Below are 109,575 nucleotides of genomic sequence, written 5' to 3' on the forward strand. Positions count from 1 at the left end.
TGCGTGTGCCGTGCGCCGTGCTGCGCGCGCGCCTGCTGCAGCCGCGCATTCTAGACCTGCTGGCCGAGTCGCGCTATGCCGGACGCGTGCTGCCTTCGGACTTGGACCTGCTGCTGCACATGAACAACGCGCGCTACCTGCGCGAGGCTGATGTGGCGCGCGCCGCGCACCTGGCCCGCTGCGGCGTGCTCGGGGCGCTCCGCGCACTCGGGGCGCGCGCTGTGCTGGCCGCCTCGTGCACGCGCTACCGCCGCTCGCTGCGCCTGCTCGAGGCCTTCGAAGTGCGCACCCGCCTACTGGGCTGGGACGACCGCGCCTTCTACTTGGAGGCGCGCTTTATCAGCCTGCGCGACGGCTTCGTGTGCGCTCTGCTGCGCTCCAGCCAGCACGTGTTGGGCACCTCACCGGAGCGAGTCGTGCAGCATCTGTGCAAGCGCAGGGTGAGCGCCCCCCCACCCCCGCCCTGGATGCACCCCCGCCGCGGGGCCCTGAGGACTCCTGGTCCTTGCCCCCTCCCCTGGAAAAGGCCCACTGCCTTGCAGTGCTACCAAGTATCGCGTACCATTCCAGACCTTTCCTTTGGGCCCGGGGCCTTCTAAACTGATGCCTTCTTCTTGGGAGCTCCCAGGGTCCCCGAATCAACTCTCCATAACTGGATTTTGCATGCTCCCCTCCTGCCGCTTCTTAACCTGGCCCGTCAAGGGTCCATGCTCCACAGGCCACCTTTTCCAGAACAGGGAACCCCAGACCGGGTCTCTCCCAGTAGTCTTAAGTCCTGGCACTGCTTTGTGGCCTGGAGTGTGGAGCCACCCTCTCTGGTCCTTGGTTGGGAACATAGTGTGTGTGTGTGTGGGAGGGGGCCAGTAAAAGGAGATTGCTGGGAGTTCTTAAGAACCTGAGAGCTCTGTTAACACAGCTTACAGCCGAGGGGCTGGGTCACCATCACCTGGGTTTGCTTTTCTTTCTCCAGTTGAAGAGAGACCACAGCGCCACCTGGGGCTCAAAGCCCCTCCCAGCACAGCACAGCACAGCTGGCTACTGCAGCATGGCAACCAGGCCCTGGGGATGGCCACGGCATTGCTGCTGCAGGCGGGTTCCTGAAAACATGCCTGGAGCTTCCATGCCCAAGCCAGGGCCTGTCCCAACCCCTCAGTGCCCTCAGGCAGGCACTGTCCTCTAGCCATGGACAGGCACCTCCTGAGCAGAGGAGGAACACAGCCTCACTTTAACTGGGAGGAGCCAGCCTTTCCCGGTATCAGAGGTGGGGAAACAGGTTCAGAGCGGTGATGGGAACTGCTGGATGCTGCACGGCAAGCCACAGGCACAGCTCCCTGGTTTTCTGTCTCTGTTGAGCCAGGAACACCCTCAAAGGGCCTGGACCCTGGACCTTCCCCCACCCCTTTAGGGACAGAGATGCTCTGAGTGTCCTTTCATATGTCAGGAGGCCAGGACTGGGGCAGTGACTGCCATCGAGGTTTAAATCGATGGGTTGAGAGCTGGGACCACAGGCAGAACAGAGGGGAACCAAGGCAGCTTTGCTGTGAGGGAGGGTCTCTTGGGCTGATGGGTCAGGTCCACGAGAGGGATAAGGGGGTTGACCACAGAACAGGGGAGGGACACCCCTAGAACACCCAGCCAGACACTGGAGGGCCAGGGGATAGCCGGGAGTTGCCCAGGTTTCTAGCCTGAGCCCCTGGGAGGGAGTCCCAGATGGAGTCTCGGGTTTTGTTTGGGGCGGGCTGAGTCCCGCGTGCTGAAAGGCTGGTGTGGGGCAGGGTGGCATTGGGGGAACAGCTGGGCTGGGAGGAGAGCGCTCCCGGCCTGGACATGCCCTGTGACGGGGGCAGCTCCCTTGTCTTCAGGGAATGCTGGGGCTCCAGCTCCAATCACCTCTGCCTGGTCTTCTCAATGCCTGGGTGGGTGGGCGTTCACCCGGGGCTTTCCCCTCAACCCTGGGAACTCCCAAAGCCCGTCTGCAAGTCCTCTGACCCCTCAGGCCGAGCCCAGTGTCTCACCTGCCACTCCATCACAAATGGTGGCCCAGCATGCAGGCAGGCGGCTGGTGTGGCTGAGCGGGCAGGGGCGGGAATAACATGGTCAGGCCCAGAGCTGACCTGGGAGCAAGTTCAGAAAGAGAGGGGCTCACCAAGCCTCTGTCCAGCGCTCTCCCAGCAAAGCAGCTCTGATGGCCGCCTTGCCACCCCTACACCCCCTACTCAGTCCGACTCCACAGGCCCCTAGCGCCTCTGGGTCCCCCATCACCTGTCACCCCTCTCCAACCAGCTGGCCTCAGAGGTTTTTACCTGGGTTCTGGGGCTACACAGAAGGCTCAGGGTGGCTCTGTAGGGGAGACAGTCCTGATAAAGGACGGTGACGTCTTGAGAGCTAGGCTGGGGAAGTGTAAACACTGGGCCCAGGAGGGTGGGGGCGCCTGGGGCTGGGGATCGGCCTTCGGACATGGGAGCAGCATGGACAGCGGCGCAGAGGTGTGAGGGCAGTGGCCTTGCTGGGTCCCCACGGCAGTGGGCGGGCCATGGGAGCCTCACCCTCCTCTCCCCACTGCAGGTGGAGCCCCCTGAGCTGCCTGAAGACCTGCTGCTCTGGATTGCCTACAACAAGGCCAGCAGCCAGCTGCTCCGGGCTGAGAGTGGGGTCGACGCCGTCAAGAACCAGTGACCACCAGTCCCTGCCTGCCAGCCTTGACCTGGGGGCAGTTGCCCACCCAGCCCCTCCTGCCGGGGGCAGAGAGTGCAGAACGGGCTGACCAGGAGGGTCGCTCTTTGCCAGCTGGAGTAGCCCAGTGACAACTCAGCCCCCTTTACCCGCTCGGCCTCCCTCCCCCTTCCCCATTAGTGATGCCCCTCTGGCCCTCCCTGCCCTGAGCATGGGATGGGCACCCTGACCTATCTTATCTGTCCTCAGGGTGGAGATGATGGGCGAAGTGGGGGGCCCACGTGTAGAGTGCTTGGAGAACAGGGACCATCTAGAGCCACACTGAGCCCCAGAGCCCGCAGCTGGAGCTGTGTTGGGGGTGCCAGGGGTGACACCAGAGCCATCCTGGGGGCAGGGCGGGGACCTGATTTGGGCACAGCAAGGACCTGCCAGCATCTCAAGGCAGATTCCTCTGTGCTGGTGAGGGAGGGGCAGACGCTGGGTGGAGTCTGGAAGGTCAGAGGCCAGGCCAACAGAAGGGTGCTTAGGAGGGAGGCCTGGCTGCCTTCAGCTTCCCTGGGGTGGGGATGGCCTGCAGCCAAAACTCATGGCTGGAGCATGTGTGTAGATCAGATGGCATGGGGTTTCTATGGAGGTGGTGAGCTTCCCGTGGCTAGGGGTGTCCTAGTCAGGCCTTGCTGCCAACGAAGGAATGGGATTCTGCCGGGGTGCTCTCTGCACCCCACCCTCGCCTCTGTATCCCTCAGTGCCCATAGGGCTATGCTGTGTGACCATGGGTGGGATCCTGCCCCCTCTGACCCTCCCACTAGGCTGTCTGCCTGACATGCTGTCTTGCTGCAGATTTTTTCCTTCCTGCTCTGAGGGGCTGCCTCTCTAGATGGGCTGGGGCTGGGCAGGGGTCTTCTCGGCTTTGCTCCAGTGGCCTGTCCTGGCAGCTGCCCTCAGGGCCCCTGATGGAGTCACCGGCCGCATTCACCTGCTCCAGCCTAATCCCTCTCCTTCGAGCTGGGGAAAGGGAGGCCTGCAGAGCCAGGCTCTGGCCCAGAGCCACTGAGCACTGAGCAAGGACGCCCCAGGCTGGGCTCTGCACGATGGCTTCAGCTCCCTGGCTGGCAGGGGACACTGGGGTCAGAGCCTTGATTGTGTGACTGCTGCCACGCATGTGTGTGGCCACTTGCTTGTGCCCCTGTACCTGCCCCACCGGCCCACAGGGCAGGCCAGAGCAGCTGGAGCCCGGAACTGCCTCCTGCTGCCCCTCCAGGAAGCCAGCCACCAGCTGGCCAGGAGCACAGCAACGCCCGACTCCACGCTGCCGTCTGCCTTAAGCCACAATGGGAAAGCTGTAGTGTTGCTGTTTTATTTAAAGAAAGCCCAAGATTAAAGGGTCTTAAATGCGAGTGTGCGTGGGGAAGACCTCATTTCGAAGCCCTGGCTCCCAGGGAAGCAGCAGACGCTCACGGGGCTGTGTTCTGGTGGGGGGCAGTCCAGACTTGAGCGCCCGTGAACTTAGGGACCAGGCTGGCAGGGCAGGACTTGTCCCCATTCCACAGAACGTGGGTTACCCAACCCCCTTCCAGCTCCTGGCCCGCTCCTCATCCCCAGCCCTTGAGCCTTGCCGTCCCGTCCATGGATGCCTGGCCCAGGTTTCCAGTTCATTCCCAGGGTCGAGTCCGTGATCCTCAGGAGTGCTTGGGAGGTCACACCCAGTCTGGGCTTCCAGACTCCTGGTGGGGGTTGGGGGAGTTGGGATCAAGGATAAGGGCTGTTTTGCAGGCCCCTTGAAGAAGGCAGGGAGGTGGGACCCCCCAGGACGTAAAGCAGGTGCATGATGGGGTGTGCGCCATGCTGTGACCACCTGCCCAGGAGGGCCCAGCTCTGCGGGCTTGGGAAGGAATGGGCGGTTGGAAACAGTTGGGTTTGCAACAGATACTCAGCGATGGAGAAGTGGGGCTGGAGGCGCGGCGTGGCCTGGCCAAGGTTGAGTGGCAGGGCAGTGGTTTGCATCCAGTGCGCAATAGGTTCTTTCCACCTCCCAGGGCAGCCTGAGGGCAGCAGTGACCTGGCCTTGTGGGCTGAGGCAACTTGTACGGGACTACAGGAAGGTTGCCAGGAAACGAGGAGGTTTTTGTGTGCAAAGGGAGAGTGGTTACTGCAGATCAGTTGGGCCCCATGTGGCAGTGTGGCCATGGCAGCAGGGGAGGCCCTTCGGAGGCTTGGTCCACGAAGGTGCCCAGGACCCGCGCGAGCCAGGGAGCATCGGGCGGGAGCTTGATCAAAGGAGCGGGTCCTGGCTTCCCCGACCTCCTGCATCCTGTGTGGCCGGCAGTGCTCACAAGCCACTCTGACTCGCCTTTCATCTCTAAACCAGGCAGAGGACCGCGTACCCAAGGGCAGCTGTGGAACCTAGCAAGTGGGGGTCACAGTGGAGGTAGACATAGAGCGGTGGTGAGCTGGGTGGGCATGCCAAGACACGGGCTGGTCTGCATGCAAGGATGGGAAACACGGTACTGGGAGGGAGGGCTGCCCGGGCAGGGCCCCTGCCCATGTCAGGAGCGGAAGACCTCAGAGGCGATGGTTGGCAGGGAGGGGGCACACAGCCTTCCCTGTCGGGTGTGTGTCTGTGGAGGCTCGAAGGCCTAGTGGCCCCACATTGCCAGGTGAAGAGTGTGATGGGTGACTGGGGACAGCGTTCACCCCCTTGCCCAAAGCTCAGTCACAGCCTCAGACAGGATAATCCAAGGCGGCACTTGAACTCTCAGTCACCTGCCCTTAATCTGTCCTCTCCAGACGGATGGTGGCCATGATGTGCTGTCAGTCTGCTGGACACATGGGTGTACTCGGGCTGGCGGTGGAGGTCACTGGGCTGTGAAGGTCCGGCCCTCCTTGGGAGTTGGCTCAGGGCCACAGAACCCTTCAGACTGCAGGTCTTGCCCGCAGGTTGCGGGGTTCCCAGTGATAAGGGGCCTGCTAGGCCACCAGTCTCCTCCCACTGGCAGGGGGCATCAGTGGTGCCCGGCCATGAATCCCTCGCCCCAGGAGAGACCTGCTTCAGGTCCTGGCGGCTGCCCCTCCTTGTCAAGGAGCAGGAAATCCATAAAGGGGGTGATAACTGACAGGAAGTGGGCTCTCTGGACTCAGAGCTGTGGGCTGGGGGGACCCTGCTATGTAAAAGGCTACCCAGCCCTGGCTCACCATGGCTGGAAATGGGGGGTGCCCCTCCCAGGACCCAGAAAGCCAACTCTCCTAGGGGCCCAGAGAAGTTGCCAGAACAGGGTGTAGCAGAGGGCCGGTCTCAGAGTGGACAAAGGCCCCTGCCAAGTAATGTGTGGTCAAGCTGGGGCCTGTCTCCTGCCCTCCCCTCCTGGCTTTCCCTCAGGCAGCCCTGGGAGGGGTCAGCGCTGGGTAGGAGGGCTGGGTCCCTTGCTGTGTTTCTAGTCCCTTATAGGACCATGTATATATGTGCACATGTATGCCGAGTCAGCCCAGACACAGGCCCAGACAGCCCCCTGGGGACAAGGGACAGGTTGGACAGGTGACTGGGAAAATGGTCTGGAGGGTTTGGTGCTGGCCCAAGTCCAAGGTGAAGGTCCCCTCTGCACTGGAGCTTGGGTTTCCCTGGGCACTTGGAGCAGGGCCCACGTGGACTTCAGCCTGGAGAAGGCAGGTAGTGGATGCTCACGGACGTCCCGTCAGCCTCTCAGCACCCTCTGCCACATGACACAAGGGGCCTATATCACCACAAGCATGACCACAGGGTAAGGCCTAGGCGCCAGGTGACAGCAGGGGTACTTCATGGTGCCAGCCCAGATCCTGGGTCCCCCTTGGCCTGCCCGGACTGCCCTTCTGCCTGTCCTGGCACATCCCCCTCTGCCTAATGAATCTCTGCCATCAAGGCCCTGCCCTAATGTCCCCTCCCCTGAGAAGCCACCCATGACCTGGCCCTGGTAGGGGGGTGCTCCCTCTGCACATGGGGTCCCATTTCTTGCCCCACCCATCAGGTCTCCAGCCTCTGAGGGATGGAATGCAGAGTGCTGCCTGGTCTGTGTGGGTGTCCCAGGCCCAGTGACTGTCCTCACCACAGGGAAACGGGGGGAGACAGACAGGGACAGTGATAGGCGTGAGGAGAGACAGCTGCACAGGGCCCAGGAGACTGGGCAGAAGGGGACATGGAGGGGCTGACAGGACACAGGCCTACGGTGACAGCACCAGAGACGCAAGTAGAGGCCCCTTCCACCCCAGTGGACAGGCGCAAGCCCAGAAAGGAGACCAGGAGGCCTGGTGCAAGTGGGCCAGTTTCTTCAAGGGCATTCAGGGCTGGAGGGGGCTACATGGGGTGGGGTGGGGGGTTCTAGAGTTGGAGGCTCAGGAGGGAGATGAGGGCAAGGGTGAGGGCCAGGCCGTGGGGACTGCCCAGGCTGGGTGCCCCATCCACATTGCATAGATCAGTGTCACAGCACAACACGGGCCGCACCCGGCCGAAGCTGTCCGCATCCCAGGGCACGCACTTGCTGGCACAGGACATGGTCACTGTGGTGTCCCCTAGGAACGAATACACTGTGGGCATGGGGCACCAGCGTCAGGCTGGCCAGGTGGTCCTGGCCGCACGCACGGTGCAGGACCCACTGTGCAGGGTCCCATGCCAGTCTCATCCCCCCACATTTCAGCCGCTCCTTTCCTTCCACCAACACCGGCTGAGTGCCTACTGTGCGTCAGGGCCAGTGGTGACCAGTACAGGGATTCCTCTCCGGGGCCCGAGCTGACCAGTGGTGACTGGGCCGGAGGCAGCGCTGGCCCTGGGACTCAGCCCACCCAGCGCCCACTGACCTGTCTCCAGGGAGTAGACTGTGATCTGGCACATGGTTTCATTGGCATTGCAGGTGGTGATGGTGACACAGCTGGACAGGCTGCTGGGCTCACGACAGGTGAAGCACTGCAGGGCCACCACTGGGTGAGAAGAGTGATAAGGGGCGAGTCAGGCAGGCCTTGCCACTTCCAAGCCCTCTGTCCTGGAGGCCCAGGTTTCAGTGGGACACTGCCACCCAGGGCACAGCTGCCCACTGGCCGAAAGTGTGAAAGTCCTGAAGCAGAGTGTGCCCTGCGGGAGACGGGCTCCTGAGCCGGGGACGAAGCAGCTTTGGAAGTGCTGGGGAGGCACTGGCATCTCTGCAGGGACAGGGAGGGACTCGCTGTGGCAGGTTACCCCCTCGGTGTTCTCATTAACACAGTGCAGGACAGAAGGGCTGGCTGTGCTGGGCTTCCAGTTTAGGCAAGTGGGGTGCGGTGGGGGCAGGGCAGGCTGGGCCTGGTGTGCCTGCAGGGGCCTGCCTAACAAAGGCGGGGAGAAGAGTGTCCGGTGGAACCCCGGCAGGTCAGGGTGCAGGCCGGCAGGGGTAGGCCCCACCCTACGTGGAGCCCAGGTAGGTCTTGCTAGTCCAACTGGCCCAGGCAGCCCGCTCACACCGTGAGGCCTCAGGCTCCTCTGTCTCAACTGGGTGTCTGTGTCTCTCGGGCTATCCTCAGTTTCCCTCTCTGGGAAATGGGCAGAACCATCTGGCTAGGACCACGCCACCCAGCTCCTTCTCTGGTTGGGTGTGGGGGCCCTGAGGGGCTGGGAGGTCTCCCCCGGTTTCCTCAGACCTTTGTTCCCCTCCATATGTCTTGGTTTGCTTCCCTCTTGTCCACCCACGGCCACCCCAGCGCCTGGCACTTCCCTGGTCCACCCAAAGCACCTCCTGAGACCTGTACCTCACCCTGGCCTGCACCACGGCCCCAACCAGGAAGCAGGATTCTTGCCCTGAGCTGAAAACACTCCCCACGACCCCCAGGAAAGGGCAGCTCCCCAGCTCGCACCCAGGGTCTTTGCTGGTGACCCCATTCCACCCAGACAGTCTCAGGCCTGGGGGTCAGCCCCCTCACTCCACACCGCTACCCTCAGCCCTCACCCCCGCCTCCTCCACTCCCTGTCCCACCCATCCCTTGCCCCTCACCGAGCTCACTGCAGGAAGCTAGCACCAGTGCCAGCAGGGCCAGCCTTGTCCTCCGCATGGTCCAGTCCCCGCTCCCGCACTGCCACTCCACTCTGCACTTGCCCTGGGCCTGGCAAGCAGGGGCAGCAAACATCCAGCTTAGCCACCCAACTGACGGGTCAGCCAGCAGATTAGCAGGGTTCGGTTTTCACGGGAAGGTGCACCCACCCCACCCACCCCGCCCCCCCTCCTCCACCTGGACACCACGTTCCTTTGTGGGTACTTCTTCACTGGGCCCTGCTCCCTTCCTCATTCTTCCATAACAGCAGGCTGGGGCCCCTCCCCGCCCCTTGTGACTCCTCTCTTAGGATTTGGGATTCCTCAGTCCCTCTGTAAGTTCCCCTGGGACCTTTCACCTTCTCCCTTCTCCCGCCCACCTGGGACCGCTCGTGCCTGGCAGGCCCCCCAGGCTTCCTGGGAGAGAGTGCCAGCGGGTGGGGTCTCTCCCTCCCCCGCCTCCTTCAGGCACTCTCCTGCCTGGGTCTCCACTTCTGTTTCCAGGACAGACTCTTGGTCTAGTAGCTCTGGTTTCAAGTTCTCCCAGGGTGCCGGGCCCTACCTCCCAGCTCCTTTGCGGTGGTCACAGGGGTGGGGGCATGGTTTGCAGTCATGGGGACAGATTGTTGCCTGGACATCTAGCCACAGGACGCGCAGAGGCTTAAGGAAACAAAGACGGGAAAAGTGCTGGGTCAACAGAAAAGTGGGGAGGGGGCGGGGTCGCCTTGGGGATGTTAATCCCGGTGCTCACCTCCACCTCTAATGGGGCCAATGGGGCTGCCCCTCAGGCAGGGCTCACCTGGTCCCACTGCAGGTCTGGACATGGACACGGACGGGGAGGCCCTCGGCCAAAGCTCAGACAGGAGAGGTGAATGTGAGTCTGACGATTGAAGCCTGGCCCCAGCCACTGCCTCCGTACACCCCCAACTCCCTCCCCCCACACACTGTGCAGGAGCTTCAGCCTCCCCAGGATGTACCTGCCAATGACCCTGTCGCCCATCCTCCAAGCCCCACAGCAGCTGCCAGAGCAAACCCCAGGTGGGGCTGTAGATGGAGCCCTGGGGCCTCTCACAGCGATCAAAGCCTTGGTCTTGCTGGGCTGTGCCCAGACTCACTTGGGACCCCTCTGCACCCACCCGACTCCAAATCCTCCTAGACTCTGCTCCTGTTCTTCCTGCTGCCACAGACGCCCCTCCCTCCGTGGCTGAAGTTCTGTCTGCGAACCCCCTTCCCCAGGCTTTCCTGGGGGATCAGGGATCACCTCATTTGAGACCTGGTCTTCGCTCAAGACTGAGGGCCTGTGTCTGCTGAGCACTGGGTGGGGCTCAGGGTGGCTGTGGGCACCTCGTTTTCCCTCCGGCCCCAGCCTGTCAGACTATCGAGTGGCTCTTCCTTTCCTCCCTGCAGCTCTGGAGGTGCCAGCTGGGACAGCACAGCGGATGTGGGACCAGAAGCTCCCAGCTGCTGGCTCACTGAGACAGGTACCTAGAGGGCTGGGGGACCCAAGGCAATGGCGGCCTGTCGTCTGGTTTCACACTTCACCACACCGCCAGGCTGCAATCAGGCATTGAAGCAAGTGAGCTAACTGGATCAGACACCCACCACACACACCTTACATTCCTCTGCAGGTCTAGCCAATAACTTTGCCTTGGGCCAGCACAACCCAATACATCCTGTCCTCAGACCCAGAGGCCCTGCCCATACTTTCTGTCTGGAGCACACACCTGGAGCCCAGGCATTCGCTCCTCTTAGAATTTCTGCCTGAGCCCCAGAGAGACCCCGGCTGAACTGTTCTGCTAGTTGCAGCTGTCTGCTGAGGGTGGGAGGAATGAGGCCCAGCCTGGCTCTGGGTTGGCTCTGTCTAGGGTGCCTGAGTGCTGACAGGCTTCCACCCTCCCTTCAGTTCCTCCAGGAACCTCCAGGGTCAGGGCTCAGCCTGTGACCGGGATCAGGGCTCAGCCAATGTTCCGTCTGCTCGGCATGGCCTCCACTGCCTGCCTATGGGGTGGTCTCCAGGCAGTCTCTACAGAGCCCCAAGAAGCTTGGGCTCCTGTTCGCTCCCTCTGGGGGTATCTGGCAGAGCAGACCAATGGATCTTAAGCCAATGTTTCTAGCTGTGAAGAAGATGCACAAACAGTGTGAAGCCTCCCAAGGCAGCCGCTGAACCCATTTCTTCCATATCCTTCCAGAAGGATCCCAGTTCGGCTGTGCCCTAATGGCTCAGCACCTGTGTACTAGGTGCTGATGCCAGCAGGTACTTGGGCTGCTCACAGGCAGTGCAGAAATCATGCTGCAGTGAGCGTCTTCTGTACACAGTCTGCACACCCTTCACCACAACCACCGGGAAGCGTGCTGGGAGGGATGGCACTCGGTCGACGTGGACCCGCGCCGTCTCCCCCATGTGCCACAGGGCACCTCGTCCACGTCATCAGGGCTTCTCATCCCGTCCCCATCACAGCCGCTCCAGTCTTCCAGATTTCCAGTTGTTTGGAATAAAGTTCCTTGGAGGAACATGACAGTTTGAAGTGGTGGCAGCTTCTCATTGGCTGCAGGTGGGGGCAGGCTGAGAGGAAATCTTCCTTCTTCCTGCTGCCCACGCAAGCTGCAGTGAGTGGGACATGCATGAGAGCTCTCCCTTCATGGCTCCCCGACTCCATTTTGAACAAGCTTTCCTTTATTCATTTTCACATTTTCCCCTTTTGAGCAAGATGTTTCCTCAAAAGCACAAGGCTTTCCTGTATTTAGTGGCTTTGTCCCGTGATGCCCTGAAGGACCTTTCTTGGCGGTCATGTCCCATATCGGAGGGAGCGTGCATAGTGACGAAACCACTGAAGGCCCTATGTGAGTAACAAGGAAGGTAGAAAAGGGAACTCGCAGGCATTTCCCAAAGTTCCTGTCGTGTTGAGCTTATTAGCATGGAGAACATCTCGAAGTCTTGGGTCAGCATCATCCTATTGGGTGCCTCGTTTCTAGAGAGGTTTGATAGACAACAGGTACAGACTTGAAAAACAATTACACAAAACAAAATGAACAGCAGAACAAATCCAGTTTGCATAATGGTCCTAACCCAGGAGCCCAAGCCCGAAGGTAACCAGCTAAATAGAGTAAACGACCAGGGGTCAGGTGCATTGTCTGAGCATTCTAGGAGGGTCTGCTGTGAAAAGGTCCTGCAGATGGGATGTGGACTTGTGCTGTTCTGCGAGACAGATCCCATACAGGTAACGGTGAGAATGATCCTATACAGGTAACGGTGAGAATGAGGTGGCTGCAGCATAGGCTTGTATTGAAAAGCATCTGGGAGATAACTGTCACTGCCGGATGTGGGGAAATTTAAGAAAAGCCTGGGTATGGGGGCCTTGGTGTGCAGGAGCCTTAGTCTGTAAGTAACAGCCAGGGAAGACCAGGTAAAATGAGCAGGAGCATTAGGAATGAGTGCAAATGGGTTACAGTGAGGATTAGGGCGTCACTGCTGTCATGGACAGGTCGAGGTGTCTGATGACGAATCCACAGTCAGCGAGGGGCTGGGAAATGTGGACAAGGGCATTGTACTTCCAGGAAGAGAGGGAGAAGAGAAAGAACAAGCAAGGGAAAGAGGGTGTCCAGGCCCGGTCCTGCCCTCTTGGGAAAGCTGTGTGCCTCAGGCGTCAGCCGCTTCAAGCCGTGAGATCTTGAATTCTAGGTCATCGCTTGCTGTGCAAGCCCTTTGGGTTTTGGAGCTTTGTTAGGTGTGAACGTGAATCCAAGAATGGATTTCTTGGAGCCTGGGAGCACAGGGGCTGTGAATAGCACTTGATAAGGACCTTTCCAACGAGGCTGAAGAGTCTTTTGGGAGGTGTCTTTTTCCAATAAACGAAATCTCCTGGTGGCAACGTGTGATGTTTGTGGTTTTAGTCTCCCGGTGTACACTGTGAAAAGGTTGCTCTACTAAAGTGTGGTTATTTTTAAGGGATGCAGTTAGACCTTTAAAATACTGTCAAAAAAGGTGAAAAGCTAGATTCCTGGGGCTCCCAGTAATTATCTCAAAGTGCGAGAGTTTATGAATTAAAAAGGGGTGTAACTGAGATTGAAAAGGACCTACAGCAATACTCTGGCCACGGTATTTGAAGGGTTTCCGCAAACTTTGCCAACTGGGTTTTGATGATGCCATTTGGCACTGCAAAGCCCGCACCTAGGGGTGTTTCTGAAGTTGGGGACGGTGAGCAGATAGGCCTTTGGTATTGAAAGGGGCCCTATGACGAGTGAGAGCCCTGAAGGGCACACCTAAGAGCTGATGTCAATACTGTGGAAGCGACCCACCAGCCATGCCATCCTGCCCCCAGGGGGCAGAGCACGTGGCTATTCACAAAGAGTCCGCCCCACCAGCCCAGGGACCCATCTCTCTGCTCTGGCTGCTCCAGTGGCCTTTGTCCACCCCTCTGTCTGGTGGGCTCCTTAAGGCTGGGGGCACAGCTCCTGCTCCCAGGTGGAGAGGTGGAGCGGGCTCAGGAGCCAGAAATCTGGAGTGGAGGGGTGGGTTTTTGGTGTCCCATCTCTCTCATCCAGCCCCACCAGCCTTCCCCAAGGACTCCCTTCAAAGGGAGCCACTGAGTGAGGCGGTGGGTCTGCCTGTGTCCCATGGAAACAACCGTTCCCAGTGCACCTCAGGAATCCCCGTTCACTCCCCTCCCACGGGTTGTCCCCTTGCCCTGTACAGGGGTTGCCTCTGAGGTCAAGACTGGATGAGCCAGGGTGGAAAGGAGTCTGGGACCAACAGAGCCACCAGGACCAGCCAAACCAGACCGGAAAGGTGGGGCTGAGATCAGGCCAGGCTGGTGGTGGGCAGACACAGAGAGAAGGGCAGACGCACTAGCTCAATGAGATACTGAGGGGACCTCTCTGAGGTGACAGTCTGAGCAATGGTGGGAGCTGTGGCTGTAGGCGGAGTCCCCTGCTGGTGAGGGTCAAGGTTAGGGCTCCAGTCAGCCTTAACTCCTGGCAGGGCTATGGCCCTAGGAAGTGGCCAGACCTTGGGAAGTGAGATAAAAGGGAAGGGGCACCATCCACCTATCTGTCTGTCCATCCACCCGTCCATCTGGGGCCCCCCGTGTGCCAGGCCCCAGACTGCACCCACAGCCTTGTTAATTCTCACGAGTCCCCGGCTCGGTGCGAACTGTCATTCCCTTCTATCGTCAAGACAACTGAGGCTCATAGATGTGAGTGGTGAGCTGCAGGCCACCCCGAGTTGTAGGAGCCAACAAAACCCGCTCAAGGGGGGAGCGTGAAAAAGGAAGGGGCCTCTCAATTTCTTTTCACCTTTCTCAGAGTTTTAGAATTATGAATAAAATACGTGTTCGTCACAACAAATCAGAGGAGATGAAACAGCAGTTGCTTGGACGTGCTTTGCTTCTGGCTGCGCACGCCAGCCTGACGGGCTCCAGGTCAATGCCGGCAGCGCCAGCTTCTTCCCCGTTGCACCCAAGGTGAATATCTAATACAACTGTCCACGGGAGGTGCCATGGCATGGTCAGCCAGCCACCCCGGGACATTCAGGCTGCTTCCTGACTTGAGATGCCACAAAGAGCTGCAGGGAAGAGCCCAAGCACCTGTCTCTACGGGGGATCTCATTTCTGTTGGAGAGATCCCGAAAGTGGGAATGCCCACTGCCTGGCCAGCAGCCCTGGACCCGTGGTCCTGACACAGGTGGGGTATGCCCAGGCTGCCTGGCGCCCTCTGCCCTCCTCTCTCTGCCACTCCACCCCACGGCCCGGCCCCCAGACACAGGTGGGACACCCTGACCCCGGTCCTTGTGGCTTCTCAAACCTCTGGTTCCAATTATTTCCTTCTAATCTTTCCTGACCCTAAGCTCTTATAATGATTTAACACACCAAGATTCTCTTAAGTTTATAAAGCCACCTTCCTGGCTTCCCCCTCCCAGGCTTGGGCTGCAGAGCCTCCTGGCTGGTGGGAGAAGAGCCTGTACAGTAGGGCAGGAGTGTGGGGGGCGGGCAAGGAGGCCAGCCAGCCTGAGAGCAACCACGTCACCTCCCTGTGCCTCAGTTTCCTCACCGGCATGATAAGGGCACCTACTTTGCCTTTATCGTGGAGTTTAGAGCCACAACCACAGGGAAACAGCACAGACATGAGTCACCATCTTCATCAAGGCAGTGGGTACAAGTTGGCTTGTTTGATTTCCACGGATTCCCCTTATTGTGCAGTACCACACACTTCCACTAGAGGGCCTGGCCCAGCATCCGTTGACCGCCTTTTGTGCTTCCTGCTGGGTTCCAAGGGCAGGACGGTCAGGCAGAATCCTGTCTGTGGGGATGGGGTGAGCAGCATGGTCCCCAGGGCTGGGGGCAGTGTTGTCAGTATTAGGATGGGGCTAGGTCAGGGTGGAAGACAGATGCAGGAGACAGATGTAAGAAACTCCCACACACTGTAGCACGCTCAGCTCCCACTGGACCCCTGCTCTCAGTGACCCCAGAACCCAACGGCAGCCGGGCAGGGTTCTACTCCATCACCCACTGGGATGGGAGGGAGGGAGGACCTGGTCCCGGGGCTCCTCCCAGCCCTGGCCAAGGATGCCAGCTGACCCAGGACAAAAGACTCACACAAGCAGGGTAACATTGGCTTCCCAGGCCTCTCCCACTGGGTCAGGAGGTCAGGGACTGCTGGGGAAGGAGGCCCGTATCTGCCCCCCTCTGCTCTCCCTCCTAGCCGGCATCCTGAGGCCTGTGCTTGCCTGGCAGCCAGCTTGGGGGTGGGGGTCATTGGCCACTTACCTGAGGCTGACTGCTCCTGGCGGGGGGTCTGGCTTCCTCTCAGCCTCCCTAGGGTGAAGCTCACACCTGACTGGGTCCCAGGGGGAGGAGACAGCCAGGTTCTGGTCAGCAGTCTGGGCTGGGCACTCCACCAGCCACTCTTTGGGGTTCCCAGGTTCCTGCCTCCTGGCCCAGGGTGAGGCCAGTCCCCGCAGACCCTCTGGGGGAATCCAACCCAGGCCTGCCTGAGGACCCCTAGCCCGAGCTCCCCCAGGACGTCCTGCTTCTTGAGCTCCTCTGGTCCCTGAAGTGAAGCTCTTAAGATGGAATTTCCAGCACAGGCTCCCAATAAGAGCCACAATTTGGGGCCAAGGGATAACCGCCCCCAAGGGCATTGCCACTGAAGCTGAGGGCACTGGTCAGGTGAGGAGGCCTGAGGTCTTGTGTGACCAGGGCACAATGTTGCACGACCTGTCTGGCCTCCCTGGAAGGATGTCCTGCGCTCCCTGGGCCACCTGTATCCAGGATGACCAGTGCTGAGCAGACCTATGCTTTCCAAACCTAGTCAAGGATGGGGCTCACCTGGGGTGGGGGCCCTTTCAATAACGCAGATTTTTGGGTCCCTGGGGATCCCAACGCCAAGCTAGGTCGGGGTACCTGGTGGCCACTCCCCAAGACGTGGTGGAGCACTTCAGCCTGGAACAGAGCTCTTGACTTCCCCTCCTGCAGAGGGGCCTGTGGGCCCCTCGGGCTGGCCAATGACCTTCTGGGCGAAGGCTGGCTCGCCATGAGACTGTTCCACCGGAATCCTGCAGCCAGCGGCCTGGACAGTGGTCATCCCTCTTGAGGTGCAGAGGGAATCCAGGCAGCAGCTGGCAGAAGCGCGATCCTCCCGTCCTCCTCCCCTCCTTTCCAGCCCCGCCCACTTCAGCCCAGTTCCGCCCCCAAGAGCGCAGCTCAACCTCGAGACTAGCATCCCCTCCCCCAGGCTGTCTGACTGGGGTGGGTGCATCCTCTCCAGCGCCGGGTCACATTTCAGACCCCTTGGTAAAGGGGCTAGCTCCGCGGCTCTGCAAGGCCTGAACACCAGGCCTCAGGTGGCCCACCGCCCTGCCCAAAATAGCCCTGGGGTTAGCTCTCAAGCCTGACCAAATATAGCCCAGCCGGCCTGCCTGCCTGCCTGGCCCCCTGGCAGCACCAGCCAAGTGCCTGCCAGGGGAGTGGGGAAAGTCAAGAGTTTGGCTGAACAAGAAGGGACAGACACCTCCCTGGATGTGTACACTGCTTCTGAGGCTGGAGAGGCCTCAGGGGCCTCCTCAGGCAGAGCCACCCTCCCCTGCCAGTGTTAGGGAACTCAAGGGGGTTCACATTTGGGGTGTTCTATTCAAGAACTAGCTGAGCCGTGGTAGTCCTTAGTTTTATTTCCTTGACAAACAATGGGGACGGGATTCCCAAAACTCCCATCTCCCTGAAGGGAGGCTTAGCCATTGTTTATATACACTATTTGGTTAATTACATGTTAATTTTTTCTTTTGCAGTTGGCTAAACTTATCTGGTTATGGCTTAGATCAAGTTCATCCAGTTACAACTGTGTCTGCAAAGTACTGCATTTTGGCATTTAGCAACAGCATTTAGTAGAAACCACTCAGACCTGAGACCCCTGTCCTGTCTAACACCGAGGCCGCCTGGCAAAGGCCTTCTTCACATGGCCCTCATCCCACACCCTCTCCAGGGCTGGCAGGAAGGCGGGGCATGTCTCCCTGCAAATCAGTGTTCCGTGGCTGACTTAGGACCCCCCTAAGTGTCACACTTTGCTGGATGTCCCATCCTGGGACAGGAGGACCAAACTCTTCCACCAAGGCCAGACCTCTAGGGGAGGCCCAGTCCCACAGGGGCCTTTTGAAATGCAAAAGTCCTGTCCTGGGGGAAAAGGTGGTTGGGGGAGGTCAAGCATCCTCTCACAGATAGTTCTGGGTGTGGCTGAGAGAGTCTCAGGGAGGGCACGGGAGTGGGGAGTGCAGGGTGAGAGGGTAGGGCTGTGCCTCTCAGAGCTCTGTCCTCCAGTGGGTCTGGGGGCTGGGGAGGAAGTCCAGGGTTTCAGAGCAGACCCCAGAAGGTGGCCAGGAGTATGGGGGCCAGGGTAAGGGTGCCTGGGGCGTTGAGGCCAGCACCATTACAGAGGTCGTACTGGCAGCAGACAGTGGTGGACGCATGCTTGGAGTAGCCATCGTACACGGTCTCGAAGCAGCTGGGCACACAGGATTTGCTCACCTTCATCTTGATTGGGGTGTAGTCTGCAGAGGGTGGGAGGCTGGCTGGGGCCCTGAGAAGGGCCGGGACCCCAGGGTGGCCCAACCCCAGCATGCAAGGCCATTAGGGCAAGTTCCCCCTCAGCTGGGAGCCCCCACCCCTCAGTCTCCCCAGGAAGGGCTGTGGGGACATCCCACTGACTCACAGGTGCGTGTGGTCATGCAGTAGGTGACCATCGCTGGGCAGCGCATGGGGTTGAAGCAGTTCTCGCCGTTGTAGGAGCACACGTGGCAGTCCAGAGCCTGGGCTGGGGTTCAGGGGTGCGGTGGGAGGGGCCTGGGGCCGCAGGGCAGGGACAGGCCCCTCCACCAGCCTGTCGGGCCCGGCCCCTCACCTTCCCCCTCACCTTCCCCGGGGGCAGAACAGCTAGGAGAGGTGGTCAGCAGGACTCTGGCCTCCCTGCCCACTTTCATCCCGCCATCCCCCACCCATCTTACCCAGAGGTAGGCCCACCAGAGCCACCAGGAGCAGGGTGAGCAGGGGCGCCATGGCTGGAGGGGAGGGCAGAGTGGAAGTGGGGAGGTGGACAGCAGCTGCTCCTTGAGTCAACTCAGGCTGGGGCTGGAGCAGGGCATAGAGGGGGTCAGACAACCCCCGGCTCTCCCGGAGCTCCTGGTCTGCTGGTGGTACTGCGGCCCTGCACAGTGGGGTACAAGAAGGGGGAGTCCTGAAGGGCCCACGGGGGGCCTGGGCTGGAGCACCAGGGAGCAGAGGAGCCGAGGAGCCACCCCACTCAGCCTGGGCATCAGGGAAGATTTCCTGGAGGAGGGGGTCGTGAGAGGAGATGAGAAAGGGGCAGGGGTGGGACACTGCGACTAGAGAGACCAGTGCCTGCAGAAACAGACTGAAGCAGGCAGTGCCGACGGGTGGACGCGGTCAAGAGGTGGCTGGGGAGGGTGGAGGGTGGAGGGGCCGTGAATGCTAGGCCCAAACCCACACTACCCAGGGGACGGTTCGTGCAGGGGCCCTACGGGAGCTGGGCACACAGCCCCCTCCTCACCCAGCTCCCTGGCTATAGGGTGACTGGCCGGGGCAGAAAGCGCCCCATGAGTGAGTTTCTCCTCACTGCTCCCCATTCTCCTTTACTCCTGGAGTGTCCTTGCGTAGGTCCCCCACTTCCTGCTACTTTCAAGGCCCAGCCCGGGACCCTTCTTCCAGGAAGACCTCCAGAGCCCTCCCTGGGCTCTCAGGTCTGAGTCAGGGCCACTGCTGGAGCTCCCAGCAGTGGCGAGATACCTCCAGCCTGTGGGGAAATGCGCTTAGAATGCATTCCAGGGGGCACTTGGCAAGATGAACTGAATGGAAATACCCACCTCCGGGAAGGGGCTGGGGGGATCTGGACTACGACTCCCCTCTCCCCACGGGGATATTCGGGCTCCAGGCCCCGGGCCCAGAGGACTAAATCAGACTCCCCTTCCTGAAAACAACTCCATTTTCAAGACCCATTTCCCGGGCGTCAGCCTTGGGATGCCGAAGGCCTGAATAAGGCCAGACTTCCCACCCACTCCCGGAGACCCCGCCTCAAAGACTGAGGGTCCTAGCTGAGTGGGTGTCCAGTGACCTTTACCACACTGAGCCCCCGCTGGGCCCGTAACTCACCCGCCGCCGCTCTCTGCTCCCTGTCTGAGGCTGGACAACGCGCCGCTCCCTGCGTCCCGCAAAGATCCCGCCGCAGTGCTGCGGCGGAGAAGCGCCCGCGGCCGGTGAGCTCACCGCAGGCCCCGCCCGATCCCGCCCCCGCTTCTGCATTCGCCCCAGTCCCGTCTTCGGCCACGCCCCACCACCCCCAGCCCCAGCCCCGCCTCCAGCTCCACCGGCTCCACCGCCCTGGCCTGCGGGCTCCTCTGTCCCGTGGGGGCGAGGACCCCAGCCCTGGCGTCAGGACGCTGCGACACTGCGGACAGCCAGCTACGCCCAGACACATAAGCGGTCCCGCAGTGACACTCACTCGATCGTCAGACGCACGTGCGCCGCCCCAACATCACTGGCCATCTCCATGAGGTCTGGCAGTGGTCGGTGTGGCTAACTCTCCGGGACTCCCACTCCTTTCCCGTGTTCTATCAGCGGTACTTCGCCCAGTCTCCCACGCCGCGTTAGTCGGCCCACATTCAGCCTGGTCCCTACCTGGCGCTGCCGTACCTGCTCTCTGACCTCGGCAAATTATTTTGCATCTCTAGGCCTTAGTGGCCACACGTGGTGCCAGTTGACAGCGCAAAAGCAAGCTTTGAAAGGATCCCGTTGTTTCATGGACCTCTCGCACCATAATAATATCAACATTAAATAATTGTTTTTTATATAACTTTCCTAACATTTAGCTTTTGTTATGTTTAAGATTTTTCATGGGCCCTATAATTTTCATTTTTTTTAATGCCAGAAATAACATTTCTTTTACTGTAAAGGTTTTTTCTTTTTTCTTTAAAAGAGATGAGCCATTTGGGGGTCCCCTAAGCACTGAGCCCCCAGAGCACAGCGAGCAACGTCCCCGCACAGACTAGGATGGTTGGTCACCCTCTTTGTCAAATAGTCACCGATCTAGACGCCCCATGTGCCAGGAGTTGATAAGGTAGGGAACGAAACTGACACGTTCCCAGTTATTGTTGTCCTCATTGAAGCTCGCACTGTGGGGCATAAAAGAAACACATAAGCCAGAAACAGAGCGTGTCGTGGGCTTCAGCATCAAGCCGTGTTGAATCAGCGGAAGCTGGATTTACCGCTCTGCCTTAAACTACAAAATGGGGCCCAAACCCCCCAAAACAATGTTTTTCAGACATTGTGCACCAGGCAGCACGGGGCAGTGATCCTGGAGGAAAGGGAAGCAAATAAAGGAGCTGCAGGCCACAGAGTAGCAGGACGGGGGAACCCAAACGCAGTCTCTCTGATTGCAGAGCCGGTGTCAAGCTATCATTCACAGGGCAGAACAGAGAGAGAAGCGAGCTGCCTGGAATGAGAGCTGGGGAGGTCAGCAGGGGGTTCCCAAGTCTTCAGCTGAGTGCCTGTGGGGACAGAGCCCCAAAAAGCAGTTTCCAGGCTCTCGGCCTCACATAGAAAGGTGCTGGCTCAGGTAGTAAATGGCCATCGACTGTGATCAAATGGCCATCAGCTGTGGCTAGTTGGCCGTCAGCTGTAACCAGTGAGCCATTGGCCGCTAATATAACTGCCGTGGCTACGCTAGCAGGAAATGGGGGCTAGCAAGAAGATGGTGGCTGAGCCTGCAAGCGGCGCAGTGAGGGTTGCGAACAGTGTGACTCCTGCTTCCTGTGTCTCCAACCCAGCAGCCAGCGAGAATATAGTAGTATGACTCCCCTACCTATGGCTCTGTGGGTGTCCTGCGTTCTTATGTGGGGAGCGGGAGCAAAGACTCCGCAGGCTGCCCCGCATGACACATGGCGCAGCGAGCAGGGTCTCCCGCACGACAGTGCCCATCAGGCACGCATTGGAGATACCTACCCAGGAGAAGGCAGAACAGTTCCCAGAACTCACACAGGGCTGGCAGGAGTTCACCTGTGTGAAGGGGGAGGAGAAACCTTGAAATGCTGGGCCTTTGGGCAGAGTGCTCAGAAGGAAATTGCCTCAGTCGTGTGGCCAACTCAGCCCTGGATTAAAGGCCACACCTGGGCCCACTAACACAGCTTAAAAGCAAGCCTTGAAAGGGTCCAGTCATCTCCAAGTAACTTAATTGCATCCTAGGACCACCTAGGGTCACCTATAAAGAACACTGCACCCAACAGAAGAACACATTCTTTTCACGAATACACAGAACGTATGCCGAGATAGACTATATTCTGCGCCATAATACAAATCTCAGTACATTTACAAGGATTGAAAGCATACAAATTATTTTTTTGAACTACACTGAGATTAAATTAGAAACCAAGAACAGAAAAATATCCATAAGATCCCCAAATATTTAGAAAGCTGAACAACACACTTCTAAATAACTTCCGGGTCAAAGGAGAAATTTAAAAGGAAATTAGGAAGTACTTCCAATTGAATGAAAAGGAAAATACAATGTATCAGTTAGTGGATGCAGCTAAAGCCTATTTTAGAAGGTAAGTTTTAGCACTAATGCTTGTATTGGGGAAAAAAAACATGTTCTTGTTGACCTTAAAAACAAAACAGTCAATTATATTACCAGCAGACATGGGTTTATTCGGGAAAAGCAAAGAATTGCAGCTGGGGACAAGCAAGCTATAACAAAAGCCATCAGTAAGCTCAACCAATGAAGGAGAGGAACGGTGTTGTATGGAGAAACAGGAGGAAGTGGAGAAGGGTTGTTTTCAACAAGTCCATTGGGGAAACGCAAGAGTTCATGGTTTGTCATTGGCTGAGCTGCTGGGGTGTTCACTTTCTTGTAGGGGATGCAATGTCTGCGCTTTCCTGTTGGGCCTGTAACTGATGATTCTCCCCAGCTGCCATTTCCTCTATTTGTGTAAGGGCCAATTCTTCCTGTACCTGACAGGCGTGCACTGTGTGAGAGCGCCCTCTTCTGGCGCCTGGACTACATTTTAGCGAGGTTTCCTTTTATTAATTTTCAGTCTCAAAACAATCACTGTGGGGACAGAGCCCCAAAAAGCAGTTTCCAGGCTCTCGGCCTCACATAGAAAGGTGCTGGCTCAGGTAGTAAATGGCCATCGACTGTGATCAAATGGCCATCAGCTGTGGCTAGTTGGCTGTCAGCTGTAACCAGTGAGCCATTGGCCATGAATATAACTGCCGTAGCTAGGCTAGTAGCAAAAAGAAAAAGGGGGAGATAGCAAGAAGATGGTGGCTGAGCCTGCAAGCGGCACAGTGAGGGTTGAGAATTGTGTGGCTCCTGTTTCCTGTGTCTCCAACCCAGCCGCCAGCGAGAGTATAGTGGTGTGACTCCCCTACCTATGGCTCCGTGGGTGTTCCTTTTTGGCCTCACCATGTCCTGCGTTCTTGTGTGGGGAGCGGGACCAGAGACCCCGCCTGACACCCTGCACGACAATCACCTAAGCTTCCACCTTCGGAAACTGGAACCAATAACAACAACAACAAAAAAGCAAATCAAACCCAAAGTGAAAATACTAAAAATAAGAGGAAAAGATCAATGAAATGAAAAAGAAAAACAATTGAGAAGATCAATCAAGCCGAAAGCTGATTCTTTGAGAATATAAGAGTTTTAAACCCCTCGCCAGACGGACCAGAAAGTAAGAGAAGAGACAAATCACCAACATCAGGAAGGAGAAAGATGACACTACGACAGGTCATAATGACGGTAAAAGGATAATAAGGAAACATTATGAACATTATGCCAATAAATACTATAACAGATGAAATGGGCAAATTCCTTCAAAGACACAAGCTAGCAATGCTCACGCAAGAAAAAAATATATAACCTGATTATCCCTCTGTCTTTTGAAGAATTTGAGTTGTAGTTTAAAATCTCCCCACAAAGAAAGCTCCAGTGAATTCTACAAAGCACTTAAAGAAAGAATATCACCAGTTTTATACAACAACCCCATCCAGAAAATAAGGAATGGGCCCGCTGATCTAGGAGGCCAGCATCACCCTGGTGCCTAAACCAGACACAGACACTACAAGCAAAACACACTACATGGTGTCCCTCAAGAACACGTGTAAACGTTATAAACAAAAGGACCTTTTTGGCCAGCCTCTCCATCCAGTCACAGGGCCAGGGTGTGGGGACATCCCTGTCCCTGGCCTGTTGCCTGAGGTGGCACCTGGTTAGTGTCAGGGTTGGTGTCAGGTTGGGTCTAGGATAGTTGAAGGGGTGGACTCTGGGTAAGGAAAGCGATTCCACCTCGGCAGGCTCCTCCCAACGCCCCACTTTCTAGTGGCCACCAGGGGGCGGGCTGGCCCCAAGACTTGCCCCTTGGAATGTTCCGGTTGCAGAGGGAGCACCAGGTAGGATCTTGAAGCCCCTGGGCGCATCAAGGGGAGAGACCGGCAGCCCTGCAAAGTGCCAGGGCCACCAACCTCAGCGACAGGTGACACTGAGGGGTGCTGCCTTCCAGGTGGGTGCCAAAAGCACACGAGGTTCTGGGAGAGTAGTAGCGTGCTCAAGGTCACTGGGAAAGAAAGACAAGGTGGGACCCAGGCGACTCTGGGCAGGTGGGCTTGGATGTAGAGGGGTGGGGGACGCCCTGGCAGGGAGCAGGGTTCCGTGGTGGCCCCATCCGGGAGAGGCAGATGGCTTGGTGATGGCCTCGCCATCAGGGCTCCACCCAGAGCCCCAGGTTCCCCCACCAGGAACTGGGGTGAGTGACTCATTTAATCAAATATGGGAATTAAGAGGTGTGTGCCTAGCCCCGGGTCAGGAAATGATACTGATTCGTCCTCACCACCTGATACCCCTCCGCTGTCTGCTGGGGTGGGAGGCAGCACAGGGGTTTCTGAGGCCAGGCCTGCAAGAGTGCCAGCCCCGCTGGGAGTCAGGGCTCTGTGCTGCCCATGTGAGGCCTGAGAGTGTGGTGGCTGCCCAGGAAGTGGGGCCAGCCCCTCTGAACCCTCTGGCCCTCTAAGGGGGAAAGTCCTCTTGCCTGCCCATCTGCTGGATGCTCGAAACAATGATTCAAATTGCTCAGATCCAGGTAGCGGGCCCAGAACCAGGCCCTCGGAGGCTCAGTCCAAATGGACACACACACACACACACACACACACACACAAACACACACACTCACTCCCCTCTCTCCACCTGGGTGAGGGTGGCCTAGGGGGCTGCTGGGCTCACCTGCAGTGGTCCACTCAAGGTAGCTGGACTTACGTTGGCCAGGACTGCGCAGTCAGTTCTGCACAGCTCCGAGGCTCAGCTGAGCCTGGAGGGTCCCAAGCCGGCCTCTCTGGAGGCTCCTGGACCCAGGCGTGGAGGGCGCGCTAGGGAAGGAGGGCAGCCTTTCCTCCCTGACTGCTCCTTGGGGGAGGGGCCTGGTCTTCCCAGGTCAGGAGGCCTCTGCCCTATGCTCCTTCAGGAGCGTCAGAGGACGTACCTGTGGAGGGCCATGTCCCCTCCGAAGGTAAGGCGTGATGGTGGCATTTCAGGCATCACACATCCTGCCATGCCTGGCCCCAGGTGACAAGCCCTATGTGACCGGATGACCTCTGCCCTGCCCCCTCCTCTCCTGGAAAAACACAGACACAACCACACTGGTTTTCAATCATTTATTCCTATGTGGAGTTTCGAGTAGAAAAATAAACAGAAACCAAACAGAATGAATACAAAGTCAGGAGTCAGAATGCCTTCTGTCCCCTGCCCTTGGGTTGCTCAGGGAGCTGCGTCCTCTCGTCTTCAGGAAGAGATGGCTCTGTATGCCCACAAGACCTGGCCCCAGTCCCTCTGAGGAAGCTGCCAGCCCAGGGCCTCTGAACCCCCACTGTGGCTAGGGAGGGGCTGTGGAATTCCCCAGGGCAGGGAGAGGAAGGGATGGGGGCATGGGAGTCCCTGGGAAAGGAATGGGGGCCTTGCCCTGGGGCGGGGTCACAGGCTGGGGGCCAAGAAGAGGGTGAGGAGTCCCAGAGCCAGCGCCAGGCTCAGGGCGGTGCTAGTGAGGAGGGGCCGGGCAGGCGCACTGCTGCCCAGACTGTGATTGCACAGGTCGCCCTGGCAGCACAGGGTGACCTCGGTGCCACTGCTGACCTGGCCGGGCTGGCTGTACGTGGGCTTGCACGATTCCACACACTCCTTCTTCACCAGGTTCCCCGACAGGGTCTCCACTGGGGAGATGGGCATGGTCAGGCTGGGCGGCCCACTCTGAACCCCACACCCCATCCAGCTAGCATCCACAACACCTCAAGTCCCAGCTCCCACTGCTATTGCCACCATGTCCCAACTGTCTCCAACGTGACTCCCCCCAACCTCCCTGGGCATGGTCTCTCAACCCTTGGGGCGCCTGGACAGAACACTCACCCGTCAGCATGGTCCTGCAGAAGCGTGAGCTGGCAGAACATCTCTGAGGGTTCTTACAATTGCTGGTGCTGGTGCATACGTGACAGTTGAGAGCCTGGGCTGGGGGTGAGGGTGTCAGAGGCCTCAGCCAGCCCCAGGGAGGCCCCTCAGGGACACAGGGAGACAACTCAAAAAGACCCCTCCTGGCAGACTGGACCGGCCATCTGCCACCCCTGCCTTAGGCCGTTCCCCTCTGAAGTCCCCCAGGTCTGCCAGGGCGCCTGTCCTACACATAGCTTCAGCAAGTGGGAGGTGACAGTCCCTGTCTCCTGGGGCTTTGGACCCCGCCTGGAGTAGGTGTCCTGTGCTGAGCGCGTCTAGAGGAACAGTGACAGGCATCCGAGAGCTCTGAGCCTCTCTAGGTCCCCCATCCCAGGGACTGTCCCCAGATGGGCAGATGTGGGTTCTGAGGACTTGAGGGTAAGTCAGGGCCCTGGAGACTATCGCTTGGCCAAGCTGAGCCTGTGGCAGGAAGGGCTGTCCTGGCGGGGCCTGGGGACCCGGAAGGGCAGGGGTCGGACGACCCAGGCATTTGTTTCCCAGGGCAGGCATCTCAGGACAGCTGCCAACATCATTCCCTCTCAGAATGCCCATTCCATGGGCCAATCTAGGAGTCTCTGATTCTCAAACATTGTAAGTCTGATTCCACTATGTTTAGATGTGGGGTTCACTTTGTTTGAAATTCTGAGTCTAGCACCCCACAATTTCAGGATTCTCTGAGTCTCAGGGTCCACAACTCCAGGCTTCCAGTGTCTGGCCCACAGCCAAAGTTGCCCACCCCCGCCCCAGGCCTCACCTGGCCCAGCAGCCACTGCCAGGACGAGGAGCAGCAGGACAGTCTTCATCTCGGGCGTCTCTGGGAGCAGTGGGGGCCCCTCCTCTCCACAGGCCTTATAGCTGGAACACATGCTGATGGGAGGGGCGGAGTGGGCAGGCAGCCAGGCAGAAGCATTCCAGCAGGACCAGCCCCACCCTGGCTGGCCCACACCCACCCGCCCCTGCCAGCTGGAGGGGCCTCTGCCCCTAGCTGCCTCCCCCAGGGCAGGGGTCTGCTCTCCCTTTCTCAGAGCTGGCCCTGCAGCTCACTGCTGGGGCTCCCTCTCTACTGCCCTCTCTCCACCCCTGGATCACCCACTCCCTTCCTTGTATCCACACCTTCAGGTATAGGGTCTGTGTGGGTGCCTGTAGGTACCCAGGGCTGTGCCCAGGGGCTGGAGGCAGGAGCAGGTGCTGGCCCTGCCTTCTTGGGCTCTGGGCTTGGGGTCACTGTGTCAGCAGAGGCCAGGAAAAGGACCCCCCCGGGAAGACAGCTGTCCTGCTGAGATGTCAGGACGTAGGTTCTGAGGGGTGGGGTGGGCAGCAGGAGCAAGATACGGCTGCTGGCCATGCCTGCAGAGAGGTGAGCCTGGAGCAGGCGTAGGATGTGGAGGCCAGTGGGACCTGGCACATGGGGGAGAGGCAGGGGCGGGCAGGGCGGGGGGTGAGGCGTGGAGGCAAAGACTCAACCCCTCCTTGCAGGGGACAGTGTGGGCTCTCCTTTCCATAACCCTGCCTCCCACCCTTCAGGACCCCTCCCATCCGGTGCTCCCCCCACTGTGCTCCTGCCCAGCCTGGCCTGGAGGGGCAGCTGCCTCCCTCTGCTTTGGCACCATGCAGACCTGTGCAGGGCCCGGCCTCCCACTGCGCTGGCTCCAGCGCTCACAGGAGAAACTCGGGCTCCCCCTCCCTCACCCCTCTCCCTGCCTCTCCTTGGGTTTCTCCTGTGTCCTGTGGCAGGCCGACCCTGCTCACTGGGGTGGTGGGCCTCCCAGGGGCCTCGTTTTGTCTCTGCCCTGGTGGCCATGCTGATGGAGAGTGGGGCTGGGGCACAGACAGAGGGCAGCCCTGGGCCTGCCCCAGCGCCATCCCCATTGATGGACACCCGCCAACAAGGACACGGGGCAGGCCTGCTGCAGGGAGGGGGTGTCGGTTAGGCTCTTGCGAGCACTATGGGCTCGGGCCTGCGGGGCGGGGCTCCAGGTGCCTGGCCCTTCCTGGCTCATGGCCCTGGGTGAGCCAGCTACTAGGCCACATTGTGTGAAGTCACGGCCACCTGACATGTGGGGGTCCGTGGCTGGTGCTCTGACGCTCTGTGCTGTCATCCCTGAAGCGGCTACTGGAGGTGGGACCTGCGGAGGGTGCAGGGGCGGTGCCTTCCGGGACCTCAGGGGGGTGGGCTGTGCAGGCAGGAGCCCTGGGAAGGCCGCCTGTATGCTGCTGGCCCAGGCTCCCGCGGGCTTGTTAGGGGCAGCTGGGGTCTCATTGACAAGGCAGGTGATGTGGAGGTCCCCATGTCCTCACCCAGACAGAGAAAGTCACCCCAGGTTCTGAGGCCTCTCTGCATTCATCACATAGTCCTTCTCAGGCAGGAGGGAGGAGGGTGCCCAGAGATTCTGGGAAGCAGGGCCAGAGCTCAGTGACTAGGTGGTGACTGGCCTGGGTGGGCGACACACCTGGGGAGGAGTGACTCACTCGGGCCAGGGGCATGGAAGCTGCTGGAAAAACAGGTTTGGGGATTGGAGCTCCTGCTGGTCCTGGTGGAGCTGCAAGGTCCAGGGACGTCAGGCGGGAGCAGGGGTCTGGGCGTGCAGCCACAGGGCAGCAGCCGAACGCCAGAGCAGAGGTGGCAGCTGGGTTCTGGTTCCATGGGAGAAGGCATTTGTCCCTGGCAGGGCTGCCCACGAGGACGCCATCCTAGGAAGCCATCCTGGGGGCCTCCTAGCAGAAATGTCAAGAACAGCCCCCGACACAGTTTACCTGTGGGAGGGAGTGGATGATTGTAATGGCAGGAGCTCTCAGGCAGGAGCCAAGGTAGCACAACCTTGGCCTCTGAAAGTGCAGTCCTGAGCTGAGGGTGGGCACCCCAGCCTGCCGGGAGCACCCCCAAGCCTCACCCCTGGGACAAGGCTTCCTCAGTCAGCTTCAGGTGGCTGCCTGGTCCAGCCTGCCCGGCTGCACCCAGGGGCCTCCACTGCCTCCCTCTGCCTTGAGGCACTGCTTTCACCCCCTCGTTCATTCATCCGACAGGATTTTAGAAGGACCCGCCATCAGCCAGGCACGGAGGGTATACCAGAGACAGAGAGAGAAGGGACAGGTCCCCAGACGAATGAGGAGACGGGGAACCGAGAAGTGAGGCTCTGTAGTGTATGCCTGGGTGGCCAAGGGACCAGGGGAGCTCTTGAAGCATGGCGCACAGAAGGACGTTCAGAGAAGGGCGTCAGAGCCTGGGCCCCAGGCCCAGTATGGCCTGGGACATGTGGCACTCCTTCACTGTCTCCCTCCCTTCTTTCCCAGAGTAGGCAAAGTGACTGCCCCGTGAGTCAGGCAGCAGAGTGATGCAGTGTCTCCCTGGGGCCTGCTCTGTCCCTTCCACTCACACACCTACACACACAGATGACGCACAGAGGGCAGGGCCTTGCCCAGGGTCACCCAGCCATCGGTGGGAGCCAGAGCTGGGCCTGCCCCACGGCTGGGGCTCTTCCCCCACACCGAGGCTGCCCTCCTGGTTGGGAAGTCACCTTTACACACAGGGCCATGCGCCTAGACAGGGTCTCTCTCACCTGCTTCCCAAGGCTTCACATGCCACCCCGCCCCCTCCTCCCCCATCCTAGATCGACCTCAGGGACCCTGGCCACCAGCAGGCCTTCTCCAGAGACACTCTCCCCCCATTGCCGGCTGCGCTTCTGGGTGCAGTTAATGGGCTGAGTCAGGGACTGGGGATCAAGGCCAGCTCTGCCCTTCTGGGCTCGCCCCTCATCCAGGCAGGGCCTCTCCCCTGCTCTGCTAGAGTACAAATCCACGCAGCCCTTCTCCGCCTGGGGCACAGCCTGTCTGAGGAATGGCTGGGCTGGAGCCCTAGGTTCCTGGGCCAACAGAGACAAACCAGTTTTCGGGCCTGGCAGGCAACAGCCTGAGAAAGACCCCATGGGATCCCTGCCCACACCAGCAATGGGACACCCTCCACGGAGCCCAGCATGGGCCCCGGTTGTCAGCTTCTCTGGCTGTGTCCCTGTCCCCGACAAGCACTGGGGGCTGGAGGATGAGGAAGAAACGCTCAGGGGTGCGCTGCATGCTTCTGTCTTTCTGTGAAGTGGGGGACAGAGCCTACAGAAGGGCTTGCACGGGGGCCCCAGCCTGCACGCTCTCAGCAGTATGGGCCACAGAACGTGGAACCTAAGATTGCAGAACCCAAAGGACCTGAGGAGCACGTAGCCTGGAGGGGTTTATGCTCCCCATGTTAGGCCAAGCTCCCAAGGGTGTTGGCAAAAGACAGGATGTTTGTGAGCGTGCCCTGATTCCCCTCTGCTGTCCCACGCCTCACAGCACCTCCTGCTGTAGCCTGGTGCTTGAGGCGGTGAACATTTGAGCTCCACGATGGTGTGGGTGTAGGTTCCAGGGTAGTGAACACAGGCCCTTCTCACTTTCCTCACTCCTCTGCCCTCATTTGCTCCAGCACATATCCACTCATCCACCCATCTATCCATCAGCCATCCATCATCCATTTATCCTCCATCCATGACTCATCCATCTACCCATCTATCCATTATCCATTCACCCACCCACTCATGTATTCATCCATCCATTTATCCATGCATTCATCCAGTTTTCCATCCATCCACCCATCCAATCTTCCCTGTACCCATCAATTTACCCTTCTGTCTGTCCATCCACCCAACCACTTATCCGCTCACACCACTTATGTGTCCTCAGGAGTTATGATGACGCGTCTGTCTTCTCTGCCCTCCTCCCTTTCTCATTTACACTTGTTTCTACCAGAGAACACAGTTATTCTCAGAAACCATGGGGTGAAACCCGGGAGGAGCTCTGAGAGCCTTACGTCTGCAGATGGTTGGCAGGCAGCTCTGGGACTTGCAACACCCAATGTACAGACCTGCTTCTTTTACTTAAAAACGATAAGATTCCTGGGGGCGGAACCTGAGAGGACACCATAGGTGCTGACCTGGAAGAGGGAAGTCAGTATCTTACGTATACCAGGTTGTGGGGACAGAGCCCCAGAAAGCAGTTTCCAGGCTCTCGGCCTCACATAGAAAGGTGCTGGCTCAGGTAGTAAATGGCCATTGACTGTGATCAAATGGCCAGCAGCTGTGGCTAGTTGGCCGTCAGCTGTAACCAGTGAGCCATTAGCCATGAATATAACTGCCGTGGCTAGGCTAGTAGCAAAAAGAAAAGGGGGGAGCTAGCAAGAAGATGGTGGCTGAGTCTGCAAGCGGCACAGTGAGGGTTGAGAATTGTGTGGCTCCTGTTTCCTGTGTCTCCAACCCAGCCGCCAGCGAAAATATAGTGGTGTGACTCCCCTACCTATGGCTCCGTGGGTGTTCCTTTTTTGGCCTCACCATGTCCTGCATTCTTATGTGGAGAGCAGGAGCAGAGACCCCCGCAGGCCACCCTGCTTGACAACAGATGAGTTTTCTGATGTTTATCCAGTTGCAGGACGTGGGAGCCAGCAGGGTTGTGTCACTCAGGTGGCAGGAGACCTAGGTGCACTGTCACGTGGCCTGGGAGCTGAGCGGGCTCCATTTTCGCGTGTCGTTGCAGGCTGCCCTGGGTGTAAGGACAGGCTCCCAGGGCAGGGAGGTGCGTCCCTAGCTGGGCCTGCCAGGGAGTTACTTCATCACTATAATCCCGGGACTTAGGGCATCAAGGGTTTGTGTCATCTCAACCCTGGAGTGTTATGCAAGAAAAACGGCAGCTCCTTGGGGAGCAGGGTGATATGGGGGTGACATAGCCCCAGGAGCCCCAGAGCTGTGTCCAGGACAGAGGAGCCAGCGCTGCCTTCCAACCTTAGTCACACAAAGCTGGGTTGTTGTGAAGAGAAGGGAGAAGACCTCCCCACGGGCTGTCACAGCATCTCAGCCCAAGATCTCTGAGCTCCAGCCTACCCAGGCCTCCCTCAGGCATGTCAGGAGTAACAGGTCGCAGCTTGAGCCCTCTGTGCAGCTCCAGACCACGCCCCCCAAATCTCCCTAAACTGGCAGCAGTAGCACGGGGCCTGTTCGGGCCGAAGCCAGCCTCCCTGTCCTGCCTCTGGGAGCCCTGCTCGGCTGGCTGGCTGGCCACCTGCTCCCACTGCAGTCCCTCCAGCCTTTGCAAGCCCTGGACCTTTGGGCCTGCTCTCCGGCTGCCTTCCCATGGCCAGAGGGCAGCCACAAACTCCCGTCTGAAGCCGGCGTCCCCTCCATCATCCCACCCGTCTCTATAGCCCTGTCGGGAGCTGCAGGCCCACATTTTTCTGTGGGTTTGCTGACTTTGTCCCCGAGTCTGTTCTGTCACTGGTGTCCCAGCGCCCATAGAATCTTGGTATACAGTAGGCGCCCTCTGAGTGTCTGCTGATCTAATGACGTTGGAGAAGCCTTGGGGGTGGGTGAGAGTAGAGAGAACTCAGACTTTGGAGCAGACCACTCTGCCGATCCAGGAGGAAATCCAGAAAGCTCTTCGTGCTTCAGTTTCCTCGTCTGTTGTGAGGGAACATTACTGTCTTCATATGGAAACAGTCTCTTGTCCACCCACCCTGACTTCTGAGCACGTTAATTTACCCTGAGGAGGAGGCTATGGGATGTCATGTGGCGTCCCAGGTGTTTTTCCACTGGGACTTATAGAGGTGGGGTCTGCCCCAGAGCGAAGGAGGCAAGAGAGGAAATTTCCACCCTCCTTGAGAAAAGAAACCCCAGACTTCCAAGGCTGGGTGGGGAGGCCCAACAGTGAGCCCCAGCTTTTCTCCTGGGATGGCTGCCCCACATTGCCCACGCCAGTCTCCTCCCAGCTCCCCAAAGCCCGCACGCCTGGCCATGCAGGGAGATCGCCAGATGCTGGGAGGGGCCCCGAGGGAGCCCTGACATCTTGTTTTATGGCAGGGTCCCCTCCTTGTCCACCAGAAGGCCCAAGTGAACACATGGTGGGCAGAACCCTCCCGCTGGCCTGAGACCTCTGCTTCCCTTGGGCTCAGGAGCGCTATGCTCCCAACAGGGTGGCCTGTCACAGGCACAGGGGACCAACAGAGGCTGTTCATGCAGGCACTGGGCAGACAGCGGCCCTGTGAGGCCAAAGAGGTGGCTGCGGGGACTACGAAGGGCCCGCGTCCCTCAAGGGCATGGGTGGGAACACCTGGGGACACTGCTGCCGGGAGACGGGGCTTTGGGAGGCGGGGAGGCTGGGGGTGTGGGGGAGGGGCTGGGCATTCTGTGCCCGGAACTGAGGCGCAGGCCTGACTGGGAAGGCTCCCAGCCACCATGACGCCTCTCTCCTGGTACCTGAGCTGTGGGAGCCGGGCTTTGCCAGCCAGGCGGGAGGCACACCTCACTCTCCCGGCCTGGAAGCTTGTCACCAGGGAGGGATGTGTGGGACAAAGAAGCAGGGGCAGGGAAAGCACTCGGGTCCTCCCAGTGAGAGGAGGCCCTGGGCAGAGGCGGGGGGCAAAACTCCAGGAGAGTTGGGGCCTCTGGCCCTGGAGGAGGCTCAGAGCCCTCAGCGCCTGGCTGTGCCCTGACTGCGGGCGTAGGACAGCAGGGGCGTGGGGTGCACTGGGGACTGAACACCTATGCTGGGGGCACCGAAGCTGAGAGGGCTCCCCAGAGAACCCCACGAGCCGCCGCCCAACTTGGGATTTCCCGAGTGTGTCCCTGCCCTCCTGGCCATGGGTTGGCGTACAGGCTGGCTTCTCACCTGATAAGGAAGTGAGCCTCTTCCCCGCTGAGCTGGTGCACCAAGGATTCTACCACCCCTCTCTAAAGGGGCCCCTGGCTGCCTCGGAGGTACAGGGGCTCCTCCCAGGACCAATGACAAGAATCCCCCCACAAATTCAGCATCTCAGAGAATGAGGACAGAGCAGGACTTGCAGCTTTATTTTCCTCTCCTGAGACCAAGAGGTGCCTCTGAGGGTCTCAGAGGGCGGCCCCCCTTGCCCAGTGAGAATGGGTCCCAATGCCCGACACCGATCCCCTGGGTGACCTGACCCAGCCCCCAGCGGGCAGCCAAGGGACCACTGGAAAGGCCTGCCTCCACATGGCAGGGCTGGTGGGGCTGGTGGCGCCCACTGGTCAGCACACTGAGCCTCTGAGGGAGACCCTGGGAGGCGGGTCCTCAGCTGGCTCTCCTCGGGGCACCTGGCCCCAAGGACTCCCCAGTGGGCTTGTGAGGAAACAATGCACCAGAGGAAATGTGAGTGAATGAGATAGTAAGTGGGTGGATGGGTGGATGGGTGGATGATGGATGGATGGATGGTCGAGCACAGGAGTGGAGAAGAAGCTCGAGAAATCCAACACCAAACCTCTGATCTGCCTCCCCCTGCACGAGCAGCTCTGGACACAGGAGCCGAGGGACCTGGTGTCATGGAAAACACAGGCTCCTTCGGGCCTGAGAGGGAGGAACCCCCAGCAGAGGCCCCTGAAATGGGTCAAGGGATGCTGCAGAGAACCGAGGTGCTCTTCCCACTCCTGGATGGCCAGGGGACCCCAGGACCCCAGCAGAGGGCTGAGGGCCCCTCAGAGGTGTGAGCCTGGGGAAGGTGTGCCCCAGGGCTCCCCATGTGAACAGGTTCTCTGGGGTGGGGGAGAGCATCCCTCCCTGGGGTAGGAGCCTGAGGGGGTTGCTGGGTGTGGCCTGGGGGAAGCAGGGAAGAGTGACAGGAGAGATGGGGGCTCTTCCTGCCAGGGTGGGGTATGCCGGGAGCTGCACAGGCTAGAGACAGACCCCGTGCAGCTGAGTCCAGGCTGAGAGGGGCCAGGGGAGCCCTGGGCTGGCCAGTGGTGAGTGGGTTCACCAGGCTGCCCAGAGCAGCACCCACAGCAGGCTGGCCAAGGTGCTGACCCACAAGGCCCCACGGCCACCCACCAGGCCCACGGCTGCACTGCGGTTGCACTGGCTGCCCTGGCAGCAGGAGACGGAGAGGGCGCGGCCATCAGAGGACACGGTGCTGTTGGGGCAGGTCGGGGCGCAGGACTTCATCACCAGGATGCCGCCAGGGTTGGCTGCGGAGAGAGGGGTGAGGGCCCATGGGGGTGTGCTCTGTGCAGCACCCACGCCGCCAGGCCTGGGGCGTGGAGACTGCAGCCTGCAGCCTGTCGGCACAGCAGGCACCACCGCTTCCAGGGCCCCTGGGAGCTGGACGTGGGTGTCCCAAAGAGGCTTGTGCTGTGCAAGTGTGTGTGTGTGTGTGTGTGCGCGCGCGCGCGCAGAACGGGGTCCTTCCTTGGTGCCTGTAGGCCTGGGGAGTCCTGTGTCCATCCTCAGACCAGCTCCTCTGTGACTTGTATGGCCAGGGAATGACTCAGGGGACGTCTTTGGCAGCTGGCCCAGAAGCCAGACGTGGGGCTGGAGGGGCCTATGTCCAGGTAAACATGGATAATGAGAGAGCCAAGCTCTGCGGCTGTTTGGGGTTAAATGAGAGCAGTGTGGCATGAATGAAAATTTTCAGTCGTGGCCAGTCAGTCGGCAGCAGTGCCAAGGGTTGCGGGACATCGTCCTTCCCGCTGTGGCAAAGCAGAAAGACAGAGACACCAGCTCCTGACAAATGGAAGCTGCATGCGGACAGCAGAGGCCAGGGGCCCCATGTGAGGGTCCTCGAGCAAAGGCTGATGGGCTGGCCGGGGTGGGCAGCAGTCCCCACCCCCTCAGGAAGCCACCCCACCGACAGACCATCCTCCCCAAGCCTGGGGCAGCGCCAGGCAAGACACCACAATGTGGTATTTCTTTTCGTCTCCCCCCAGTCCTGAATTTTCCAACGGTCCCTGTGTTTCTGCAAATAGAATGTAACAGGGGCAGCCTTGACTAAGCTTCTCGGTATTTCTGAGTTACTGTTGACGAGGCATGGCCAGGCATTGCCACACGTCACCACCAGCACCTGGTGACAGTTACCCAGCCTGGCCACCTCCCTGCTGGGTGGGCTCTGAGCTCCAGGTCCCTGGCCTGAAAAATGGGGGACTGGATGGGAAGGTAGACCAGGGGGTGGGCCTGGGGCTCCTGGGGTGTAACAGTGGCCCCTGCTGTTTATCTCACCTGCTTCACAGGTGAGAGCTGGTTGGCTCTTTGCTGGGAGGCCTGCAACAGGGGATATTCCCAGACCCCTTCTCACTGGAGCCACAGAAGCCCAGGCCCACGGTGGCTGTGAGCCTGAGAGCAGAGGCAGCACAGCCCCGTCCCCACCCATCGCCCAGGATTGGCTGTGGAAAGCCAGAAGGCACTTACACCGCCCAGCTCAGGGAGGAACAGAAGCTCAGGGAGGCCTCACCACCTGCCACAGGCACTTTGGGTGGTGCAGGGAGTGACCGCCCTGCCACCGCCCAGGCCCGACTCACTGTCCAGAGGGCTCTGGTCCCCACACTTGCTGCTCTAGGACCTCTCCTGCCTCCCCCTAGGCCCACCAGCTCCCTCTCTACTTGGGCAGGGCCTCTGCTCACTGCCCCTTCCAGGTGGCACCCCTTCCCCCCAGCTGTCAGCCTGGATGCCCCATTACCACAGGGTCAGGCTTGTCTAACTGTCAGCACGTCCACCGGACCAGGAGGGTGGGATGGCCCACACCCAGAATGCACTTAGGGAGTGCTGCCTGGCTGGACAGGTAGATGGACAGACAGATGCAGCAGATGGTCAGAGAGGGGCAGGGGAGTTGGATGAGGCCTGAGGAGTCTGAGGGATGGGTGTCTGTCCTGCTCAGGCTGTAAGAACTGAGGCGTCAGGGGCCCGTGGGGGTCCCCAGCATACTGGGGACCACCAGAGAGAAGCAGTGTCCTCCCATTTGCCCTTTCGTTGCCTTCTGGCCACCTCCCCCAGTACAGACTCAAGGCCAAGAACCCTGAAGTCCCCCCTGGTACCAGCGTCAGAGTTGGCACGCACAGTAGGTGCTTGGGCCATCAAGCAGGTGACTGAAAAGGAAGAGCGGTTCCTGGCTGTGGCTCCTGCATCCAAAGCCCGGCCAGAAGTGGGGGCTACCGCTAGCCCCTAAGAAAGTGACAAGCTTGTGTCTCTGAGCAGGTCTTTCTCCACCCAACAGGGAGGGACCTGGAGGCATTTAGGGGGTGCACACTGCTCCCTCAGAGAGTCCCGGCGCTGAGAGGAGGGTGAGGGCCAGCAGGGTCGTGGGAAGACAGACCCCAGCATAGGTCCTGGCTGTGCCATGCACCCGTGGGGGTCCTGGGCCAGACACTGTGCTACCCGTAATGGGGAGGGGGCCTCTGAGTCCCAGCTGGAACGACCTTAATCATCATTGGGGTTGGATTTATGGGACACGTTGGCCCAGAGGATGGCCTGGGTCCCTAGTGGGACTGCCTGGACGCCCTGCCCTCTGCAGAGCCCCTGCTTTGTGCTAGGAGCCTGGGGATGCCGCTGGGCTCCTCAGATGTGACCCAACAGTGGCAGCAACCTGCCAGGGGAGAGGTCTCATTTCCTCACAGAAACGGACACTGCTGCCTGCCCAGGTGCCTGTCCCTCACCCTATAGCAGCTCGTAGCCCCCCACCTTCATTTCAGGGTCCCAACCTCCCCTTCCCACTTCCAGCTCCCCGGGGTGGCATCCTGGCCGAGTTCACACCTCCACACCGTGACTCCTAGGGCCCCACCTGCACCCAGACCCTGCCTGTCCCTGTCACCCGCGGGCCATATTCCACATACTCGCTCTAATTTAAGCTGGAAAGTCCATTTTGTAGCCTTGAGTTGCTGGCAGGGCTCTGACCCTCACATCAACACATGACTATTAGAAGTGGGACAGGTTCGTTCCTGCCACCTACAGCCCTCCAGGATTCCCGCTGGAGGGTGGTGATGTCCCCAAGGGTCTGGCCTGGGGTGCTGTGGGGGCACAGGCGGGCTTCTGGCGTAGCTAGTGGGGCGTGGGGTACTCACTGGCCCGCGTGATCACACAGTACTTGTCCGTCAGGGCGCACTCCACCAGAGACTCACAGTTCTCGTGGCCGCAGCACACGTGGCAGTGCAGGGCCCAGGCTGGGGGGAAGGAAGCACAGGCCCATCAGTCTGGGCTGGGGTCCAGGGCCTGGTCTGGGGCTGGGCTGAGCGCTGCCCGCCTGCCGCATGGCCACGGCCGTCCTGGCCCCTCTGAGCCTTCTCTTCCCCCCTCCCGCCCTAACCTCCTGAGGTGTTCCTGGTCCCCTGGGATGGGCCGAGAGACTTGGTGTGGTGACTGTGCCAATCTTTCAGAGGAGTGAGAGTGTAGGTGGGGCGGGGGTGTCTGCAGACTGCCCCCAGGACAGAGGAGGACGTGGGCAGCATGGTGCCATATAAGGAGAGTCTGCTTCAGAGGTGATCTGCAACGTACTTCTCACTGTCCCTGTTCCTGTCCCTCTCCAAGGGCAGTGTCCTCACCTATAAGATGGGACCTGCTGCAGCCTGAGGCAGTTCAGTCTTGCCAGAGAAAGAGATGATGCAATGCCCAAAGCCACGGGCTCCTGCCCCACCCCCATTCACTGGGGCCCCCAGGCCTGGGACTCCTGCCTGGGACCAGAATGGCAGTGGATCTGAGGACTTTGCACATAGTAGGTGCTAGGGGCTGTTTAGTTAACAGTTTAGTTAACAGGAAGGAATGGCCCTGCCCTTCACTGCCTGGGGCTGCCGGTGACTGACCAGTTCCTGCGCCTGTGTGAGCAGCCCCAATGATAAGGTCATGAGAACAAGCCTCCTGGCCTGGAGACCCCAAAGGCTGCCCAGGGGTGGCAAGCCGAGGCACAGTGTGTAACCCCGATTAAGATGGAGTGGGGAGTGTATAACACTTTGTGGGACACCTGACTGAGAGGGCAGGGGCCATCTGGGAAGGCTTCCTGGAGTCGGTGGCCCTGGAGCTGGACCTGGACAGATGGATAGATTTCTGTTTGTCACCTGGGAAAGGAGCCTCCGGCAGAAGGGGCAGCATGGCGGTGGCCTAGCCAGCTGAGACCAGGCTATGACGACTCAGGAGCTGTGGGGTCTGGGGGATACCTGGAGGGGGTTTCTTGCAAGGGATACCCTTAGGACAAGGCACGCCTACTCTGACCTTGGAACCCGTGCCTGTGCAATGGGGTGATGGCACTTTCTCCACGTGGGCCCGCGGATGTCAGAGCCCTCTTCCCTGCATGGAGAGTGGGGGACGCTGTGGCTGAAACACGAGCAAGCAGGAGGTTAAGCTCAGCCTCACTCCCTGAGCTCAGAGGCCATGCTTCCCAGGTCAGGGTTCTGGATTCCCCAAGAAGAATAGGCCTCTTTGTCAGGGGGTGCAACTCATCCTGGGTGCTGGTGGGGGCAGGAGATGCTCCTACGTTCCTCTGAACAACAACCTGACAGTGCCTCAGTTTCCCCCATGGGGGTTGGGATAGTCCTTGGGCAGTGCTGAGAATTAATGGGTTAATCTCTTTAGGTTGCTGGAGCAGTGACCCTTCCAGCAGGTGCTGTCCAGGTATCAGCCTCCCAGGAAAGCTAAGCCTGCCTCTCCTACACCTTCGACTGGGACACAGGGGCGGGACCTCCAGCGGCCTCCCCAGCACCTTCTGCCTCTCCAGCCCCTCGTCTGCCGGGCTTTTTTCCCATACATGACCTTGCCCTCTGCCCCGCCCAAGCCTCGTGCCCTTGTCCAACGTCCCCTCCATCTGTATTTCCGGCCTCCCCAAGCTGGGACTGATCGCCAAAGTGTCTCCTTCCACCTACGGGTCCCCTCCCCACCCCCACTCCACCCCTAGAGGCTTCTCTACACAGCTGGAGGCTTACGTCATGCACCCCACTCTCAGGGGAGCCATGGGGCTAATTAACCCTGGGTGGTTATTACAGCCTGATAATCACAGGCTGTGTCACTCCCTCCCCAGGCCCCATTTCCGGTGGCCTCAAACGCCACAGGTGCTTTTCTTGTTCCAAGTCATCAGGTAGGGGCAGAGCTGGGGCTGGAAGGGGGCAAACAATTTCTTTCTCTGGTTTTACCACCTTCCAGGACAACAGGACCACTGGGACCCTCGTAGGAAGCCAGGTCCACTGCCCAGCCCAGAGCTCGGCAGCCTCATCCTCTCACTGGCTCTTTCACCCCTACAAGAGCCAGATGTACCAGAAATTGGGCCCGAAGGGACGCCGAGGTCTCCAGTTCTGGTTGGACAGGGAACAGACACAAGGGTCTCCCCTCACTCCCCTCACAGCCCCCAATCCAGGCAGATGCTGCAGACCCCTCAGACGTCGTCCAGCCCCGCCTGGCACCTGTCTGTCCCCATCTCTTCCACCTAGGTCAGCGATGCTTACCCAGGTCAGTGCAGAAAGTGGCCAGAAGCAGAAACACCAGAAGTGGCCTCATCGTGGGGCATCCGCTACAGGGACTGGGGCGCTGCTGTGCTGGTGCATTTATACGGTGGGCCGGCCCGGTCAGACCTAGTAATTTAGCTGGAGACGAGCTTGGGAGAGGGGCCTGCCTGACTCAGGGCTGAGGCTTCCCTTTGTCCTGCCCCCGGGGCCCCAGGGGACTCTCCAAAGGCCACTGCCTTTCTCTCCATCCTAGACCTTGGCCTCCTTTTCCCTTGCCCCATGAGGCCCCAGGTGGGGCTGGGAGAAAAAGAGGCATAGGTACAGTAGGCTGTGGGGGACAGCCCACTCTGGAGGCTTGGGGGATACAGCCCTGACCTAGGGTCTAGTCTGGAGGACCCAGCCTGCCCACAGCTCTTTCAAGCAGGCACAGCCGTCTCCTCTGGGCCATGGCAAGCAGGGAGGCCCCGAAGCCAATTAATGGGGAAGCCGCAGCCCTATAGACTGAAAATGTCTGCATCTCCACTGTGCACACAGGTCACCTAGGGCTCAGGTAAATGCTGGTTGTAACTCAGAGGCCCGGGTGGGACCTGAGACTCTTCGTCTAACAAGCTCCTGGGGGTGCTGGTCTGCAGGGCCAAGCGAGAATCACGGTGCCCAGCACCCAGTGGGCACTCCTTCACTGCCATCCGGCCTCTAGGCCAAGCTCTGGGGACTGTGGGTGACAAGGGTGACCTGCGGGGGGGACACAAGTAGTGGGCTGCTGCTGGTTTCTGTTTTGGGGTCTGGCTGGGGTTCCAGAGGCTGAGATGTTGGAGCTCACACCTGATGTCTCTGCTCCAACCCCTCCCAGGCCACAGGGCTCTCTCTACTGGTGGCTGTAGTCCCCTCCCCAGTGACCACACAGCTACCTTTCTAGAAGCACCTCTGATGTGTCACAATCTCCTGAGAGCCCCAAAGAAGCCCACTCTCTGCATAGCTCCGCCCCCCTGGCCTCCCGTTCCCTCCAGCCTCCCCACCACCCTCGGTCTCCATGGCGGACTCCGCACATCCAGGCCCTGCCCAGGCCTGGCCTTGTGCCCGGGACACTCTTCCCTCCTTTCCCTCCCCGGTGGCATCGTCTTTGTCTGCCCAGGCCTGCGCCCTTGCAAGGTCCCTAAGAGCCTCTCCTCCTCCCCCCTGAGGAGGTGGGCTGAGATGCTGGGTACTAATCAGCACGCCCAAGGGTGGCCTCACTGAGGCCAGACCTGCTTCTCGCTCTCCCCACACCCGGAGCACCCAGGTGACCGGCCCAGGCCTTTGAGGGAATGTGCAATGCAGCAAACAGGCTGGGAGGGGAAGACAGAGCCCTGGGCTCTGCGTGTCCCCTGCCCCAAGTGATGAGCAATCTGTCTTTGTTCAGGCGTTGCTGATCCCTACTCAGTGCCAGGCTTGGGCCCTCGGTGCTGGGGCTCAGGGGTGAAAGGCTAAGTGTGGGCGGTATGGGGACCCACATTTACAGAGAGTAGTCAGGTGACAGCTATGGGTCCTGTGCACAGCCACCAGCCTCTGCCTGCAAATTGCGTGGGTGAGCTGCATTTTGAAGTAGGGGTGGTAGAGGGGACTGGTGAAAGCAGAGGAGGAGCAGTTGGAAAGGAATAGGGCAAGCTCAGCTGGGTGATGTGTTCCTCAAATTCTCATCGGCTGGATCTTTCCTGACAGGTACGGCTTTTTCAAATTGCTGTCTATGTTCTTGAGGGTCTGTGAGAGCTTTTTGTCCTCTAACAGGACAATCTGAGAAATGACCCTCAGGAATCTCAAAGAGCCTTTTAGGAGCAAAGATTCTGCAGCCCCAGGGAGCAAGGGCCCTGGAGAGGGGCCTACCAATTTGGGAGCTCCCTCAGGAGGGGAGGAGCAGGAGGGCAGGGGCTGATCTGGGTGGGTGGTGATGGCAGAGGAATGTGACCCAAGCGCCAGCTGCCCAGGGGCTGGGGGAGGGGTAGAACTGCCCCTCGTAATAAAGCATCTGCTACTCACTGTTTTACAAGCTGAATGCTTTCCAATTAAGGCCCAGACTCACCCCAGGCCACAGTTAACTGTGGCCCCCGCAGCCTGACTCTGGACTCCACTTCCCAGAGTGGCTGAGAGGGAGACACGGGGCTCCCTGTCCCACAGGTGTGCTGGCAGGTGAGGGAACTGGGGCAGCAGTGAAGCCCGGGACTGGATACACAGCATGGACCCTGTCGGCCTAGAGGGGCTCAATCCTGCCCTCCAGTAAGAGACCTTGATCCTAGTTAGGAACCCCAAGACTGCCACATGATCCAGAGCCCAAGTTGTGCTTTTGCCTTCCCCTCCCTTGACCCCCCTTTCCCTCCCTGCTCCTTCCCCTCCTTCCCCCCTGAACTCTGCCCCTTGCTGTCATGCTGGGGCTGGAAAAGGGGTGCTCCTGTACCTACATATACCACGGAGGACTCTGTGCCCTGACCCTGATTACCCTGACCCTGGTCACAGGCTGAGCCCAAGCCTTGGCCATAGGAGACTGTTCTAGTCTTCAGTCCTATGAGAAGACTGTGGGGGAGGCGAAGAAAGCTCAGTTTGCTCAGGGGGTCTGTTAGAACTTTTTTTCCTCTAATAGGACAATCTGAGACACCTCACGGGGGCTTAGCCAGCAGCTGGAGAGATCAGGCTGGTGGGACTCTTCAGGTGTCATGAGCAGAAAGTTTGGTGTTCTGAGTGGTTCTGGCCCATTGCCCTAGGCCGGGCTTGCTCCCCTCCTTCTCGCTCAGAGCCTGGCCCCTGCCCCCGGCATGCTCCCTTCCATTTGCTGTAGCAAGGAGAACACCAGCTTCTCTATACCCATCCAAGTCTCAGGGCACAAGGAGCTGCCGCTGGCCATGTCCCACTGGCCGCTCCTGGAGCCTCCCTGATTCCTTCAAGAGGAGGAGCCGGGGCAGAGAAGGAGGAGGAGGAGGATCGGGATAGTTTTCTCAGAGTCCTGGGTGGCTGGTTGCTCTAACTCCGACCTGTCTGGGCAGTAAGGAGCCAGGAAGCTTGGACGCGCGTGTTCCTGAGCGTGGGCAGCTGGCATTTCCCGGGACCTAGGAGGTGGCAAACTGGATAAACCAGGGTGTCCCAGCTGTCAGCATCTTGTAAGGCGGACCTGGGACAGTCCAGCCTGCTCTCCCCTGCAGGTCGGGGCTGAACCGTGGACAAGGCCCAGTAGCCAGCTCCACGGAGCCGGGGTACGGGAGGTGGGCCAGGACGGGCGAATAGGAGCTCACCAGCCAGAGCAAGGGCCCAGGTGAACAGGTCAGCCATCTTAAGAAACGTCTGCATAGGAGCGGCTCCCTCTCTGACGATGGCACCCCTGAGTTCTGTTCTAGCAAAATGTCATGGAAATTGTGGCACACACTGGGCAGATCCTAGCCATGGAAATTTCACACTCCATTGTCTTGTTTAACACAATGCCAAGGAACCACCAAGTCCTCGGCACAGCTCCTGCCCTCCAGGGCCTGCTCCCTCTAGCGCCCCCTGCTGGTAAAGCAGAAATGCTGGAAGCTGAGCAGAGGGAGGGCGAGCCCTGGGCCCATAACTCCACCAGCAGCACCTTCTCTTGCAGCAGAGGGATGCACCTCTCAGGGCTCCTTCAAGCTGTGGGGAGCAGTGTGCCCTGATACCCCGGCCAGCATCTCACAAAGGCCCTGCAGCCTGGGAGTGTCTCCCTCCCCTCCCTGCACTGTGCAGAGGCTCGGGGGCCCCGCTCCCTCCTGGTACCCTTCCTGGCATCTCCCCAATACTTCTTGCACGTGGAATCCTATCTGGGCACTGGTGTGAATTCACGCACAGCCCTTCACACTTTGAGAGCCGCCCCCACCTTTAGCCCCCACCCGTTCTGCCCTTTGCTGCTTCTCCTGCCCCATTCCCACATCACACACCTGTGCACAGACACATACACACTCACACCCACTAATTCATGCTGACACACTCACACAGGCACATGTCTCACACTCACACACCCAGTGCACAATCCTGAATGCACCAGGCTTGATCCAGCCCTCTGGCTTCTATCAAGACGTCACTCAGCAGGGCCGCTGTCCCCTGGCCTCTTGTCTGAGTATTTCTCCTTCATAAGGCTCAAGAGTGAAGGATCTGGGGAGCGTTTGGTGCTTCCCACAAGACTGACAACAGCATGGGAAGGTGGGAGGGAGGGCAGCCCACTGTGGGGTGCAGGTATCCTGTGTGGGGTGCAGCTGTGCCAGGAATGCTCGGGCTTTGTGGTCCGCAGACCAGTTGATCCAGCTTGGTTGTACGGCTTTGTCCTTCCACAGCCTTAAACTCTTTGTCAGTAAGATAGGGTAACTGACAAAGATGGGGTAACCCCTCCCCAGGGCTGTCCTGAGAGTGAAAGGGGAGAATGTCTGGCAGAGCCCACGACCAAGGCACGCCTTAGAAACAGATGAAGATGTTGATGGTGAGTTTGGGGGCTCCCAAGGCGTGGGGCTTGCTTCAAGTCATCTGACAAGACAAAAGTGTGACTGGGGACACAATACAGAGGGTCTGGGGGCCCTGTGCATGGGAGAAGGGACCCCAGAATGCATCTAGGCCTCCAGGGAGCAAGGCCCTGGTGGAGTGCAGTGGCTTCAGGGCTCCTGGACGCTTCCCACCAGGACCGAGGAGAGTGGGAGGGGGATAGTGGAGGACAGGGAGGGAAGGAGCTTGGCCGGGGGAAATGGCCTAGTGGGCACAGGCTCCTGGCCGGTCTTCCCAGCTTGGAGGGTGCCACAGGGGAAGGCTTTGAAGGGGAGCATCGTGTCCCCAGTGCTTCTGAGGTTCCCCACTCCCAAGCTCTGAGTGGGAGAGCAGGTGTCCTCTCAGCCGAGGAGGGTAGCTCAGGTGTGGGCATGCACCCACAGCCTCGGGGCCCATCTCTCCACCTCATCCTCCACCCCATGTTGTCCTGTTTGCACCTCCACCGGGTCCACTCTGCAGAAAGGAAGCATTTCCTGTACCTGTGCTGTCCAGCTGGAGTCTGCCACCTGGAGGGCCAGGTGTCACTGTGGTGTAGGTGGCAGGTGGCTCTCTGTGCCTGGAGAAGCCGGCTGGCCTCCTGGAGGGTGGAACGCCCCACGGGCAGCACCATCTTGCTGATCCTGCTTCAGAGGCCTGGCCAGGGGCCAGGCTGGATGTTGGCCCCTCTGCCACCTGGATCCTGCAAACAGGAGACAGGTAAGGGAGGATTGGTCAAACTAGGGACAGGGAGGTCCCCACGTACTGAAGTCATTCATTTGTTCATTCATTCCACAGACGTTTATTGCACCTCCCGCATGCTGGGGACCTAGGGTGACAAATGTGCAGGCCTGTGGCAGTGAGGGATCGGCACATGCCTCCCACAGTCCCTGGAGTGGAGAAGGCCTTTGCAGGAAATCCTTCAGGCTCAGGGAACAAGGGTGCTTGGCTCCCACCCGGGCTGTGCCCTCCCGGCAGTGGGACCTTGGGCAAGCTTCCCGCCTCACTCTCGTCATCTCTACCTCAGGGGCCCCTCGTGGCCAACCTTGGAAGGCACTTATGCAGGTCTAATGTGGTGATGCCAACAGACGCCGTCAGCGCCCACCTGTACCTCAGCCTTGCCCCCTGGTGCCTGTGCCTAGCTCCCAGCACTTCTTGGCCTGATTCCCATCCCCCCACCCCAGCAAGGCAGCCAGGAAAGCCAAGAAATGAATGCCCCCTGTCCCTGAGGCCCCAGGCAGCTGGGATCAGGGAGTCCATAACCCCAACCCCTCACCCAGGTGGGACCAATCATGTGAGGGGTCCACACAGGCTCTGGGAGACTCCCACAGGATGGAGCCCACGGCCCACAGGGTAGCTGTCTGGACAAGGCCTCACCTTCCTGTCCACCGTGGAGATGCCCCTTTACCAGCAAAATGGGTTTATTTGGGAACAGCAGAGAATTGTAATTTGAGACAAGCATGCGATAGCAAAAACTACAGGCAAGTCCAGAAAACAAAGGAGAGGAACTTTATAGAGAAAAGGGAAGAAGTTGGGAGGAGGTGCTTTGAACAAAAGACCCTTGGAGGAAAGCAAGAGTTCAGGGTGGTGACCCTTCTCACTGGCTGAGTTGCTGAGCAAGGAAGGAAATCTTCGTTTCTCCTGTTGGACTAGTAGTATGGCCCTGCAAGGTACCTCTCTTCCTGCTGGGGTCTGGGACTGACCCCGGGTGGTTGTGTGTAAGGGCTCCCGATTCGGGCCTCTGGACTCCATTGTGAAAGCGGTTTCCTTTATTCATGTTCACATCTGACATTAGAAAACTCTACCAGAGTTTTTGTGCCTACTGTTTGCATGGTGTGCCCATTACTAAGTAATAGACTCCGCTCCACCCGCCTTCCCAAGCCAGCCAGGGGGCCCTGCACCAGACTCTGCACCCCATTTCGGAAGAGCCGGTGCCGCCTTGCGAGGTTCTGCCGCCAGAGGCGCCAGCGGGGCTGCTGGGCTGTTTCCCGAGCGCGGCCGGTTTGCTCCTCGGCTTCCGGTCCGCCAGCGCCGCTGCTTCAGCCGGTGGGGCGCTTCTCTCCGCAGCTGCCGGATGGCTGCGGTTTTTCCAGCGTCGCAGACCATCTCTGTTGTCCCCAACCCCCACCTCCGAGACCCCGGCCAGAGACACCTCCTCCTCGGGGTCTGGAACCAGGCCGGGCTCTGCTCCGGCTCAGAGCCACCAGCCCGGTGTGGACACCCAGTCCTCGGAGCTTCTCAGGGTCAGAAATTCCAACCTGTCACCTGGTGACTTCAGCTCTAGGGTGGCAGCAGCCTCATGGAGCTGTTACAGCCCCACGGCCACTCCTGTGCTTGTGGTTGTAGGACCTGGGAGCCAAGAATGGTCTTTTATATATTTAAATGTTAGAGGAGGGAAAGAACCTTTCCTGAAAGTTCTATGAAAGGCGTTTCATTGTCCATCGGTAAAGTTTTCTGGAACGCACAGTGCCTGTTCACTTTCATATTTCCCTCCTGCAGAAGAACACTTGCCGCGACACACTTGAACTCGTTTATCTTTCTGCCACCATCTGCTGCTCGTCACAAGTAATTCTTCACACTGGTACATGGTGGTCTTCAAGGTGCAATCTAATTCTTCAGTTCTAGGTAGTAAAACCCCCAGACCTCATTCTTTTCCACAGTTGATATTCACATATATGGACTCTTTTATTCTTCCCCTTGCTTTTCTTTTCTCTGCACTTCCTTGCTTATGTTTGAGATCATTTTTCTTTTACCTCCTGGATTTCTTCTAGAGTTGTCCACTAGCGATAGCTCCTCTGAGATTTCGTTTACCTGAATCTGTCTTTACCTTTGACTTTTGAAGCATAGTTTGCTTTGCATAAAGCCCTAGATCAGTGGTTATTTTCTTCCAGTGCCTTGACAGTGTCATTCCGTTGTTGTCTGTCTCTCATGCCTTATTTTCTCTTTTTGGATCTTGGTTATTAGACTTCCTGTTGCTCCTGTGACCGTTTGGCTGCTTTGAAGATGTTCTCCTTAACCTTAGTATTTGGCAGGCTGACTAAGATGTGCCTAGGTATGACTTTTTCCATCCTGCTTCAGTCTCTCAAAACTTTCTTCAATCAGTGGGTTGATATTATGAATCAGATTTGGAAAATTGTTAGCTCCTAGATCTTGAAATGTTGCCTCCATCCCATCTCTTTGTCTTACTCTTGGTGCATCCACATGCTATCAGCTACTGCTGCCTACCCAGCCACCCAAAGCCGTCCAACAGAAAGCATCATCATTATCTTCCATGTGCCCATGGCAAGGCTGCTGGGTAGCTCTGCTTCTCACGACAGGTCAGCTGGGATGGTTCCACTACATACGGGCCTCCTCCTCCTCCTACCAGTGGGTGAGCATATCCTTCTTAGGATGATGGTAGAGGCATACGAAGGCAATTGAGTCGGGACTACTCAAGCTCATGTCAAGGCTTTGTTTGTCACCTCTGCCGACATCTCATTGCCCACAGCTAGTCACATGATGGAGCCCAAAGTCAAGTTTGGGAAATAAACCCAGCCTTTGATTGGAGGGCCTGCAAAGTTATATGGCAAAAGGTGTTGATAGGGTTGGTAAAGAACCAGTGTCAATGATTACCATGTTTCCCCGAAAACAAGACCTAGCCAGATGATCAGCTCTAATGTGTCTTTCGGAGCAAAAGTTAATGTAAGACCTGGTATATTATATTATATTAACATTATATTATATTATATTATATTATATTATATTATATTATATTATATTGATAATACAGGGTCTTACATTAATTTTTGCTCCGAAAGACGCATTAGATCTGATTGTCCAGCTAGGTATTATTTTTGGGGAAACACGGCTAGGTATAGTTGGAAAATAACTAATTTCTTTAGGGCAATTCCAGCAGTGTGTGTGTGTGTGTGCGCGCGCGCGCGCGCGCACGTGTGCCGTCACACCAAACGGGTTTCTCTCTCTCTCTTTCTCTCTCTGTTGCATTTCTTTCCCTTTCCTTCCTTTGATCCTTTTACTCTTATTCCTCCTTAGTCCTCCTCTCTCTTCCTCCGTTTCTCTCTCTCTCTTTCCCTCAATTAACAAAAATGATTTGAGAATCTGGTACTCATCCAGAACAAAGACCATGAGTTAAATAGTTCTATGTATATTCTTCTGCTGGCAAACTTCCCAGGCTTCAAAATCATGGCAGAAGACTGTGCTATGCATTGAGGAAAGAAAGACCTGGCAAGTAACTCAATATTATGGTTCTTGGATGCTGAGTTCAGAAAACCCTGTTACCAGCCAGGCTGTTGGGGCCTCTGCTCCCTAAAGAGACAGAAATGGTCAATCAAGGATCTGGGCTTGGAAGTTCGAAACTTGGCCCTCATGACTTGTCAACAATATCAATTGTTTTTTTTTTTTTTGTAAAGCTTTTTAGTAAAATATAGCTAACATATAATATTAGTTTCAGGTATATCTCACAGTTATTCAACAGGACTCACCTGGCACTATACAGAGTTATTACCACATTATTGATTATATTCCCTATGCTAAAGAAGTGATCACCATAAGTCCAGCAACCATCTGACACTGTACCACAGTATCAATATTATTGACTATGTGTTGTTTTTTTTTGAACAGGATTTTATTGGGGAACAGTGTGTACTTCCAGGACTTTTTTCCAAGTCAAGTTGTTGTCCTTTCAGTCTTAGTTGTGGAGGGCGCAGCTCAGCTCCAGGTCCGGTTGCCAGTTAGTTGCAGGGGGCGCAGCCCACCATTGGAACCCGCAACCTTGTGGTTTGAGAGCACAAGCTCCAACCAAGCAAGCCATCCGGGAGCTCAGCAGCAGCTCAGCTCAAGGTGCCGTGTTCAATCTTAGTTGCAAGGGGCACAGCCCACCTCCCTTGTGGGAGTCGAAGAGTCAAACCGGCAACCTTGTGGTTGAGGGGACACGCTTCAACCAACCGAGCCATCTGGCCACCCGGGAGCTGAGCGGCAGCTCATTGACTTCATTCTAGTTGCGGAGGGCGCAGCTGGCTGGCCCATGTGGGAATCGAACCGGCAGCCCCATTGCCCAGAGCTCGCGCTCTAACCAACTGAGCCACCCGTCCGCCTGATTCCTATTATTCCTATTACTAATTCTATTGTAAGCATTTAAGTTTGGAAACGCTCATCAGTTTCCCCCCGATGCTGCTCTAGCTTTATCCCAAAGGTTTTTTTCGTTTTTTTGTTGTTGGTGGTGGTTTTCTGACTTTTGTTAACTGTTCAATTAAAAACACTTTAAAATTTCCATTATGCTGTCTTGTTTTGAGAGGAATGCCTATTTTGTGACTGTTGGGTACAGGGTACAACATACATGTATTAAATCAGTTTGTTAGTTGTGTTCAGTTTTCTTCCTATTAAACTTTCACCTTCGGGTCTGTCCATTACTGAGAGAGGTTGTGTCAATACTCGGCTATTTCTGGTTTGGTCAGTCTCTCCTTGTAGGTGTAACATTTTTTACTTTATGCATTTTGAAGCACTTCTATTAAATACATGTAAGTTTTCAACTGTTAAAGTTTTTTTCCTGGTGAATTGAGCATTTAGTCATTTATACTTTTAGGGATTTTTGCCTTAAAGTCAATTTGTCTAAAATTAATAATGTAAGTCCACTATATTTTCTCCCATCTTTTATGATTTTTAGTGGTCTGATGTTTTGAGTGTGTTTTTCTGGATCGACACAAAAAAATTCCATCTGATAATCTGTCTTTGAGCTGCCAATATTTCTTCTGTGGTTACTAAGGCGTGCAGATGAATTTCTATCATCAGTTATATGTCATTTTTACTTCTATCCATTTTCACTCAATTATTGACTTTTTCTATACATACGTAGAAGGTAAAAACTCCATTTCCATCCTGTCTAAATTCTATTGTATCTCCAGTCTCCTTGTGAACTATTAAAAAAACCTTCCACTTGAATCGCCTGCCTTCTCATGCCATTTGTATTCTATTTCTGTATCTTTTCTTTAACCTCCCAAAAGAGGAATTACTATTATTGTGCTGGCTAGTCCGTGTTTCTTTTGATTGATCATGTCTTAGTTGGCTCCGGGTGTTACAGCGAAACCTCACAGACCGAGGGGCAGAAACACCAGAACAAGGTTTCAAGCCTCTGCTCCCTAGCACCTCCATGAGCCCTTATACGGCCCGTGGTGTCCAGCTATCACAAGGACTGGAAACTCATGTGGTTCCTGACAGATGCTACAAGTCCCTTCCAGTGCCGGAGTGCTCGCCAACCCTCATGGGCCCTCCCTACCCACTGTCCCCCAGGATGGACTTACGCCTCTAGTTTGAAAGGTTCCGATGTGACAGAGATGGCCCTCCTCCATGCCTCAGGGATGGCACAGAAACCACCCTCTGCGTGCCCCACCTGCCTCCTTCTGAAGCCACTGAGACTCTTTCTGGAAGGTTCCCAAGCTGCCCTACACAGCAGTCACCCTGTGTCAGACCAGTTGGGGGCTGGCCAAGGTGTAAGGGCAGAAAGGAGCAGGTGAGCAGTGGGAGGGCTGCCCCCACACAAAATCCACACCAAAGGGGAGAAAGCATTTGTCTTGTGAACTTGGGTCGGCCTTTTTGGCTCTCTTTGCATAGCTGCTTCTCAACTCACGCAGGAAAAAAAGTTGACCCCACTGCTGTCCACCAGGCCCAAGGTTCAGATGAGGACAAATGCAAGTGAGTCCACACACCTGTGCCATTGGTGGGTGAAGTCCAAGTGCATTCAATAAATTCCTTGTCTTCTGTCTCCTGGAATCTGGTAGGAAGAGCCGAGGAAAAGCCATGGAGACTCCCCCATCAGTATAGGGGTGTCCTAGGCTGATGTCCCACTACCCCATTCAGTCTGTCTCCTCCACTGACCCTAGGTCCCCCAAAGGTCTGGAGCCTCTGAACACTACTCCCCCCCACGGGTGGTGCACAGCTCTCCCCACCCCACACACTGCAGCGCTGGCAGGTGAAGAGGACTAGAAGAAAGACCGGCTGTCAGCCATAATCAGTTACAAGGCTTGATTTCAAAGAGAGACACTTGTAAACAAAATTGCTCTCAAGAGTCAGGGACTCACTCTGAATGCAAGCTGGGAGCCACAGCCACTGGGGTGTGGTCCTCCCTCCAATCCCAAGGCCCCGAAACGTCAGACCACAAGTCAATCAATGGAAAACAACTTTAATGGTGCAACTTCCCCCCACCTGTGGCAAGTCTGCTTCACTTGTGCGACGAGCCCAGAAGGGCCAGCCTGCAGCCTGCCTGTGGCTCAGGGCGGTCTGAGGACCAGTGACGCCGAGGTGAGTGTCAGGAGCAGCATGAGCCCAGCACTGCTGCTCTGCATGTCCCCCGCTCGTCCGGATTGCCGGTACCTTCTTTCTGTGTCATTGATCTGTGGTGCTTGGTTGTTGCACAGCGAGTTTCTACAGCAGCTCGCATACAGGAAGGGCATCGGCTTTACGAGTACGAACGACTTGAAGACATATTCATTTGGATGAATTATTGGACAAAACCTCGAGCACTGCCTTGAAACATAGATGAAACGTACAAGAATTCCTAACAGGAAATAAAGACAGACAAGGAGAAAGGAATCAACGTGCACTGAATGCAGCAACACCAGCATTGTTTTTGTCTGTATCTGTCCAACCCTGACCCTTCTGGTGCCCCCTTCCCCACCCAAAGGCCCACACTGCAGAGGGGTACCTAGGGGGCAGCCATCCCTGAGGAGGAACAGCTGCTTCTGGGGGCTACGTGATGTCAGCTGCCCCCAGTCTCAACCTGTCCAGGTGCACCCGTTTGGGAATGTGCAGGATGCTTAGGCCTCAACTTCTCCAACACGGGGCTGCTCACAGACAGACACACAGGAGCCAGGGACTTCCAGCCATCGCCCAGGGCTGGGAGCTGGCTCGCTCAGTGAGCTGCTGCCAGGGCCCGGATGTCAGTGCTGTGACAGTGAGCCTGCTGCACGGGCACAGCTCAGTGCTGGGGACAGGGACAGTCTTACGACTTCACCTCATCTTGTCTTCATCGTGCAAATCGTTTTCCCCTATTAAGTTATAACATCCACGTGAGGCTATAGAAGCTTAACCCTCCACACAGCACCCCACACATTTTCTGGAACATGGAAGGCCCCCAGAAGCAGCTGAAGAACTGAATCGGAATTCAATAGCCCTGACGATGCAAGGGGATGGGCGGGGAGCAATGCCAGGCCTTCCAGAAGCTCCCAGGTGAATCACGGATGACAGACAGGGTGCACACATATTAAAGCATGCGCACTCCTTTCAGAATGCAGTTTACGCCTATACCCCGAGTTATGTGCACCACCTACAAGCTGTTCTCAGGGCCACTCCGGAAATCACAAAAACGTAATTTTTCTGTTAAAACTGAATGAAAAGAACTGTACTATTTTCTTCCTACACCCCCATGTTTCATCTTGACCGATGGGTGACGTGCGCTCCCTGTATCGGCACCGTCCTTCCATGAGCTGGCCTGCCCTCAGCACCTGCTCCCACTCCTGGTCTCTCAGGAATTGGGTCTTTAAATTAAAACTAAATGTCATTTACATGTTTGTTATTCTCTATGGAATAAAATGAGACAGATCTGAATTTCCAAAAGTTTTCTATGGACCAGCCTCTGGAACCCGGTGTCACCTGAGATACAGTAGACCTTACACAACTCGGGATCGGGGCACAGCACTCCCTTGCAGTGAAAACTCCACGTATAACTACAGCTGGCACCCCGCAAACACGGATCCCAGTAGTGTAGTCCCCGCTGTAAGCACAGTGGGAACTGCATAGGTCAGCTGGAAAAAGTCCCCACAGAAGTGGCCCTGCACAGCTCAAACCTGTGTTGTCGAGGGTCACCTGCACTTACTCACGATAACAGTAGCACAATATTCAGAGTCCTTGGGACAGATGGTTGGCTCGGTGCACCTGACAGTATTGTATTCCTCGCAAACGTGACACTTCAGTAAAGCTGAAAGGAGGAATAAAAGACAGTGGAGTGTTCTAGTTCTCCAGTCCTATGCGAAGGACGCCCTCCAGACTCTCCCTTCTCCAATGAGCACCTACCGGGGAGCCCCGCCTTTCCCAGGCCCCAGAACCACCCCACCCAGAGCCTCATGCAAGCATCCACAGGGTGCATCTCCCTCACACACCCACACCCAGACACACGTTATGGACACACACATGCAGACGGGCACCACCACACCTGATAGAAACCCCATAACCTCGGGCACGCGCAAGCACACCCTGGTATCTCACATTCTGCTTTAAGGACAGCTCCAGGGTTTCAGCGTCTGCTGCCACCCACCGCTCCTGCTCCAGCTCCCTACAGCCCCTTCGGGACCCCCCAGGCCCTGCATCCTAACTCCCACACACTAGTGTACTGTCTCCTAGGGCGGGACTCGCTCCCTGAGAAGGAGCCGGTCACCCTCTACCAGGTTTCCTGTTCTCAGAGATAGCCCCAGAAGGCCCCACCGGGACCAGGCCAGGCTTGCCTTTCAGCCTGACATTGCCAGGAAGGCAGGGTCATCGAGGGGACAGCAGGCTGCTGGGGAATACACCACGGTTCCAGCCACCACTGCCTGCCCTTGGGGTAGGGAGCCCCAAATCAAGAGGCTCCCCCACTAGGTGTTCAGGTCAGCTGCCACACTCCTGACGCTCTCATGCTCACTGATTCCTGTGCCATGTGACTGCCCAAACCCACCTGGGGCCATGGCAGTGTCCAAACACAAAAAGCCTCCCCAGGCTCTGCACAGGCATTCCGGCCTGCTGCCTTCTCCCAGCCCAGAAGCCCAAGGGGCTTGGACTCACCTTGTCTTCCAGTCAAGGTGACGTTTGTCTCCACCCATGGCAGGCCCATGACCAGGAGCAAAGCAAGGAGCACTGTCATTTCCAGGGGTGTCTGGCCCTGTACGTGAGAAGCAGCGCCACTTGGTCAGCTCTGGGGCTCCAGAGTTAGCCCTGGCGCCGGTGTGCTCACCGCCATTCAAAGTCCTCTGCCCCTAGACACTCGGACAGCACACCTGCTCCTCACCCACTGACCTGAGCCAGGTGTGCTCTGTTGTGTCAGGTGGCCTGTCACCACTACCAAGCCGGGCCCTCCATCCCCAAGGACCCCACCAACCCCTAGAACTCTGTGCATTCACTCATCCATCCCCCAGCACACCTCCTTCGAAGGGTTTCCTGCTGCCCCTCCCTGAAGGCTGCACCAGGTTTCCCCCACCCCTGCCTTGCGCTCCTGCTCTCCAAGGAGCCCCCACAGGACCCCCTGCCATCCAGCACCCCCTCTCTTCCGCCCCATCTTCCGCTCCCTTTCTGCCCATCAGCCAGGTCATCTCCACAAGTATCCTGACCTTAGTGGGCAGGAAGGCAAGGGTGTTCCCGCAGCGCCTGGGGGCTGAGGCTGCCTCGCTGTCTAGGGGCCTGCGGGCCTCACACCCCACACTCTCCAGCCCCGCCCTCTTCTGGGAGGTCCCTGGGCTCCATTTCAGATGTTCCCCATTCTGAACCCCCTTCTCCATGCTGTCGGGCAGGTGGGGGGTGGGGTGGGGCCTACAGGGAGAGGCAGAGGGCCCTGGATTTGGTGGAGGCAGGGTCCTCTCACGGAGGGCACGGACCGTCGCCAGATCCTTGCCCTAGGCTGGCGGCTGAGCCCCCCACCCAGGATCCCCCAGCACCCGTCCACGCAGCCCCGCCCACGACGCGGGGTCTTAGCGCTGAGCCTGTTCAGGTCCCAGCGGAGGACAGAACGACCACCGTCCTCCTAGGCATCCTCTCAGGAGCCCATCGCACCGTGCATTCTGGGTTCTCCCCGTCAGGGCCCAAAGGATAACCAGACCCACTTCCCATCAGGCTTCGCGCACCTTCTGGAAAGTTCAGCTTCCCTCTCAGGGCTGGGCCGGCGCCACTGGAAAGAGAGCGGTTGGAGCACAGGGCCACGCCCGCTCCTTTGTGCCCTCCCCTTCAGGGGCCGCCTGCGGTGGGACTCCCGGCTCCCATCCCGGAAGAGCCTGGAACTCACCTGCAAGGCTGCTCTCCCGTGAGTGCCCTCCAGGCCCCACCAAGGCGGAAGGTTCCAGGGCTGGGCGAATCACCGGCAGGAAGTGCGGAAGGTTCCAGGTCTGGGCGAATCACGGTATTGCGACGCTGAACGTTCTGCGATTGGGTGTCTCATGAGGTGGGTGGAGCCGAAGGTTCCAGAAGGTCTGGGAGGAGCACAGGTGGGTGGCACGGAAGGTTCCAGGTCTGGGCGCATTACTGGCGGGTGGCGTGGAAGGTTCCAGAAGGCCCGGGTGCCACATGGGGTAAGTGGAGCTGAAGATTCCAGAAGGTCTGGGCGCTTCACGGGCGTAGGCCCAGACCTCGGCCTCTGGTCACTCCTCGCAGGTCGCCCCCAATCAGGGGGTCCTGAGCCCCGCAGGCGCCACCAGCGGTCCAGACGCAGCCCTGCCTCTGACCCAGCTACCCTGGGCTACCGGGGCCTGCCGGACCCCACGTAGCTTCCCCGCCACTTACAGCATCTGCTGTTTTTGTTTGTTTTTCAGGCCCTTTGAATTTGCTGTCACTTTCTTAGTTTTTGAGTTGGAAAATTAGAGCCATGGTGGGGGAGGGGGCTTTGTGATTTGGAAGTGTGTTCTTTGTTTCCAAACGTGCAGGTTTTCTAGTTTTCCTTCCGTGGCAGATTTCTTGCTGAATGCCTCCAGAGTCCGCGAAGGGAATCGGATTGAGTTTCACAGGTCCTTCTGGACACGAAACCTGCGTCGCTGTTTGTCTCCTGCACTCTTTTTGTCTGGACGTCCACCTTGGCTGGTGCTCACGTAGTTCTTCCCACCTGTCAGTTCTGGCACCTCTGCCTTGGGCTCTTGTGGTCACACCTTGCTTGTAAATGCCTCGCATAGTATTTCTTGTGGGGGGGTCAGTGGTCTACGCTGACGAGACGGCCCGACCACGTGTGTGTCGAGCCTTGTTCCTTTCACCTTCGTTTTGGAAGTAGACTTTCACTGCAGCAGAATAGAAGTCTTGGAGACACGTTTCCTCTTCCTACGGCATCGGAAGCTATTGTCCCCGTGGCTCTTGTGTCTCCCAGGGTGATGCCAAGACCGGCCATCACTGGCACTGCTGCTGCCGGAAGGGACTGCCTTTTTCCCCTCTGGCCGCTGTTGAGATTTTCAGACATTAAACTGTTTTCCGCAGGTCACCTGTGGTGCATCTAAAGGCGCTTCCTTGTGTGCTTTCTACTTGGGACCCGCTGCACTGGACTTCTTAGTTTGTTGGCCAATGCCCCTTGTTCATTTTGGACAAGCTCTCTGTGTCCCCTTCTCTCTTCAAAGACTTGCCCTGCCCATTTCTGTATCCTGTCCTCAGAGGACTCTGGGTATGCGGGCGCTAGATGACTGACTGTCGGAGAGTCCCCTCTTTCCAGTGCTGTGCATTCCCTTCCTGTTGTCTCCCTGGCTGTCAGTCTAGATATTTCTATAGTCCTGTCCTCACCTTTTCTATCGTTTCCTTTTGCTCAGTCTGGTTGGCTGTGAATCTCATCGAACGAGCTCTTACTTTCAGATACTGTGTTTTTCAGTTCTAGGATATCTATTTGGTTCTCTTTGTGGACGTCATTTCTCTGTTGAACATTTTCATCCTTTTGAAAGTCAGTTTTGTAATCTGTTTCTTTTTGATATTCTCATTCTAAAGCACTTGTATGCTGACATCAACCTTTGGGTGAGTTGGAGATTGACTTCCGCTTTGGCTTTCTTGATTAGCAGTTCCCTAGTGCTGCCTCTTCTGTGTCCTGGGGTTTTTATGGAGAATCTGGCATTGTGTATCAACTCACTGTGTTGTTGGTGGATGGGCGCATGTTCCCACGTGAGTCACACGAGGAGACATTTCAGCGGACGTCAGTAAAGGCATTTGATGGGAATTGGACAGCATCTTCTCTGGGTATTTGCAGTACAAAGTGTTCAGGGTAGCTAGTGTGGCCTACAGGAGGAAGGGGGCCTCAGTGCATTTGATCAGGTCACTGGATCCCTGGGAGACTGGCCATGGAGCAAGTGTGAAATGAGGGAAGGAACGAGAGACAATGATTTGGGCAAGATGAAGGCATGGGAATGGCGAAGGCTTTGGGGGAAGGCCTACCACCCCAGTCCCTGCGCGGAGAGGGAGGGATGAGCAGGTGGGAAAGGTAGCTGAAGGACACTGCTGGTGGATGCTGGGAGGCCAGAAGGCCAGCGCGAGGAGCCATTGTGCTGACATGCGCCCTGCGTCCCCTCACCCACAGGGTCAAACTCCTGCACGAAATGATGCTCCTCCATGCCTTGCTCCTAGCTTTTGGGTTGACACTGGTGGAAACCACGCAATCTGGGCGACGCTGTAAGTATCATTGCTTTCACTGTCTGGACTGGATGGGAATTCCCTGAGCCATCAGGGGTGGTTGGGACGGTCGAAGTGCAATTTCCACCATCTTAGCCAGCTGAGAGCTCTCTGGGCAGTTCAGTTGTTGGGCAAAGGGTGGATGTGGAGAGTGTCCCTGAGGAAGGGGAGTGTCAGGAGGGAGGAGGATTGTCTCCAAAGCAGCAGATCTGGAGACCTGCTGGGGAGTCTAGCTGTGGTGCTTCTCTAGCTGGGACAGACAGGAGTGGCTGAGGACAGGGTAATCTGGAAGGGTGCCAGCCTCTTATGACTATCAGGCCATCTTGGACAGGGGCCCCAATCTGCAGAGCACAGGGCTCCCACCCATGGCTGCCTTGGGGGCACTCCCCAGGGCCTGTCTCTGGAACAGGCAAAGCTCCTGCTGTGCTTGATGTAGCCCCGACTCAGAGCCCACCGAGGGCTGAGCTGTGGAGGTGTAAGGAACTCCTTGGAGGCTGGGCGGAGGGGGAAGTGCATGTGTTTGAGGAGCCTCCCACTGCTGTCTTTTCTCTCAGGGACCTACAATCTGAAATGCCACGATTGTTTGTCCATAAACAACTACAATTGTCCAAATGTTCGGGTATGTAACTATGAAGTTAGGCGCTGTATGACGATCTCCATTCGTAAGTACCTGCTTGTCTGTCTCTCACAACTTGTGAATTAGTCACCCACCTGGGCGGTTTCAGGGGGTGGGGCCAATCTGTTTTGTTCTCTGCTCCCACCCATGGCCCTTGGTTTGCGCTGTCCCCATCCTGACAGCATGTTGTCAGGCTCTGGACTTAGCCCAGGAAGAGCAGTGTCACCACACTGTAGAACCACATGCTCTGAGGTGGGCTGTCGGCGGTCGCCTCTCCTGCGATGTGTCCAGGGGGTGGGAGCATTGCCACGCCTCAAGGCCTCCACCCCTTGTCAGGCCCTGGTCATGTGTGCAGACGCCCCAGTGTAGCCTGGGTGATTCCTTGCTGCCCTTTGACACTGGTTGTCTGGGGACGGCTTCCAGCTAATCAGACCCAAAATGTGGATGCAATGGCCTGTTCAGGACAGTGCCAGTCACACACAGATGCCAAGGCCAAGTGTGGGATCAGAGCAGAGCCTGACCTTCCAAGATGCTTCTGGCTCTTGCTCAGAGGCACTCACGCTCTGAGAAAGGTGTCCCTCTCGCCAGGACCCTATCCTGAAGCACATGTACTGCCAGGGGCCAGTGAGTACTAATTAACCAGGGACGGTCTGGCAGGGAGCCTGGTCTGGGGCTTGCTCAGGGCCTATCTGCGCAGTGTCTGAGTTCTTTGCCCTTCCACATGTCATTCATTCTGTGTTCAAAGCCCCTGCAGAACAACCTTTTGATGGCCTCCTCTCCCTTGTACCAACTGCCATTTTTCTGTAGGCATCTGCTGCAGTGGGACCCAGGCAGAAGCTGACCATGTGTACTTTGTTCCTGCAGTACACACCTATTTTTGTGCAGGTGTCAGACTGTCAATATCCAGTGTTGGGACTAGACCAGCACTTCTGGTTCTTAGAATGATTGCAAGACAGCCCTCAGCAGTAACCATCAGGAGGCTTGAACAATGAGGCTTATTACTTACAAGTCCTGGAACTTCCAAGGCAGGCCTGAGGCACAGTGAGGTCCCCGTGGCTAGAGAGAGAGCTTGCAAGAAGGGCCTGGGGTTCTGGTCTTATTGGGGTTGAGGGAGTGTGGGGAACCTCTGGTTTTGAAGGGCTCATTCTTTATTGGGGAATTTAAAATGTAAGAATAGAAATTCTGCCATTTGGAACAACATGGATGGATCCTGAGATTATCATGCTGAGCAAAATTGGTCAGATGCAAAAAGTCAAGACCCATATGATTTCACTCGTGTGGGATATAAAACTGAAAGCAACAAATGAACAAATAAACAAAAACTCATAGAACCAGACAACAGTATAGTGGTTACCAGAGGGAAAAGGGGCTGGGGGCAGGTAGAAAAGCATAAAGGGAGTGAAATGTATGGTGATGGAAGCAGACGTGACTGTGGGTGGTGGGAACACACAGTGCGATGCGCAGAATTGCACATGTGAAACTGACATGATTTTATTAACCAACGTCATCTCAATGAGTTTAATAAAACGAAAACAACCCGGAATTTAAAGGGAGTGGAGAGAGAAAACAAGAGACCCAAATCGTTAGCATGGAAACCAAGCAAGATCTCTAAAAGAAGGAACATGGGGCCGTGGAAAGGGGTGACTTTATCTAGTTTGTCATTGACCTTCTGTTTATTGGAGATCACTCCCTTTGAAGTGGTTGCCTCTTTGAAGTGGATCCTTGCCAAGCAAAGCTTAAGTCAGGAACTTGCATTACAAAAAGGAGCAATACTTGTCAGGGCTGCACTGCAGTGCCTTTGGGAGACCACATTGGGATTACGGCTCCTGGAGGGAGCTGGGTACTGTGTTCCCCAGAATCTCATCCCTGTAGAGCTTGACCCAGAGAGAACATGTGTGAGATTTGCAAGGTGGACGTGAAGCAGAGACCATTACTCTTGAAGGTTGCGTGCTGTGTTTTGACACAGTCCTAGTGGCTTTACACAGTGACGGACACCAGGGGACCCCAACCGGTCCTCATTCTTATCCTGCCTCAGTCCATCCCATCATCTCCGTTGCTGGGCCTTTCAACCCAAAGCAGATCTTAAAACCCCAGCAGATGCTTGGCTGCTGGTCTGCATAGGTGACATGTGCTCCAGGGCACACATCAGACCTGTCTGCAGGAGTCGCCTCTGCGTGGGCCAGAACAAAGGACAGCGATGCATGGCTTTGATATTTTCCTGCAGAGTTTGGCCCTTCCACCCTGCCTCTGCTTCAAGTGGCCCCGGATGTAGAGTACCCCCCTGATCATCAGCCCCCAGACAACTGCCATTTCTCCACTCCTCCTACAGCCATGGAAGCTGAGTACCTGGATTTAATAACTTATCCCCATAGAGCTTCAGGGCTTCGGTTTCCAGAATGACCTTGATGGATATGGAAATGGACACCAAATTAGTTTTGTGGGGTCAGGGTCAAGGGATTTGGGTGGAAAAGAGGCTAGTGAGTCCATATGAGGGATAACGGTGGTGATAAAATTTGTTTATTCTCACCATTTGGAATGGCATTCCCCTAGTTAGTTGTAGTGTTGCACAAAAGTTTTGACGCTGTTACCATTGGGAGTAACTGAGTAAAGGATACACAGGATCTTCCTATGTTTCCTGCAACTACATTTGAATATACAATTATCTCAAAGTTAAATGTTTAATGGAAAGAAAATTTAAAACTAATATTATCATTAATTATATAAATTTGCTACACTTAGGAACCCAAAACTTTTGGGGAAAACAAAAAATAATAGTATCTGTTTACCAGAGACATGCTTGAAAATAAAATACAGACAATGGTATACAATTTAAACACTGACCCAAAGAAGCTCTTCTATGTACACTGGGGCAAAGTCAATAGTAAGACAAGACCATTACTCATGAAGAGTAACGTTTTTTGGAAATGAAAGGATAAAACTACCAGGAAGATACCACTGTCTAAATCCATAGCTTGTAGATAAGAGATCAAGGAGATAAAACTTGTTACAGCTACAGATCAGGGGTCGACAAACTTTTCCTGTGAAGAACCAGATATTATAGTAAATGTTTTCAGCTTTGTAAGCCATCTGGTCTGTGTCACAACTGCCCAACGCTGCCTGTATGGGGATGGAAGCAGCCGTAGAGGGGAAGGAAACATGCTCATCCCTATGTTCCAACAAAGCTTTATTTATAGACACAGATAGTGGACTGGGTTTGTCCCATGGGCTGTTGTTTGCCCACCTCTGCTATAGAAGGTCTGAGCAACGCCACTAACAAACTAGGAATAATCACCATATATCAGAGCAGAGCCTGAAATAAATAACCAAATCCACATTTTCTACAAGGCTGCATATGACATTTACAATTGTGGACTCATGCCATGACAACATGCATCCACAAATTTCAGGTGATTGAAATTATGTAGAATTCCTTCTCTATCACAGTAAAATTGAGAAATCATACTCAGACGTGAACTAGGAAATCTCTAACCATTTAGTAATTATGCAGAGAATTTCTAAATAACCAGTTTCACAAAGCAGAAGACACAACAGACATTAGGAAACATTACATCTGAATGATGATGAAGATACAACATGTCAAAAATGAAGGGAAACCAGCTGAGGAGTACTTACAGCAAAACGTAGAACATTACAAGCACCGAGTATAAGAGAAAAGGGTGAAAAAGATCTAACCTTCCATTCAAGAAGATAGAAGAAGAATCGAAAATCGACCCAAAGACAAAGAAGCACATATAAGGAGGATCGCAGAAATCCTTGAAATAGAAAACAAATGAACAACAGATAAAACCCACAAAATGACTAGTTGGTTCTTTGGAAGGATTCGTAGCATTGGTAAGACAGCATAAGAGAAATTAAAGACAGAAATCTAAAATTCACATTTCCAATATCAGAGATGGAAAGGGAGGCATCAATCAGACCTTATCAAGAAAATAAGAGGCTATTATGAATATAGTCTTCCTGTGAGAAATTTGGGATTGCTGATGAAATGAAGAATAACTTGAAAAACAGAACTTAACCACACCTGGCTCACAAAGAGACGGAAACCGAAGTGTCCTGAATCCTTTCTGAAAATCCCACACCCAGAGGTTGCTTCCCGAGCACATTCCTCATAGTTAGGGGGAAATCACCCCCATCTCACAGATGGTCCTCCAGATAATAAACGAGGAGGAGTCACACCCTAGTGTTGCATGATGACAGCTGACCCAGCAAAGACGCTGGGGGAATGGAAGCTCACACACGGTCGTTTCTAATGAATGGAGATGCAGAAACACTAACCAAACCTTAACCAATGAAACCCCAATGTGTGTAGGCTCTACCACATCCAACGCAACGCAGTGTCCTGGATGAGATCCTGGAACAGGAATGTAAAGGGGAAAAAATGAGTGAAATCTGAATAAAGTGTGGAGTTGAGTTAAGAAGAATTTGTCAGTGTTCATTCATTCCTTGGGACAAACGCACCTCGTAATGTAAGTAGTGAGAGCCGAGAGGGACGGGCTGTGAAGGATGTACGAGCTCTTTCACTATTTTTGCAACTTTTCTCAAAACCTGAAACTTGTAAAATAAAAAGTTCATCTTCACACACATGCGTGCACACACCCACGCATCCACAGATCATAAGCACTACCTCATGGATTTCAACAAAGAATTGCAGTGTAGTTTACAATTTGAAACCCTACTAATCCAATTCACCATGTTCACGGAGAAAATGGGGAGCGACATCTAATCATGATCAAAAATGCTGAAATGTTTAAATGGTATAGTTTTTACAAATTTTATTTTCAATTTCTTTGTTGTTGGTGCATAAAAATGCAACTGACTTCTCAATATTGATCTTGTATCAAGGGCCTTTGCTAACTTCACTTATTATTTCCAAAGTGTGTTGTCTTGGTGAATAACAGCAGTTTAATTCCTGTCTTTCCAGTCACCATGTATTTCAGTTCTTCCTCCGGCCTCACTGAAGTAGCCAAGAACTCTGCTTCTATGGGGAGTAGAGGTGGTGATGGCCGGCGTCTTACCCCATTTTCTCCTCAAGGGAAAATCTTTCCAACATCCTCATTAAATTATCATAGTCTCCATGAGATCAAATTTCCTTTCTGATTCTATTTCCGTACAGTTTTCCTTTAACTTAGGAAAGGGTGTAGGATTTTATTTTCATAGTTCAAAAATAGGCAAAACTAACGTATAGGGTTAGAGTGCAGACACTTCTTATCATTGGCCTTGATGCTTGTTGTACCTGAATGGAGGGCCAGAACAGAGACTTCGGAGCTTTCATCCAGTTCTGTTACTTGAGCTGGATACTGGTACATAGCTAGGCATACCTCATGAGAATCCATTAAGCTGTCGACTTACAGTCTGCTTCTGTGTAGGGTGTGGGACTTCCTAAACTCCTTCCTTGGAAAATAAGAAAGAAGCAAGTGACTGGAATTTAGTCATGAGTTCCTTCTGGGGTTGGGAGGCAGCCGCAGAGCCATGAGTGGCTAACTGTCCTGGGAAGGGCCAGGGCGTAGTCGTCGTGTGAGCGCTGTGAGGCCATGAGGGGAACACAATTTGGGAATGGAGCCCAGGGCTTCCTAAGGAGGCTTCAGAGGGAGCCATGGTCAGGTAGCATTGGTGGACAGAGGCCACCGGGCTAGCTGGCCTGGGAAGGTCACCACAGCAGTTGTGGGATCCTGCTTGGGGTGGTGCATCAAGTCTGAACTGGGGAGTAGGTTAGCATTAAGGTGCGTCAGCATTTACATGTTAGGCCAGGAGCTGCGGACTCCAGGCTGAGTGGCAGAAAACCTGAAATTGATGATTTTCATCTCTACTTCCTTTTCAGGTTTGAACCTCCGTGAACTACTCATTTACAAGAACTGTACAAACAACTGTACGTTTCTGTATCCGTCCCAGGTGCCTCCTGAAGCCCCTAGAGTCGTGAAAACTAATAATTTCTATTGGGTTCGTTGTTGTAATTCCATGGTTTGCAATGATGGAGGGCCTAGTCTGGAGAGGGATATCATACCCGATAAAATAATTGAGGAGGAGATAGAAGGAACTGTGCCCTTGGGGGAGTCAACGTTTCTGCTGAGCTTTGCCTCCGTCCTCGTCAGCTATACACTGACATGAAGCCCTCTCATCATTGTCCCCCGACCCCCCACTTCCTCAGAGCACGTTCACGCTCCTTTGCTCTCTTGTGAGCCGGAGACACTGACCCCCAGGGCTCCCGTTGGTGAGTTCCCCATTGGCGTCTTATTTCAAGTGAGAAATAAAGAGCATTATTGTTTGGCTGCTGCACACTCAGAGATTTCTTTGTGGTGTCAGATTCTATCTGGTTTTTCCCCTTTAGCCTTCCTCTCACACGTAGACGAAAAACATCTTGCCACTTTAGCATCAGAGATTGAGTATTTTAATCAAACGTAAATCAGTTACTGGGACAGTCTACGTACGTACGTACGTCTCAGCTGAAAGAGAGGTCCCAGCTATGCTCAGACCACAGTACCTGGGGCCCCCCCAGACTCCGTCCTTCCAGCTCTCTGGTTGGGACGACGGCAGCAGCGACTGTTCTTGGCAGTGAGGAGGCACGTGCACGCTTGGGGCCAGACACTGTCCAGCGCCCCATGTGGTCACTCCGACAGGCTTGGCCAGAGCCAGAGTCGTCTCGAAATGTCGCCTGGCTTCATAGAAGCAATGGAATGTTTTCCCCAGAACTGGCCCCTGTGAGGGAGGGGCCCTAAAGCAGCTGTACCGCCTTGACATCGCAGGGAGGGTCCCCGCTGCTTCTGTGATTCCCACTGTACCTGTGTCCGGAATCAGGAAATGCGTGGAGGGGACAGAAAACCAAGACTCCCTTCGCCCTCTTCCTCCTCCATTTTCTTTAAATCAAGACCTCATTTTAAATCACTGAGATAAAACTCACATAAAATTCATCATTTAAAAGGGTGTAGTTCAGTGTTTTTAGTACATACGCAACGCTGTGCAACCATCACCGCTAATTCCAGAACACTTTACACCCCAAAAGGAAACCCCACATCACAGAAGCAGTTACTCCCCTTTCATGCTGTCCACAGGCCTGGCCGATCACTAGTCTGCTTCTGGTCTCTGTGACGTTTCCTCCGCTGGGTCTCTCGGGCAGAGTTCTTCAGAGGAACAGAACCATAGGAGCTCTGAGCATATGTAGTGAGAAGGGAGGGAAGAAGAGAGGGTTGAGCGGAGAGAAACGAAGGAGAGAGCCGAGAGACATAATCCCAAGCAGCACAAATGGAAAGGACGCCTATGGAGACTCGACAGAGTAAAACTGAAGGACACAGAAAACCAAGAAACGATCCAAAAGCAGCCTGAAATTCAATAGGCTCACATCCCGGGGATGGCAGTTCGACTCAGAGGCACGCTGGCGGGATGCACAATGCAAGCCAGGTGACAGCGGACTATGTGTGAGTTCATGCCTAGTGCTGTGACAAAGACCGCAAGGTGTGTGTGGCTCCACCGTGAATGAAGCTGATTCCTCACGTGACACGGAAAGTGAGAATTTTCTCTCCTATTTTTACTGCTATAGGAAACTACTTGCCCAGCTTTATTGAGACACAATTGTCCTGTAACCCTGCAAGTTCCAGTCTACACATGTTGACATTATACACTTCCATAATGCAAAATGAATTCCACCACAGCATTCACCAACAGCTTGAACCCTTTGCGTAGTTTCTTGTTCGTGTTGAGAACATTTACTATCTACTGTCTCAGCAATGTTCAAGTATGTAAACAGAGTCCCGATGCTGTGATCCCCAACATGTGCTCCTCTAACTCGAAGCTGTGCCCTCTGCCCAGCAGCTCCCATCTCCTGCCCCCAGCCCCTGGCGATCGCCAACTGCTCCCTGTCTCTCTGAGTTCAGCTTTCCTTGGGTTCCACATGTAAGGGACAGAATACAGTATTTGTCTTTCTTGGCTGAGTCATTTCAGTTTGCATAATGCCCTCAAGGTATTATGTGTGTGTGCGCGCGCGTGCGTGCGTGTGTGTGTGTGTGTGTGTGAGGTCGGACAATTAAGTTCATGAACTCATCCTAGAAAAAGTGCTACATACCCCATTGCTGAATATCACTCTGGTCACCTTCAAAACACTCCCCTTGGGAAGCTATGCACTGACGCCAGCGCCTAGTCCACACTTCAAAGCAATTTTGGAACTCTTTCTGGAATGGCCTTCAGAGCTGTCGTTGTGTTACCCTTGATGTCCTGAATGTCATCAAAATGTCTTCCTTTCAACATTTCCTTTATCTTTGGGTAAAGAAAGAAGTCACTGGGGGCCAGATCAGGTGAGTAGGGAGGATGTTCCAATACAGTTATTTGTTTACTGGCTAAAAACTCCCTCACAGACAGTGCCATATGAGCTGGTGCATTGTCGTGATGCAAGAGCCACGAATTGTTGGTGAAAAGTTCAGGTCGTCTAACTTTTTTATGCGGCCTTTTCAGCACTTCCAAATAGTAAACTTGATGAACTGTTTGTCCAGTTGGTAGAAATTCATAATGAATAATCCATCTGATATAAAAAAATGTTAGCAACGTCGTTGCCACAAGTTCGCAAACTTAATTGTCCAACCACGTATATACCAGGGGTGCTAAAATAGGTATACACATTTTAAGAAAAGAAAAAAAAAACTATTAAAATTACACTGATGGTAACCCTTTTAAGCACCTCTTGTAATTGCAGAAGTCAAACATGACTTGTATTCAGCTTTTATTATCAGTATATGTTGAGTATTACAATTTTAACACAGTTTTCCATTCTTAAAATCTGTATACCTTTTTTTGGCACCATCTATCTATATCTAAATGCATATATATATATATCACATCTTTATGTTCTTTATCCATTCGTCTGTACAGGGACAATTGGGTGGTTTCCATATCTTGCCTATTGCGAATAATGCTGCAATGCTGGGGTGCAGACATTGTTTCAATATTCTTTACATTTCCTTGGATAAATACCCAGATGTGGGATTTCTAGAGCATGTAGTAGCTGTATTTTAACTTTTTTGAGGAATGTCCCATACTGCTTTATGTAGTGGTTGCACCATTTTCCATTCCCAGCAGTGGTGCACGGGGTTCCCTTTTCTCCCGTCCTAGTCAGCACTTGCTATCTCTTGTCTCTTTGATGACAGTCATTCTAACAGACTTGAGGTGATATCTCAATGTGGTTTTGGTTTACATTTCCCTGATGAGTAGACATTGAACACCTTTTCATGTACCTGTTGGCCATTGTCTATCTTCTTTGAAAAAGTATCTCCTCAAGTCCTTTGCCCATTTTTTTTTTTTTGTGGCTATTGAGTTATATGAGTTATTTATATAATTTTGATATTAACCCCTTATTAGACATGTGGTTTGAAAACATTTTCTTCCATTTCATAGATTGCCTTTTCATTTTGTTGACTATTTCTTTTGCTGTGCAGAAGCTTTTTCATTTTATTTAGTCCCACCTATTTATTTTGATTTTTGTTGCTTGTGCTAAAATGAGAATTTCTAATGCGCAAGTAGCTGTCCTCCCCCTAGAAAATTCAATGTGTGGTGTCCACGCTGTCCAGGTCAAGCTGGAGGAAGGGGAAAGGACATACAGGACCACACATGGGATGTTTTCCTGGACCAGGACCAGAAAAGACACATAGGACATTTGCTCTCGTCCCATTGTCTAATAAAACTCGGACATATGATTCTACAAACTGCGAAGCAGGCTGTGAAGTGTAGTCTATTTATGTGTCCAGGAAACAGAGGTCAGGTGATTGATGGGCAGCTAACATTGTCTGCCACATCTAACATCTTCAAAGGTAAAATAAAAGTGCTGCCTAACTGGAAACAAACACTCTGTGCAGTGATCACTGAAGACTGAGGTTAAAATAAAGAAATCTCCAGACCCGTAATTCTGAGAGTGATGTTTACCAACAGAACCTTATCCACAGTTATTTACAAGAATGACCTCTAGGAAGAATAGAGTTTATCTAGTAGGAGACTTTTCAATATAGAAAAGAATAGTGAGCAAAGAAAATAGTAAACATGCGAGTAAATGGAAGCAAACCTTAATTGTATCTACTTATTGGTGTTAAAGAAACAAAATAAAATTTGAATTAAAAAGAGCTCTAAAGTTTCTGCCTTTTTTTGTGGAGAAGTTATTGAATAACTTTATATTTAAGTTACAAAGCTCCTTTTAAAATGTCTAAGACGATGACTAAATTGATAAAAATGGAGGATATATCTTCTAAAATGGGAAAGAAAGGAAAATGGTTTTTAAAAATGGAGAACTTGGGAGACAATTAAAACAGAATATAAAGTATAAATAATCATTATACATCAGTTGTACAATAAATGTAGATACTAAATTTGAGAGTTAAAAGACAAAGATGGTCAGACTGGATAAAACACAAAACAATATGGATAAAACACAACACAATACAACAACACAATATGGCCATACGATATTTAAGGGAATAACGTCTACAAACAATAGTATAAATGGAGCCACTTTAAAATGGAGCGGGAGCTGCGGTGCCAGGGGAGCTGCTTTGCCCCTCTTAGTCCTCAAACCTTTGGAATGTTGAAACAGGGCAAAATAACCTTTGCACCAGATCTTAGCAAACCTGTGTCCCCAAGAACTGTTTGCAAAGATATCAAGAAAGTAGATATGACTCCCGGACAGATGACTAACGGGCTAAAAATTAAAAACATTAGTTAGACTTAGCAACAGTTAGCTTATCTGCAGCAGCAATAGCGACACCTTCCTTCTACGATGTCATTGCCCCCTTCCCCTTCTCATAAACACCCCTGGCCTTTGTCTCCTAATCGGAACACTGTTTGGGTTTCTTTCTGAATCAGTGCTTCCCAAATAGCTCTTCTTATCGATCTCAAATGAATGCTTGTTGCCTCTCATTTTGACTTTTAGTTTTAGGTTAACATATGTAAAGTACAAGTTGTGGAAAGGTTTACAGTCACATGATTGAAAACTAGATCCCAGGCAAATATTGACCCACAGGAAACATCTACACCCATGATGTTTCGATAAGAGACACAAGTGTGTTTTAGCAGACAAGGTGAGGGCCCCCAGGGGCAGTGAGCCCACGTGGGTGCCTCCTGCCACCTGCCCAGTAGGCCACCTAGAGGAATGGAGGGGCCAGAGCAGCCACAGGAGATGAATGTGTCTCACAAGTCCTCGGGCTTGCAGAGGTTTCTCAAGTGACCACCTGGAAGAGATGCATCAAGCACAGGCGAGGGCATTAGGAGAGATCGCCTCAGAAGAATCACCCACTAGAGGAAGTGTCACTGCTAAGCACCTGCCTGCTTTAGAGAGAGTGAATTCAGCTTACGACGGCAACATTGAACGAAACCTTTCTTACCCTTCTACGCTCCACCTCGTCTCAAACTGACCAGCAAGCTGGGTGGCAGAAGGAGAGAAACAGGAAGAGGCAAAGGCTCACGTGCGTGTGCACACACGCAGACACACAACCACTGCTCGCTCCGGCCTGACAGAGACCCAAGCTCAACCAATGAGCTTTGCATTTTTAAACGTGGAGGACAACAGGGAGAATATGAACAAAACCTAGAATCACAGAGGTAGGAGATGATCGGGGGAAGGAACAGGAAGTGCAAAAGCACAGAGGTGTGGACCTGCCTTCAGTTCCCAGAAAGCTTCTCGGGTCCACGGTGTCACCGAGCCAAGTGAGAAGGGGGCACAGGGAGCCGGGCAGCAGCAGGCGTCTGTGCAGAAAGGCTGTGGTCAGGGTGAGATGCATACATTTGTTCAAGAATATTGGCTGAGCCTTAGCCCAGGTCAGCCCTGTGATCCGTGAGGCCAGGCCAAGCTCTTGGGCCAGCAGGGCAGAGAGCTGTAGACGGCCTGCCCACAGGCTGCACTTGGAATCCCTTTCTTTCCCGAGCTGCCCACAGGAGCCACACAGACCACCCTGACTCAATGCAGGAGCTGCAGGCCAGTTTCTGATCCACTCTCTTTGGTGTATGTTTTGCTGGTTGGTTTCCTGAGGTTTATTACACTGGAGTGTGAGCTCCATGTGGGCAAAAGCTGCGTGTCTACTTGGAGCCCTACTGCATTTCCCCCTGCCTCAACAGTAGTGTGAACCTTTCTTGTGACCGTGACCTTGGGGACATCCGCCATAGCAGGTCGCCTTGCCCTGTGACGCCTCTGACCTGTGTTCTCGTCCATACAACACCAGCACACCCTCACCAGAGTAGAGAGCGTCAGGGCTGGCCACACTGCATGCTTGGGGGGATGTGTTGGGGCCCTTGCCTCGCAGCCAACACATTTCCTCCCCAGGAGGCCCTGCCAGACCTATCGGGCTGCAAGGCGGCACAGTGGTGCGTGGAGAACCCCTCACCTGTCTTCCCTGGTGATGAGGCACTGCGAGAAAGCCCTTCTGGCACCTGCCTGTTGGCTTCAGGCTGGGGTTCTGGGAAGCACCGGGAGTCCAGCACAAGTACAACAGCGTTTGGTGCTGGCACCTCCATGTCACACCTGTCTCTGCAGTTCCTCTGGGCAGGAGAGGGCGGCCGACCTGTATCTCCAGCTTCCTTGGGGCACGCTGTGTGGGGACATGGAAAGCTGCCACATGTCTACAGCCCCAAGAGCCCCAGGAACAGACCAGGAGAGGCCAAGAGGGTGTGGGTGGAGGGCACACAGCCAGGGTGGCAGCGTGAGGAGTCCAGAAGGCTCGGGCGGATGCACCTGCACGTCAGGGCAGGCTGCGCTCCAGCCGCGTCCCTGCCCAAGGACAGCTGTGACAGCATTTGAGGCTGAGGTACATCATACATCTCAACTGGCTGAACAGGCCTTGGCGGAGTCTGACTCATCACCCTGGCTGAATAGTCCCCAGGGAAAGGTCAGGAGCGGGCAACGGATTAAAGTAAAATAAGAAACGACACTCAGATCTTGGGTCTCCCTGCTAAACCCACTCACGTCCTCCTTCCTGCCTCCACAGCCTGAGCCGCGGCCCCCATCATCCCATCCCCAAATCAAGGTCAAGGCACATAGGCGCAACTGTGAAGCACTGAGGAGCCAGGCACTAGGGGCTCCCAACACGCCAGGGGCCTTGGGAGGTCACAGAACCCTGGGCCTCAGTCTCCTCATCTGAAAATGGGAACAATGACAGTGATACCCACCTTGTGGAGATATCTGCCAGGCGTCTGTGAGGAGACAGGGGACCTGACACATGGGCCCTCCCTCCCAGGTCGGTCCCGGCACAATGGGGAGCCCCCAACCACAGGCCCCAGTCATACACTTCATCTTCCCGCCCTTGGCTGCAGCTCTGAGTCTGCACCCCTGAGAGCTGGCTGTAGGGTGAGCAAGGAGGGTGTGGGCCCGTGGTGGGCACTTCGCACAGGGCCTCTGTGGGGCGGGCGTGGGCCAAGGCAAGCTGCACCGCTCATCTTTCGGCCTGAGGAGTGGCTTGCAGACCACCTCATCAGCGAACCACACCTCCTGTGTTTTCACTGCTCCTTAGCGGAACCAGACAGACAGACAGGGCCCCGCAGCCTCAGTGCCATATCCAGTTGTGTCTCTGGATTCCCCTAACTGCCCCAAGGGAACCGAAAGTCCTTGCTGGGAGGAACCCTTGCTGGCCTCTGGCTCCACTCTCCACAACCAGCATGAGGCCTGGGGAAGCGTCGGTAGAACACGCGTGTTAATGGGAGGGGTACACAGCACCCCCACTCCTTCCTGTTCTGGTCCTTGTGGGAAGGAGATAAAAATATCCAAGGCTCCCTCTCATCTCTGGATAAGATAAGGGGCCCATCCATCTTGCTCCTTTCATCCAGGGGAGAGGACAGAGAGGCCTCCTGTCCACCCCAGCCCTATTCAGCCCCCATTCCAGATCCGCACCTGCTCTGGACTCCCACCCGCCAGCAGGCCTTGCGTAACTGGGCGCCCATCTATCTCTTTCCTCCTCCTTTGCCTGGAGGCCTCCGGCCCTGACCCCTGCCCCGGGCCTCCTGGCCTGGTCCAGGGACACTTTGTCCCATGACGTGATCGGTCAGCCTTCCGGGCCCCCAGGGGAGATAAAAGGATTAGACTGAGAGGGAGTGGAGGGACACTGGCATGGCGCTGTGGGCCAAAGCAGAAGTGTGGACGGCAGGGCCCCGGCTGGCCCTGCGCTGGGCGCGTACCCTGGCCACCAGAGCAGCTGCGGCCCGCAAGGCGGTGCTGCCCTTCGAGGCCATACCCAGGTGTCCAGGCAATAGGTGGCTGAGGCTGCTGCACATCTGGAAGGAGCAGGGCTTTGAGGACCTACACCTCCAGATGCAGCAGATCTTCCAGGAGCTGGGGCCCATTTTCAGGTAAGCCTCCCCAGGGGCCTCCTCGGTGAGAACACTCTGCACCCTCTGTCCCCACCACCTGCTCAGGCCTCCCAGGGGGCCTGCTCCCTTCGGCAGGAGGGTGTGGCTCTCCCTGAGGACGGAGCAGTCCAGAGCTTGCGGCTGATGGACAGGCCCCACACAAGAGTGGGAGAGACTCCAGGTGGACAGCTGGAGGGTCTGCCTCCCCAGGTCACAGTCGGGAGATGGTCCGGATTGGGGAGGACAGCCCCCGGCAGGGCTTGGACTTTGTCACACAGGTACGACGTGGGAGGGAAACACATAGTCCTCGTGATGCTGCCCGAGGACGTGGAGAGGCTGAAGCAGGCGGACAGCTATCTACCCCATCGGACGGTCCTGGACCCCTGGCTGGCCCACCGACAGCATCATGGGCATAAATGTGGCGTGTTCTTGCTGTGAGGGCGAGTCTGGATGAGGAGGGTGGGGGAGGGGCAGCCTGGGTGCAGAGACAGGCAAGACAGGGAGGAGCTAAAGCAGGCCTGCCCTATCCAGGCAGGGGGAGAGAGGGTGACCACAGCTCCCAAGGAGTGCCCACCCCAGAGGGTCACGTGTGCCCTGGGCTTAAAGGGGAGCAGGGCCACGCCAGGGACCTGAGCACAGGCCGTCCTTTAGCGTGAGAGGAAGAGGCAGCAGCCATTTGGGAGCACCCACTCTGCGCGGGCCTCGTGGGCTTCTCTTGCAGGCTGCTGGGCTTCTGCCCTCCTACAGGTCAGGAAGCCAAGGGCTGGAGAAGGGGCGTCACAGGCCAGGGACACACATTAACGTGTGCTGGAGCCTGAGGTTCCAGGCCGCAGTCTCCGCGAGGGGCCCCGTGGGTCCTAGAGTTGAGGCAAACTTCCCTTAGGTGGGGAGAGTCCTGGGGCCGGGGACATGGCGGACTGTTGCCGATGGCACCTTTGATCAGAAGCTAAGCTTTAAGTGGGTGCCCGTGTGGGCATGTGTGTGTGTCTGGTGTGCACCTGTCTGTGCCTGCCTGAGTACATTTGTTGTGTGTGAATACGTGTGTGTGGTTGTCATGTGTGTGTGATGAATGTCTGTTTGCTCATGTTGGTGTGCTAGTGTGTGCTTGTGCATGTTGTTTGTGTGTTTGTGCATGTGTCCCCACATGCTCGCATGTGTGCATTTCTTGCTTACTTTGTGTGTCTGCACGCACACGTGTCTGCATGTGCGTGCATGTTTTTGAGTGCTTCTGTGGGTGTGTGTTTTCACGTGTACTCTGTGTTAGTGCACAGGCATGTGTGTGTTTGCACTTGTGTGTGCTCTGTGCATGTGTGTGCACGTGCCTGCCGGAGGCTAGCCTTAGGAAAGCCGCTAGTCATGCTAGAATGTGGCTGAGAATGCAAATCCCCCTTGTCCCCTGGGGGACATCCGAGGAGCCCCCAGGTGCCTGGGCTCCATTTTGAGTATGTCATGAGCGATATAATTTGGTTCATGCCATCAAGGAGCTGGAGACCCCGTAGGTAGAGGGGTAGGTACCACTGGCACAGAGACAGCATTCTCAGGACCTGGGAGGGTGGGGAGATGAGGGTCACTCAGGGGCACAGTGTGAGCAGGGGGGGCATAGCTCGACAGGAGGGCCAGCCTCCTTCATCACAGAAAAGGTCTCCATACCAACGGAGGACCTGGATGGGCGATGTTTGTACCTGGCACACAGCCTGCAAGTTGGCAGGAGCACACTCAGTGAACCCATGTGGCACGTTCAGGCAGAAGCCCAGGTCTCAGCCCCATAGCAGACTTGAGCGCCCTGGGCCCGGGGCACTAAGGCCTCCCCAAAAGAAAGTGGAGCAGCTGGGGCTGAAGCGCAGGCCTCCTGCCCTTCAGAAGCAGCAGGCAGCTCCCTGCCTCGCCGTGTCCCTTTGGGGATGAGGAAGATGGGTGCAGAGCTGGGGGCCAGACACCGACTTGGGCTACCCTGCAGCTCACTTGTTTGTGCTACAGAAATGGGCCCGAATGGCGCTCGGACCGACTGCGGCTGAACCCAGACGTGCTGTCGCTGCAGGCCGTCCAGAAGTACCTCCCCATGGTGGACAGCGTGGCGAGGGACTTCTCCAAGATCCTGCTGTCCAAGGTGCTGCAGAACGCGCGAGGGAGCCTCACCCTGGATATCCAGCCCAGCATCTTCTACTACACCATAGAAGGTGTGGGGTCCCGAGGGCAGCTGTTGGGGTGGGGAGCTGGGCAGCCCAGGACCAGGACAGGTTCTGGGCTGCCGTTCACTAAGCAGCGCCCCCCTCCCCGCAGCCAGCAACCTGGCCCTTTTTGGGGAACGGCTGGGCCTCCTGGGCCACAGCCCGAGTCCAGCCAGCCTGAACTTCATCCATGCTCTGGAGGTCATGTTGAAGACGACCGTGCAGCTCATGTTCATGCCCAGGAGCCTGTCCCGCTGGACAAGCCCCAAGGCGTGGAAAGCGCATTTTGAGGCCTGGGACTACATCTTCCAGTATGGTGAGGGCAGGGACCGGCAGTGCTGTGTGGCCGGGACACGGGGGCCACTCGGGAGAGGACGGAGGCAGTACCCAGGGCCATGGCTTCTTATCAGTCCTCAAGAGAGTTGGCAGTGAGGCAGCGCTGGGCGGGGCTGATCCCAGGCCTTGGGTAGGAGATGGGTTGGGGTGCTGAGGGCTGCCAGATAGGAGGACGACGGGAGGCAGTGCCTCCCAACACCAGGCCCAGGGCTCTGTCTCTGTGCCCACAGCCAACAATTCCATTCAGAAAATCTACCAGGAACTGGCCCTCGGCCGCCCACGGAACTACAGCGGCATCGTGGCCGAGCTGCTCCTGCATGCAGACATGTCCCTGGATTCCATCAGGGCCAGCTCCATCGACCTCACTGCTGGGAGCGTGGACACGGTCAGGCCAGCCACCAGCCCTGCCCTTAGAGCATGGAGCCTCCTGAGTGCAGGAAGCCCTCCCGTGCCAAGTGTCTCCTGCATGGCCGTCCCCAGTCTGTTCCTCCAAGACTTCTAGTCTTAGACCTCAGCTTCCAAGCTGACAGAAGGCTCTGAGTGGGGTGCACCTGGGAGCAATTCTCTAAGGGGAGGGTTTGCAGTTACTTGCGTGGGAAGCCATGCTCCAGGCAGACTGCACAGTGACGAGGCCCAGGGACACGCAGCAGCACAGGCCACATTCAGACCATCAGGGTTTGGGAAAGAGGGGAACACAGCTGGACCACAGCATAGGGGACCCTGCCCGGTGACGGAGTACATTTGGCTTTCATTCAAGATCCCGTGTCGGTGATAGGCTGATGACAGGAAGGGCAGCATAGTGCTCCAGCTAGAGGGAAGAGGAGATGGCAACACAGCACTGTGGGCAGGGCGGGCCCCGTGGTGTGGAGTGCAGCCAAAGCTTCCTCCCTCTAGACCCAACCTTCACCTGCCAGCATCTCTGAGGGCTGCTCTGGGCCTGGCAACCGGAATGTGCAGAGTCACAGACCCCTAGGAGAGAAGCTCCCTGAGCAGAGGCTGTCATGTGGCAAGAGAGCCCAGGGGAGGACATGTGCCTCAGGGAACAGCTCTGGGCAGGCTTCCTGGAGGCAGAGGACTGGCAGCTGAATGTGGAAGAACCACACAGAAGCTATGCATGCCATGAAGAGGAGTCAGGGAGGGCAGCAGCCCAGGGTGCAACAGTGGACGGCAAGGGAAGGCAGTGAGGCTGAGCAGAGGGCAGATAAGGGCAGAGAGGTCAGGGCCCCTGAAGGGAAGGTACTCGGGCACCAGGCCTGCAGCCAAGGCTAGAGGACGCCAGGGAGGGGGCACGTGGGGCAGACTTTTGCTCCCTAAGCATCCCTCATGTGCCACAGGGCACAGCATGGACTGAAGCAAAGGAGCAGCAGGGAGCCACTGTCACACATCAGGAGATGCCAGGGCACGTTGCTATGGGGATGGGGTTTAGGAGCTAATGTCTCCCAGATCTCAGACCGAGCTTGGGCTGCCTCTCCCTGCACATGGAAATGCCCGAGGAGGAGGGACTGGCTGGCTCTGACCTGGCTGCAGATGCCCAGGGGAGCTAGCCCACTGGGAGTAGATGGACCTGGGGCTCCAGACGCCCACCCCAAGTAGAGAGCAAGGTTGAGCCCCTCCTGGAGCCCAGAGGAGGCTGAGAACCAGGCCTGAAGTGACAAGAGGAGGCCTGGGTGTTCCCTGAAACTAGGGATGCCTTCTCAGGGACGCAAGGAGAGTAGAAGAGGTGGGTCTTGAGGTCTCAGCATATCCTGCTCTAGGTATACACATCAACGTGGGTCTGAGACAACCTGCCCCCAGGGGAAGACCACCTTCCTGGGAGGGGTGCCCCGGGGGGCTGAGATGCACGGCCTGTGCCAAGGTCTGAGCCCTGCACTATGGCTCCTGCAGACGGCCTACCCCTTGTTGATGACCCTCTTTGAGCTGGCTCGGAACCCTAACGTGCAGCAGGCCCTACGTCAGGAGAGCCTGCTGGCTGAGGCCAAGATCTCTGAAAACCCCCAGAGGGCAAGCACAGAACTGCCACTCTTGCGGGCTGCCCTCAAGGAGACCCTGAGGTAGGTGTGTCTCCCTGAACTGGCCTGTGGTCTGGGAAGCAGCGCTCTCAGACAGATCCTGGGCTACAAGCAGCATTGCCCAAGGATGCATCCGCCCCCCCAACACCTCCTCTTCCTCTCTCTAGAGGGATGGGCGCTTTGTCCTCTGGCATCCCACTTCTACCTCCTGGGTGCCGTCCTGGGCCATGCCCTCCTTGGCCCAGGGCTGCTCAGGCTGGAGGAGCTTTGGCTGAGCTCAGGAGGGGCAAGGACGCACCCAGTGCCCAAGGGACCTGTGAGGGCGCAGGAGCTCCCCTTGGCTGGTGTGTCCTGGACTAGGAAAGCTGAGGAAGGTCCTCCAGCTGAGGACCCTGTCGGATGCCCCCTTCCACAGGCTGTACCCTGTGGGTATCTTTGTGGAGCGGCAGGTGAGCTCGGACGTGGTCATGCAGAACTACCATATCCCGGCTGGGGTGAGTGAGGCCCCACAGCCCCTCCAGCAGAACCCAAGCCTGCTTTACTTCTCCTGCGGGGCAGCTGACCCTGCCCTTGCCCCCACCCCACCCCACGCCTTCTGCAGACACTGATCCAAGTGCAACTGTACTGCCTGGGTCGAAACCCCACCGTGTTCGCTAGGCCGGAGCGCTATCATCCCCAGCGCTGGTTGGACAACAGGGGCTCGGGCACCAGGATCCCCTCCCTGGCCTTTGGCTTTGGCCCGCGACAGTGCCTGGGGCGGCGCCTGGCAGAGACCGAGATGCTGCTTCTGCTGCACCACGTGAGCGGTCTGGGCGGGGCTGTTGGCGTGACGCGGTTGCGTTGGACCGGGATTGTGGGTGGGGAGGGGACGGGGCGTGCTGGGAGGCTGGGCTGGGGACCACAGGCCTCTCCTTTTGCTGTGCCCGCGTAGTAGGACCCTGGCAGGCGGGGGAGGCTGGGCCAGGACCATGGAGCTGACCAGCTGGCCAGGCGCAACCCTCGCCTCTGTCCTAGGTGCTGAAAAACTTCCAGGTGGAGACGCTAACGCAAGAGGATATAAAGATGGTCTACCGGTTCATACTGATGCCCTCCACCCTCCCACTCCTTACTTTCCGGGCCATCAGTTAGTCACATCACCAGAGCTGCACTGCTGCGCCAGCCACACCACCATCTCCCAACCCCTTCTGCCTGACCCCAGGTCACCCGTTTTCTCCAATGGGTCCTGCTTCCTGAGCCACGTCACTGTCCAGCCAGCAACTTGCACAGATGGAACAGCCCAGGCGCTCGGAGGCCAGGCCTTGCCAGGCTATGCAGCAAAACTAGGGCAGAGCTGGGGACGATGTGGGTCCTGGTTATGTGCCCAGTCCCTTTTCAAGCAAGGAACACAATCTGAGGGCCTGTGACCCCCTTGTCACCCCAGCACTAGCTCCATGGAGGCCCATCATACCTCCATCTAAGGGGCTTCTGACCCTGTCCCTTGCCACTCTGGACAGTCTTATATGCTCTCTGTACTCAACTCTTCCCCCACGCAAGAGATGACACTTTAGGCCCCCCGTCCTGCTCGTTGCTGTTTCAAATGCTGTGCTCCTTGTCTGCAATGCTCGTGCCTAGAGTTGACCTTCAAGCTGGGGTGTTATTTATCCACCTGCCTTTTCTACTCAGTCCACGTGGGCTGCTCCTGGCAGTACAAGGCATCTGTGATTGTGGCTGAACCTCCCAGCCAAGGGCCTGAATAGGCAGGTCAACAGCGGTGTTTACGAAAAGAATGGCCACAAGGGAGCCAACTTAGACAACTGGGCCAATGATCCCCATCTGAAAGCAGAAAGGATGGTGAACACCATTGGCTAGCATCAGGGTGACTAGAGAGAAGCTTCTAGAAGAAGAGGAAGAGAACAGCTTAGCCAAGTGCAGGCTCATGCTCCCTTTAATAAAGCCCTTTGTCTGAAGTGCTGCCTGCCCCTTCACACTGACCCACAGGAGAGGGGCCACGCTGACCTCGTGGGTAGAAGAGGCTTTGAACAGCAGAGAGCTGACTGGGGTCTCCTAGCTGGCAGGAGCAAGCAGTGTCCCACACCATTTGGGGCCAGGTGACACTCACACACACACATAGAAAGGTATCGTGGAGGCAAGACGAGGTGGAGGGGTTGCTCCCTTCTCCCTCCCCACAACCTTCTCATCTAATGAGAACCAGGCGCTCAGTTCACACCAAGGCAGTAAGAGGGAAGGGGCCGTATTCTGGCTGCACCAGCCCTGCCAGCACCAAGCCGCCGATGGCATCCTCTCTGGTCCCCAGATCCCTTCATGAAGAAAAGAGTTTGCACACCCCTCACCATTCCAGTCCCTCACAGCAAAGGAGACCTGCTAAAATGTTTTCTCCCTGACACCCCCAACCCCGTCCAATCTGGTCGAGGGCATAATTCTGCTGCCCTTCTCCTCTGCCCTCCAGGTCCGCCTCCTACACACTGGGCTCCGCTCCCCCACGAAAACCCCAAACCACGCAGCTCCACCAAGCCTACTCCCTGCTGCTTTTAAAACATTTTTAACTTTTCATTTTGAAATCAGTTCATACTTACAAAGAAGTTTCAAAAATAGTATAGTTCCTGTATTTCCTTTGCCCATCTTCTCCAAATGTTAACTTCTTACATAACCACATCTCCAAGGTCAAACACGAGAAATTAGCCCTGTGGCCAGACTCACACGGAACCCCATACAGACCGTGTTCACATCTCCCCCACTGCCCACCAGTGTCCTTTCCTTGGGTCCAGAGCCCAGGCCCAGAGCTGGCACGGTTTCTCCCATCCTGTCCACTGGTCCCCTCATGGTGGGACACCCCCTACCCCCATCTCGCCACTGTATACTCACTCAGCTCACTCGCAAAGGTTTATGGCCCACCCATAACTCTGCCCACCTCTGCCCCTGGTTGCCTCGCCCCATCCTGAGCACTTCTCCCTCTCCCCCACCTCTGCCTGAGACCCTGACAGCTCGTTGTCTGAGCAGCCCTCATGGCTCACGGGGAGGCTGGCATTGACACAAGTCTGTCCATCTCTGAATGGACACCAGGGCTCTGAGTTCCTTCAGGACGGGAGCTGGTCCACTGCTGGATGTGGGAGCTCCTCGAGGGACGGCGAGGGACCAAGGAGAATGCCCAGAGGCTGCCTGGCTCCCATGCTGTACACCAACTCACACGCACGCATGCACAAGCCTCCTGAGCCCACAGGCACAGTGGACAACACAGGAGAGTCCCCAGGTGTGGGCATCTGTGGGGGCTCCCACGTCAGGCTGTGGAGACCCATGAGACCTCCCCCTCTGCTCAGGCTCGACCTGGTGGGTGGCCAGGTCCCGACCCCTATGGCCCAGATCAGTTCATTTCCATTAAACATTCACTTTCTTTCTCAAACTTAATGCTTTAATTACATTAAAAGTGCCTGTTCCCTTTAGAAAGTCCGAAGAAGTCACCCGAAAAATAAACGTCCAGGACTAGGGGCTTTTTTGGTGCTTTCCGAACTGTGGGTAGTGAAATTGGTATAGTGGCTTTTGATTTGGTGTTTAATGAAAAATAGAGTGAAATGAGTAACCGTAGGTAGAACAGAAAATATCGAGTGCCCCCCATAATCAGGATTTACATGCATTGGTCAGAATGACAAATACATTTCTTACCATGGGATTTTGGCCAAAATGTGTAAAAGTGTGCTTGCTATGGCATGAGTCTCCTGGACGGGTGGGAGGGATCCCAGCCTCCCCAGGGAGAGGATGACTGTGGCTGGACCTGGTGGGGTGGTGGCCTGTCCTTGACCATTGGATCACCGACCAAGGCTGGGCCTCACCCACAGCCTGAGTCCCACCCATGGCCCAGAGAGAACTCTCCGTGGGGACCCAAGCTGAGGCCTGGCCCAGGAGTGGCAGGGACCTAGGGAATCTCCCTCCTCTTGCCAGACCCTTAAGTCATGAGTGAGACGCTCAAAGTCCCATGACACATATAGTAGGTTAAATATCATTATGACAAAGCCATTTCTAAAAGATTTCCACCTTCCCTTCTCTTGCATGGAATCCAAAGGCATCCCTTGGAGTGACAGCCTGTGTGAGGAGTATTTATAGCAGCCCAGTCCTTCGTGCCAACGCCCCTGCCACTCCCTCCGCTGCCGATCGGGGACAGGCGCCAGGCCTGGGCCAATAACGCCAGCACCTTCCTGCTCTTCAGTGGCCCCCAAGTCCTGGCCACTCTCTCCAGCTGCTCTCCAGCCCCACTTCCTCCCCCCAAGCCTCCCTCCTCCCCTCCCCGCTTCCAAGGGCTCCGCAGGCATCCCATTGGGGCCAGAAGGCTCTCCCATCTCACCCTCTCCTCCTCCCTTATCCTCCACAGGCACCCCTGCCAATGGGCTCCTACATCTCTCTGTCTCCCTTGCTGTCTGCTTCCCAGAGAACCCAAACTGACATCCTCCCCGCCCCTCCCTTCCGAGTCCCTCCTCTCTCCTCCCTGCCCTTCCCGAATGAAGAAGTCAGCTGGGGACATGGGATGGTATAGGGAGCCACCCAGTGGGCCCTGTGACCAAGGACAAAGAGTGTGCAGGGAGGAGCATAGAGGTGGTGGAACACTGGCAGTTCCCCTCTCAGAGGACAAGCTTTGTACTCCATCCAAATGGCCAAGGGGCAGGGCGTGAGGACAGCCTAGTGACTTGCTCCTTTCCCATTTGGGAAGCTGAGGGGTGAGTTTTCTGCACTTCCTGGTAGAATTTTACAACTAAGCTAGTCTGCAAAGGTCTGATGCTAGCAGGAAATAACTGAGTCTCCTGCACTCATGATCCCGACTTCTCACGTCTGGCGCTCACAGCTGTTGCCCCCTGCTGACCGAGAGAGGCAGCCACAGAGCGCTTTCCGTCTCCCCTCAAGAGAGCCAGGTCCCACGTGGACAGGGCCTGGAAGGGTGCTGGAGCGTGGCCAGCTCTGCCCAAAGGGAGTCTCCTCTGATGGCATCCCGCTGGCCGGGCTGAGGCTTTTTAGAACTGTGTTGATGTCAGAGTCCAGGGTGAGTCTGCTGACAGCAATGGTCTGTGTAAGCGGCACCTCCAGCCTCTGGCCATTTAGGGTTCCGGTGGCCACAGATAACTGATTTCAGCCCCTCAGGTGGCACAGGGTCAGTTCTGGCCTTTGCTGGCTGCTTTCTGTTGGAGGAGCTCAGAGCCACACATGGCTCTCTAGCCTAGCTGGGCCCCCGGAAGAGCTGCAGGGTCCTGGTGCATCCAGGACCCACTCCCCAGTGGGACAGCAGCAGGTGTCCCCACGGAGGGGCTCTTCCCCGCCCCAAGGACACCTTGTGAAACTTGAAGCAAATTTGCTTGTGAGAGGGGAGGAACCCTAAGACTCAAGTTGGGAAGATCATCTATGCCTGGCGGGAGTCACTGACCAGGGCCCAGGGCAGGGACCCCCTGGAGGCTTCTGAGATAAAAGCAGCTACAGGGAAAGAATGAAGCTGCCCTGTCCCCGGGACCGTGTGAGTGAACCCACTTACTGTCCAGGAGAATGGAGAACCGGTCGGCCGGACTGCCCACAGCCTCCCGCTGGACTGGCGGCGGCTTCCAGGTCTGCAGCAGGGTGTGTTTCCAGCTCCGGCCACCAGAGAGCGCGCGAGGGCCGCAGGAAGGGAGCTAGCACCAGGGACAGGGACGCGGACACAGGCCCCGCCCTCAGGTTGGCCTGCAGAGCGTGCTCACCGAGGCCTCCCTGGCCCTCCCAAGGCCACCGCCGGTGTGCAGGAAGCCCGGGGGCTGCCGAACCCCTAGGAAGGCGAAGAACTTAGTGGAAGGTGGGGTCGGGACGGCCACTGCCTAGCTGAGGCGGGAATGCTGGACTTCAGCCCCATAGGACGTGGTGTGTTTCCCACGCACTGGGGTGGATGGTTGGAGGGGCAGTGCTGTGAGGGAGGCCCCTGGCTCTCTGTGTGTCTCCATCAACCACCCACAAACGTCGGCCTCCAGGTCGCCAGCCCCAGCCGGCCTCTCTGGACCAGCATCTCCAGACAGGTAAGCCAGCTCTGCTACCTGCCACTTTCCTACCTCCCTAACCAGGAGACACTGACAAGGTAGGTCTCCGCTCTCAAGATTCTTCACATCCTACTAGGACAACCTATCATGAGGAAAGGGGTCTTCGCTGCCTTCTGGAAAAAGTACCCTGACGGACTGGAACATGTTCTCAGCTCCCATTGCAGGGAGCCTGACTTTGCTAACTTACAAAAGCCAGCTCACCCCTTGCGGAATGTCACAGGGGCTGCTCCACCGGCTGCCCACGAAGCAATTCAAGGAGGGTCTCCGGTTGTGCATTCAGAGAGCCTGTGGCCTTGGTATGGAAAGGACCTGGGAGACCGTGGTCCCCAGCCCCTCCTTCCTGCAGTGCCATCTACAAACATGGTGCTTCTAAATTCTCAGTTTGTGGCTTCTTGTCCCCACAACGCCATCTCTGAAGCTGCATCCCCATTCAGATGTACTCATCCAGTTATTTATTCAGCACCACTACACACTAGGCAGTGTTCAAAGTGGGAGGGAAGTGCCAGGTGCTTCCATGGCAGGAGGGGGCGGGGCCTCACCTAGGGAGTTGGGGAAGATCTCCCTGACATGCGCACCTGAGCAGAGAAGTGAGGGCACAGGCCAGGGATGTCTGGGGCGCACTTCCTGCTCCAGGATGGGGAACAGCCGTGCAAGGTCCCTGAGGTGGGAGTGTGGGTTAGAGGAAGAGCCTGAGGCTCCAGTGATTGGAGCAGAGGCTCTGAAGTCATGGCAGTGCGTGGGCCTGTTTTCTGAGAGAAGCAGGGAGCCAGGCTGAGAGGAGTGTGCTGAGGCTCCACTTTGAGACTGGGAGCTGAGGCTCCACTTTGAGACAGAGAAGTCAGGTGGGGAGCTCAAGGTCACACAGTCAGCACAACCTCACGGGCTCCTCAGGCTGCTGCCCTTGCACCCTGGGCCGCCAGATGGGCCTCCCTCCCAGCTAGGGCTGAGAGCAGCAGGGGCCCTGCCCTCAGCCTAGGTGGCCCAACCAAGAGACAAGGGCAAGGGAACAGAAATTCAGGGGCCAAAGGGGGTCATTCCAGGGCCTCCTAGACCAACCTGGCTAGTGGGGGACCCAGGAACAAGCAGCCTGGGGAGGGGCAATGGGTGCTGCAGGTGGTGTCTGGGCCCTTTGCAGGAGGGCAGCATCAACTCCTAGGAAGTGTTCATGTGGGGAGACACTTGGCCAAGGCTGCACCTACCCCTCCCATTGGGTCCTGCTCAGGACAGGGGCCGTGGGGCAAATCAGGATAAGCCAAAAGCATTGTGCTGGGTGGTGGGGGAGGGTAGCATCAGCAGTTAGACTGCGAAGCCCAAAGAACATGAGGACCCAGGAGCTTTCCAAACGGGTGGCTAAAGGAGAGGGGGGCTGGCGATGTGGAGGGACCAGTCCCGCAGGGGCCCTGTGTGCCCCACACAAAGCCTCACTCTGAGAGTGGGAATGGAGCCCGCGGCCTTTCCAGCAGCCAGCCCTGTCCGATGTGTGCCCTGTGTAACAGAAAACCAGATGAGGTGTCAAATTCCTCCTGCATGGAACCCTGAAATCTCAGAGGGATGGCAGGCCCTGACCACCTTCTGGACATCCCGAGAAATCATGTTCTGCCTGGGAAAGGCGTTCTTGGGACAAGCAGTCCTTAGAAAGCACATCCTTAGGCAGGGACTGGCCCAGATGAGAACAGACTAAAAGCACAGGATGCTGACAGGGGACATGGGACCACAGCCGGACCTCAAAGACAGAGAAAATCAGTACAACAGGGGGCACAGTGGTTGGGTGTGACACTGCTTCCCAGCCTGGGCTGGAATGTGCTACGAGTCCTCCTGTCCACCCACGGATGAAGCCTGGGTGTCTAGGCCCCTCCAAGTCATAGCTTGCCAGGTCACCTGAGACCCTGTGAGGTGGAGAGATGGAGAGAAAGTTCCAGCTGTGAGCCAGCCTCACCCTGAAACTCCCCACCCACGTCAGACGTCTGAGATGCCTCAGAGGGGAGATCACCTCGCAGTGACCCATAGGTGCCCACTTGGTGGCCACAGCACTCTGGTTCATCACCAGACTGCTGGCTCCCGTCCAAGGCACAACTGATGGCCACTGTCACCAGGCAGCTTCCACCAGAGACCCAGGTAACCAAATCTCCTACTTGCATTCCTAACAATGTGTGTGCCAGGCCCAGGTGGCCAGACGACACACCTGGCGAGTTCAGACCTGCCTCCTAAACATCTGAGACCTAGTTACAGGAGTCTTATCCCCCGCAGCGGAAGCCATGGTGGGCAAGCAGATACCTGGGGTGTGGGGAGCAGGCACACAGAGAGTCTTAACTGCCCCATCACAAGACACAAGAGCACCTGCAGGTGCTAGCCTGCAGAATAAAGCCGGCGTCCTTGGGACTCCTAGGGTTTGTGACACATGGGACTGGAGCACAAGGTCCTGCTGGATGCTGTTCCTGCCCAATGGAACGGCCTACTGCATGGCTGTGTCCCTGGGGTAGCAGGGCCATCACCCCGAGAGCTGTGGAACCCCCACAGATGTCACCACACCTCAGCTGGAGACATCTCATGATACAGTCTGATCCCTGCCTTCAGCATCCAAGGAAAGGGCCCCTAGAAGCTTTCTCAAGCTGATCTTTCCCATGCTCCCGTCATCCCACGTCACAGATCATACAAGGAGCTGATCCAGACCCTGAAACTCTGCAGACACAAGGGTTCACTTACACACACACTCACACTCATTCACATCTACATACTCACGTACATACTCCACACCCATGCACACCCCTCACATGGTACCTAATGGACTCCTAGACCTTGCCCACAGGACGAGTCCCTATCCCAGGGTCCCTTTTCTCACCCAGCTCCATCCTGGCCATCCTGCCTCAGCCCCGCCCTTGCATCACCCCCACCCACCCCGTGCATATAGTTAAGAATTCCCTTCTCCTGGGGCCCTCTGTCACTGTTCAGAAGGGCGGAGTGAAAAGGTCACGTGTGACAGCTGTGACAGCTCCCGATAGGAAATGTGCTGTAAGAGTGTGAAGTGTGAATCTCCCAGAATACACAAACCCCCAGAGGGGGCTCTGCAGCAAGAGAAGGGAACCACCATGGGTCAAGTCGAGGGCCCACAGGCAAACATGAAACACGGCCAGAAACAGGAGTGGGCTTGGGGTATTGCTGGTGCCAGGACGTGGTGTAGGGCAGGGCTGGCTGCTGGAAAGGTGGGGCTGCAGGTCCACACCAGGGCCACACACAGCAGGTGCTCTGTGAATATTCCCTGAAGGACAAGGCACTAAATGGGCACCTGGAGACAGAACACATGGAGGGGAGGCCGTTGATGTCAGGCCAAGGACCCCGGCTTTATTCTAACAGCTGGAACAGCACATGAACTTCATTTCTGTAGTGTGACTTTTCCTTAATTCAAGCTAGCTTTGTTCAGTCTGACAGAACTATGACGCACTTGCTTGCTTTCAACCAGGTCCTTCCACCTTTGCACATACTGCACGTCTGCTCCCTTAATCATTAAGGGCTCAGGAAAAGGTCCTGGTCTGCGTCAAACTCCCTTAAGAATGAAGCTTCAGGTCTATCGACTGTCACAAAGATACAATAACCAGACCCCAAACTAGAGCAAAGTTTCAAACAAAGCTGGACCTCAGTTATGTTTCAGCCCTCGACCCATGAAAGCGGAATGACCCCACCGACCACATCCTCACAAAACCAGACAGGACGCCGCCGCGCTGACATCAGGAACTGATACAATGATCAACTGCCTCCTGCCCAAGCCCCCACCAATCAGTAGAGACCGTGACCCCAACTCCCTTCACTACCACGCCTGACGAGTCCCCCTATATAATCTATCCTCTGGTGGCCATCCGGGACCCAGGTCTTTGAGTACTAGCTCACCTGTGTCTCCAGGCTTGATGCCAATTCCCTAAAGAAACCTTTACTTTCTTTGCTGCAAACTCCTATTCTTGTCTCTTGGCTTTGAAGCGTGCAGGCCCCACCCACCAAGTCGTTTAGCTGGGTACACAGGTGCCTCTAGGTTCTGAGCCCAGGATCAGGTCAGGCTAGCTTGGTGAGTGGGCCCCCTGGCTGTAGACTGGGAGGGCCCCCCGGGAGCACACAGTAGGCTCTTGAGTCTATCCTGGGCTGAGGGTCTTGGCCCAGCTGTGGGCGCCACATAGGTGGCGGCCCTGTGCCCAGGGAGAAGAGGGGCCCGGAGCCTGCAGATGGATGGACGCTCATAGGGCCAGATCTCCCGCTGGAGATCCCTGCTGCCCACACCACCGCCAGGAAGCCACAGAAACCAGAGCCCCCTCCTCCAACCTCGCGTTGCTTGTCCCGTCACCACCCCTCCCCCAGACATGGGAGGGCTGACAGCTCAGCCCCCGGGCGAGGACTGGAGCCCGAGACCTCAGGGAGCCCAGGCCGAAGACCTCCTACCCACCCCCTCACCTTGCCCACCCCGCTCTGCAGAAACGACTCCCACTACTGCCCCATCGGCTTCCTCGGACGCATTCCCTCCCCGGTGCTCAGCCCCCAAGGTGTCCGGCCACCTGTGGGCTTTCGGGCCGCGCAGGAGCGCCCCTCCCCACACACACCCGCCCGGCCCGCTGGGAACTAGCGCAGCCCAGCCGGGGACCGGGCCTGCGAACCCGGGCCGGGAGGAGGGTCCCCTTGTTCCCCGACTCCGCCCCCCGCCCGCCCCCGCGGAAACGCCCGGACCCCGCCCCTCCCGCCTTCCCGGGAAAGTCCGACCCCGCCTGCGCCCGCCCGCGGCTCCGCCTCCCGCCCGCCCCGCCAGATGCCCTCGCCTCGGCCTGCGTGCTAGTCCGGCTGAAGCGGCTCGCGGAGGCAGTGGAGCTGCGTCCCCTGCGGTGAGTCGGCTGGCCCGGGCAGGGTGGGCAGGGGGCGCGGGCACGGCGGGTCTGGCGCCCCGGAAAACACCCTGCAGGGCGCGGAGGGGAGCGAGCGAGCGGGCCGCCAAGGAAAGCACAGAAGAGGTCGAGGAAGGCTTGGAAGTCGGAGGTGCGGGTGGGCCCGGACGCAGGGGCCTGAGCCTCCACTCCCAGTCCCCCAGCCCTCCCGAATATTTCCGGAGATCTGGGGCGGGAGCGCGCGGAAACCGCCGCCATGCGCCCTCCCTAGCTGGCGGCCCAGGGCTGCGCAGGCACTGGGGGCCTATCACCCAACTCTGGATTCCCCGTGACCCTCCCGTGGAGACTAGGGAGGGGCAGCCCTTCTTACTTGAGAAGGGGCCGGGATCTTGGAGGCCGGCAGGGAGAATTGACTGCCCTAGTGAATCACCCTGGGACACGAGCCTGCCCAGGCAAGCGGTGAGCACTCTGTTTGGCATAGATTACGCAAGCATATGAAGTACCTAGGAGCCCAGGCCCCCTGCGCTGGGCCACCTGGTCCCTTCTCATCCCTGGAGACCAGGATAGACTCCTACCTCTCCTGCCAGCCGAGAGTCACTGGATGCCCGGCTTTCCCAGAAATCAGCCCCTGAGTCTGGGGGAGGACTTCACAGTCTGGGTCCTGGATGGCACCGCCCCGGAAGCGCACTGGTTGCCCTCGGGGGCTCCCTTCGTCCGATCCTACTAATGCCCTACTCTACTAATGCCGGTCCAGTCCACTCCAGCCGACTCAGCCCAGCTGGGCCTGCTTGGTTGGGTTCCTGGCAGGGGATGGTGGGGACACTGGCTGTGACAGTGGCTATTCACACCCGAGCTTCTGTGAGGACAGCTCAGGGCTCTTCCATGCCCAAACCTAACTTTAGGGAAGAGGCAGAAACAGGCATCTTCCTCCTGGAACTGCCTGGATCCAGGGAGAGGCCCCAGCTGGCTGGGCACTGTTCTTGAATATCTGGAGCTCTTGCCCCCGGATCCCAAGCTGTCAGCCCAGGCCCAGGGCTGGGCAGGAGAGGCCTGGGGCCCATTCATTCTCAGGGTCTCCACCAGCCTCCTCCCCAGATCTGTTCTCTCCTTGGTGTTCTTCCCAGTGCCTGGGAACTAGCTCTCCAGGCCCAGAATGTTCCTCCCCCGCCCAGGAGTCTGCATTAGGCCTCAGACACTAACTCCCACACTATGCCTCCTGCTGAACACAACCCAGAACCCAGCTGGTCACATTCAAAGTGCTTTCTCCACCCACTGCCACGGGTGTCTGGCCAACGTGTCCTGGGGCAGAGCACAGGGCAGCACCCACGGACTCACACCCACCTGGCAGAGTCTCCCACCTGGTGGAGACTTGCCAGTAGCCTGTTTCCCAGCCACAAAATGGGGCAATAGATACTTACGAGGTCTTCAGCACTGAATAACATACAAATGTTTGGGCCTCCCCAGCACCGGAGCTGCCCTAGGCATGTGCCCAGCAGAGGGGCATGTGCCCAGCCCAGCCCCTGGGACCCGACATGGAGCTGGTCCATGGAAAGTTCTGGAAGCCGGTTTGCATTCCTGGTCACCATCCCTAGGACCACAGGCAGCCACTCTGGCCTTCCTTTCTGTGTGCTTCTAAGAACGTTAATGAGTTCCCTTATCTGGCCTCCTGTACTCCCTTCCCCCAGCAACAGCCACAGGCTTGGGCAGGGGTCTCAGCTAGAAGGAATCTGCACTGAGTGAGGGGAGGTTAGGATGGAACAGAAAGACCCTTTGTTCCCCCCCTACTGCTAGAAGTTGCAGGTCCCGCCTCTGTCTACAAAGTGAGGACAGCAGGCTCCCAGAGCCACTGGTACTGCTGGGTGCCAGGGCTCTCCCCCTATGAGCTATGTCTCTCTAGAACACGGTTTTCTTGGCGTTGTGACACCCAGACGGGAGCCTGTCCCCTCCAGAATGAAGGTCTTCCTGCCCATACTCCTGGCCGCCCTTCTGGGTGTGGAGCAAGGTGAGATGCCCTCGGGGCCCTGGGTGGAGCAAAGTGAGAGGCCCTCCTCCCGGACTCCCTGCCCCCCTTCTCTCAATGGGCCCAGGGGTCCTTTGAGCCCATTTCCGTTGCTTTGGGCAACCTAAGAGGCCCCTCTCCCAGCGGTCACTCCTCCATCCTGTTCCCACTGGAGGCCTCACCCCTGCTCCCAAAACCCTGCATTTGGATGTCACCTACAGCATGTCCCCTCCTTCCACAGCCCACTCCCTGGTGTGCTTCTCTTGCACGAATCAGAATAGCAATTTCTACTGCCTGAAGCCCACCATCTGCTCCGACTCTGACAACTACTGTGTGACCATATCTGCCGCTGCTGGCATCGGTGAGTGCTGGCCCGGACGGCCAGGCCTCCAGCCGTGACCCCAGCCCCGTCCCCTCTGCCTCTCTGCTCACAGCCTCGTTTTCCGGTGCAGGGAACATGGTGGACTTTGGCCACAGTCTGAACAAGGGCTGCTCCCCAATCTGCCCTGCCCCCCCGAACGTCAACCTCGGCGTGGCATCCATGGGCACCCACTGCTGCCAGAGCTTCCTGTGCAACATCAGCGCGGCCGATGGCGGGCTGCGGGCCAGTGCTGTCATGCTTGGCCTCGGGCTGCTGCTCAGCCTGCTGTCGGCTTCGCTGCGGCTTGGCCCCTGACCACCTGGACCCTGTGCCTGGCCCTGCCTCCAGCAGCTAAGGAAGGAAAGCCCAGCCCTGCCCAGACCCTTCAGCTCCTCATCCTGCCCAATCCCACCTCCTTGGCCCAGCCCCCACCGTCGGGCCTGCCCCCTGCACCTACACTTGCCCCCAGAGGTCCCAGCTACCCTCACTCCCTCACTTCCAGGATCAATGATACAACCTTCCTCGGGGAACATGTGAAGGGATAAGGACCCACCTAGAGCCTGTGGGTCCCAGAGTCAGAACTGAGTCACAGTGGAATGGGTACCTAAGCCCCGGGCCCTGTCCGTCCCCAGACAGTGGTGTGTATGTAAGATGTGCTTTGAGCACTGTCTTAGACGGGGCAGCGTGCTGTGGTTGTGGATATCCCCAGCTGAGTGGGCAGGTGTGCCATTGCGTGGCCTTGTTGGCCGAGCTTGGGGAAGGAGTGGGGGTAAGCAGCCCTGAGCCCCGCGCTCCGACACCACAGCCGTTCTTGGGTGTTTGGGACCGTGCACTCCACTCGCTCAATGGCAGGGATTACACTGCTTCCAGGTCCAGGCTTCTGGACCCAGAAATCATCTCTGACCCCCAAATCCAGCTGCAGCCCCCGCCCCTGCCCCCCACACACACACTTGAGCCCTCCTGCTGCTTTGGTGCTTCAAGTAAACTCGGATGTTCCCACCCTTCCTGCTCTGCTGTGACTGCCTGTGGTGCCCATGTCTGGTAGTCCTCCTCCCAGCTGTGTCCTAATATGGGGGGCCTGGGGAACCCCTGTGATACATACAGCCCCTCACTGAGGCCCACTTGGGGACCGTGGGGGAGAGAGGTGTCCCCAGTCCACCGCGAGCTGCTTGCGAGGCCTGGAAGGGAACATCCACCCCACGTCTTCCATTGTCTCCTTCCCCAGGCTAAGCAGGGCAGGCAGGTCAGGAAGCAGGGAGGGATGGCAGCTTGCTTCTGGGGCAGGAATGGATTTGGGCGGAAGAGAAAGTGAGGGACCTGCAGGCGCAGGCTCGGGGGACAGGCTGTGGCGCCTGGGGTTCTGGGACGTCGGGTCAGGATGCCAGGACTAGTCAGACCAAGGGGGACACAGGAAAACCTAGCTGGGCCAGCAGGAGCTCAGTGAGCAGTGAGTGCATGAGCAAGAGTCTGCCCCGAGGCCCGTGGGAGGGGCAGCTGGGGGCTTCCCTGGAGAAGGCCTTGGACCCTGGCTGCAGTGCCCATTTCCCCTTGGCAAGCCTGCTGTGGTCTGCAGGGACCCAGGAAGCATGGGCCCACCAGGCTAGTGGTCTACGGGCCTGCTGTGGGGGCAGGGTGTTCCAGCCAAGGGGCTCCTTTGAGCAGGTGGGTGGAAAAGAAGCAACCAGTGACTGAAGCCACGTGCTCGTGCGTGCACGCGGGGGGGGGGGGGGCAACCTGTTTATTCCTCAGGCTGCTCCAGATTGTGGGCAGGTCCAGGGCCACTCAGCTCCCCACCCGTGTCGTCCCAGGCTGGCCAGAAGCTCAGATGTGCCTATGCCCAGGGCCCAAGGAACACTGTCCAGTGGGGTGGGACCGTGGCCACCACGGGGGCTCAGGATTCTGGCCCATCTGGGGTCCCTGAGATCAGGGACTGGTGAGGAGCTTTGAACAGGGAGGTCACTGAAGTGCATGAATGTGTCCTGGCCTCGCTACCAGGTGACAATCTGTGATTACTCTTCCTGCAACTCCAGCAGTGAGGGAGCCAGAGGGAGGAATAGCCCCAAACAGGCAGACAGAACGGGGTCTGCCCTGGGAAGATAAGGGGAAGTTGAGATGCAGGCCCAGCCAAAATCTTGGGGAAGGATCCAGAAACACATCAGAGCAGCCTGGTTGAGACTTAGTGGGTAGTGAAAATGTGATTTACTTGAATGGGTCAGACCAGCATTGAATGAAAGAAAAGAATTCAAAGGGCTAGAAATCAGAATGTCCCCAGAAACACATTCTGGGATCATTCGTGTTCACAGTCTTCACTTAAAAGGCATTCACTCAAAATAAACCGCACATGACTTTGCTGAAGGGACCAAGACCAGTGAACCCAGAGAGGCTGGGCGTGTCTGGGTTGGGTGACAGGAAGCTACATGGGTGGACTGGGAAGTCATGGTCAGGAATTGGGAACTGGGAGCCACGGGGCCGGGTCAGTGGCAGGACACCTGTAAGAGCTATTCCTGCTGAGGTGAGTCCTCAGCTCCTACGCTGGCTCCTACGACTTTCCACGTGACACTCATCTGTTATTACTCTTCCTATAACTACACTGAGAGGTGGCTATGGTTATCATCCCGTTTACAGAAGTGGAAACAGGCTCAGAGGGTTGTAGCCACTTGCCCTGCAGCTCCGGGTTGGAGGGCAAAGTCCCTCTAGGGCTGGGGTCTGAAGCAGCCTTGACCTGGGGGTGGCTCCAGGTTCCTGCTGTCCCTCTCTGGGGAGGCAGGAGGCTGTGCTGAGCCACAGGGAGACTGTGTGGGGCTGAGGAGGGAGTGGGAGGAGGAGCCCAGGGCTCTGAGTTTCGATTTCCTGCAGCCTGGGGGCGGAGAGGAGAGGTGCGTGGGGACACTAGAAGCTGAAGGGGAGTGGAAAGGAAAGCCGGTCTAGGGCTCTGCCCCACTCACCTCCACCCTGGCATCTGCCCAGGCTGCAGTGAGAGGCCAGGCGCAGTGCTGTCCAGCTGGGCTCACTCTGGTCAGGAGTTCAGACTCCCCCCTCATTTCCCTGCATCTGCCCATAGGTGTGTTTCCGGTGGGGGAGGTGGAGGCTCCCAGCAGACCCAGACAGCCCTGTCCCTCCCAGGCTGCTCCAGTCTGTCTGAACCCTGGCCTCTGGGACGGGGAGCCATCTTGCCGAGGGCATCGCATCTCCTCCTACTCCTTAGCATCTGCCCGTGTTGCCTGCCCCTGTGTCCCCTGCCCCTGTGTCCCCATGGGAGGAGGCAGTGCCCAGACCATCCGGGGCTGGTGGCTCAGGCACAACACAAGCATGACAGAGGGAGACCGCGGGCAGGCCCTCTCAGAGCCCCATCCCAGGGAGTTTTCTGGGACCCCTTGTGCAGTGGGGTAATAACCTCACCAGGCGTGGTTCCCAGAGGGCAGCCGCCTGGAGAAATATGAAATACGTCAGTCTTTGGGTGGAAAGCGTTTAACATGTGGGCAGCAGGCAGGAAGTGCAAGGTGAGAGATGTGAGAGTGAAGAGAGCATCCACAGTTCTAGGCTTGGGGAACTGGGGCAGCTGAGACAGGGAGATTCAGCCAGTGTGGCCGCTGTCTTCTGGGCGTCCACGTGTGGCATAAGGAGGACCAGACCCCTGAGAGCTGTGTGCAGGTAGCATCTGCCCTTATACCTCTAATATAACAACCAGGGGCAGATTGGGCGGGGATGCACAGCAGGGCCCAGAGGGGGTGCCCCCAGGCTGAGCAGAGCCCTCCCCACCCCACCCCCTCAGGTCCTTTTCACAGCAGTCGTTCAGCTTTCAGTCTCCCAGTCAGCCTGTCTGTCCTGCTTTTGTACAGGGAGGGTCTCTTGGAACCTTTAATGTTTGACAGGAAAAGCCCATCCCTTCTGACATACCTGGCCTCCTTCCTGAGAGCTCTGAAGACACCAGCGCTGAGGGCCCCCTCAAACCCTCTCATCCCCACCCCAAGACCACTCCCCTTCTGCCCCCTCAGCCCTCAACTATGTTGCCCACCCCCAGCCTCAGGACCCCTCCTCCAGGAAGCCTGTAAGCCGGGGGGAAACTGAGGCAGCCAGAGAAGAGCAGCCACCTATCCCAGAGCCCATCTGAGTCTGGGATCAGCCAGAGGGGTCCCTGAACTCTGCTCCCAAGCCCAGCTTTCACCAGGTTGGGGCGCTCAAGGCGGAACCCCTGGGACTCTGCCCATGGGAGTGCCCCATCTACCACTCATGTACCCACCCCCACACACTCTGGGTTCCACGTTGACAGTCCCAGTGACAACAGGAGAGAACACGGATCACAGGCCAGTGTCCAGGACGTGTGACACTGATCGCGCTCCAGGCCAGAGCTGGGGGTCGGGGAGGGGGCAGGAGAGGGGCTCAGAGGCTGGATGGGAGGATGCCAGTCACTCTTATCTAACACAAGGCGTAGGGGCGGTCTGGCTCCCTCCCCACATTCAGGCCTTGGGTGGACACTCTTGGCCACTCATTGGAGCCTCTGGCTGTGCCTGCTAAAGGAATGAGCAGGATCCCACTGGAAGCAGAGCCCCCACTATCCTGAGGTCTCACAGGAACTCATTCACACACCCATCGTTGTCCACCCTCCCCGATCTCACCAGGCTCCATTTGCTGCCAACACTTGGCCCAAGACCTTCGTGGCCTGGGGTCTGGAGCCACTGAGAGTGGAATTTTTTAGAAGCCCTGGGCCTGGGGAGATGTGGAGGTCAGACTCCCCCAAGTGACCCTCTGCCCTTCCCTGGAGACCTGGGAAGGGGGCTGGGGCTGCAGGCCTGCTTTTCTCCTGTGCATATACAGACTGTTGACCTAAAAGAACAAAACAGCTAGTGATGTTACCAGCAAAATGGATTTACTCGGGAATACAGAGGAATTGATTGCAATTTGGGACATGTCAGCTATGGTGAACCCATAGGCAAGTCTGGAGAACAAAGGAGGCGAACGTTACTTTACAGAGAAAAGGAAGTTAGGAGGAACTGTTATGAACAAAATGTCCATTGGAGGAAACTGGGAGTTCCAAGTGTAGTGGCTACTGTCCACTGAGCATGAATCAAGGAGGCTTTGGCTAGAAATAAATGATAAAGATTTATTCAAGGGTTTTAGGATTTGCAATTTGGAAATACAACTCATTAATACCTGTGGTGTTCCAAAGAAAGAAAGAAAAGCTAAGTCTTATAGTAAAAAAGACCTTCTTGAGAAGAATTAGTCGTGCATTCTCAGCTTGGATTGGTCCGAGGTGACGCGAGGCATGCCTCCTCCTGTGAGGTCTGTAGTTGACCTCGAATGACACTACGTGAGAGCTCCCTTCAGGCCTCCTGGCTCCATTCTGGTGAGGCTTCCCTCAGTCAGTCTCCCAAGCCCCCCTCCCAGGACTGCAAATATTGGAGAGGGAGGGACTTCAACCCAACCTCCCCCATGCTCCTGTTGGGGCAGTGGGTGGGACCCTGTCCCGGAGTCTCCTCCCTGTGCTTGTAAGGGTGGGGATCCAGCACATCCTGTCCTGGCACTCCCCAGGGCTCTACAGGGCTAAGCATTGTCCACTCTCCATGCTGCCTTCCGTGCAGATCTCCCCACTCCCTTGCTAGTGGGATGGTGATCCCAAGATTTGGGTTCCCAGTAGTCCTCTGGGCCCTAGCCCTCCTCACCCCAGGGCCTGGTGAGAGCTGTGGTCCCTGTGTGGCCACAGAGGGGGGGGTCATCCATCAGAAGGGGGGGTCACCCAGCAGAAGGGGAGACTGAGACCAGGGGAGGACAGGATGACCCAGGCCATACTATGAGGGTGAGCCCCCAGCCAGTCCTCCACACCTGCCCTCCAGAGGACCTCCAGAACCACCAAGGTCAGGGACAGGACAGGACAAAGACCCCTGTGGGGGAGGAAAATAATTGTCCCTCTGCCCTTCTATGTTCTCTGCTGAGACCACCCCCTTTCCCCTGTGATAAAAGACAGATTAACAGGAGAAAAAACAACAGATGTTTAATAACATGGATACCTCCTATATACATGTGTTGCTGAAAAAACATCCAGCCAAAGAGAAAGCTTATAAGACCTTTTTTGAGCCAAACTGATGACAATTGCCGGGAAGCAAAATCTCAACAGTGAGAAAATGCTGTGCAAAATGGCAGTTTGAAGCTTATTTTATACATACAATCTAAGGAGGAGGGTTACCTGAAATCCATTGGTAGTAGATTAAGGGGGTGGGAGAAAGCAAAGGGTGGGGGGGGGGTCTCTGAGATTGGACAAAAGTAAATTAGAGAGACTGGTACTTATTGTACATAGGTGAGTACAGGACACTAGTTAATAGTTCACTTTTTTACAGCACATAGATATAGTAATCAGGGGACCAGAATAGTTTCCTGCTCTGATCCGGAAAAGGGGATTACTGACATTCCAAGGGCGTGTTATCTTAGATGCAAAGACAATAGACAGGCCCACTTGAGATAGAGATTGACCTTTGTCAAGGAAGCTACAGACTAAAGATGTGACTTCCAGCCATGGCCCACCTTAGTTAGGAATTTTTATGTTCACGCCATCCTATGTGGTTACTTTCGGTCTCCTAAGTTTGTAGGTTTGATCTGCGGCCCCTGTTCCGTCCACACGTGGGAGAGACCCAGGAGAACTGAGTTACTCCCCAAAATGGCCCAACCACCACCTTTACCAACATCTCCAGCTAAAGAGAAAAGATGTGTGTGGGGGTGGGGGGTTCAGTTATGGGAGGTTTTCAGGAAAAGCACAGCAAGAGCATGTGGTTGTTATGCAGGTTTAAGTCTAGAGCTTTTCCATTGATCAGAGCTTTTAGAGATCGGAGAGGGAGGCACCGTTACAAATGGAGATTTCCCTTCAAAATGTAAATATCTGTTACAAACGTGTAACCTCCCCTCAGAGCTTCTCCTGTCTGCTGTTTCTTAAAATTAATCAGGCTAAAAAAAGAGGCATATTTGGGGTGACAAATTCTGCTCACCTCACCGCCTAGAAAGCCCTGGACGAATTAGCTCCACTCCCTTTCGGCCCCTCCTCCTCCCCTGAGCTGGCACCTCCTACGCTGACTTGGCTCCTGCCGCTCTGGGACCATCCATCCCAATCTGTTCATCCGTCCAGTTACCTTTTTTTTTTTTTTAAAGGAAACTTGCTGCATGTGTAATACGTGGGTGAAGACCCTCTCCTCCATCCTCACAGTGGGCTGGAGCTGAGAGGCTGACGCCCCTGGGATTTGCCCCGCCTACAGGAGCTGGGCTCCCCGTCTCTCCTAGTGTATCTGAGAGGCTCAGGTTCTTGCAGGGAAGAGGGAGGGGAGGAGGAGGGCTGCGGGGAGGAAATGGTGTTCTCTGGGGGATGACATTTTTCATACTGACTCATGGGGGAGGAGGAGTGTAGACTCAGGGAACCTAAGTTTCAGTTTCCGGGGCACTCAGTATCCGAGAAAAGCAGGGCCCACAGCCAGCAGGACGCTGTGCAGATCCCGCCCGCCCGGGAGGGGCCAGCGCAGGGGCGGCCGGTCTCTGAGGCTCTGGGCCAGACTCCTCCTGCTCAGGGATGGACAAGCTGGGAGCCGGGAGTGGGGCCCCGTGGACAGGGTGTGTGTGTGGGAAGGGAGAGCTCCCTTGACGAGGCCCAGCCTGTGCTGTGCTGTCCACTGCATATCCCATCACTGTCCTTCCAAGGACCCCCATCTATGTGCACCCCACTCTCAAACTCTGCTTCTCAGAAAGAGCAGAACACCCAGGAGGTAGGCCAGGATGGGCCACACAGGGTGGGCTGGGATCAGTATGAACCCTCTCTGAGGTGCTGACAGAAGGGGAGAGCACTATCTGGGATGAGGGGACAAAGCCCTGGATGCCCCCACTTGAGAAAATGGCCTTGTCCCTGGAGAGGAGCTCCCGTGTGTGAGAGACTCAGAATTGGACCTTTGGTGGGCGGGTGGGGTGGGGGTGGGGTGCCAGGGCTGGGAGTGGAGTGGGAGAAGTAAGCCTTCCAAACAGTTCTTCCCACCCAAGCAAGAGCCTCGTGACTTTGAGAGCGACAAGGAGAAAATCCTGAGATGCCCTAAATTAAGTTACAGGGGCCAGAGGGTGGAAGGAAGAGGCCAGAAGGGGTTATCAGTTAACAGGCAAATCATCTAAAGACAGCTCACATTCCTCAGTGCGTTCTCATTCCCGATCTAGGGCTTTGAATCCACTTCCGCCCAGTGTCTGCGCTTACCTAAGGGAAGAGCCTAAGGGAAGTGGCGGGGCCATGGAACACCTGCAACCTCCCCCTCTTGTTTACACTGGAACTTTCCAGACCTTGTCCACAGTCCATCTTGAGGGACTCTGGCCTGTCCCAGAGCTGGCCCCGCTCCACCTTCTCCCACCCCTTCATCCGTACCACACGTAGTACATTCCTTCTAGAAGCCTTCGTCTTTCTCCCCTCCTGGAGGGATCAAAAAGCCCGTGGACTCCAGGGCGGCAGACGTGCTGCCGGCCCACCTGGTGTGCCGCTGGGTTTAGACTCATCGCCCCAACCTGGTCCTCTCTTTCTCGCTGGCCCAGTAAACCCTGTCTTTCGAAAAGGCTTTCAGCCATGGAAGTTATGTTTTTGTTTTACAAGAGGATGGAGAGTCTGCTAAGTGGCCGGGGGTCCAGGTGGGATGGACGCCATCTGATAAGTGGGGAGGAGGAGGGCAGAGCTGGAGACCCAGGAATGACACGGCAGCTCTGGCCAGGGCGCAGGCCTGCAAACAACACCTAAGTGCACTGCAAGTCACCCCACAGTGGACATAGGACAGGCAGACATGAGGGGGCAGTGCCAGCGGGCCAGCTGTGAATGGGGCTTCTCAGCTGTGCTCAGGGCTGCACTGGTCAGATGTTTCATGTCTGTGCCATGTCCTAGTGATGGCTCTTTGTAACATGAAGACGCTTCACTCCTCTCTCACAGTGCCCTAAACTGTCACCTTACTAGTTTCTTCCTGAGCCCCCCTAGTTGCACTCAGTGTCAAGTGAAGTGGGGAGATGGCAGCCTCTAGTGAGGAGACATAAGAAATCCACTGGTGGGGTGGTGGGGCACAGAGAGCGGGGCTGGTGGACGCTGGTAACCATGGCAGGGGACATAGGTGTGGAGAAGGCTGCTGCCACCATCTGACTACAGCCATTGGGAGACCCCAAGGGAGAGCCACCCAGCTGAGCTGGCTTATCCCCCACAGCTGTGAGCAATCATCAGATTCAGGGTGACAAAAGCGATGGGGAAGTGGGTGAGAGGTTGAGTATTTACCCCGCTGGCTCCCCCAGCAGGGTCCCAGGGACATGTTACTGACCTGAACCAGAGTTCGTCTGACCATGAGCACAGCTCAAAAGCAGAGTACGAGCAGAAGTTTACAGTGAAGAGAATACATTTATTAGGATTGGCACCAATACAGAGAAGGGGTGAGCTCGTGCTCTGAAATACCCGCTTCCCCAATGGCTCACGACAGAAGGTTTTAGGGGGCTGAATTCTGCATAATCAGAAGAATGGCTCTCAGGTCGGGGGTCTTGTTGATTGGTCAAGAATGAGGCAAAGGCAATAATTCCTGATTTCAGACCTTGAGGTCTGCTTCAGATGGGTTCCTCTGAACCAATCCTCCATTGGTTTCAGGAGGATGTGGCTAGGGATCGTTCTGCTTAGGGCCCAGGAGCTGAAACACAACTCAAGGCATGCTGTCGTCTTTAGAAGCCACACCCTGTGACAGTGAGGCAGAGCCTGGCTGTCTCCAGGAGAGAATGAATGTAAGGGGGAGGACAGAGGCTCACCTGAAGGCACACCTGAGCACTGGGGCCCTGGTGTTAAAAGCATCCACTCGGTCAGGACTCTAGGTTTCAGATAGTCTGTCCCTCCACCTTCAGCCACTTCTCAAGCAGCTCCCCCAGGTGTCCCTCTCACCCCCCTGCACTTGGTCTGCGGTTTCCCCGGTTCTGCCCGCTCCTCTCCAAATAAGAGGCTCAGGGCTTTCGCTCCCAATTTCCCCGACTGGGATCTGCCATCAGTTTTCTGCTGGGAGCTTGACTCTCAAGGTGGGGGAGGGACTTAGTCCCTGTCAGCCCTCCTGCTGCAGAGGATAAACTGAACACCCTGGGAGTTCTCTGGAGAAGGGAGCTAAGCTAGACCCTGCAAGGAGAAGAGAACGACAGCAGAGAAGGGTGCCCTGCCTTCCCCAGGGGGCCTGGGTCAGGGAGGCCTGGCTTCCAATAGCTGCCCCAGGGTGTGACCCGCTGGGGTTCTGGAAGCAGAGAGGTCAGAGGTTGGCCCACAGAGGTCAAGTTGACCAGGACTCCAGGCCACCCTCCATCCCTAGGAATGAGATGAGCCCTTTCAGGGTGGAGTTAGATCATTTTTGTTCTTTGGGTTGTTTTTCGAATTACTTCAAAACCTCATACTGCAATTTCAAATGTATGCTCCCTTGGAACGTTGTAAGTCAGACTTTATTTCTACTGTGTTTCACGGAAAATAAGCCCTAGCATGATTTTTCAGGATGACATCCCCTGAACATAAGCCCTAATGCATCTTTTGGAACAAAAATTAATATAAGACCCCGTTTTATTTTCGGGAAAACACAGTAAGCTGGTCTTTCCGTTTGTCTTCCATTTCTTTCTTTAATTTGCTCAGTTCTCATTTCCTATCTTCCTTTTTATTGTCTGTTTTTGTTTTGAGGTTCTGCATTTCTGATTAAGGTGTTTCTTCATATCTTCAAATGTTTTAATTCAGGTATTACAGATTTATTCTGCCTCATAATTGGTTTTCTGGGACTTAGTCATCGACAGAAAGGTTTTGTTTTCGTTTTCATTTTTCTCCTAACACCGTGTCCTACCCGGGAGGCGGACGGCAGTTGTGCGCGGACCGTGGGTGTGCGGGCTCCCAGGATCCCCGCTGCCAAGATCGCCCTCTTCTGGCTGCACAGTGAAGTGCAGCGTCAGTAAGCTCGTGTCGTCTGCGGTCTGGTGGTGGTGGGAGGGGTGGGTGGTGCCCTCCGAAACTATGATTCTTTTGTTCTGCAGCACTTAATTTCCCCTTCCTGTTTCCTTCTTTCCTTTTACCCCCAAGTCTCAAAGGGTATACCCCTCCTATTGGTCAACTCCCCAAGAAAGGATGCATTTCCTGCTGCCCTCTGCGTTCCCACACACTCTCAAGTGTCGCCGCCGGTAGCCAGTCCTCTGACCACCAGCTGTCAGTCCAGCTGCCCGCGTCCCACACCAGGCGCCAGGCCTTCTCTTTCTGAGGGTGGCTTTTGCCCGTGTCCATCACTCTCGGGCTGTCATTTCCCCACTTTCCTGTCTCTCCAGTGACAGTCACTCTGCACAGCAGGTGGCTCAGGTCCAAAGACAGCTTTGCCAGAGGTTTGCCGTTTTGTTTTTCTCCGGAAAGGTAACAACACGTGGTATCTTCATCTCCTATGTGTACTGAGGTCACAGGAAAGGTGGGGTTCCAGTGCCTCTCCTTGGTGATCTGCATTCCTTTTCTTGCTAGAAAGAGGAAATGGATTTGGATATAGACAGCTGAAATTAACCTGGGACAGCCCAGAATTCAGTGGGGTTCTTTTCAGATTTTTAAGATTCTAAATTTATTGTTGCGTGTATATAGAAATACAGTTGGTTTTTCTATACTGATCTTATAGCATGTGACCTTTCTAAATTCATGCACTCATTTCAGTATTTGCTCTGTGAATCATATTAGACTGTCTAAACTAAAAATCAAGCACGGGCAGAGGTTGACTTCATATTTTACTGATGGTCCACTTGTTTCTTTTCCCAGCACAGAGTGAATAGAAGTGGTGATAATGGGGACATGTTCAATAGTTCACCTTAAAGAAGATGCACGTTATAGCCTGTTTTATAGGTACTCCTTATCACATTAGAGAGGTCTCTCTTCTATTCCTAGTTTGCTGCAAGAGTTATCATAAACTGTGTTGAACTCATCAAGTGATTTTCTGCATATATGGGAATATATATAGTATGTTTTTCTTTTTGTTGGCCACTGGTGATTTTCTGATATTATTTTTAGGGTACATTTTCATGGGAGATATCCCTGGAATTTTCATTTCCTATAATACCTTATCCATTTTTTAATTTTTTAAAATTTATTGGGGTGACAATTGTTAGTAAAATTACATAGATTTCAGGTGTACAATTCTGTATTACATCATCTATAAATCCCATTGTGTGTTCACCACCCAGAGTCAGTTCTCCTTGCATCACCATATATTTGATCCTCCTTACCCTCATCTCCCACCCCCAACCCCCATTTTTTAATTTTAAAAAGATTTTCATTAAAATATAGCTAACATACAACATTATATTAGTTTCCGGTGTACACTACGGTTATTCAACATTTATACACCTAAAGAAGTGATCACCATGATAAGTCCAGCGACCATCTGACACCGTCCCACGTTATCACAATACTATTGACTATTCCCCATGCTGTACATTACATCCCCATGACTTATTTGTATACCTGGAAATTTGAACCTCTTATTCTCTTTACCTCCCCCCCATTTTTTTAAATTTTCAATTACAGTTGACTTTAATTTTATATTAATTTCAGGTGTACAGCACAGTGGTTAGACATTTGTATAATTTAAGAAATGATCCCCCTGACTAGTCTAGTACCCACCTGGCATTATACAGTTATCACCATATTATTAACTATATTCCCTATGCTTTACTTTATATCCCCATGACTATTTTGTAACTTCCAGTTTGTTCTTCTTTTTTTTTTTTTTTTTTTTTTTTTAAAGATTTTATTGGGGAAGGGGAACAGGACTTTATTGGGGAACAGTGTGCACTTCCAGGACTTTTTTCAAGTCAAGTTGTTGTCCTTTCAGTCTTAGTTGCGGAGGGCGCAGCTCAGCTCCAGGTTCAGTCGCTGTTGGAGTGGAACCGGCAACCTTGTGGTTGAGAGGACGCGCTCCAACCAACTGAGCCATCCGGGAGGCAGCGCAGCTCAAGATGCCGTGCTCAATCCCAGTTGCAGGGTGCGGCGCCCACCATCCCTTGCGGGACTTGAGTTGAACCGGCAACCTTGTGGCCGAGAGCCCACCGGCCCATGTGGGAATCGAACCGGCAGCCTTCGGAGTTAGGAGCACAGAGCTCCAACCACCCGAGCCACCGGGCCGGCCCCAGTTTGTTCTTCTTAATCCCTTCACCTTTTATACCTAAACCCTTTCCATTTATCACCCCAATAAATCTAGTACCCATCTGATACCATACATAGTTGTTACAATATTATTGATGCTATATAATATTGCTATACCCTTATGCTATACCCTACATCCCCATGACTACTTTGTAACAACTAATTTGTACTTATTAATCCCTTCCCCTTTTCACTCATTCCCAACCCCCCTCCCATCTGGCAACCATCAAAATGTTCTCTGTATCTATGAGTTTGTTTTGTTTATTTGTTTTGTTCTTTAGATTCCACATATAAGTGAAATCACATTGCATCTGTCTTTCTCTGACATACTTCACTCAGTACAATTCCCTCCAGGTCCATCCATGCCCGTGTAGATGGCAAGAACCCATTCTCTTCCCTGGCCAAGCAATATTCCGTTGTATATATGTACCACCTCCTCTTTATCCATTCTACCATTGGCCGACACCCTGGCTGCCTCCACACTTTGGCCATTGTAAACAATGCTGTAAAAACATATGGATGCACACGTCCCCTCGAAGTAGCATTTTGGGTTTCTTCAGATAAATAGCCTGAAGTGGGATTACTGGGTCCTTTGCCTCTTGTTATAGCCTTTGTTTCAAAGTCTATTTTGTATGGTATAAGTATTGCTACCCCAGATGTTTAATTTTTTTTTCCATTTTAATGAAATGGAAAATCCCTTTACACTCCATCTGTGTGTGTCTTTCAATCTGAAGTGAGTCCCTTGTAGACAGCATATGTAAGGGTCTTGTTTCCTTATCTATTCAGCCCTCCTATGTCTTTTGATTGGAGCATTTAATCCATTTACATTAAAAGTAACTCTTGATAGATATGTAGCTATTGCCATTTTGTTATTCATAATTTTTGTCTCCCCCCCTTAAAGAGGTCCCTCTATTTTTCCTTGTCATACCGGCTTGATGATGATGAACTCCTTGAGCTTTTTCTTGTCTGGGAAGCTCTTTATCTGTCCTTCGATTTTTTTTTTTTTCTTTCCCTGCTTCTACTTCTCTTTTTCATTTTTTTTTAATTTTATTTTTTAAATTTATTGGGGTGACAATTGTTAGTAAAATTACATAGATTTCAGGTGTGCAATTCTGTATCACATCATCTATAAATTACATTGTGTGTGTCCTTCGATTTTTAAATGAAAGCCTTGCTGGGTAGAGTAATCTTGGTTGTAGGTACTTGCTTTTCATCACGTTGAATATTTTGTACCAATCCCTTCTGGCCTGCAAAGTTTCTGTTGAGAAATCAGCTGACAATCTTATGGGAGCTCCCTTATAAGTTACTAGTTGCCTTTCTCTTGCTGCTTTTAGGATCCTCTGTCTTTAACCTTTGGCATTTTACTTATAATGTGTCTAGGTGTGAGCCTGTTTGGGTTCATCTTGTTGGGTGAGATGGGGTCTCAGTGAGTCAGCAAGGTGAAACTGAGGAGCTCACCAAGCCAATCAGATTCAGATTTGGACGTAAGCGTAGGGGGAGGGCTCAAAACAAGAAAGATGGCGCCTATCTGCTGGCTGCTGGGAGGACACTCCTCACAGGAAAAATGCTGACTCTCCTCCAGCCATCGCTCTGACACACCCCAGCTCCCCCGAGTTACTGTCCCTCCGCTGGAATCCAAGGTGAGTGCCTGGGAATGAGGGAGTCTGTGTGAGGGCCCTTTAAGAGGACACCTGGGTTTCCCGCAGCCTCTGTCCCACCTGGATGGTTGGAATTGCCACTGTTTTTCACAGCGATTTGTTGTGGGGGTTCCTCTTCCTGGCACCAGTACTCTGGGCTGGGGAGGCTGGTGTGAGGCTGGGGTCCCTTGCTCCTCTGGGGGGAACCTCTGTGACCAAGATATCCCTTCTGGTTCTCACCCACCACATGGAGGTTTGGGGTTCTGGGTCTCCGCTCTTCCTATCAGTCTCAATGTGGCTTCTTTAAATCCTTAGTTATAAAACTTCTGTTCAACCAGATTTCAGATGGTTCTCCAGGTTGATTGTTCTGTAATTTAGTTGTAATTTTAATTTGTTCATGGAAGGAAGCAGGCACAGTGTTTATCTACTCCACCATCTTGGATCTCCCCTATTCCCTTATCCATTTTTTAAAAAATCAAGATTATGCTACCTTTTTAAAAAGAATTAGGAAGTCTTCATTTTTTTCCTGTCCTCTGAAAGAGGTTCTGGAAGATTGATATTATCTTGTCCTTGAACGTCTGGGAAAATTAATCCGTGACAGCATCTCAACCTGAAGTTTTTCTTTGTGGAAAGTGTCTTTTAAATGAGCTTTTTAAGGTATTATTTGTAACATAAAATTCATGAGTTTTAAGTATACAGTTTCCTGAGTTTGGACAAACATGTGCAGTCATGTAACCACCACTGCAATCAACATAGAGACTCCCCCATAGAGGTCCCTGTCACCTTCCAGCAGTAAGAGCCCTCCGTCTGCCCCCCCACCCTGGGCAATCACCAATTTGATTTCTGCTACACATACTGCATTTTCCAGAATTTCATATAAATGGAATCACGCAGTATGTATGAAGTTTTTTCCTCATCTTCCCTCTTTAACTTAGTTGAATGCTTTGCCATCTATCCATTTGCTGTGTGTCCCTGTACATTACTGAGCACTGTTCTGTTGTGTGGATGTACAGATTTGTGAGTAAAGCTGCTGTGAACATGTGCTTACCAGTTTTCATTTCTCGAGTAAAAACCTAGGAGTGGGATTGCTGGGTCACGTGGTGAGAGTATGTTTAACTCGATAAGAAGCTGCCCAATTCTTCTCAGTGGCCGTGCCATTTGCACTGCACCCACAGCATGTGGGCTCCGGGCTCCACGTCCTCGCTGGGACTGAGACCTGTCCGTCTTTGCTTACAGCCATTTTCTTAGTAGGTGTGCACTGGTGTCTCATTGCAGTTTTAATTTACACTTTCTTAATAACTAAAGATGTTGAATATCTTTTCATGGGCTCATAGCCACCTGAATTTGGTGGCGTGTTTATTCCAATCTCTAGCTCACTTATTACAGGCTGTTTGTTTTCTTTTTATGAAATTATATGCACTGTTTACAAATTCCAGACACAAGTGCTTATTTAAATATATTCAAATATTTTCTCCTGACCTTGGAATGCAATTTATTTTTTTAAAGTATTTTTCTAAGAGCAGAAGGTTTTAATTCTGATGAAGTCTAATTTGTATTTTTTCCTCTTAGAGTTAATGCTTTTTGAGTCCTAAAAAACCTCTTCGCCTCGCCCAAAGTCATAAATATTATCTCCTACATTTGTTTCTAGGAGTTTTATTGTGTTGGCTCGTGTTTAGGTATTAGCTCCATTTCATAAATGATAAATAGAATCAATGCATGAATATGGTTGGAAATATGGGTTGAAGTTTGTTTTTCCCATGTGGATGTCAGGTTGTTCCAGCAGCAGTTAGACAATCTTCTCTTCCTACATGCCCCCTTGGGGAGACAATCCTCTCCCCATGAAATTACCTTGACAACTTTGTAAAACTCAGTAGACTGCATGTGTGGGTTTATTTCTGAACCCTCTATTTATTTCTGTTACATTGATCCGTATGTCCACCCTGATGACACATGTCCACCCTGATGATCCGTATGTCCATCCTGATGACACATGTCCGTCCTGATGACACATGTCCGTCCTGATAACACATGTCCGTCCTGATGACCCGTAGGTCCATCCTTATGCCCAACACTCTAGTTTCAATGCTATAGTCTTGCAGTCAGACGTCAGAGCAGATATCACTGTGTCTGCAGATTTGTTCCTCTTTTTCAAAATCATTTTGGCTGTTTTAGGTACTTTGCATTTTCATATAAGTTTCTGAGTGACCTTATTAATCCCTTCACAAAAGCCATTTGGGGGTTCACTGAGATTGCACGGAATACAGACCGGTTTGGGGAGAATTTAAACCCCAACAATATTGAGGCTTCCCTTCCAGTCTCCATACATTTGTCTTAATTTCTTTTGCACACACCCTGCCTCACTCAGCACAGCGCTCAGAAGGATGTGATCTAGGAAATGAAGCAGGCAGGAAAACAGAAAGACCTTCCCCATGATGGAAACACAGTGTGAGAAGCTGTGTGGTGCTCGCGTCGGCAGCACAAAATCAGAATGATACAGAGAAGATGAGCATGGCCCCTGCGCAAGGATGACATGCAAATTCGTGAAGGCTTCCATGTTTTTCTTCAGGTGGTGAGCACACAACAGAGTGTAGAGATGTGGTAGTGAAAAGATGTACACCTGAAGCTTATATGTTATTATCAACCAGTGTCACCCCAATAGTGCAAAATAAAATAAAAGAACAAGAATGTGGGATTCTAGGATGAAGAAAATGACTGCTGAGGTGCCAAAGGAAACTTTGATGGCACAAAAATAGGATAGGACCAAGACAGAGGCTTGGAAATCATGTGTCAGCAGACTTGCTGGAGCCACTGGCATAAAGGCAGCAACGGAAAGGGGGCATGTAGGAAGAGAGGCTGGAGGTATCGGCAGCAAACTGGGAGAGAATCGATTTCCAGAATACAAGGAGAAAACAAGGCCTTATTGGGGGTAGGGAAGGCTGGGCTATAGCTACATCTTGCTTTAAAATGTCTGTTTTAAACCCTTTTTGTTGCAAATTAAAAGAAAGGAAGGAAGGAAGGAAGGAAGGAAGGAAGGAAGGAAGGAAGGAAGGAAGGAAGGAAGGAAGGAAGGGAAAGAAAGAAAGAAAGAAAGAAAGGAAGGACGAAGGAAGGAAGGAGGAAGAAGGGAAGGAAGGAGGAAGGCAGGAAGGAAGGAAGGAAAGAAAGAAAGAAAGAAAGAAAGAAAGAAAGAAAGAAAGAAAGAAAGAAAGAAAGAAAGAAAGAAAGAAAGGGAAAAGCTGTGCAGCCATGGGACTGATACCCAGCTGAGAGCACATGGAGGATCTGAGGACACGGGGATCTGCCCCTTAGGGGAACACCTTGGGGGACCAGGGTCCTGGGAAGGGGGTCAGAGGAGAGGGCAGCATTTTCTGCCCACACCTGGATCTGGACAGGTCCCTTAGAGCTGGCCGGGTCCCCAAGTGAGGTCGTGGGGGGTGTGACAGCACCTCCAGAGGGGAGAAGGCTCCACCCAGACCACAGCCCCAGCCCTCAGGGTGTGGACTCTAAGCTGTTTTGTCAACTCCTTGTCATCTGGTGACAAAGATTCTTTGATTAACAAAACTCTAGCCAGGCTCCTAAAGCTTCTCCTGGGCCCATCTGCACCCTTCCTTGTAAAATCGAGTTTTAGCAAGAATCCCCCGGGCTAGATATCTGTCAAATGGTGTACCTCATCCCACCTTTCAGTCCCCACGTGAGGTGTGATCACCTGGCCTGAAGAATCCTGGGAGGTCGGTTTAGCTAGAACCCGGCCTCTGATGTCTCCTGGTAGTGACATCCACTGACCCACTGCTTCTTGGCTGTACTCGGACCCTAGCCACGTCTCCCTCCCACTGCAAAATAACATCGCAGTGGGCCCTGCACCTATGGCAATAGCCCTCTTTGAATAAGTCTCACTGTGCACTAACAAGTGTCATTGAATCTTTTTGACATTGGTTCCCTTGAAGACAGGCTCCTGGGTACCCCGGCCAGCGAGAACTGAGAGAAATAAAGGGCAGAACAAAGGGAGGAATTTGCAGGGACTGCAAAGGTGAGGTGGGTGGCGAGAGGGTGCGGGCCTGATGCCAGGCAGGGGGAGATTTTGGAAAAGAAACGCCACGGGGACAAGCACACTTGCACACCACAATACACCGGGTGGGCCCATCGCAGGGACAGTCAGTGGACCTAGAGACTCGGCTGTGGGAGGACGACCTGGCCGGAGCTGAGGGCCTCACTGGCGACGTGCAGGTCCAAAGCAGCAGCCCGGGCATGCAGGAGAGGAACTGTGTGCCTGTGTGACACAGGGGGAGGCCCTGCCACCCCGCTGCCCGGTCCTGGAGGCAG

General features: G+C 55.5%; 8 protein-coding genes and 1 pseudogene across 15 annotated transcripts in view; 5 read left to right on the top strand and 4 right to left on the bottom strand.

Moving 5' to 3' along the window:
• THEM6 (thioesterase superfamily member 6) overlaps positions 1–4,070 on the top strand; it is a 4,766-nt gene extending 696 nt beyond the window's left edge. The window contains exons 1-2 of the mRNA XM_033126046.1: positions 1–440; positions 2,566–4,070. The exon at positions 1–440 is cut by the window's left edge and continues 696 nt beyond it. Of these exons, the coding sequence (XP_032981937.1) occupies positions 1–440; positions 2,566–2,676 (551 nt within the window). The 3' untranslated portion in view covers positions 2,677–4,070. The remainder of the gene's footprint in view (positions 441–2,565) is intronic.
• Positions 4,071–4,142: 72 nt separating this feature from the next.
• LOC117033765 (ly6/PLAUR domain-containing protein 2) lies at positions 4,143–16,343 on the bottom strand. 7 transcript variants are annotated; one of them, XM_033126050.1, is made up of 4 exons: positions 16,094–16,343; positions 15,458–15,527; positions 7,498–7,617; positions 4,143–4,397 (listed from the first exon to the last, which is right to left on the bottom strand). In XM_033126050.1, exons 1-4 carry the CDS (start codon positions 16,223–16,225, stop codon positions 4,180–4,182), a joined length of 540 nt encoding a protein of 179 aa, XP_032981941.1. In that variant the 5' UTR covers positions 16,226–16,343; the 3' UTR covers positions 4,143–4,179. The 7 variants fall into 7 exon arrangements, with proteins under 7 accessions (XP_032981941.1, XP_032981938.1, XP_032981942.1 ...); XM_033126047.1 differs by having other exon boundaries at positions 16,019–16,343; XM_033126051.1 differs by lacking the exons at positions 15,458–15,527; positions 16,094–16,343 and adding exons at positions 8,661–8,769; positions 8,896–9,030.
• A 1,092-nt stretch (positions 16,344–17,435) lies between these two features.
• LYNX1 (Ly6/neurotoxin 1) lies at positions 17,436–18,406 on the bottom strand. Its single transcript, XM_033126068.1, has 3 exons — positions 18,184–18,406; positions 17,892–17,993; positions 17,436–17,730 (listed from the first exon to the last, which is right to left on the bottom strand). Exons 1-3 carry the CDS (start codon positions 18,233–18,235, stop codon positions 17,534–17,536), a joined length of 351 nt encoding a protein of 116 aa, XP_032981959.1. The 5' UTR covers positions 18,236–18,406; the 3' UTR covers positions 17,436–17,533.
• A 6,477-nt stretch (positions 18,407–24,883) lies between these two features.
• LY6D (lymphocyte antigen 6 family member D) lies at positions 24,884–26,584 on the bottom strand. The gene is made up of 3 exons (XM_033126061.1): positions 26,470–26,584; positions 25,635–25,733; positions 24,884–25,441 (listed from the first exon to the last, which is right to left on the bottom strand). The coding sequence occupies exons 1-3, from the start codon at positions 26,579–26,581 to the stop codon at positions 25,206–25,208; spliced, it is 447 nt and encodes a 148-aa protein (XP_032981952.1). The 5' UTR covers positions 26,582–26,584; the 3' UTR covers positions 24,884–25,205.
• A 25,082-nt stretch (positions 26,585–51,666) lies between these two features.
• On the bottom strand, positions 51,667–54,305 carry LY6K (lymphocyte antigen 6 family member K). The gene is made up of 3 exons (XM_033125999.1): positions 54,212–54,305; positions 53,271–53,372; positions 51,667–51,953 (listed from the first exon to the last, which is right to left on the bottom strand). The coding sequence occupies exons 1-3, from the start codon at positions 54,288–54,290 to the stop codon at positions 51,667–51,669; spliced, it is 468 nt and encodes a 155-aa protein (XP_032981890.1). The 5' UTR covers positions 54,291–54,305.
• A 3,388-nt stretch (positions 54,306–57,693) lies between these two features.
• Positions 57,694–64,505, top strand: GML (glycosylphosphatidylinositol anchored molecule like). The gene is made up of 3 exons (XM_033126000.1): positions 57,694–57,763; positions 58,318–58,425; positions 64,219–64,505. Exons 1-3 carry the CDS (start codon positions 57,694–57,696, stop codon positions 64,503–64,505), a joined length of 465 nt encoding a protein of 154 aa, XP_032981891.1.
• A 7,954-nt stretch (positions 64,506–72,459) lies between these two features.
• On the top strand, positions 72,460–78,763 carry LOC117033759 (cytochrome P450 11B1, mitochondrial-like). 2 transcript variants are annotated; one of them, XM_033126037.1, is made up of 9 exons: positions 72,460–72,698; positions 72,977–73,132; positions 74,676–74,875; positions 74,979–75,182; positions 75,433–75,587; positions 77,087–77,253; positions 77,627–77,705; positions 77,813–78,010; positions 78,226–78,763. In XM_033126037.1, exons 1-9 carry the CDS (start codon positions 72,460–72,462, stop codon positions 78,337–78,339), a joined length of 1,512 nt encoding a protein of 503 aa, XP_032981928.1. In that variant the 3' UTR covers positions 78,340–78,763. The 2 variants fall into 2 exon arrangements, with proteins under 2 accessions (XP_032981928.1, XP_032981929.1); XM_033126038.1 differs by lacking the exon at positions 77,813–78,010.
• Positions 78,764–87,966: 9,203 nt separating this feature from the next.
• LY6E (lymphocyte antigen 6 family member E) lies at positions 87,967–91,466 on the top strand. Its single transcript, XM_033126067.1, has 4 exons — positions 87,967–88,105; positions 90,003–90,107; positions 90,346–90,465; positions 90,557–91,466. Exons 2-4 carry the CDS (start codon positions 90,056–90,058, stop codon positions 90,778–90,780), a joined length of 396 nt encoding a protein of 131 aa, XP_032981958.1. The 5' UTR covers positions 87,967–88,105; positions 90,003–90,055; the 3' UTR covers positions 90,781–91,466.
• A 16,249-nt stretch (positions 91,467–107,715) lies between these two features.
• Positions 107,716–107,815, top strand: LOC117034226 (uncharacterized; annotated as a pseudogene).
• Positions 107,816–109,575: the final 1,760 nt, after the last annotated feature.

This window comes from Rhinolophus ferrumequinum, chromosome 14 (assembly GCF_004115265.2).
Source record: "Rhinolophus ferrumequinum isolate MPI-CBG mRhiFer1 chromosome 14, mRhiFer1_v1.p, whole genome shotgun sequence".
Classification (NCBI taxonomy): domain Eukaryota; kingdom Metazoa; phylum Chordata; class Mammalia; order Chiroptera; family Rhinolophidae; genus Rhinolophus; species Rhinolophus ferrumequinum.

Coding starts and splice junctions, on each gene's coding strand:
- LOC117033765 (XM_033126047.1), bottom strand. CDS start 16,225: ATGGCGAGCCAGCCTTCGCCCAGAAGGTCATTGGCCAGCCCGAGGGGC. Junction 15,528..16,018: donor TGAAAGGGCCCCCACCCCAG/GTGAGCCCCATC, acceptor CCTGGGACCCAG/TCAGGTGTGAGCTTCACCCT. Junction 4,398..7,497: donor AGTCTACTCCCTGGAGACAG/GTCAGTGGGCGC, acceptor AACCCCCACCAG/GAGTCTGGAAGCCCAGACTG.
- LYNX1 (XM_033126068.1), bottom strand. CDS start 18,235: ATGGCGCCCCTGCTCACCCTGCTCCTGGTGGCTCTGGTGGGCCTACCT. Junction 17,994..18,183: donor TCTGGTGGGCCTACCTCTGG/GTAAGATGGGTG, acceptor CCTGAACCCCAG/CCCAGGCTCTGGACTGCCAC. Junction 17,731..17,891: donor CTGCATGACCACACGCACCT/GTGAGTCAGTGG, acceptor CACCCTCTGCAG/ACTACACCCCAATCAAGATG.
- LY6D (XM_033126061.1), bottom strand. CDS start 26,581: ATGTGTTCCAGCTATAAGGCCTGTGGAGAGGAGGGGCCCCCACTGCTC. Junction 25,734..26,469: donor GGCAGTGGCTGCTGGGCCAG/GTGAGGCCTGGG, acceptor CCTCACCCCCAG/CCCAGGCTCTCAACTGTCAC. Junction 25,442..25,634: donor CTGCAGGACCATGCTGACGG/GTGAGTGTTCTG, acceptor CCATCTCCCCAG/TGGAGACCCTGTCGGGGAAC.
- LY6K (XM_033125999.1), bottom strand. CDS start 54,290: ATGACAGTGCTCCTTGCTTTGCTCCTGGTCATGGGCCTGCCATGGGTG. Junction 53,373..54,211: donor CACCTTGACTGGAAGACAAG/GTGAGTCCAAGC, acceptor TCCTCCTTTCAG/CTTTACTGAAGTGTCACGTT. Junction 51,954..53,270: donor TTGTGCTACTGTTATCGTGA/GTAAGTGCAGGT, acceptor ATTTCCTGTTAG/GAATTCTTGTACGTTTCATC.
- GML (XM_033126000.1), top strand. CDS start 57,694: ATGCTCCTCCATGCCTTGCTCCTAGCTTTTGGGTTGACACTGGTGGAA. Junction 57,764..58,317: donor CACGCAATCTGGGCGACGCT/GTAAGTATCATT, acceptor CTTTTCTCTCAG/GGACCTACAATCTGAAATGC. Junction 58,426..64,218: donor CTGTATGACGATCTCCATTC/GTAAGTACCTGC, acceptor CTTCCTTTTCAG/GTTTGAACCTCCGTGAACTA.
- LOC117033759 (XM_033126037.1), top strand. CDS start 72,460: ATGGCGCTGTGGGCCAAAGCAGAAGTGTGGACGGCAGGGCCCCGGCTG. Junction 72,699..72,976: donor GAGCTGGGGCCCATTTTCAG/GTAAGCCTCCCC, acceptor TTTGTCACACAG/GTACGACGTGGGAGGGAAAC. Junction 78,011..78,225: donor TGCTGCTTCTGCTGCACCAC/GTGAGCGGTCTG, acceptor CCTCTGTCCTAG/GTGCTGAAAAACTTCCAGGT.
- LY6E (XM_033126067.1), top strand. CDS start 90,056: ATGAAGGTCTTCCTGCCCATACTCCTGGCCGCCCTTCTGGGTGTGGAG. Junction 90,108..90,345: donor CCTTCTGGGTGTGGAGCAAG/GTGAGATGCCCT, acceptor CTCCTTCCACAG/CCCACTCCCTGGTGTGCTTC. Junction 90,466..90,556: donor ATCTGCCGCTGCTGGCATCG/GTGAGTGCTGGC, acceptor TTTCCGGTGCAG/GGAACATGGTGGACTTTGGC.